This window comes from Phasianus colchicus, unplaced genomic scaffold, assembly GCF_987193195.1.
Source record: "Phasianus colchicus unplaced genomic scaffold, bPhaCol1.hap1.1 HAP1_SCAFFOLD_51, whole genome shotgun sequence".
Taxonomy (NCBI): Eukaryota; Metazoa; Chordata; class Aves; order Galliformes; family Phasianidae; genus Phasianus; species Phasianus colchicus.
This window is the reverse complement of record NW_028325229.1, coordinates 261511-402705: the sequence shown is the minus strand read 5'-3', so window position 1 is coordinate 402705 and position 141195 is coordinate 261511. Positions and strand designations below refer to the sequence as shown.

The 141195-nt window shown below is 49.7% G+C and overlaps 4 protein-coding genes, 1 long non-coding RNA gene and 1 pseudogene across 13 annotated transcripts; 4 read left to right on the top strand and 2 right to left on the bottom strand.

The window, feature by feature from the left end:
* The first annotated feature begins 79768 nt into the window (after positions 1-79768).
* LOC149911926 (uncharacterized) lies at positions 79769-101216 on the top strand. 9 transcript variants are annotated; one of them, XR_016462713.1, is made up of 9 exons: positions 79769-80021; positions 80122-80704; positions 81496-81641; positions 82146-83358; positions 86375-87722; positions 87795-87886; positions 95729-95823; positions 96395-98452; positions 98538-101216. It is a non-coding gene; the product is annotated as an uncharacterized LOC149911926 (long non-coding RNA). The 9 variants fall into 9 exon arrangements; XR_016462712.1 differs by having other exon boundaries at positions 96395-98670; positions 98967-101216; XR_016462710.1 differs by having other exon boundaries at positions 96395-99089; positions 100609-101216.
* Positions 101217-101974: 758 nt separating this feature from the next.
* LOC149911925 (uncharacterized) lies at positions 101975-104182 on the top strand. Its single transcript, XM_090133017.1, has 2 exons — positions 101975-102367; positions 103040-104182. The coding sequence occupies exon 2, from the start codon at positions 103045-103047 to the stop codon at positions 103849-103851; it is 807 nt and encodes a 268-aa protein (XP_089989143.1). The 5' UTR covers positions 101975-102367; positions 103040-103044; the 3' UTR covers positions 103852-104182.
* A 64-nt stretch (positions 104183-104246) lies between these two features.
* On the top strand, positions 104247-106815 carry LOC149911924 (olfactory receptor 14J1-like; annotated as a pseudogene).
* Positions 106816-114233: 7418 nt separating this feature from the next.
* Positions 114234-115193, bottom strand: LOC149911923 (olfactory receptor 14J1-like). Its single transcript, XM_090133033.1, has one exon. The coding sequence runs from the start codon at positions 115191-115193 to the stop codon at positions 114234-114236; it is 960 nt and encodes a 319-aa protein (XP_089989159.1).
* An 8158-nt stretch (positions 115194-123351) lies between these two features.
* On the top strand, positions 123352-123966 carry LOC149911922 (olfactory receptor 14J1-like). The gene has a single exon (XM_090133032.1). It carries the CDS (start codon positions 123352-123354, stop codon positions 123964-123966), a length of 615 nt encoding a protein of 204 aa, XP_089989158.1.
* Positions 123967-133921: 9955 nt separating this feature from the next.
* LOC149911921 (olfactory receptor 14J1-like) lies at positions 133922-136110 on the bottom strand. Its single transcript, XM_090133031.1, has one exon. It carries the CDS (start codon positions 134987-134989, stop codon positions 133922-133924), a length of 1068 nt encoding a protein of 355 aa, XP_089989157.1. The 5' UTR covers positions 134990-136110.
* Positions 136111-141195: the final 5085 nt, after the last annotated feature.

Genomic DNA, 141195 nt, shown 5'->3' with positions numbered 1-141195 from the left:
GCGGTCCGAGAATCGGCTGCTTGCCCGTCCCCGTAGTGGTTTGTCGAAACAATTGCTATCTTTCAGTTGACGGGCGCGTGTTCGCTATTACCTGGAGGACTGATCACCACAGAGAGTGGCGGATTAGCTGCGCAGAGCGGTTAAAACGCCACTTCCGCGTTTCTACGCGCATGCGTTATACCGCTTGCCGGCCTAAGCAGCGGGCAGCGGCAGTTCCGCGCATTGGCCACGAGGTGGCAGCAGAGACCGCGGAAAGAACTTTTCTGACGGATTGCCGGGGACCCGCGGCGCAGTCCCTGGCGATTCGTTCTCTCTGTGTCTCGTAATGACGGGGGCAGAACACGAAGTTAGAAGTGGAGGGTGTGTGGGGGGAAAGACGAAGAAAAAAGAGGGAAACTTCTCCAAACCCAGGAGAGCTGTGCTAAGTGCTTATAAATAGCTGTAAAAAAAGAGGTTTTTTTTTTTCCTTTTGCCAGCATCCGTTGCATCTTTTCTAAATGTTCGCATTACCAAAGTGTAACTGCCCAGCAAATTTAATGATAACGAAATTAAAGCCCGTTGGCAGAAAGCACAGGGCCGTATTAATGTTCACGCAGCTTCTGTCTTCTTTATACTTTAATGTATTTTTTTCCAAGGGCCTTTCTTCAACTCCAAGTTTCATTTTTGGCTTTTTATGACCCCACACATCAACCCCGTGTCCCCACATGTCCCCTCATGTCTCCTCACCTCCCCCCACACTACCTGTCCCCCTTCGCTCCGTGCCCATGTCACCGTGGGGTTGAGGGCAGGGTCAGGGATGCCTGTGGGGTGCGTGGAGTCCTGGGAGAAGTTGATGGCTGTGCGCAGTGGGGTGATGGTGTCCTCCGCACACGGCTGTGACAGTGGGGTGGGGGTAGCGCCCCACAGGTGGGGGTCATTGCCCCCAGAATGGGGCTTGTGCCCCACACACGTGGGCCGCTTGTATGGGGAGTGCATTCTGGAGATGATCTGTCTTTTCTCCAAATCTGCAGTGACTTCAGCAATCCCCTGTCGTGCCGCAACAGAAATGGGGTCCTGCAGTACGTCAGTGATCTCTGACTCGAGGAGTGCAGGGGCTGCACGAAGTACGCACTCTACAGCCTCCCGACTTCTTTGGGGTTTGGGATCGATGTTTGAGCCAAAGGGCTTCACGCTGCCATGCGGGCAGGTGCCAGGTTCACCCACTGAGGAACCAAATCCTAAAATAATTTCACAATGGTCTTTAATTGCTGTGCAAGTAGATGACACAGATTTCTCACTGGGGAGCCAAAGCTGACCCTGGCAGTTTGGCAGACAGCACTCGCTCCATTCACACCGGTAGTCTCAGCCCTTTTGTTGCACATGCAGCTTCTCAGCATCTTGCTGTATCAGTATAGAAATCTGTGCTCCCCTATTTATTAGAAATGCCACCAATTGCCATTGAGGACAGACTGGAATCAAAACATGTGGACCATCCTAGCTTGTCCATCGATAACCCCCTCCCTCCCCCCTTGCCCAATTGGCTGCCAGTCATTACTTCATTACTTTTTTTTTTTTTTTTTTTTTCATGCTTTTATGGGAACTTTGAGATCACAGCCTGAAGCAGTGACGGAGCACCTGGTGAGGGGTGTAGCCCTGCAAGCACAGGTGGAAGCAATGCACCTAGAGAACCAGATGAGGCTGAGCCTGGCTCCAGCCCCTCCCTCTCCTCATTTAAGGGCTGGCAGCCCCAAAGGCAGGGTTTCTTCCTGGAGACTGCCTCCTGTGGATTGTTGGGTGAGCTCTGGTTCTTGGAAAGAGGTAAGTGATCCTTTCTTTTTTGCAGGGTTTTGGCTTCTGCCTTTCTGTGGGGATCCTAAGTTGGTTTAGAGTAGCTATGTCCGCTATGCCTCTCCTTATGATGCCTTCCAATTGTTCTCTGAGGGGAGTGAAGGGGTTATCTGCTTTTCTCTGAATTGGTAATGAAGAGACTGACGTTCATTCCTCTCTTTTACTCTTATCTCATGTCTGGAATGCTTCAATCAGCCCCAAGGTAATGCTGGTTGGCTGACTGAGCATTGCAACTCTGGAAACGCCTGGAGCTAATGTGCTTTTCTGTAAAGAGATTCTGCATTCTCCAGGTTTCCTTTGCAACTCTTTTCAAGCCCAGTACCTTCTTGTGAAGTCTCCGTTCCTCTTTCATGACTCTCATTGCACAATCATCGACCTGGGACTCCAAACTACCACACTGTCCCAACCTATTTTATGACACGTTCCCTCTGTGTCCTACTTGTGTCTTTGTGTTCTCCCTGTGTCCTCTGCCCCTGTCCCCTCTGTGTCTCCTCTGCCACGGATTAATTCCGCCCATGCTGAGTATTGTTTAAGGGCGCGTATTTAAATTATGCTCCGTGTCTCTTTGGATCCCGTTCTGTTTTGCAGCTCGATGGGGTTTAAGGGTTTCTGGGGCTCCTCTAGTTAGTGGTTTAAGCACTGTGAAATCTGTGGAGCAGATAATGGAACGCCATGAATCCCTTGTTCATGCATCGCTTGTATGCAGGTGGGTTTGGTGATGGCTGTGGGACGCTCACTTAGAGATGGAATGGGGGTCACAAGGGGCTCGCCTTGCTCCCTGGGGTTTATTCTTCCAGCCCAATAAGCTACGTGGCTGGTGATAGAGTGAGGTGCGTGTATCAGGCTGGGACCTGAGCTTAAGAAAAGCCCCAGCCCCAGTGGCCGTTTTCTTCATCCTCGCTTAGTGTAATGCAGTCTCCACTACTTGAGCATACTGAACACGAGTATTCTGTTCCTGTTTTGTCTGGTTCTCTCCTAGACCTCCCTTACAGATTTGTCAGTAGTAACAGATGTCAGGGCACAGTTCTCAGAGCACGTTGTGGCCGACCACCCCAGGGTCCTAGGGTTCTTTCTGTTTTTATGGCAGATCCGGCTTCGTCTTTCTAGGAAACAAAGGATTGTCTTCTACTGGACCACTTTGTCTGGATCACCCCAGATATCTCCATCCCAATTGTCAGGGGATGCTGTTAGTTTCCTAGTCTGTATGATACCCAACCTCCCCACCCCTCTTCCTTCCATCCCCTGGCCCCCATTCAATAGCTAGCTCTGCCGCTGTGGGACCCACCAGTGTGATGAAGCAGTACCTCTGGTGTGCTGAATACTGGGACTGGCACAGAGAGGCTCTATGGCTGATGTGAATCTTCCCGACTGGACTACTTGGTGAGTTTCCCCGGAGCTGTTGAGCACACAGGCTTCCCCACCTACCCTGGTTGCTCACCATGCCATCGATGTCCTTTGTGGACATGGCTTCAGGTATCATACCAGAGACTCCTTAGAGTCGGAAGCGACCATTTATGATGATCTAGTCCGACTCACCCACAATGAACAGGGACAGTCACAGCTAGATCAGGTTGCCCTGCGTGTCACCTTGGAAGGGACAGGGCATCCACCGCATCTCTGGGCAACCTGGTCCACTGCGCAGAGTCACAGAAGGTCCCGGGTTGGAAGGGACCTCGAGGATCGTGGATCTCCAACCCCCCCCCCCCGCCACATGCAGGACCACCAACCTCCCCATTTCATACTAGACCGGGCTGCCCAGGGCCCCATCCAACCTGGCCTTGAACACCTCCAGGGATGGACGGGGCATCCACAGCCTCTCTGGGCAGCTGTTCCAGCACCTCACCGCTCTCTCTGTGGAGAACTTCCCCCTGCCATCCAACCTAAATCTTCCCTTCCCCAGCTTAAAACGTTTCCCCTTGTCCCTTGCTATGAAGGATATTTTCCTTATATCTAACCTAAATTTTCCCTCCTTCTTTCCTTTAGCTCCCCTTTGGGTATCGAAAGGCTGTTACCAGGTCACCTCGGAGCCTTCACTTCTCCGGGCTGAACAGCCCCAGCTCTCTCAGCCTGTCCTCACAGGTGAGGTGTTTGATCCTTTGGTTTTTTTTTTTCTTGTGGCCGTCCTCTGCATGTGCTCCAACGGGTCCATGTCTCTTCTGCACTGAGGGCTCTTCATATGGACGCAGTACTCCAGGTGAGGCCTCTTCAGCACAGAGCAGAGGGGCAGGATCACCTCTTTTCACCTGCTGACCGCACATCTTTTGGTGCAGCCCAGGATGTGGCTGGTTTTCCGGGCTGGGAGGGCACTTTGCTGGCTCGTGTACAGCTTGCCATCCACCAGCTCTTTTGGGACGGGCCTAGGCTCAGCCCTTTCATCCCCCAGCATGTATCGGTAGTGGGGGGTTCCCTTGTCCCAGGTGCAAGACACTGCGCCTGGATTTGTTGAAGCTGATGAGGTTTGTCTGTGCCCGCTGCTCAAGCCTCTCTGGGTCCCTCTGGTTGGCGTCCCATGTCACTGCTGGCGTGTCGCTGCTCCCCACAGCTTGGTGTTGTCAGCAAGGTTTCTGAGTTGTGGCTGATAAGACGACTGCCTGGAGTGAGTCAAGCATCCTTCAGCTTGAACCAGGTCCAAGTGTGCACAGCAAGAAAGACATGGCCTTCATCAAAAGACCACCAGATGACCCTGAGAGATACCTCGCATGTGTAAAAGAACTGAGACCTGAGGCTAGAAAAAATGTCAATCCTACTGGGGACTCGCTGTAATAACCCAGCCTTTTCTTGGACTTCCCCCAGACGGCGAGCTCGGGCTTTACAGGCTAGAGGTGGAGCTAACACAGAGACCTCTGGATTTTCAAAAAGGAACAAGAAGGCTGAGAATCGGGTGCTTTGTTTGACGTTTTTACTGGCTGTCCTACTTAAGGATTCTGCCTGTCCATAGGCACGTTTGGTTGGTTTGGCTGGAACTTAGGAGCCTGGTGCTTATGCCTTCGGTTCTTTGTGATACAGAGCTGCGCCCTTTGCTGCCCAGGCCAAATGCACGTGTTGTTGGAAGAGATTACTCTATGCATTTTACTTTTTTTTCTTTAATGCTTTTAAAGAGTGAGAGTGGTATACGCCTTCAAGCAGGTAACATATGAAACTTGTTTGTTTGTTTGTTTTCCTTATGCATACCTCGCATTTCATATCAATTCTCCCTTTGGGTCAAAAGTAGACCAAATCCTTGAAACCGTGCCTGGGAATCCCACTGATATTGAAACAGTTCAGCAGTGGTGCCCATGGTCAGAACGCCCTGCGGCGGCAGATCCTGGCATTGACTGTGAATGGAAGAACTGACAACAAATCGCTCGATATCAAAATTGACCCGGTGGATATTTACAAGCGCCGGGAGACCCAGACGGGATCTCAGAGTTGCATGGCCAGGTACAGAAGTTGTTTTACTGGTGTTTTTTTTGTTTGTTTTCTTTTGCAACGTTAAGGATTGTTAATCATTCCTCGCCATCCTTGGCTTCACTGCGCCCTCCTGTCCAATTGACACCAGCTTTTTCATCACCTCAGTTGCCTTCAAAAAAAAAAAAAAAAGCATGACAAAATCAATTTGATGATGACGTTATTTATTTATTTACCGATATTCTTAAGCACTTAGCAGAGTTTTGCTGGGCATAGAGAAGTTTTCCTTGTTTTTCTTCGTCTTGTTCCAACTGACGTAATTCTCTCCTCCCTCAACCCCGACCTAACTGCGTTTTTCCTCTGCCCTCACGAGAGAGAAGGAACGGAGCGCCAGAAGCTGCGGCGCGGCTCCGCGTCAGTCCAGTCGGAGCTGTTGTTTCCGCGGTCTCTGGTGCCCCCTCGTGGCCAATCGGTGGAATTGCGGCCGCGTATGTTCGGTGCCGCAGGCAGCAGTACGCATGCGCGCAGGCACGCGGAAGTGGCGTACGTACGTTCTCATCGCTCTGCGCAGCGAATCTGCCGAGCTTTGTTAGGGTTAGTCCTCCAGGCAACAGCACGCATGCGCCAGAGAACTCATAAATAGCTTTCAAATCTACCAAGCCCTGAGATGCAGTCGAGCAGTCAATTCCTGCTGGCTCAGCAACGGTTTTCTCTCTTGCTGTCGGAAGTGCTCCTTGTCTATTTCCTCCGACGGTCTGACGCTCGAGCCTGCCTCGGGAACAGGCACATGCGTAGTGCGGTGCGGAGGGTGGCGCTTGCGCAGTGCAGCGTCTAGGCTTGGGCACGCGTAGTGCTCTGCCGAGAGGGGCGCATGCGTAGCGCCGAGCCGCTACCGGCACATGCGCACTGCAGTGCCCGGGCTCGCGCGTGCGCGTTGCTCTCCCGAGGCTCGCTGCTCGCGGGTTGCTGCCGCGTCGGTGCTGCTGCACGCCAGTACCGCGACCGCGACTCTCCGAGCTGCTCGCGTTCCACTGCCGCTGGGAGGGCTTTTAAACGGCTGGGGGACGGTGCAGGGCTGGGGGTGGAAAGGGACTTTGCTGGTTCACCGGGGCGGAGAGGAAGTTGGATGCCACGAGGCGCTGAGGGGCAGCTGTGAGCCCAACCGGTCCGCTTCCGCGTGGGCTTGGGCATAAAAGGGCGGAAATAGACGAGGGGCATCCTGGATTAGAAGGGGGAGAATATCGCTGGGCCGGCGGCCCGGGAATCGACTGCTTGCCCGTCCCCGTCGTGGTCTGTCGAAACAATTGCTGTCTTTAAGTGGACGGGCGCACGGTCGCTATTAGCTGGAGGACTGATCACCATAGAGAGCGGCGCATTAGCTGCGCAGAGCGGTTAAAACGCCACTTCCGCATTTGTACGCGCATGCGTTGTGCTGCTTGCGGGGCGCGGCGACAGACAGCGGCAGTTCCGCGCATGGGCCACGAGGTGGCAGCAAAGACCGCGGAAAGAACTTTTCTGACGGGATCGGCCCGCGTTTTTCTCCCCTGGCGACCCGTTCTCTCTGTCTTGTGATGGCGGGAGAAGAGCGCGAAGTTGGAAGCGGGGGCGTTGTGGGGGGAAAGACGAAGAAAAAAAGAGAGAGACTACCCCAAACCCAGGCAAGCTCTGCTAAGTGCTTATAAGTAGCTGTGAAAAAATAAGTTCTTTTTTTTTTTTTTTTTTCTTTTTGCCAGCATCTGTTGCATTGTTTCTAAATGTTCACAGACCAAAATGCAACTGCCCGGCAAATTTAATGATAACGAAATTAAAGCCCATTGGCAGAAAGCGCGGGGCCATATTAATGTTCACTCAGCCTCTGTCTTGTTCCTACTTTTAATGTATTTTTTCCCAAGGGCCTTTCTTCAACTCCAGGTTTCATTTTTGGCTTTTTATTCTTTTTTATGCCCTAAAATGGGTAGTGTTAGGCCCCAGCAGGTCTACGCAGGCAGTCACAGCACAGAGTTGCTGTTTTGAGATTAGTGTGGACCATTACAGCGTTTCCACAAAGACTAACGAAAACTGCAGTTCTCCACCTAAGTTTGCAGATGGAAAAAATTAATTCACCTGCATAGAACGAATCGATGCGTCACAGCTGCCATCGGCAAGATGGCCCGAGAGCTGTGCGGGTCTATCAGGCTCAGCTGCAGCTTTTCATCTTTTCAGCTGCCCTTCTCTGGTCCTCCTGCAGCTGGACAGATAGCCCACAAGGGCACGGGGTATACGCAGGCCCTCCCCAGCCAGCTGCGGCAGGCGTTCCTTTTTTGAGGATTACTTGTTCACATACCCAGTTTCCAGCTCATTCCCTTTGGAAAGCTTTTCTTGCGCTCCATGTTACTAGCGCACAATAGAAGTTAAGCCAGTTAAGCCTCTCTCAAGCCCAAGGAGTCCAATGTGCAAGTGTTTTTTGTTTGGGTCTGTCTGTTTTTTTTCCGGGTGTAGGGGGCAGGGGGTGGGCATTTGAGATAGCTGAGCTGTGTGAAAAAAGTCAGTGTCAGAAAGGCCTCTCTCTGATGCCAATGAATATGTCGTTTCCTAAAGCCTGGTCAGTCTTCTCTGCTGGTTGCAGAGAGTTGAGCTATTACGTATGGCCAAGACGAAAGTGTAATCAGTGAAATAGGTGGAGTTGCTCCTTCTGGTAATTTAATGCCTCACCGTGGTATAGGGCGGATGAATGCTGGCTTTGTACCAAAGCACTTGGTAACCCTGAGATTCAAACCTTAATGCTTTCCAGCAAATTTATATTTTCAGGTAGTGCCGCAGAGATGCGGTGACTATTGTTCACGTATTTTCACGTGTCACTGATTACATGGGTTTTCGAAACAGGCACAGCAGAAAACTATTCTCATTGACCGGAATGATTTCTAGTAGGATTCTGTTGTTTTTGCCTCTGGGCCTTGTGTTAAAATAGTAATTTCTGGGGGCTGGCAGGTGCTATCAATATCAGAGATGGGCAAATAAGGCATAAATCTGTGTCCTATAGTAAGTTGGATATGAGCGAGCCGGGTACCTTATTATGGGAAATTGTAAAGCTGTTTTTCTAGGAATGGTGCAGCTGTGTCTCAGTTGTGTGCGCAGTTGGTGTCTAGACTAAAGGAGACTTGTTAAGCGCTCTGCTGACACGTAGGGATGGATGGAAAATTACAAGAGGGAGCTTGAGCATGTATGTATAGAATGTAAGGACCTGCAGTTAAGGATTTGGATTGGCACCTGAGTCCGTGCCTTCAGATGATGCAAGCGCTATGCCTTATCACCCAGTGGAAACGGTCAAAGAGCTGCTTTGGGACAGAATGTTTATATTGCTCAGGAAGTGTGGCCTTCCAAGGTACTTCAGGTATCCCGAAGAACAGAAGCAAGCAGTAATGATTCCTTTCTCTCTCGATTCCAATACTTGTAGGTAGTGCGCTTGAGAAAGACTTTGGAGGCTTTCCTCAGCCTCTTGCTTTCCTCATACCTTTACAAAAGCGGACTGCCAGAAAACAAGAAGACTTCACACGTGCGTTTTGAGTTTGGTTATTTTATGGTGTTTTTTAATTTTTTTTAGATTTTTTTCAGTCCAAATGTAGTAAATTCCCAGTCATACAAGTGATAAATTTTCAAGGTCTTTGTGCCGATGGACCATGCTTCAGTTGAACATCAAGTGGAGCAGGAGGTATTCTTCATCTATGTGGATGAAAATATGGAATCTTGATGGGATGCTGCCGTATTATGGAGAGGAATCTCCGCATCCCCCAGGCTCAGCCAATACACGGACACAGATTTCTGGATGGTGACCATCACTTTCTGCCACCGCTCCTGCTGCCTAGTTGCTCGTCATCGTCGGTATCCAGCAGGAGATCACGAAGCTGTGGAGGCACAGTCGTATCCAGGTCATCATCTGAAACTTCTTCCACCAGATTGGAAGGGACCAGTCCTCTTGTGCCATCCGTCAGCTCTCCCAGAAACCAGCCATCTTCATCTACGTCTCCGAAGATGTAAAGGTATTGTCCAGCAGTCAGTGGAAGCTCGTTTTCTGGGTCCTCATTAGGGCCCTCAAAAGGATTGTAGCTGTGACGAGCTATGAATCTTCGAATTAGTGCTGGTGATCGTCTGCGAGAATGCAGGCTGCAGCTTGCCATCAGCCACCCTCCCGACTTCTCCAGCCATTCCTGTTCTGGATTTCCGTGCGGCTCCAGCTTTTTCCCACTCTCCTTTTCCAAATGCTGCCCCTGCAGCTGGTTGGCTTCCTCTGCCTTTTCTGCGGCCCCTCTGGATGTGGAAGAGGCCTCCTTGAGCTGCCGGACTGTTTCCCGCAGCTGCTTGGTAAGGAGGCTGAGCGTATGCGTCTTGTCCTTGAGCCGCTCCACCTCCTCCCTCATCTGCTGAGAGCTTCTGCTCCTCAGCAGGCAGTTCTCCTCTCCAAGGAGGCTGCATTGTCTCTGCAAGTCCTTCAGTGCCCTCAGCAGATGGGCACTCTGCTCCCGCAGCTCCCTGTGCTCAGGTGGGCAGGCCTGTTGTTGCTCTGCAGCCTGAACACCCGCTTCTGCTACAGCCCGACGGCAGGCTGGCCTTTGCCGTGTGCGCGGCCCAGCGGCTGCAGCCCTGGCCCCGTTGCAGGAGGCGGGCGGCTGCCCCTGTCCGTGCTCCAGGATGTAATGCAGGAAGCGTCTCCTCTGCTCCTGCAGTTCGCGCTGGAGGCGCAGGACGTGGGCGGCCTGCTCTGCACAGGGCTTCCTGCAGAGCTGCCGCTGGACTTCCTGCTGCAGTCTGTGGGCCTCTCTGCTGCTCTCGCCACTCAGCAGCTCCTTTGCTAGCTGCCGCAGCAGATCCCGTACCTGGCGGTTGGCGTTGTTGCACCGCTGCTGCAGCCGCTCCTGCGTCTGGCGGAGCTGGGCCTCCATCTGCAGCAGTTGGCGGATGTCCGCCTCCCGCTGCCTCTGGCTCTGCTCCCGCAGGCGCTGCAGCTTTGACGCCCGCTGTCGCTCCCAGTTGGAGCGCAGTCGGTCGGCCAGGAGCTGCCGCTCCCGCTCTGCCGCCTCCTGCAGCTCACGTCTCTCGACAGCCCGGCGGCGCTGCATCTCCTGGGAGCGGAGCCGCTCGCCCTCCAGCTGGGCCCGCAGCGCCTCCAGCTCCCGCCTGTGCTCTTCCCGCTGTGCGGGGCAGGCAGGGGGCTGGGCCGGGCCCCGGCGCAGAGAGGGCTGGCAGCACTTTGCCTGTCTCTGCGGCATGGTCGCAGGGACCTGAAGAGACCCTCAGCCTCCAAAAGCTGTGGCCGAAGGCCGCTGAAAGCTACTCTCCTTCCTGGGGCCTGCAAGGACAGCTGCCCCTGGCCCCGTAGCGCCCACTGCCTCTTGTCCCTGTCGCAAGGGTGTGCAGACAGTGAATGCCGTGGGGGGGTGCGCCCACAGTCTTCTATGCTGTGTGCCTGCCTGGCACGTAATGGAGGGTGGGGCAGCGGCCTGCAGTGCTATTGGGCAGTGCAGCCTTCCGGCCTAACTCACAATGAAGGGAGGGTGGGGCTATAGGGCGGGGCGGCCTTCTGGCCCCAGCTCAAAATGGAGGCTGAGGCACGGTGGCTTCAAGCTGCGTTGGGTGGCAGAGACGTCGCGGTGTTGGACAGAACTGCCTTCCGCAGCACTGGGCTGTGTGCATGACCTTTTGTGGTGCTGGAATATGTGGACTTCTCTGGCACTGGAGAAGAAAAGCAGGATGCCATCCAACTCATTGTGATTTCCATTTCGATTCCCGTAAAGGAACTATCTCACCATACCTACCAGCCAGTTAAAGGAAGCTAGTTGCAGGCGTACTCTGCTTAAGGAGCTGCTGGGGCAGATGGCCAGGCTGTCACGAGAAAGCAGCAGCCTGAGGTGCTCCTGGGAATCTCTGAGGGAGACGGATAGGAGGTGGTGTTGTGGGAATCAAATGTTGTTTCTGCATTAGAATTGGATAATATTTATATTTCGTGAACTCCGTTGTCATAGTTCTTTTGGGGAGTCCTTCTACTTAACTTGGGGAAGATCTCAGGTAGTTTGCATCACTTATCGTCTAGCCAAATCTTCCCAGGAATGCCCGCTCTGTATATAGGTGTATATATGTATATTTTGTCACACACATTGCAAGAATATCCTGCACGAGATCAAACCGGAGAAGGCTGGACCCTGTGTGGGGCTGGTGCTGCAGTCCAAAAACTGGGGTGGAAAGACACTGCTTTGAAGGGGTTGGGTATGCTCAGCCCTTTCATCCCCCAACATGTATTGCCCCAGCCCCAGCTCTCTCAGCCTGTCCTCACAGGTGAGGTGTTTGATCCGGAAGTGGTGCGCGCACGGTCCTGCTCCTCTGCGCAGGCACCCCGCCGATCTGCGTTATGCTCGGTCCTCCGGGAAGTAGTGCGCATGCGCCGTCCAGCTTTCCAATAGCATCCATTTCTTCGAAGCCCTGAGATGCAGGTGAGCAGGCAATACTTGGACCGCCGGCTCCGCGACACTATTCTCTCTTTTCCAATCCAGAATGCTCCTTGTCTATTTCCTCGGGCGGTTTTATGCCCCGGTCTGCTTCCAGAACGTACTGTCTAGGCGGACCGTGCACCCGCCGCTTGCGCAATGAGGCGACGAAAAAAGCGAACGCGTAGGTGCGTGCCCGAAAACGAGCGTACGCCGTAATCCGCGCGCGAGAAGCGCATGCGCAGTGCCGTGCCAAGGCGGCCGCACGCGCAGTTCGGTGACATGCTTGCCGCATGCGCACTGCAAACGATGGCGCATGCGTTTTGCGGCCGTGAGGAGAGCATGCGCATCGCGGTGCCGAGACTGGCGCATGCGCAGAGCGGTGCGAACGGTCGCGCATGCCCAATGCGCTCTTGCAGCTGGCGCGTGCGCAGAGCACTTGGCACATGCGCATTGCGGGGCACAGACAGGCGCATGCGCCGTGGCGGGCAGAATCCGGCGCATGCCCCGTTCGGAGCAGAATCCAGTGCGCGCGTAGTGGTGTGTGGTTTTTTTGTTTTTTTTTTTTAAACCACTGGCGCATGCGTTGTGCTTTCTCATGAACCGCGCGTCCGTACTCCGTGCTGTTGTCTCGAGAACCGCGCCTGCGTAGTGCGGTGCCTAGAGAGACTGCCGCGTGCGCAGTGCCTAGATTCGCACGTGCGCGTTGCTCTCGCGAGACTTGCTTTTCCAGGAACGCTGCGGTGCAGAGCTGGGGCTGGAACGGGACGTCTGCTCCTCCACCGCGGCGGCAAGCACGTTGGGTGCCACGAGGCGCTGAGAGGCAGCCCTGAGCCGACCCGGTCCGTTCCCGGGTGGGCTCGGGCATAAAAGGGCGGAAATAGACGAGGGGCATCCTGGATTAGAAGGGGAGAATATCGCTGAGCCGGCGGTCCGAGAATCGGCTGCTTGCCCGTCCCCGTAGTGGTTTGTCGAAACAATTGCTATCTTTCAGTTGACGGGCGCGTGTTCGCTATTACCTGGAGGACTGATCACCACAGAGAGTGGCGGATTAGCTGCGCAGAGCGGTTAAAACGCCACTTCCGCGTTTCTACGCGCATGCGTTATACCGCTTGCCGGCCTAAGCAGCGGGCAGCGGCAGTTCCGCGCATTGGCCACGAGGTGGCAGCAGAGACCGCGGAAAGAACTTTTCTGACGGATTGCCGGGGACCCGCGGCGCAGTCCCTGGCGATTCGTTCTCTCTGTGTCTCGTAATGACGGGGGCAGAACACGAAGTTAGAAGTGGAGGGTGTGTGGGGGGAAAGACGAAGAAAAAAGAGGGAAACTTCTCCAAACCCAGGAGAGCTGTGCTAAGTGCTTATAAATAGCTGTAAAAAAAGAGGTTTTTTTTTTTTCCTTTTGCCAGCATCCGTTGCATCTTTTCTAAATGTTCGCATTACCAAAGTGTAACTGCCCAGCAAATTTAATGATAACGAAATTAAAGCCCGTTGGCAGAAAGCACAGGGCCGTATTAATGTTCACGCAGCTTCTGTCTTCTTTATACTTTAATGTATTTTTTTCCAAGGGCCTTTCTTCAACTCCAAGTTTCATTTTTGGCTTTTTATGACCCCACACATCAACCCCGTGTCCCCACATGTCCCCTCATGTCTCCTCACCTCCCCCCACACTACCTGTCCCCCTTTGCTCCGTGCCCATGTCACCGTGGGGTTGAGGGCAGGGTCAGGGATGCCTGTGGGGTGCGTGGAGTCCTGGGAGAAGTTGATGGCTGTGCGCAGTGGGGTGATGGTGTCCTCCGCACACGGCTGTGACAGTGGGGTGGGGGTAGCGCCCCACAGGTGGGGGTCATTGCCCCCAGAATGGGGCTTGTGCCCCACACACGTGGGCCGCTTGTATGGGGAGTGCATTCTGGAGATGATCTGTCTTTTCTCCAAATCTGCAGTGACTTCAGCAATCCCCTGTCGTGCCGCAACAGAAATGGGGTCCTGCAGTACGTCAGTGATCTCTGACTCGAGGAGTGCAGGGGCTGCACGAAGTACGCACTCTACAGCCTCCCGACTTCTTTGGGGTTTGGGATCGATGTTTGAGCCAAAGGGCTTCACGCTGCCATGCGGGCAGGTGCCAGGTTCACCCACTGAGGAACCAAATCCTAAAATAATTTCACAATGGTCTTTAATTGCTGTGCAAGTAGATGACACAGATTTCTCACTGGGGAGCCAAAGCTGACCCTGGCAGTTTGGCAGACAGCACTCGCTCCATTCACACCGGTAGTCTCAGCCCTTTTGTTGCACATGCAGCTTCTCAGCATCTTGCTGTATCAGTATGGAAATCTGTGCTCCCCTATTTATTAGAAATGCCACCAATTGCCATTGAGGACAGACTGGAATCAAAACATGTGGACCATCCTAGCTTGTCCATCGATAACCCCCTCCCTCCCCCCTTGCCCAATTGGCTGCCAGTCATTACTTCATTACTTTTTTTTTTTTTTTTTCATGCTTTTATGGGAACTTTGAGATCACAGCCTGAAGCAGTGACGGAGCACCTGGTGAGGGGTGTAGCCCTGCAAGCACAGGTGGAAGCAATGCACCTAGAGAACCAGATGAGGCTGAGCCTGGCTCCAGCCCCTCCCTCTCCTCATTTAAGGGCTGGCAGCCCCAAAGGCAGGGTTTCTTCCTGGAGACTGCCTCCTGTGGATTGTTGGGTGAGCTCTGGTTCTTGGAAAGAGGTAAGTGATCCTTTCTTTTTTGCAGGGTTTTGGCTTCTGCCTTTCTGTGGGGATCCTAAGTTGGTTTAGAGTAGCTATGTCCGCTATGCCTCTCCTTATGATGCCTTCCAATTGTTCTCTGAGGGGAGTGAAGGGGTTATCTGCTTTTCTCTGAATTGGTAATGAAGAGACTGACGTTCATTCCTCTCTTTTACTCTTATCTCATGCCTGGAATGCTTCAATCAGCCCCAAGGTAATGCTGGTTGGCTGACTGAGCATTGCAACTCTGGAAACGCCTGGAGCTAATGTGCTTTTCTGTAAAGAGATTCTGCATTCTCCAGGTTTCCTTTGCAACTCTTTTCAAGCCCAGTACCTTCTTGTGAAGTCTCCGTTCCTCTTTCATGACTCTCATTGCACAATCATCGACCTGGGACTCCAAACTACCACACTGTCCCAACCTATTTTATGACACGTTCCCTCTGTGTCCTACTTGTGTCTTTGTGTTCTCCCTGTGTCCTCTGCCCCTGTCCCCTCTGTGTCTCCTCTGCCACGGATTAATTCCGCCCATGCTGAGTATTGTTTAAGGGCGCGTATTTAAATTATGCTCCGTGTCTCTTTGGATCCCGTTCTGTTTTGCAGCTCGATGGGGTTTAAGGGTTTCTGGGGCTCCTCTAGTTAGTGGTTTAAGCACTGTGAAATCTGTGGAGCAGATAATGGAACGCCATGAATCCCTTGTTCATGCATCGCTTGTATGCAGGTGGGTTTGGTGATGGCTGTGGGACGCTCACTTAGAGATGGAATGGGGGTCACAAGGGGCTCGCCTTGCTCCCTGGGGTTTATTCTTCCAGCCCAATAAGCTACGTGGCTGGTGATAGAGTGAGGTGCGTGTATCAGGCTGGGACCTGAGCTTAAGAAAAGCCCCAGCCCCAGTGGCCGTTTTCTTCATCCTCGCTTAGTGTAATGCAGTCTCCACTACTTGAGCATACTGAACACGAGTATTCTGTTCCTGTTTTGTCTGGTTCTCTCCTAGACCTCCCTTACAGATTTGTCAGTAGTAACAGATGTCAGGGCACAGTTCTCAGAGCACGTTGTGGCCGACCACCCCAGGGTCCTAGGGTTCTTTCTGTTTTTATGGCAGATCCGGCTTCGTCTTTCTAGGAAACAAAGGATTGTCTTCTACTGGACCACTTTGTCTGGATCACCCCAGATATCTCCATCCCAATTGTCAGGGGATGCTGTTAGTTTCCTAGTCTGTATGATACCCAACCTCCCCACCCCTCTTCCTTCCATCCCCTGGCCCCCATTCAATAGCTAGCTCTGCCGCTGTGGGACCCACCAGTGTGATGAAGCAGTACCTCTGGTGTGCTGAATACTGGGACTGGCACAGAGAGGCTCTATGGCTGATGTGAATCTTCCCGACTGGACTACTTGGTGAGTTTCCCCGGAGCTGTTGAGCACACAGGCTTCCCCACCTACCCTGGTTGCTCACCATGCCATCGATGTCCTTTGTGGACATGGCTTCAGGTATCATACCAGAGACTCCTTAGAGTCGGAAGCGACCATTTATGATGATCTAGTCCGACTCACCCACAATGAACAGGGACATTCACAGCTAGATCAGGTTGCCCTGCGTGTCACCTTGGAAGGGACAGGGCATCCACCGCATCTCTGGGCAACCTGGTCCACTGCGCAGAGTCACAGAAGGTCCCGGGTTGGAAGGGACCTCGAGGATCGTGGATCTCCAACCCCCCCCCCCCGCCACATGCAGGACCACCAACCTCCCCATTTCATACTAGACCGGGCTGCCCAGGGCCCCATCCAACCTGGCCTTGAACACCTCCAGGGATGGACGGGGCATCCACAGCCTCTCTGGGCAGCTGTTCCAGCACCTCACCGCTCTCTCTGTGGAGAACTTCCCCCTGCCATCCAACCTAAATCTTCCCTTCCCCAGCTTAAAACGTTTCCCCTTGTCCCTTGCTATGAAGGATATTTTCCTTATATCTAACCTAAATTTTCCCTCCTTCTTTCCTTTAGCTCCCCTTTGGGTATCGAAAGGCTGTTACCAGGTCACCTCGGAGCCTTCACTTCTCCGGGCTGAACAGCCCCAGCTCTCTCAGCCTGTCCTCACAGGTGAGGTGTTTGATCCTTTGGTTTTTTTTTTTCTTGTGGCCGTCCTCTGCATGTGCTCCAACGGGTCCATGTCTCTTCTGCACTGAGGGCTCTTCATATGGACGCAGTACTCCAGGTGAGGCCTCTTCAGCACAGAGCAGAGGGGCAGGATCACCTCTTTTCACCTGCTGACCGCACATCTTTTGGTGCAGCCCAGGATGTGGCTGGTTTTCCGGGCTGGGAGGGCACTTTGCTGGCTCGTGTACAGCTTGCCATCCACCAGCTCTTTTGGGACGGGCCTAGGCTCAGCCCTTTCATCCCCCAGCATGTATTGGTAGTGGGGGGTTCTTTTGTCCCAGGTGCAAGACACTGCGCCTGGATTTGTTGAAGCTGATGAGGTTTGTCTGTGCCCGCTGCTCAAGCCTCTCTGGGTCCCTCTGGTTGGCGTCCCATGTCACTGCTGGCGTGTCGCTGCTCCCCACAGCTTGGTGTTGTCAGCAAGGTTTCTGAGTTGTGGCTGATAAGACGACTGCCTGGAGTGAGTCAAGCATCCTTCAGCTTGAACCAGGTCCAAGTGTGCACAGCAAGAAAGACATGGCCTTCATCAAAAGACCACCAGATGACCCTGAGAGATACCTCGCATGTGTAAAAGAACTGAGACCTGAGGCTAGAAAAAATGTCAATCCTACTGGGGACTCGCTGTAATAACCCAGCCTTTTCTTGGACTTCCCCCAGACGGCGAGCTCGGGCTTTACAGGCTAGAGGTGGAGCTAACACAGAGACCTCTGGATTTTCAAAAAGGAACAAGAAGGCTGAGAATCGGGTGCTTTGTTTGACGTTTTTACTGGCTGTCCTACTTAAGGATTCTGCCTGTCCATAGGCACGTTTGGTTGGTTTGGCTGGAACTTAGGAGCCTGGTGCTTATGCCTTCGGTTCTTTGTGATACAGAGCTGCGCCCTTTGCTGCCCAGGCCAAATGCACGTGTTGTTGGAAGAGATTACTCTATGCATTTTACTTTTTTTTCTTTAATGCTTTTAAAGAGTGAGAGTGGTATACGCCTTCAAGCAGGTAACATATGAAACTTGTTTGTTTGTTTGTTTTCCTTATGCATACCTCGCATTTCATATCAATTCTCCCTTTGGGTCAAAAGTAGACCAAATCCTTGAAACCGTGCCTGGGAATCCCACTGATATTGAAACAGTTCAGCAGTGGTGCCCATGGTCAGAACGCCCTGCGGCGGCAGATCCTGGCATTGACTGTGAGTGGAAGAACTGACAACAAATCGCTCGATATCAAAATTGACCCGGTGGATATTTACAAGCGCCGGGAGACCCAGACGGGATCTCAGAGTTGCATGGCCAGGTACAGAAGTTGTTTTACTGGTGGTTTTTTTGTTTGTTTTCTTTTGCAACGTTAAGGATTGTTAATCATTCCTCACCATCCTTGGCTTCACTGCGCCCTCCTGTCCAATTGACACCAGCTTTTTCATCACCTCAGTTGCCTTCAAAAAAAAAAAAAAAGCATGACAAAATCAATTTGATGATGACGTTATTTATTTATTTACCGATATTCTTAAGCACTTAGCAGAGTTTTGCTGGGCATAGAGAAGTTTTCCTTGTTTTTCTTCGTCTTGTTCCAACTGACGTAATTCTCTCCTCCCTCAACCCCGACCTAACTGCGTTTTTCCTCTGCCCTCACGAGAGAGAAGGAGCGGAGCGCCAGAAGCTGCGGCGCGGCTCCGCGTCAGTCCAGTCGGAGCTGTTGTTTCCGCGGTCTCTGGTGCCCCCTCGTGGCCAATCGGTGGAATTGCGGCCGCGTATGTTCGGTGCCGCAGGCAGCAGTACGCATGCGCGCAGGCACGCGGAAGTGGCGTACGTACGTTCTCATCGCTCTGCGCAGCGAATCTGCCGAGCTTTGTTAGGGTTAGTCCTCCAGGCAACAGCACGCATGCGCCAGAGAACTCATAAATAGCTTTCAAATCTACCAAGCCCTGAGATGCAGTCGAGCAGTCAATTCCTGCTGGCTCAGCAACGGTTTTCTCTCTTGCTGTCGGAAGTGCTCCTTGTCTATTTCCTCCGACGGTCTGACGCTCGAGCCTGCCTCGGGAACAGGCACATGCGTAGTGCGGTGCGGAGGGTGGCGCTTGCGCAGTGCAGCGTCTAGGCTTGGGCACGCGTAGTGCTCTGCCGAGAGGGGCGCATGCGTAGCGCCGAGCCGCTACCGGCACATGCGCACTGCAGTGCCCGGGCTCGCGCGTGCGCGTTGCTCTCCCGAGGCTCGCTGCTCGCGGGTTGCTGCCGCGTCGGTGCTGCTGCACGCCAGTACCGCGACCGCGACTCTCCGAGCTGCTCGCGTTCCACTGCCGCTGGGAGGGCTTTTAAACGGCTGGGGGACGGTGCAGGGCTGGGGGTGGAAAGGGACTTTGCTGGTTCACCGGGGCGGAGAGGAAGTTGGATGCCACGAGGCGCTGAGGGGCAGCTGTGAGCCCAACCGGTCCGCTTCCGCGTGGGCTTGGGCATAAAAGGGCGGAAATAGACGAGGGACATCCTGGATTAGAAGGGGGAGAATATCGCTGGGCCGGCGGCCCGGGAATCGACTGCTTGCCCGTCCCCGTCGTGGTCTGTCGAAACAATTGCTGTCTTTAAGTGGACGGGCGCACGGTCGCTATTAGCTGGAGGACTGATCACCATAGAGAGCGGCGCATTAGCTGCGCAGAGCGGTTAAAACGCCACTTCCGCATTTGTACGCGCATGCGTTGTGCTGCTTGCGGGGCGCGGCGACAGACAGCGGCAGTTCCGCGCATGGGCCACGAGGTGGCAGCAAAGACCGCGGAAAGAACTTTTCTGACGGGATCGGCCCGCGTTTTTCTCCCCTGGCGACCCGTTCTCTCTGTCTTGTGATGGCGGGAGAAGAGCGCGAAGTTGGAAGCGGGGGCGTTGTGGGGGGAAAGACGAAGAAAAAAAGAGAGAGACTACCCCAAACCCAGGCAAGCTCTGCTAAGTGCTTATAAGTAGCTGTGAAAAAATAAGTTCTTTTTTTTTTTTTTTTTTCTTTTTGCCAGCATCTGTTGCATTGTTTCTAAATGTTCACAGACCAAAATGCAACTGCCCGGCAAATTTAATGATAACGAAATTAAAGCCCATTGGCAGAAAGCGCGGGGCCATATTAATGTTCACTCAGCCTCTGTCTTGTTCCTACTTTTAATGTATTTTTTCCCAAGGGCCTTTCTTCAACTCCAGGTTTCATTTTTGGCTTTTTATTCTTTTTTATGCCCTAAAATGGGTAGTGTTAGGCCCCAGCAGGTCTACGCAGGCAGTCACAGCACAGAGTTGCTGTTTTGAGATTAGTGTGGACCATTACAGCGTTTCCACAAAGACTAACGAAAACTGCAGTTCTCCACCTAAGTTTGCAGATGGAAAAAATTAATTCACCTGCATAGAACGAATCGATGCGTCACAGCTGCCATCGGCAAGATGGCCCGAGAGCTGTGCGGGTCTATCAGGCTCAGCTGCAGCTTTTCATCTTTTCAGCTGCCCTTCTCTGGTCCTCCTGCAGCTGGACAGATAGCCCACAAGGGCACGGGGTATACGCAGGCCCTCCCCAGCCAGCTGCGGCAGGCGCTCCTTTTTTGAGGATTACTTGTTCACATACCCAGTTTCCAGCTCATTCCCTTTGGAAAGCTTTTCTTGCGCTCCATGTTACTAGCGCACAATAGAAGTTAAGCCAGTTAAGCCTCTCTCAAGCCCAAGGAGTCCAATGTGCAAGTGTTTTTTGTTTGGGTCTGTCTGTTTTTTTTCCGGGTGTAGGGGGCAGGGGGTGGGCATTTGAGATAGCTGAGCTGTGTGAAAAAAGTCAGTGTCAGAAAGGCCTCTCTCTGATGCCAATGAATATGTCGTTTCCTAAAGCCTGGTCAGTCTTCTCTGCTGGTTGCAGAGAGTTGAGCTATTACGTATGGCCAAGACGAAAGTGTAATCAGTGAAATAGGTGGAGTTGCTCCTTCTGGTAATTTAATGCCTCACCGTGGTATAGGGCGGATGAATGCTGGCTTTGTACCAAAGCACTTGGTAACCCTGAGATTCAAACCTTAATGCTTTCCAGCAAATTTATATTTTCAGGTAGTGCCGCAGAGATGCGGTGACTATTGTTCACGTATTTTCACGTGTCACTGATTACATGGGTTTTCGAAACAGGCACAGCAGAAAACTATTCTCATTGACCGGAATGATTTCTAGTAGGATTCTGTTGTTTTTGCCTCTGGGCCTTGTGTTAAAATAGTAATTTCTGGGGGCTGGCAGGTGCTATCAATATCAGAGATGGGCAAATAAGGCATAAATCTGTGTCCTATAGTAAGTTGGATATGAGCGAGCCGGGTACCTTATTATGGGAAATTGTAAAGCTGTTTTTCTAGGAATGGTGCAGCTGTGTCTCAGTTGTGTGCGCAGTTGGTGTCTAGACTAAAGGAGACTTGTTAAGCGCTCTGCTGACACGTAGGGATGGATGGAAAATTACAAGAGGGAGCTTGAGCATGTATGTATAGAATGTAAGGACCTGCAGTTAAGGATTTGGATTGGCACCTGAGTCCGTGCCTTCAGATGATGCAAGCGCTATGCCTTATCACCCAGTGGAAACGGTCAAAGAGCTGCTTTGGGACAGAATGTTTATATTGCTCAGGAAGTGTGGCCTTCCAAGGTACTTCAGGTATCCCGAAGAACAGAAGCAAGCAGTAATGATTCCTTTCTCTCTCGATTCCAATACTTGTAGGTAGTGCGCTTGAGAAAGACTTTGGAGGCTTTCCTCAGCCTCTTGCTTTCCTCATACCTTTACAAAAGCGGACTGCCAGAAAACAAGAAGACTTCACACGTGCGTTTTGAGTTTGGTTATTTTATGGTGTTTTTAAATTTTTTTTAGATTTTTTTCAGTCCAAATGTAGTAAATTCCCAGTCATACAAGTGATAAATTTTCAAGGTCTTTGTGCCGATGGACCATGCTTCAGTTGAACATCAAGTGGAGCAGGAGGTATTCTTCATCTATGTGGATGAAAATATGGAATCTTGATGGGATGCTGCCGTATTATGGAGAGGAATCTCCGCATCCCCCAGGCTCAGCCAATACACGGACACAGATTTCTGGATGGTGACCATCACTTTCTGCCACCGCTCCTGCTGCCTAGTTGCTCGTCATCGTCGGTATCCAGCAGGAGATCACGAAGCTGTGGAGGCACAGTCGTATCCAGGTCATCATCTGAAACTTCTTCCACCAGATTGGAAGGGACCAGTCCTCTTGTGCCATCCGTCAGCTCTCCCAGAAACCAGCCATCTTCATCTACGTCTCCGAAGATGTAAAGGTATTGTCCAGCAGTCAGTGGAAGCTCGTTTTCTGGGTCCTCATTAGGGCCCTCAAAAGGATTGTAGCTGTGACGAGCTATGAATCTTCGAATTAGTGCTGGTGATCGTCTGCGAGAATGCAGGCTGCAGCTTGCCATCAGCCACCCTCCCGACTTCTCCAGCCATTCCTGTTCTGGATTTCCGTGCGGCTCCAGCTTTTTCCCACTCTCCTTTTCCAAATGCTGCCCCTGCAGCTGGTTGGCTTCCTCTGCCTTTTCTGCGGCCCCTCTGGATGTGGAAGAGGCCTCCTTGAGCTGCCGGACTGTTTCCCGCAGCTGCTTGGTAAGGAGGCTGAGCGTATGCGTCTTGTCCTTGAGCCGCTCCACCTCCTCCCTCATCTGCTGAGAGCTTCTGCTCCTCAGCAGGCAGTTCTCCTCTCCAAGGAGGCTGCATTGTCTCTGCAAGTCCTTCAGTGCCCTCAGCAGATGGGCACTCTGCTCCCGCAGCTCCCTGTGCTCAGGTGGGCAGGCCTGTTGTTGCTCTGCAGCCTGAACACCCGCTTCTGCTACAGCCCGACGGCAGGCTGGCCTTTGCCGTGTGCGCGGCCCAGCGGCTGCAGCCCTGGCCCCGTTGCAGGAGGCGGGCGGCTGCCCCTGTCCGTGCTCCAGGATGTAATGCAGGAAGCGTCTCCTCTGCTCCTGCAGTTCGCGCTGGAGGCGCAGGACGTGGGCGGCCTGCTCTGCACAGGGCTTCCTGCAGAGCTGCCGCTGGACTTCCTGCTGCAGTCTGTGGGCCTCTCTGCTGCTCTCGCCACTCAGCAGCTCCTTTGCTAGCTGCCGCAGCAGATCCCGTACCTGGCGGTTGGCGTTGTTGCACCGCTGCTGCAGCCGCTCCTGCGTCTGGCGGAGCTGGGCCTCCTTCATCTGCAGCAGTTGGCGGATGTCCGCCTCCCGCTGCCTCTGGCTCTGCTCCCGCAGGCGCTGCAGCTTTGACGCCCGCTGTCGCTCCCAGTTGGAGCGCAGTCGGTCGGCCAGGAGCTGCCGCTCCCGCTCTGCCGCCTCCTGCAGCTCACGTCTCTCGACGGCCCGGCGGCGCTGCATCTCCTGGGAGCGGAGCCGCTCGCCCTCCAGCTGGGCCCGCAGCGCCTCCAGCTCCCGCCTGTGCTCCTCCCGCTGTGCGGGGCAGGCAGGGGGCTGGGCCGGGCCCCGGCGCAGAGAGGGCTGGCAGCACTTTGCCTGTCTCTGCGGCATGGTCGCAGGGACCTGAAGAGACCCTCAGCCTCCAAAAGCTGTGGCCGAAGGCCGCTGAAAGCTACTCTCCTTCCTGGGGCCTGCAAGGACAGCTGCCCCTGGCCCCGTAGCGCCCACTGCCTCTCGTCCCTGTCGCAAGGGTGTGCAGACAGTGAATGCCGTGGGGGGGTGCGCCCACAGTCTTCTATGCTGTGTGCCTGCCTGGCACGTAATGGAGGGTGGGGCAGCGGCCTGCAGTGCTATTGGGCAGTGCAGCCTTCCGGCCTAACTCACAATGAAGGGAGGGTGGGGCTATAGGGCGGGGCGGCCTTCTGGCCCCAGCTCAAAATGGAGGCTGAGGCACGGTGGCTTCAAGCTGCGTTGGGTGGCAGAGACGTCGCGGTGTTGGACAGAACTGCCTTCCGCAGCACTGGGCTGTGTGCATGACCTTTTGTGGTGCTGGAATATGTGGACTTCTCTGGCACTGGAGAAGAAAAGCAGGATGCCATCCAACTCATTGTGATTTCCATTTCGATTCCCGTAAAGGAACTATCTCACCATACCTACCAGCCAGTTAAAGGAAGCTAGTTGCAGGCGTACTCTGCTTAAGGAGCTGCTGGGGCAGATGGCCAGGCTGTCACGAGAAAGCAGCAGCCTGAGGTGCTCCTGGGAATCTCTGAGGGAGACGGATAGGAGGTGGTGTTGTGGGAATCAAATGTTGTTTCTGCATTAGAATTGGATAATATTTATATTTCGTGAACTCCGTTGTCATAGTTCTTTTGGGGAGTCCTTCTACTTAACTTGGGGAAGATCTCGGGTAGTTTGCATCACTTATCGTCTAGCCAAATCTTCCCAGGAATGCCCGCTCTGTATATAGGTGTATATATGTATATTTTGTCACACACATTGCAAGAATATCCTGCACGAGATCAAACCGGAGAAGGCTGGACCCTGTGTGGGGCTGGTGCTGCAGTCCAAAAACTGGGGTGGAAAGACACTGCTTTGAAGGGGTTGGGTATGCTCAGCCCTTTCATCCCCCAACATGTATTGCCCCAGCCCCAGCTCTCTCAGCCTGTCCTCACAGGTGAGGTGTTTGATCCGGAAGTGGTGCGCGCACGGTCCTGCTCCTCTGCGCAGGCACCCCGCCGATCTGCGTTATGCTCGGTCCTCCGGGAAGTAGTGCGCATGCGCCGTCCAGCTTTCCAATAGCATCCATTTCTTCGAAGCCCTGAGATGCAGGTGAGCAGGCAATACTTGGACCGCCGGCTCCGCGACACTATTCTCTCTTTTCCAATCCAGAATGCTCCTTGTCTATTTCCTCGGGCGGTTTTATGCCCCGGTCTGCTTCCAGAACGTACTGTCTAGGCGGACCGTGCACCCGCCGCTTGCGCAATGAGGCGACGAAAAAAGCGAACGCGTAGGTGCGTGCCCGAAAACGAGCGTACGCCGTAATCCGCGCGCGAGAAGCGCATGCGCAGTGCCGTGCCAAGGCGGCCGCACGCGCAGTTCGGTGACATGCTTGCCGCATGCGCACTGCAAACGATGGCGCATGCGTTTTGCGGCCGTGAGGAGAGCATGCGCATCGCGGTGCCGAGACTCGCGCATGCGCAGAGCGGTGCGAACGGTCGCGCATGCCCAATGCGCTCTTGCAGCTGGCGCGTGCGCAGAGCACTTGGCACATGCGCATTGCGGGGCACAGACAGGCGCATGCGCCGTGGCGGGCAGAATCCGGCGCATGCCCCGTTCGGAGCAGAATCCAGTGCGCGCGTAGTGGTGTGTGGTTTTTTTTTTTTTTTTTTTTTAAACCACTGGCGCATGCGTTGTGCTTTCTCATGAACCGCGCGTCCGTACTCCGTGCTGTTGTCTCGAGAACCGCGCCTGCGTAGTGCGGTGCCTAGAGAGACTGCCGCGTGCGCAGTGCCTAGATTCGCACGTGCGCGTTGCTCTCGCGAGACTTGCTTTTCCAGGAACGCTGCGGTGCAGAGCTGGGGCTGGAACGGGACGTCTGCTCCTCCACCGCGGCGGCAAGCACGTTGGGTGCCACGAGGCGCTGAGAGGCAGCCCTGAGCCGACCCGGTCCGTTCCCGGGTGGGCTCGGGCATAAAAGGGCGGAAATAGACGAGGGGCATCCTGGATTAGAAGGGGAGAATATCGCTGAGCCGGCGGTCCGAGAATCGGCTGCTTGCCCGTCCCCGTAGTGGTTTGTCGAAACAATTGCTATCTTTCAGTTGACGGGCGCGTGTTCGCTATTACCTGGAGGACTGATCACCACAGAGAGTGGCGGATTAGCTGCGCAGAGCGGTTAAAACGCCACTTCCGCGTTTCTACGCGCATGCGTTATACCGCTTGCCGGCCTAAGCAGCGGGCAGCGGCAGTTCCGCGCATTGGCCACGAGGTGGCAGCAGAGACCGCGGAAAGAACTTTTCTGACGGATTGCCGGGGACCCGCGGCGCAGTCCCTGGCGATTCGTTCTCTCTGTGTCTCGTAATGACGGGGGCAGAACACGAAGTTAGAAGTGGAGGGTGTGTGGGGGGAAAGACGAAGAAAAAAGAGGGAAACTTCTCCAAACCCAGGAGAGCTGTGCTAAGTGCTTATAAATAGCTGTAAAAAAAGAGGTTTTTTTTTTTCCTTTTGCCAGCATCCGTTGCATCTTTTCTAAATGTTCGCATTACCAAAGTGTAACTGCCCAGCAAATTTAATGATAACGAAATTAAAGCCCGTTGGCAGAAAGCACAGGGCCGTATTAATGTTCACGCAGCTTCTGTCTTCTTTATACTTTAATGTATTTTTTTCCAAGGGCCTTTCTTCAACTCCAAGTTTCATTTTTGGCTTTTTATGACCCCACACATCAACCCCGTGTCCCCACATGTCCCCTCATGTCTCCTCACCTCCCCCCACACTACCTGTCCCCCTTCGCTCCGTGCCCATGTCACCGTGGGGTTGAGGGCAGGGTCAGGGATGCCTGTGGGGTGCGTGGAGTCCTGGGAGAAGTTGATGGCTGTGCGCAGTGGGGTGATGGTGTCCTCCGCACACGGCTGTGACAGTGGGGTGGGGGTAGCGCCCCACAGGTGGGGGTCATTGCCCCCAGAATGGGGCTTGTGCCCCACACACGTGGGCCGCTTGTATGGGGAGTGCATTCTGGAGATGATCTGTCTTTTCTCCAAATCTGCAGTGACTTCAGCAATCCCCTGTCGTGCCGCAACAGAAATGGGGTCCTGCAGTACGTCAGTGATCTCTGACTCGAGGAGTGCAGGGGCTGCACGAAGTACGCACTCTACAGCCTCCCGACTTCTTTGGGGTTTGGGATCGATGTTTGAGCCAAAGGGCTTCACGCTGCCATGCGGGCAGGTGCCAGGTTCACCCACTGAGGAACCAAATCCTAAAATAATTTCACAATGGTCTTTAATTGCTGTGCAAGTAGATGACACAGATTTCTCACTGGGGAGCCAAAGCTGACCCTGGCAGTTTGGCAGACAGCACTCGCTCCATTCACACCGGTAGTCTCAGCCCTTTTGTTGCACATGCAGCTTCTCAGCATCTTGCTGTATCAGTATAGAAATCTGTGCTCCCCTATTTATTAGAAATGCCACCAATTGCCATTGAGGACAGACTGGAATCAAAACATGTGGACCATCCTAGCTTGTCCATCGATAACCCCCTCCCTCCCCCCTTGCCCAATTGGCTGCCAGTCATTACTTCATCACTTTTTTTTTTTTTTTTTTCATGCTTTTATGGGAACTTTGAGATCACAGCCTGAAGCAGTGACGGAGCACCTGGTGAGGGGTGTAGCCCTGCAAGCACAGGTGGAAGCAATGCACCTAGAGAACCAGATGAGGCTGAGCCTGGCTCCAGCCCCTCCCTCTCCTCATTTAAGGGCTGGCAGCCCCAAAGGCAGGGTTTCTTCCTGGAGACTGCCTCCTGTGGATTGTTGGGTGAGCTCTGGTTCTTGGAAAGAGGTAAGTGATCCTTTCTTTTTTGCAGGGTTTTGGCTTCTGCCTTTCTGTGGGGATCCTAAGTTGGTTTAGAGTAGCTATGTCCGCTATGCCTCTCCTTATGATGCCTTCCAATTGTTCTCTGAGGGGAGTGAAGGGGTTATCTGCTTTTCTCTGAATTGGTAATGAAGAGACTGACGTTCATTCCTCTCTTTTACTCTTATCTCATGCCTGGAATGCTTCAATCAGCCCCAAGGTAATGCTGGTTGGCTGACTGAGCATTGCAACTCTGGAAACGCCTGGAGCTAATGTGCTTTTCTGTAAAGAGATTCTGCATTCTCCAGGTTTCCTTTGCAACTCTTTTCAAGCCCAGTACCTTCTTGTGAAGTCTCCGTTCCTCTTTCATGACTCTCATTGCACAATCATCGACCTGGGACTCCAAACTACCACACTGTCCCAACCTATTTTATGACACGTTCCCTCTGTGTCCTACTTGTGTCTTTGTGTTCTCCCTGTGTCCTCTGCCCCTGTCCCCTCTGTGTCTCCTCTGCCACGGATTAATTCCGCCCATGCTGAGTATTGTTTAAGGGCGCGTATTTAAATTATGCTCCGTGTCTCTTTGGATCCCGTTCTGTTTTGCAGCTCGATGGGGTTTAAGGGTTTCTGGGGCTCCTCTAGTTAGTGGTTTAAGCACTGTGAAATCTGTGGAGCAGATAATGGAACGCCATGAATCCCTTGTTCATGCATCGCTTGTATGCAGGTGGGTTTGGTGATGGCTGTGGGACGCTCACTTAGAGATGGAATGGGGGTCACAAGGGGCTCGCCTTGCTCCCTGGGGTTTATTCTTCCAGCCCAATAAGCTACGTGGCTGGTGATAGAGTGAGGTGCGTGTATCAGGCTGGGACCTGAGCTTAAGAAAAGCCCCAGCCCCAGTGGCCGTTTTCTTCATCCTCGCTTAGTGTAATGCAGTCTCCACTACTTGAGCATACTGAACACGAGTATTCTGTTCCTGTTTTGTCTGGTTCTCTCCTAGACCTCCCTTACAGATTTGTCAGTAGTAACAGATGTCAGGGCACAGTTCTCAGAGCACGTTGTGGCCGACCACCCCAGGGTCCTAGGGTTCTTTCTGTTTTTATGGCAGATCCGGCTTCGTCTTTCTAGGAAACAAAGGATTGTCTTCTACTGGACCACTTTGTCTGGATCACCCCAGATATCTCCATCCCAATTGTCAGGGGATGCTGTTAGTTTCCTAGTCTGTATGATACCCAACCTCCCCACCCCTCTTCCTTCCATCCCCTGGCCCCCATTCAATAGCTAGCTCTGCCGCTGTGGGACCCACCAGTGTGATGAAGCAGTACCTCTGGTGTGCTGAATACTGGGACTGGCACAGAGAGGCTCTATGGCTGATGTGAATCTTCCCGACTGGACTACTTGGTGAGTTTCCCCGGAGCTGTTGAGCACACAGGCTTCCCCACCTACCCTGGTTGCTCACCATGCCATCGATGTCCTTTGTGGACATGGCTTCAGGTATCATACCAGAGACTCCTTAGAGTCGGAAGCGACCATTTATGATGATCTAGTCCGACTCACCCACAATGAACAGGGACATTCACAGCTAGATCAGGTTGCCCTGCGTGTCACCTTGGAAGGGACAGGGCATCCACCGCATCTCTGGGCAACCTGGTCCACTGCGCAGAGTCACAGAAGGTCCCGGGTCGGAAGGGACCTCGAGGATCGTGGATCTCCAACCCCCCCCCCCCCCGCCACATGCAGGACCACCAACCTCCCCATTTCATACTAGACCGGGCTGCCCAGGGCCCCATCCAACCTGGCCTTGAACACCTCCAGGGATGGACGGGGCATCCACAGCCTCTCTGGGCAGCTGTTCCAGCACCTCACCGCTCTCTCTGTGGAGAACTTCCCCCTGCCATCCAACCTAAATCTTCCCTTCCCCAGCTTAAAACGTTTCCCCTTGTCCCTTGCTATGAAGGATATTTTCCTTATATCTAACCTAAATTTTCCCTCCTTCTTTCCTTTAGCTCCCCTTTGGGTATCGAAAGGCTGTTACCAGGTCACCTCGGAGCCTTCACTTCTCCGGGCTGAACAGCCCCAGCTCTCTCAGCCTGTCCTCACAGGTGAGGTGTTTGATCCTTTGGTTTTTTTTTTTCTTGTGGCCGTCCTCTGCATGTGCTCCAACGGGTCCATGTCTCTTCTGCACTGAGGGCTCTTCATATGGACGCAGTACTCCAGGTGAGGCCTCTTCAGCACAGAGCAGAGGGGCAGGATCACCTCTTTTCACCTGCTGACCACACATCTTTTGGTGCAGCCCAGGATGTGGCTGGTTTTCCGGGCTGGGAGGGCACTTTGCTGGCTCGTGTACAGCTTGCCATCCACCAGCTCTTTTGGGACGGGCCTAGGCTCAGCCCTTTCATCCCCCAGCATGTATTGGTAGTGGGGGGTTCTTTTGTCCCAGGTGCAAGACACTGCGCCTGGATTTGTTGAAGCTGATGAGGTTTGTCTGTGCCCGCTGCTCAAGCCTCTCTGGGTCCCTCTGGTTGGCGTCCCATGTCACTGCTGGCGTGTCGCTGCTCCCCACAGCTTGGTGTTGTCAGCAAGGTTTCTGAGTTGTGGCTGATAAGACGACTGCCTGGAGTGAGTCAAGCATCCTTCAGCTTGAACCAGGTCCAAGTGTGCACAGCAAGAAAGACATGGCCTTCATCAAAAGACCACCAGATGACCCTGAGAGATACCTCGCATGTGTAAAAGAACTGAGACCTGAGGCTAGAAAAAATGTCAATCCTACTGGGGACTCGCTGTAATAACCCAGCCTTTTCTTGGACTTCCCCCAGACGGCGAGCTCGGGCTTTACAGGCTAGAGGTGGAGCTAACACAGAGACCTCTGGATTTTCAAAAAGGAACAAGAAGGCTGAGAATCGGGTGCTTTGTTTGACGTTTTTACTGGCTGTCCTACTTAAGGATTCTGCCTGTCCATAGGCACGTTTGGTTGGTTTGGCTGGAACTTAGGAGCCTGGTGCTTATGCCTTCGGTTCTTTGTGATACAGAGCTGCGCCCTTTGCTGCCCAGGCCAAATGCACGTGTTGTTGGAAGAGATTACTCTATGCATTTTACTTTTTTTTCTTTAATGCTTTTAAAGAGTGAGAGTGGTATACGCCTTCAAGCAGGTAACATATGAAACTTGTTTGTTTGTTTGTTTTCCTTATGCATACCTCGCATTTCATATCAATTCTCCCTTTGGGTCAAAAGTAGACCAAATCCTTGAAACCGTGCCTGGGAATCCCACTGATATTGAAACAGTTCAGCAGTGGTGCCCATGGTCAGAACGCCCTGCGGCGGCAGATCCTGGCATTGACTGTGAATGGAAGAACTGACAACAAATCGCTCGATATCAAAATTGACCCGGTGGATATTTACAAGCGCCGGGAGACCCAGACGGGATCTCAGAGTTGCATGGCCAGGTACAGAAGTTGTTTTACTGGTGTTTTTTTTGTTTGTTTTCTTTTGCAACGTTAAGGATTGTTAATCATTCCTCGCCATCCTTGGCTTCACTGCGCCCTCCTGTCCAATTGACACCAGCTTTTTCATCACCTCAGTTGCCTTCAAAAAAAAAAAAAAAGCATGACAAAATCAATTTGATGATGACGTTATTTATTTATTTACCGATATTCTTAAGCACTTAGCAGAGTTTTGCTGGGCATAGAGAAGTTTTCCTTGTTTTTCTTCGTCTTGTTCCAACTGACGTAATTCTCTCCTCCCTCAACCCCGACCTAACTGCGTTTTTCCTCTGCCCTCACGAGAGAGAAGGAGCGGAGCGCCAGAAGCTGCGGCGCGGCTCCGCGTCAGTCCAGTCGGAGCTGTTGTTTCCGCGGTCTCTGGTGCCCCCTCGTGGCCAATCGGTGGAATTGCGGCCGCGTATGTTCGGTGCCGCAGGCAGCAGTACGCATGCGCGCAGGCACGCGGAAGTGGCGTACGTACGTTCTCATCGCTCTGCGCAGCGAATCTGCCGAGCTTTGTTAGGGTTAGTCCTCCAGGCAACAGCACGCATGCGCCAGAGAACTCATAAATAGCTTTCAAATCTACCAAGCCCTGAGATGCAGTCGAGCAGTCAATTCCTGCTGGCTCAGCAACGGTTTTCTCTCTTGCTGTCGGAAGTGCTCCTTGTCTATTTCCTCCGACGGTCTGACGCTCGAGCCTGCCTCGGGAACAGGCACATGCGTAGTGCGGTGCGGAGGGTGGCGCTTGCGCAGTGCAGCGTCTAGGCTTGGGCACGCGTAGTGCTCTGCCGAGAGGGGCGCATGCGTAGCGCCGAGCCGCTACCGGCACATGCGCACTGCAGTGCCCGGGCTCGCGCGTGCGCGTTGCTCTCCCGAGGCTCGCTGCTCGCGGGTTGCTGCCGCGTCGGTGCTGCTGCACGCCAGTACCGCGACCGCGACTCTCCGAGCTGCTCGCGTTCCACTGCCGCTGGGAGGGCTTTTAAACGGCTGGGGGACGGTGCAGGGCTGGGGGTGGAAAGGGACTTTGCTGGTTCACCGGGGCGGAGAGGAAGTTGGATGCCACGAGGCGCTGAGGGGCAGCTGTGAGCCCAACCGGTCCGCTTCCGCGTGGGCTTGGGCATAAAAGGGCGGAAATAGACGAGGGGCATCCTGGATTAGAAGGGGGAGAATATCGCTGGGCCGGCGGCCCGGGAATCGACTGCTTGCCCGTCCCCGTCGTGGTCTGTCGAAACAATTGCTGTCTTTAAGTGGACGGGCGCACGGTCGCTATTAGCTGGAGGACTGATCACCATAGAGAGCGGCGCATTAGCTGCGCAGAGCGGTTAAAACGCCACTTCCGCATTTGTACGCGCATGCGTTGTGCTGCTTGCGGGACGCGGCGACAGACAGCGGCAGTTCCGCGCATGGGCCACGAGGTGGCAGCAAAGACCGCGGAAAGAACTTTTCTGACGGGATCGGCCCGCGTTTTTCTCCCCTGGCGACCCGTTCTCTCTGTCTTGTGATGGCGGGAGAAGAGCGCGAAGTTGGAAGCGGGGGCGTTGTGGGGGGAAAGACGAAGAAAAAAAGAGAGAGACTACCCCAAACCCAGGCAAGCTCTGCTAAGTGCTTATAAGTAGCTGTGAAAAAATAAGTTCTTTTTTTTTTTTTTTTTCTTTTTGCCAGCATCTGTTGCATTGTTTCTAAATGTTCACAGACCAAAATGCAACTGCCCGGCAAATTTAATGATAACGAAATTAAAGCCCATTGGCAGAAAGCGCGGGGCCATATTAATGTTCACTCAGCCTCTGTCTTGTTCCTACTTTTAATGTATTTTTTCCCAAGGGCCTTTCTTCAACTCCAGGTTTCATTTTTGGCTTTTTATTCTTTTTTATGCCCTAAAATGGGTAGTGTTAGGCCCCAGCAGGTCTACGCAGGCAGTCACAGCACAGAGTTGCTGTTTTGAGATTAGTGTGGACCATTACAGCGTTTCCACAAAGACTAACGAAAACTGCAGTTCTCCACCTAAGTTTGCAGATGGAAAAAATTAATTCACCTGCATAGAACGAATCGATGCGTCACAGCTGCCATCGGCAAGATGGCCCGAGAGCTGTGCGGGTCTATCAGGCTCAGCTGCAGCTTTTCATCTTTTCAGCTGCCCTTCTCTGGTCCTCCTGCAGCTGGACAGATAGCCCACAAGGGCACGGGGTATACGCAGGCCCTCCCCAGCCAGCTGCGGCAGGCGCTCCTTTTTTGAGGATTACTTGTTCACATACCCAGTTTCCAGCTCATTCCCTTTGGAAAGCTTTTCTTGCGCTCCATGTTACTAGCGCACAATAGAAGTTAAGCCAGTTAAGCCTCTCTCAAGCCCAAGGAGTCCAATGTGCAAGTGTTTTTTGTTTGGGTCTGTCTGTTTTTTTTCCGGGTGTAGGGGGCAGGGGGTGGGCATTTGAGATAGCTGAGCTGTGTGAAAAAAGTCAGTGTCAGAAAGGCCTCTCTCTGATGCCAATGAATATGTCGTTTCCTAAAGCCTGGTCAGTCTTCTCTGCTGGTTGCAGAGAGTTGAGCTATTACGTATGGCCAAGACGAAAGTGTAATCAGTGAAATAGGTGGAGTTGCTCCTTCTGGTAATTTAATGCCTCACCGTGGTATAGGGCGGATGAATGCTGGCTTTGTACCAAAGCACTTGGTAACCCTGAGATTCAAACCTTAATGCTTTCCAGCAAATTTATATTTTCAGGTAGTGCCGCAGAGATGCGGTGACTATTGTTCACGTATTTTCACGTGTCACTGATTACATGGGTTTTCGAAACAGGCACAGCAGAAAACTATTCTCATTGACCGGAATGATTTCTAGTAGGATTCTGTTGTTTTTGCCTCTGGGCCTTGTGTTAAAATAGTAATTTCTGGGGGCTGGCAGGTGCTATCAATATCAGAGATGGGCAAATAAGGCATAAATCTGTGTCCTATAGTAAGTTGGATATGAGCGAGCCGGGTACCTTATTATGGGAAATTGTAAAGCTGTTTTTCTAGGAATGGTGCAGCTGTGTCTCAGTTGTGTGCGCAGTTGGTGTCTAGACTAAAGGAGACTTGTTAAGCGCTCTGCTGACACGTAGGGATGGATGGAAAATTACAAGAGGGAGCTTGAGCATGTATGTATAGAATGTAAGGACCTGCAGTTAAGGATTTGGATTGGCACCTGAGTCCGTGCCTTCAGATGATGCAAGCGCTATGCCTTATCACCCAGTGGAAACGGTCAAAGAGCTGCTTTGGGACAGAATGTTTATATTGCTCAGGAAGTGTGGCCTTCCAAGGTACTTCAGGTATCCCGAAGAACAGAAGCAAGCAGTAATGATTCCTTTCTCTCTCGATTCCAATACTTGTAGGTAGTGCGCTTGAGAAAGACTTTGGAGGCTTTCCTCAGCCTCTTGCTTTCCTCATACCTTTACAAAAGCGGACTGCCAGAAAACAAGAAGACTTCACACGTGCGTTTTGAGTTTGGTTATTTTATGGTGTTTTTTAATTTTTTTAAGATTTTTTTCAGTCCAAATGTAGTAAATTCCCAGTCATACAAGTGATAAATTTTCAAGGTCTTTGTGCCGATGGACCATGCTTCAGTTGAACATCAAGTGGAGCAGGAGGTATTCTTCATCTATGTGGATGAAAATATGGAATCTTGATGGGATGCTGCCGTATTATGGAGAGGAATCTCCGCATCCCCCAGGCTCAGCCAATACACGGACACAGATTTCTGGATGGTGACCATCACTTTCTGCCACCGCTCCTGCTGCCTAGTTGCTCGTCATCGTCGGTATCCAGCAGGAGATCACGAAGCTGTGGAGGCACAGTCGTATCCAGGTCATCATCTGAAACTTCTTCCACCAGATTGGAAGGGACCAGTCCTCTTGTGCCATCCGTCAGCTCTCCCAGAAACCAGCCATCTTCATCTACGTCTCCGAAGATGTAAAGGTATTGTCCAGCAGTCAGTGGAAGCTCGTTTTCTGGGTCCTCATTAGGGCCCTCAAAAGGATTGTAGCTGTGACGTGCTATGAATCTTCGAATTAGTGCTGGTGATCGTCTGCGAGAATGCAGGCTGCAGCTTGCCATCAGCCACCCTCCCGACTTCTCCAGCCATTCCTGTTCTGGATTTCCATGCGGCTCCAGCTTTTTCCCAGTCTCCTTTTCCAAATGCTGCCCCTGCAGCTGGTTGGCTTCCTCTGCCTTTTCTGCGGCCCCTCTGGATGTGGAAGAGGCCTCCTTGAGCTGCCGGACTGTTTCCTGCAGCTGCTTGGTAAGGAGGCTGAGCGTATGCGTCTTGTCCTTGAGCCGCTCCACCTCCTCCCTCATCTGCTGAGAGCTTCTGCTCCTCAGCAGGCAGTTCTCCTCTCCAAGGAGGCTGCATTGTCTCTGCAAGTCCTTCAGTGCCCTCAGCAGATGGGCACTCTGCTCCCGCAGCTCCCTGTGCTCAGGTGGGCAGGCCTGTTGTTGCTCTGCAGCCTGAACACCCGCTTCTGCTACAGCCCGACGGCAGGCTGGCCTTTGCCGTGTGCGCGGCCCAGCGGCTGCAGCCCTGGCCCCGTTGCAGGAGGCGGGCGGCTGCCCCTGTCCGTGCTCCAGGATGTAATGCAGGAAGCGTCTCCTCTGCTCCTGCAGTTCGCGCTGGAGGCGCAGGACGTGGGCGGCCTGCTCTGCACAGGGCTTCCTGCAGAGCTGCCGCTGGACTTCCTGCTGCAGTCTGTGGGCCTCTCTGCTGCTCTCGCCACTCAGCAGCTCCTTTGCTAGCTGCCGCAGCAGATCCCGTACCTGGCGGTTGGCGTTGTTGCACCGCTGCTGCAGCCGCTCCTGCGTCTGGCGGAGCTGGGCCTCCTTCATCTGCAGCAGTTGGCGGATGTCCGCCTCCCGCTGCCTCTGGCTCTGCTCCCGCAGGCGCTGCAGCTTTGACGCCCGCTGTCGCTCCCAGTTGGAGCGCAGTCGGTCGGCCAGGAGCTGCCGCTCCCGCTCTGCCGCCTCCTGCAGCTCACGTCTCTCGACGGCCCGGCGGCGCTGCATCTCCTGGGAGCGGAGCCGCTCGCCCTCCAGCTGGGCCCGCAGCGCCTCCAGCTCCCGCCTGTGCTCCTCCCGCTGCGCGGGGCAGGCAGGGGGCTGGGCCGGGCCCCGGCGCAGAGAGGGCTGGCAGCACTTTGCCTGTCTCTGCGGCATGGTCGCAGGGACCTGAAGAGACCCTCAGCCTCCAAAAGCTGTGGCCGAAGGCCGCTGAAAGCTACTCTCCTTCCTGGGGCCTGCAAGGACAGCTGCCCCTGGCCCCGTAGCGCCCACTGCCTCTCGTCCCTGTCGCAAGGGTGTGCAGACAGTGAATGCCGTGGGGGGGTGCGCCCACAGTCTTCTATGCTGTGTGCCTGCCTGGCACGTAATGGAGGGTGGGGCAGCGGCCTGCAGTGCTATTGGGCAGTGCAGCCTTCCGGCCTAACTCACAATGAAGGGAGGGTGGGGCTATAGGGCGGGGCGGCCTTCTGGCCCCAGCTCAAAATGGAGGCTGAGGCACGGTGGCTTCAAGCTGCGTTGGGTGGCAGAGACGTCGCGGTGTTGGACAGAACTGCCTTCCGCAGCACTGGGCTGTGTGCATGACCTTTTGTGGTGCTGGAATATGTGGACTTCTCTGGCACTGGAGAAGAAAAGCAGGATGCCATCCAACTCATTGTGATTTCCATTTCGATTCCCGTAAAGGAACTATCTCACCATACCTACCAGCCAGTTAAAGGAAGCTAGTTGCAGGCGTACTCTGCTTAAGGAGCTGCTGGGGCAGATGGCCAGGCTGTCACGAGAAAGCAGCAGCCTGAGGTGCTCCTGGGAATCTCTGAGGGAGACGGATAGGAGGTGGTGTTGTGGGAATCAAATGTTGTTTCTGCATTAGAATTGGATAATATTTATATTTCGTGAACTCCGTTGTCATAGTTCTTTTGGGGAGTCCTTCTACTTAACTTGGGGAAGATCTCGGGTAGTTTGCATCACTTATCGTCTAGCCAAATCTTCCCAGGAATGCCCGCTCTGTATATAGGTGTATATATGTATATTTTGTCACACACATTGCAAGAATATCCTGCACGAGATCAAACCGGAGAAGGCTGGACCCTGTGTGGGGCTGGTGCTGCAGTCCAAAAACTGGGGTGGAAAGACACTGCTTTGAAGGGGTTGGGTATGCTCAGCCCTTTCATCCCCCAACATGTATTGCCCCAGCCCCAGCTCTCTCAGCCTGTCCTCACAGGTGAGGTGTTTGATCCGGAAGTGGTGCGCGCACGGTCCTGCTCCTCTGCGCAGGCACCCCGCCGATCTGCGTTATGCTCGGTCCTCCGGGAAGTAGTGCGCATGCGCCGTCCAGCTTTCCAATAGCATCCATTTCTTCGAAGCCCTGAGATGCAGGTGAGCAGGCAATACTTGGACCGCCGGCTCCGCGACACTATTCTCTCTTTTCCAATCCAGAATGCTCCTTGTCTATTTCCTCGGGCGGTTTTATGCCCCGGTCTGCTTCCAGAACGTACTGTCTAGGCGGACCGTGCACCCGCCGCTTGCGCAATGAGGCGACGAAAAAAGCGAACGCGTAGGTGCGTGCCCGAAAACGAGCGTACGCCGTAATCCGCGCGCGAGAAGCGCATGCGCAGTGCCGTGCCAAGGCGGCCGCACGCGCAGTTCGGTGACATGCTTGCCGCATGCGCACTGCAAACGATGGCGCATGCGTTTTGCAGCCGTGAGGAGAGCATGCGCATCGCGGTGCCGAGACTGGCGCATGCGCAGAGCGGTGCGAACGGTCGCGCATGCCCAATGCGCTCTTGCAGCTGGCGCGTGCGCAGAGCACTTGGCACATGCGCATTGCGGGGCACAGACAGGCGCATGCGCCGTGGCGGGCAGAATCCGGCGCATGCCCCGTTCGGAGCAGAATCCAGTGCGCGCGTAGTGGTGTGTGTTTTTTTTTTTTTTTTTTTTTAAACCACTGGCGCATGCGTTGTGCTTTCTCATGAACCGCGCGTCCGTACTCCGTGCTGTTGTCTCGAGAACCGCGCCTGCGTAGTGCGGTGCCTAGAGAGACTGCCGCGTGCGCAGTGCCTAGATTCGCACGTGCGCGTTGCTCTCGCGAGACTTGCTTTTCCAGGAACGCTGCGGTGCAGAGCTGGGGCTGGAACGGGACGTCTGCTCCTCCACCGCGGCGGCAAGCACGTTGGGTGCCACGAGGCGCTGAGAGGCAGCCCTGAGCCGACCCGGTCCGTTCCCGGGTGGGCTCGGGCATAAAAGGGCGGAAATAGACGAGGGGCATCCTGGATTAGAAGGGGAGAATATCGCTGAGCCGGCGGTCCGAGAATCGGCTGCTTGCCCGTCCCCGTAGTGGTTTGTCGAAACAATTGCTATCTTTCAGTTGACGGGCGCGTGTTCGCTATTACCTGGAGGACTGATCACCACAGAGAGTGGCGGATTAGCTGCGCAGAGCGGTTAAAACGCCACTTCCGCGTTTCTACGCGCATGCGTTATACCGCTTGCCGGCCTAAGCAGCGGGCAGCGGCAGTTCCGCGCATTGGCCACGAGGTGGCAGCAGAGACCGCGGAAAGAACTTTTCTGACGGATTGCCGGGGACCCGCGGCGCAGTCCCTGGCGATTCGTTCTCTCTGTGTCTCGTAATGACGGGGGCAGAACACGAAGTTAGAAGTGGAGGGTGTGTGGGGGGAAAGACGAAGAAAAAAGAGGGAAACTTCTCCAAACCCAGGAGAGCTGTGCTAAGTGCTTATAAATAGCTGTAAAAAAAGAGGTTTTTTTTTTTTCCTTTTGCCAGCATCCGTTGCATCTTTTCTAAATGTTCGCATTACCAAAGTGTAACTGCCCAGCAAATTTAATGATAACGAAATTAAAGCCCGTTGGCAGAAAGCACAGGGCCGTATTAATGTTCACGCAGCTTCTGTCTTCTTTATACTTTAATGTATTTTTTTCCAAGGGCCTTTCTTCAACTCCAAGTTTCATTTTTGGCTTTTTATGACCCCACACATCAACCCCGTGTCCCCACATGTCCCCTCATGTCTCCTCACCTCCCCCCACACTACCTGTCCCCCTTCGCTCCGTGCCCATGTCACCGTGGGGTTGAGGGCAGGGTCAGGGATGCCTGTGGGGTGCGTGGAGTCCTGGGAGAAGTTGATGGCTGTGCGCAGTGGGGTGATGGTGTCCTCCGCACACGGCTGTGACAGTGGGGTGGGGGTAGCGCCCCACAGGTGGGGGTCATTGCCCCCAGAATGGGGCTTGTGCCCCACACACGTGGGCCGCTTGTATGGGGAGTGCATTCTGGAGATGATCTGTCTTTTCTCCAAATCTGCAGTGACTTCAGCAATCCCCTGTCGTGCCGCAACAGAAATGGGGTCCTGCAGTACGTCAGTGATCTCTGACTCGAGGAGTGCAGGGGCTGCACGAAGTACGCACTCTACAGCCTCCCGACTTCTTTGGGGTTTGGGATCGATGTTTGAGCCAAAGGGCTTCACGCTGCCATGCGGGCAGGTGCCAGGTTCACCCACTGAGGAACCAAATCCTAAAATAATTTCACAATGGTCTTTAATTGCTGTGCAAGTAGATGACACAGATTTCTCACTGGGGAGCCAAAGCTGACCCTGGCAGTTTGGCAGACAGCACTCGCTCCATTCACACCGGTAGTCTCAGCCCTTTTGTTGCACATGCAGCTTCTCAGCATCTTGCTGTATCAGTATAGAAATCTGTGCTCCCCTATTTATTAGAAATGCCACCAATTGCCATTGAGGACAGACTGGAATCAAAACATGTGGACCATCCTAGCTTGTCCATCGATAACCCCCTCCCTCCCCCCTTGCCCAATTGGCTGCCAGTCATTACTTCATCACTTTTTTTTTTTTTTTTTTCATGCTTTTATGGGAACTTTGAGATCACAGCCTGAAGCAGTGACGGAGCACCTGGTGAGGGGTGTAGCCCTGCAAGCACAGGTGGAAGCAATGCACCTAGAGAACCAGATGAGGCTGAGCCTGGCTCCAGCCCCTCCCTCTCCTCATTTAAGGGCTGGCAGCCCCAAAGGCAGGGTTTCTTCCTGGAGACTGCCTCCTGTGGATTGTTGGGTGAGCTCTGGTTCTTGGAAAGAGGTAAGTGATCCTTTCTTTTTTGCAGGGTTTTGGCTTCTGCCTTTCTGTGGGGATCCTAAGTTGGTTTAGAGTAGCTATGTCCGCTATGCCTCTCCTTATGATGCCTTCCAATTGTTCTCTGAGGGGAGTGAAGGGGTTATCTGCTTTTCTCTGAATTGGTAATGAAGAGACTGACGTTCATTCCTCTCTTTTACTCTTATCTCATGCCTGGAATGCTTCAATCAGCCCCAAGGTAATGCTGGTTGGCTGACTGAGCATTGCAACTCTGGAAACGCCTGGAGCTAATGTGCTTTTCTGTAAAGAGATTCTGCATTCTCCAGGTTTCCTTTGCAACTCTTTTCAAGCCCAGTACCTTCTTGTGAAGTCTCCGTTCCTCTTTCATGACTCTCATTGCACAATCATCGACCTGGGACTCCAAACTACCACACTGTCCCAACCTATTTTATGACACGTTCCCTCTGTGTCCTACTTGTGTCTTTGTGTTCTCCCTGTGTCCTCTGCCCCTGTCCCCTCTGTGTCTCCTCTGCCACGGATTAATTCCGCCCATGCTGAGTATTGTTTAAGGGCGCGTATTTAAATTATGCTCCGTGTCTCTTTGGATCCCGTTCTGTTTTGCAGCTCGATGGGGTTTAAGGGTTTCTGGGGCTCCTCTAGTTAGTGGTTTAAGCACTGTGAAATCTGTGGAGCAGATAATGGAACGCCATGAATCCCTTGTTCATGCATCGCTTGTATGCAGGTGGGTTTGGTGATGGCTGTGGGACGCTCACTTAGAGATGGAATGGGGGTCACAAGGGGCTCGCCTTGCTCCCTGGGGTTTATTCTTCCAGCCCAATAAGCTACGTGGCTGGTGATAGAGTGAGGTGCGTGTATCAGGCTGGGACCTGAGCTTAAGAAAAGCCCCAGCCCCAGTGGCCGTTTTCTTCATCCTCGCTTAGTGTAATGCAGTCTCCACTACTTGAGCATACTGAACACGAGTATTCTGTTCCTGTTTTGTCTGGTTCTCTCCTAGACCTCCCTTACAGATTTGTCAGTAGTAACAGATGTCAGGGCACAGTTCTCAGAGCACGTTGTGGCCGACCACCCCAGGGTCCTAGGGTTCTTTCTGTTTTTATGGCAGATCCGGCTTCGTCTTTCTAGGAAACAAAGGATTGTCTTCTACTGGACCACTTTGTCTGGATCACCCCAGATATCTCCATCCCAATTGTCAGGGGATGCTGTTAGTTTCCTAGTCTGTATGATACCCAACCTCCCCACCCCTCTTCCTTCCATCCCCTGGCCCCCATTCAATAGCTAGCTCTGCCGCTGTGGGACCCACCAGTGTGATGAAGCAGTACCTCTGGTGTGCTGAATACTGGGACTGGCACAGAGAGGCTCTATGGCTGATGTGAATCTTCCCGACTGGACTACTTGGTGAGTTTCCCCGGAGCTGTTGAGCACACAGGCTTCCCCACCTACCCTGGTTGCTCACCATGCCATCGATGTCCTTTGTGGACATGGCTTCAGGTATCATACCAGAGACTCCTTAGAGTCGGAAGCGACCATTTATGATGATCTAGTCCGACTCACCCACAATGAACAGGGACATTCACAGCTAGATCAGGTTGCCCTGCGTGTCACCTTGGAAGGGACAGGGCATCCACCGCATCTCTGGGCAACCTGGTCCACTGCGCAGAGTCACAGAAGGTCCCGGGTCGGAAGGGACCTCGAGGATCGTGGATCTCCAACCCCCCCCCCCCCCGCCACATGCAGGACCACCAACCTCCCCATTTCATACTAGACCGGGCTGCCCAGGGCCCCATCCAACCTGGCCTTGAACACCTCCAGGGATGGACGGGGCATCCACAGCCTCTCTGGGCAGCTGTTCCAGCACCTCACCGCTCTCTCTGTGGAGAACTTCCCCCTGCCATCCAACCTAAATCTTCCCTTCCCCAGCTTAAAACGTTTCCCCTTGTCCCTTGCTATGAAGGATATTTTCCTTATATCTAACCTAAATTTTCCCTCCTTCTTTCCTTTAGCTCCCCTTTGGGTATCGAAAGGCTGTTACCAGGTCACCTCGGAGCCTTCACTTCTCCGGGCTGAACAGCCCCAGCTCTCTCAGCCTGTCCTCACAGGTGAGGTGTTTGATCCTTTGGTTTTTTTTTTTCTTGTGGCCGTCCTCTGCATGTGCTCCAACGGGTCCATGTCTCTTCTGCACTGAGGGCTCTTCATATGGACGCAGTACTCCAGGTGAGGCCTCTTCAGCACAGAGCAGAGGGGCAGGATCACCTCTTTTCACCTGCTGACCACACATCTTTTGGTGCAGCCCAGGATGTGGCTGGTTTTCCGGGCTGGGAGGGCACTTTGCTGGCTCGTGTACAGCTTGCCATCCACCAGCTCTTTTGGGACGGGCCTAGGCTCAGCCCTTTCATCCCCCAGCATGTATTGGTAGTGGGGGGTTCTTTTGTCCCAGGTGCAAGACACTGCGCCTGGATTTGTTGAAGCTGATGAGGTTTGTCTGTGCCCGCTGCTCAAGCCTCTCTGGGTCCCTCTGGTTGGCGTCCCATGTCACTGCTGGCGTGTCGCTGCTCCCCACAGCTTGGTGTTGTCAGCAAGGTTTCTGAGTTGTGGCTGATAAGACGACTGCCTGGAGTGAGTCAAGCATCCTTCAGCTTGAACCAGGTCCAAGTGTGCACAGCAAGAAAGACATGGCCTTCATCAAAAGACCACCAGATGACCCTGAGAGATACCTCGCATGTGTAAAAGAACTGAGACCTGAGGCTAGAAAAAATGTCAATCCTACTGGGGACTCGCTGTAATAACCCAGCCTTTTCTTGGACTTCCCCCAGACGGCGAGCTCGGGCTTTACAGGCTAGAGGTGGAGCTAACACAGAGACCTCTGGATTTTCAAAAAGGAACAAGAAGGCTGAGAATCGGGTGCTTTGTTTGACGTTTTTACTGGCTGTCCTACTTAAGGATTCTGCCTGTCCATAGGCACGTTTGGTTGGTTTGGCTGGAACTTAGGAGCCTGGTGCTTATGCCTTCGGTTCTTTGTGATACAGAGCTGCGCCCTTTGCTGCCCAGGCCAAATGCACGTGTTGTTGGAAGAGATTACTCTATGCATTTTACTTTTTTTTCTTTAATGCTTTTAAAGAGTGAGAGTGGTATACGCCTTCAAGCAGGTAACATATGAAACTTGTTTGTTTGTTTGTTTTCCTTATGCATACCTCGCATTTCATATCAATTCTCCCTTTGGGTCAAAAGTAGACCAAATCCTTGAAACCGTGCCTGGGAATCCCACTGATATTGAAACAGTTCAGCAGTGGTGCCCATGGTCAGAACGCCCTGCGGCGGCAGATCCTGGCATTGACTGTGAATGGAAGAACTGACAACAAATCGCTCGATATCAAAATTGACCCGGTGGATATTTACAAGCGCCGGGAGACCCAGACGGGATCTCAGAGTTGCATGGCCAGGTACAGAAGTTGTTTTACTGGTGTTTTTTTTGTTTGTTTTCTTTTGCAACGTTAAGGATTGTTAATCATTCCTCGCCATCCTTGGCTTCACTGCGCCCTCCTGTCCAATTGACACCAGCTTTTTCATCACCTCAGTTGCCTTCAAAAAAAAAAAAAAAGCATGACAAAATCAATTTGATGATGACGTTATTTATTTATTTACCGATATTCTTAAGCACTTAGCAGAGTTTTGCTGGGCATAGAGAAGTTTTCCTTGTTTTTCTTCGTCTTGTTCCAACTGACGTAATTCTCTCCTCCCTCAACCCCGACCTAACTGCGTTTTTCCTCTGCCCTCACGAGAGAGAAGGAGCGGAGCGCCAGAAGCTGCGGCGCGGCTCCGCGTCAGTCCAGTCGGAGCTGTTGTTTCCGCGGTCTCTGGTGCCCCCTCGTGGCCAATCGGTGGAATTGCGGCCGCGTATGTTCGGTGCCGCAGGCAGCAGTACGCATGCGCGCAGGCACGCGGAAGTGGCGTACGTACGTTCTCATCGCTCTGCGCAGCGAATCTGCCGAGCTTTGTTAGGGTTAGTCCTCCAGGCAACAGCACGCATGCGCCAGAGAACTCATAAATAGCTTTCAAATCTACCAAGCCCTGAGATGCAGTCGAGCAGTCAATTCCTGCTGGCTCAGCAACGGTTTTCTCTCTTGCTGTCGGAAGTGCTCCTTGTCTATTTCCTCCGACGGTCTGACGCTCGAGCCTGCCTCGGGAACAGGCACATGCGTAGTGCGGTGCGGAGGGTGGCGCTTGCGCAGTGCAGCGTCTAGGCTTGGGCACGCGTAGTGCTCTGCCGAGAGGGGCGCATGCGTAGCGCCGAGCCGCTACCGGCACATGCGCACTGCAGTGCCCGGGCTCGCGCGTGCGCGTTGCTCTCCCGAGGCTCGCTGCTCGCGGGTTGCTGCCGCGTCGGTGCTGCTGCACGCCAGTACCGCGACCGCGACTCTCCGAGCTGCTCGCGTTCCACTGCCGCTGGGAGGGCTTTTAAACGGCTGGGGGACGGTGCAGGGCTGGGGGTGGAAAGGGACTTTGCTGGTTCACCGGGGCGGAGAGGAAGTTGGATGCCACGAGGCGCTGAGGGGCAGCTGTGAGCCCAACCGGTCCGCTTCCGCGTGGGCTTGGGCATAAAAGGGCGGAAATAGACGAGGGGCATCCTGGATTAGAAGGGGGAGAATATCGCTGGGCCGGCGGCCCGGGAATCGACTGCTTGCCCGTCCCCGTCGTGGTCTGTCGAAACAATTGCTGTCTTTAAGTGGACGGGCGCACGGTCGCTATTAGCTGGAGGACTGATCACCATAGAGAGCGGCGCATTAGCTGCGCAGAGCGGTTAAAACGCCACTTCCGCATTTGTACGCGCATGCGTTGTGCTGCTTGCGGGACGCGGCGACAGACAGCGGCAGTTCCGCGCATGGGCCACGAGGTGGCAGCAAAGACCGCGGAAAGAACTTTTCTGACGGGATCGGCCCGCGTTTTTCTCCCCTGGCGACCCGTTCTCTCTGTCTTGTGATGGCGGGAGAAGAGCGCGAAGTTGGAAGCGGGGGCGTTGTGGGGGGAAAGACGAAGAAAAAAAGAGAGAGACTACCCCAAACCCAGGCAAGCTCTGCTAAGTGCTTATAAGTAGCTGTGAAAAAATAAGTTCTTTTTTTTTTTTTTTTTCTTTTTGCCAGCATCTGTTGCATTGTTTCTAAATGTTCACAGACCAAAATGCAACTGCCCGGCAAATTTAATGATAACGAAATTAAAGCCCATTGGCAGAAAGCGCGGGGCCATATTAATGTTCACTCAGCCTCTGTCTTGTTCCTACTTTTAATGTATTTTTTCCCAAGGGCCTTTCTTCAACTCCAGGTTTCATTTTTGGCTTTTTATTCTTTTTTATGCCCTAAAATGGGTAGTGTTAGGCCCCAGCAGGTCTACGCAGGCAGTCACAGCACAGAGTTGCTGTTTTGAGATTAGTGTGGACCATTACAGCGTTTCCACAAAGACTAACGAAAACTGCAGTTCTCCACCTAAGTTTGCAGATGGAAAAAATTAATTCACCTGCATAGAACGAATCGATGCGTCACAGCTGCCATCGGCAAGATGGCCCGAGAGCTGTGCGGGTCTATCAGGCTCAGCTGCAGCTTTTCATCTTTTCAGCTGCCCTTCTCTGGTCCTCCTGCAGCTGGACAGATAGCCCACAAGGGCACGGGGTATACGCAGGCCCTCCCCAGCCAGCTGCGGCAGGCGCTCCTTTTTTGAGGATTACTTGTTCACATACCCAGTTTCCAGCTCATTCCCTTTGGAAAGCTTTTCTTGCGCTCCATGTTACTAGCGCACAATAGAAGTTAAGCCAGTTAAGCCTCTCTCAAGCCCAAGGAGTCCAATGTGCAAGTGTTTTTTGTTTGGGTCTGTCTGTTTTTTTTCCGGGTGTAGGGGGCAGGGGGTGGGCATTTGAGATAGCTGAGCTGTGTGAAAAAAGTCAGTGTCAGAAAGGCCTCTCTCTGATGCCAATGAATATGTCGTTTCCTAAAGCCTGGTCAGTCTTCTCTGCTGGTTGCAGAGAGTTGAGCTATTACGTATGGCCAAGACGAAAGTGTAATCAGTGAAATAGGTGGAGTTGCTCCTTCTGGTAATTTAATGCCTCACCGTGGTATAGGGCGGATGAATGCTGGCTTTGTACCAAAGCACTTGGTAACCCTGAGATTCAAACCTTAATGCTTTCCAGCAAATTTATATTTTCAGGTAGTGCCGCAGAGATGCGGTGACTATTGTTCACGTATTTTCACGTGTCACTGATTACATGGGTTTTCGAAACAGGCACAGCAGAAAACTATTCTCATTGACCGGAATGATTTCTAGTAGGATTCTGTTGTTTTTGCCTCTGGGCCTTGTGTTAAAATAGTAATTTCTGGGGGCTGGCAGGTGCTATCAATATCAGAGATGGGCAAATAAGGCATAAATCTGTGTCCTATAGTAAGTTGGATATGAGCGAGCCGGGTACCTTATTATGGGAAATTGTAAAGCTGTTTTTCTAGGAATGGTGCAGCTGTGTCTCAGTTGTGTGCGCAGTTGGTGTCTAGACTAAAGGAGACTTGTTAAGCGCTCTGCTGACACGTAGGGATGGATGGAAAATTACAAGAGGGAGCTTGAGCATGTATGTATAGAATGTAAGGACCTGCAGTTAAGGATTTGGATTGGCACCTGAGTCCGTGCCTTCAGATGATGCAAGCGCTATGCCTTATCACCCAGTGGAAACGGTCAAAGAGCTGCTTTGGGACAGAATGTTTATATTGCTCAGGAAGTGTGGCCTTCCAAGGTACTTCAGGTATCCCGAAGAACAGAAGCAAGCAGTAATGATTCCTTTCTCTCTCGATTCCAATACTTGTAGGTAGTGCGCTTGAGAAAGACTTTGGAGGCTTTCCTCAGCCTCTTGCTTTCCTCATACCTTTACAAAAGCGGACTGCCAGAAAACAAGAAGACTTCACACGTGCGTTTTGAGTTTGGTTATTTTATGGTGTTTTTTAATTTTTTTAAGATTTTTTTCAGTCCAAATGTAGTAAATTCCCAGTCATACAAGTGATAAATTTTCAAGGTCTTTGTGCCGATGGACCATGCTTCAGTTGAACATCAAGTGGAGCAGGAGGTATTCTTCATCTATGTGGATGAAAATATGGAATCTTGATGGGATGCTGCCGTATTATGGAGAGGAATCTCCGCATCCCCCAGGCTCAGCCAATACACGGACACAGATTTCTGGATGGTGACCATCACTTTCTGCCACCGCTCCTGCTGCCTAGTTGCTCGTCATCGTCGGTATCCAGCAGGAGATCACGAAGCTGTGGAGGCACAGTCGTATCCAGGTCATCATCTGAAACTTCTTCCACCAGATTGGAAGGGACCAGTCCTCTTGTGCCATCCGTCAGCTCTCCCAGAAACCAGCCATCTTCATCTACGTCTCCGAAGATGTAAAGGTATTGTCCAGCAGTCAGTGGAAGCTCGTTTTCTGGGTCCTCATTAGGGCCCTCAAAAGGATTGTAGCTGTGACGTGCTATGAATCTTCGAATTAGTGCTGGTGATCGTCTGCGAGAATGCAGGCTGCAGCTTGCCATCAGCCACCCTCCCGACTTCTCCAGCCATTCCTGTTCTGGATTTCCATGCGGCTCCAGCTTTTTCCCAGTCTCCTTTTCCAAATGCTGCCCCTGCAGCTGGTTGGCTTCCTCTGCCTTTTCTGCGGCCCCTCTGGATGTGGAAGAGGCCTCCTTGAGCTGCCGGACTGTTTCCTGCAGCTGCTTGGTAAGGAGGCTGAGCGTATGCGTCTTGTCCTTGAGCCGCTCCACCTCCTCCCTCATCTGCTGAGAGCTTCTGCTCCTCAGCAGGCAGTTCTCCTCTCCAAGGAGGCTGCATTGTCTCTGCAAGTCCTTCAGTGCCCTCAGCAGATGGGCACTCTGCTCCCGCAGCTCCCTGTGCTCAGGTGGGCAGGCCTGTTGTTGCTCTGCAGCCTGAACACCCGCTTCTGCTACAGCCCGACGGCAGGCTGGCCTTTGCCGTGTGCGCGGCCCAGCGGCTGCAGCCCTGGCCCCGTTGCAGGAGGCGGGCGGCTGCCCCTGTCCGTGCTCCAGGATGTAATGCAGGAAGCGTCTCCTCTGCTCCTGCAGTTCGCGCTGGAGGCGCAGGACGTGGGCGGCCTGCTCTGCACAGGGCTTCCTGCAGAGCTGCCGCTGGACTTCCTGCTGCAGTCTGTGGGCCTCTCTGCTGCTCTCGCCACTCAGCAGCTCCTTTGCTAGCTGCCGCAGCAGATCCCGTACCTGGCGGTTGGCGTTGTTGCACCGCTGCTGCAGCCGCTCCTGCGTCTGGCGGAGCTGGGCCTCCTTCATCTGCAGCAGTTGGCGGATGTCCGCCTCCCGCTGCCTCTGGCTCTGCTCCCGCAGGCGCTGCAGCTTTGACGCCCGCTGTCGCTCCCAGTTGGAGCGCAGTCGGTCGGCCAGGAGCTGCCGCTCCCGCTCTGCCGCCTCCTGCAGCTCACGTCTCTCGACGGCCCGGCGGCGCTGCATCTCCTGGGAGCGGAGCCGCTCGCCCTCCAGCTGGGCCCGCAGCGCCTCCAGCTCCCGCCTGTGCTCCTCCCGCTGCGCGGGGCAGGCAGGGGGCTGGGCCGGGCCCCGGCGCAGAGAGGGCTGGCAGCACTTTGCCTGTCTCTGCGGCATGGTCGCAGGGACCTGAAGAGACCCTCAGCCTCCAAAAGCTGTGGCCGAAGGCCGCTGAAAGCTACTCTCCTTCCTGGGGCCTGCAAGGACAGCTGCCCCTGGCCCCGTAGCGCCCACTGCCTCTCGTCCCTGTCGCAAGGGTGTGCAGACAGTGAATGCCGTGGGGGGGTGCGCCCACAGTCTTCTATGCTGTGTGCCTGCCTGGCACGTAATGGAGGGTGGGGCAGCGGCCTGCAGTGCTATTGGGCAGTGCAGCCTTCCGGCCTAACTCACAATGAAGGGAGGGTGGGGCTATAGGGCGGGGCGGCCTTCTGGCCCCAGCTCAAAATGGAGGCTGAGGCACGGTGGCTTCAAGCTGCGTTGGGTGGCAGAGACGTCGCGGTGTTGGACAGAACTGCCTTCCGCAGCACTGGGCTGTGTGCATGACCTTTTGTGGTGCTGGAATATGTGGACTTCTCTGGCACTGGAGAAGAAAAGCAGGATGCCATCCAACTCATTGTGATTTCCATTTCGATTCCCGTAAAGGAACTATCTCACCATACCTACCAGCCAGTTAAAGGAAGCTAGTTGCAGGCGTACTCTGCTTAAGGAGCTGCTGGGGCAGATGGCCAGGCTGTCACGAGAAAGCAGCAGCCTGAGGTGCTCCTGGGAATCTCTGAGGGAGACGGATAGGAGGTGGTGTTGTGGGAATCAAATGTTGTTTCTGCATTAGAATTGGATAATATTTATATTTCGTGAACTCCGTTGTCATAGTTCTTTTGGGGAGTCCTTCTACTTAACTTGGGGAAGATCTCGGGTAGTTTGCATCACTTATCGTCTAGCCAAATCTTCCCAGGAATGCCCGCTCTGTATATAGGTGTATATATGTATATTTTGTCACACACATTGCAAGAATATCCTGCACGAGATCAAACCGGAGAAGGCTGGACCCTGTGTGGGGCTGGTGCTGCAGTCCAAAAACTGGGGTGGAAAGACACTGCTTTGAAGGGGTTGGGTATGCTCAGCCCTTTCATCCCCCAACATGTATTGCCCCAGCCCCAGCTCTCTCAGCCTGTCCTCACAGGTGAGGTGTTTGATCCGGAAGTGGTGCGCGCACGGTCCTGCTCCTCTGCGCAGGCACCCCGCCGATCTGCGTTATGCTCGGTCCTCCGGGAAGTAGTGCGCATGCGCCGTCCAGCTTTCCAATAGCATCCATTTCTTCGAAGCCCTGAGATGCAGGTGAGCAGGCAATACTTGGACCGCCGGCTCCGCGACACTATTCTCTCTTTTCCAATCCAGAATGCTCCTTGTCTATTTCCTCGGGCGGTTTTATGCCCCGGTCTGCTTCCAGAACGTACTGTCTAGGCGGACCGTGCACCCGCCGCTTGCGCAATGAGGCGACGAAAAAAGCGAACGCGTAGGTGCGTGCCCGAAAACGAGCGTACGCCGTAATCCGCGCGCGAGAAGCGCATGCGCAGTGCCGTGCCAAGGCGGCCGCACGCGCAGTTCGGTGACATGCTTGCCGCATGCGCACTGCAAACGATGGCGCATGCGTTTTGCAGCCGTGAGGAGAGCATGCGCATCGCGGTGCCGAGACTGGCGCATGCGCAGAGCGGTGCGAACGGTCGCGCATGCCCAATGCGCTCTTGCAGCTGGCGCGTGCGCAGAGCACTTGGCACATGCGCATTGCGGGGCACAGACAGGCGCATGCGCCGTGGCGGGCAGAATCCGGCGCATGCCCCGTTCGGAGCAGAATCCAGTGCGCGCGTAGTGGTGTGTGTTTTTTTTTTTTTTTTTTTTTAAACCACTGGCGCATGCGTTGTGCTTTCTCATGAACCGCGCGTCCGTACTCCGTGCTGTTGTCTCGAGAACCGCGCCTGCGTAGTGCGGTGCCTAGAGAGACTGCCGCGTGCGCAGTGCCTAGATTCGCACGTGCGCGTTGCTCTCGCGAGACTTGCTTTTCCAGGAACGCTGCGGTGCAGAGCTGGGGCTGGAACGGGACGTCTGCTCCTCCACCGCGGCGGCAAGCACGTTGGGTGCCACGAGGCGCTGAGAGGCAGCCCTGAGCCGACCCGGTCCGTTCCCGGGTGGGCTCGGGCATAAAAGGGCGGAAATAGACGAGGGGCATCCTGGATTAGAAGGGGAGAATATCGCTGAGCCGGCGGTCCGAGAATCGGCTGCTTGCCCGTCCCCGTAGTGGTTTGTCGAAACAATTGCTATCTTTCAGTTGACGGGCGCGTGTTCGCTATTACCTGGAGGACTGATCACCACAGAGAGTGGCGGATTAGCTGCGCAGAGCGGTTAAAACGCCACTTCCGCGTTTCTACGCGCATGCGTTATACCGCTTGCCGGCCTAAGCAGCGGGCAGCGGCAGTTCCGCGCATTGGCCACGAGGTGGCAGCAGAGACCGCGGAAAGAACTTTTCTGACGGATTGCCGGGGACCCGCGGCGCAGTCCCTGGCGATTCGTTCTCTCTGTGTCTCGTAATGACGGGGGCAGAACACGAAGTTAGAAGTGGAGGGTGTGTGGGGGGAAAGACGAAGAAAAAAGAGGGAAACTTCTCCAAACCCAGGAGAGCTGTGCTAAGTGCTTATAAATAGCTGTAAAAAAAGAGGTTTTTTTTTTTTCCTTTTGCCAGCATCCGTTGCATCTTTTCTAAATGTTCGCATTACCAAAGTGTAACTGCCCAGCAAATTTAATGATAACGAAATTAAAGCCCGTTGGCAGAAAGCACAGGGCCGTATTAATGTTCACGCAGCTTCTGTCTTCTTTATACTTTAATGTATTTTTTTCCAAGGGCCTTTCTTCAACTCCAAGTTTCATTTTTGGCTTTTTATGACCCCACACATCAACCCCGTGTCCCCACATGTCCCCTCATGTCTCCTCACCTCCCCCCACACTACCTGTCCCCCTTCGCTCCGTGCCCATGTCACCGTGGGGTTGAGGGCAGGGTCAGGGATGCCTGTGGGGTGCGTGGAGTCCTGGGAGAAGTTGATGGCTGTGCGCAGTGGGGTGATGGTGTCCTCCGCACACGGCTGTGACAGTGGGGTGGGGGTAGCGCCCCACAGGTGGGGGTCATTGCCCCCAGAATGGGGCTTGTGCCCCACACACGTGGGCCGCTTGTATGGGGAGTGCATTCTGGAGATGATCTGTCTTTTCTCCAAATCTGCAGTGACTTCAGCAATCCCCTGTCGTGCCGCAACAGAAATGGGGTCCTGCAGTACGTCAGTGATCTCTGACTCGAGGAGTGCAGGGGCTGCACGAAGTACGCACTCTACAGCCTCCCGACTTCTTTGGGGTTTGGGATCGATGTTTGAGCCAAAGGGCTTCACGCTGCCATGCGGGCAGGTGCCAGGTTCACCCACTGAGGAACCAAATCCTAAAATAATTTCACAATGGTCTTTAATTGCTGTGCAAGTAGATGACACAGATTTCTCACTGGGGAGCCAAAGCTGACCCTGGCAGTTTGGCAGACAGCACTCGCTCCATTCACACCGGTAGTCTCAGCCCTTTTGTTGCACATGCAGCTTCTCAGCATCTTGCTGTATCAGTATAGAAATCTGTGCTCCCCTATTTATTAGAAATGCCACCAATTGCCATTGAGGACAGACTGGAATCAAAACATGTGGACCATCCTAGCTTGTCCATCGATAACCCCCTCCCTCCCCCCTTGCCCAATTGGCTGCCAGTCATTACTTCATCACTTTTTTTTTTTTTTTTTTCATGCTTTTATGGGAACTTTGAGATCACAGCCTGAAGCAGTGACGGAGCACCTGGTGAGGGGTGTAGCCCTGCAAGCACAGGTGGAAGCAATGCACCTAGAGAACCAGATGAGGCTGAGCCTGGCTCCAGCCCCTCCCTCTCCTCATTTAAGGGCTGGCAGCCCCAAAGGCAGGGTTTCTTCCTGGAGACTGCCTCCTGTGGATTGTTGGGTGAGCTCTGGTTCTTGGAAAGAGGTAAGTGATCCTTTCTTTTTTGCAGGGTTTTGGCTTCTGCCTTTCTGTGGGGATCCTAAGTTGGTTTAGAGTAGCTATGTCCGCTATGCCTCTCCTTATGATGCCTTCCAATTGTTCTCTGAGGGGAGTGAAGGGGTTATCTGCTTTTCTCTGAATTGGTAATGAAGAGACTGACGTTCATTCCTCTCTTTTACTCTTATCTCATGCCTGGAATGCTTCAATCAGCCCCAAGGTAATGCTGGTTGGCTGACTGAGCATTGCAACTCTGGAAACGCCTGGAGCTAATGTGCTTTTCTGTAAAGAGATTCTGCATTCTCCAGGTTTCCTTTGCAACTCTTTTCAAGCCCAGTACCTTCTTGTGAAGTCTCCGTTCCTCTTTCATGACTCTCATTGCACAATCATCGACCTGGGACTCCAAACTACCACACTGTCCCAACCTATTTTATGACACGTTCCCTCTGTGTCCTACTTGTGTCTTTGTGTTCTCCCTGTGTCCTCTGCCCCTGTCCCCTCTGTGTCTCCTCTGCCACGGATTAATTCCGCCCATGCTGAGTATTGTTTAAGGGCGCGTATTTAAATTATGCTCCGTGTCTCTTTGGATCCCGTTCTGTTTTGCAGCTCGATGGGGTTTAAGGGTTTCTGGGGCTCCTCTAGTTAGTGGTTTAAGCACTGTGAAATCTGTGGAGCAGATAATGGAACGCCATGAATCCCTTGTTCATGCATCGCTTGTATGCAGGTGGGTTTGGTGATGGCTGTGGGACGCTCACTTAGAGATGGAATGGGGGTCACAAGGGGCTCGCCTTGCTCCCTGGGGTTTATTCTTCCAGCCCAATAAGCTACGTGGCTGGTGATAGAGTGAGGTGCGTGTATCAGGCTGGGACCTGAGCTTAAGAAAAGCCCCAGCCCCAGTGGCCGTTTTCTTCATCCTCGCTTAGTGTAATGCAGTCTCCACTACTTGAGCATACTGAACACGAGTATTCTGTTCCTGTTTTGTCTGGTTCTCTCCTAGACCTCCCTTACAGATTTGTCAGTAGTAACAGATGTCAGGGCACAGTTCTCAGAGCACGTTGTGGCCGACCACCCCAGGGTCCTAGGGTTCTTTCTGTTTTTATGGCAGATCCGGCTTCGTCTTTCTAGGAAACAAAGGATTGTCTTCTACTGGACCACTTTGTCTGGATCACCCCAGATATCTCCATCCCAATTGTCAGGGGATGCTGTTAGTTTCCTAGTCTGTATGATACCCAACCTCCCCACCCCTCTTCCTTCCATCCCCTGGCCCCCATTCAATAGCTAGCTCTGCCGCTGTGGGACCCACCAGTGTGATGAAGCAGTACCTCTGGTGTGCTGAATACTGGGACTGGCACAGAGAGGCTCTATGGCTGATGTGAATCTTCCCGACTGGACTACTTGGTGAGTTTCCCCGGAGCTGTTGAGCACACAGGCTTCCCCACCTACCCTGGTTGCTCACCATGCCATCGATGTCCTTTGTGGACATGGCTTCAGGTATCATACCAGAGACTCCTTAGAGTCGGAAGCGACCATTTATGATGATCTAGTCCGACTCACCCACAATGAACAGGGACATTCACAGCTAGATCAGGTTGCCCTGCGTGTCACCTTGGAAGGGACAGGGCATCCACCGCATCTCTGGGCAACCTGGTCCACTGCGCAGAGTCACAGAATGTCCCGGGTCGGAAGGGACCTCGAGGATCGTGGATCTCCAACCCCCCCCCCCCCCGCCACATGCAGGACCACCAACCTCCCCATTTCATACTAGACCGGGCTGCCCAGGGCCCCATCCAACCTGGCCTTGAACACCTCCAGGGATGGACGGGGCATCCACAGCCTCTCTGGGCAGCTGTTCCAGCACCTCACCGCTCTCTCTGTGGAGAACTTCCCCCTGCCATCCAACCTAAATCTTCCCTTCCCCAGCTTAAAACGTTTCCCCTTGTCCCTTGCTATGAAGGATATTTTCCTTATATCTAACCTAAATTTTCCCTCCTTCTTTCCTTTAGCTCCCCTTTGGGTATCGAAAGGCTGTTACCAGGTCACCTCGGAGCCTTCACTTCTCCGGGCTGAACAGCCCCAGCTCTCTCAGCCTGTCCTCACAGGTGAGGTGTTTGATCCTTTGGTTTTTTTTTTTCTTGTGGCCGTCCTCTGCATGTGCTCCAACGGGTCCATGTCTCTTCTGCACTGAGGGCTCTTCATATGGACGCAGTACTCCAGGTGAGGCCTCTTCAGCACAGAGCAGAGGGGCAGGATCACCTCTTTTCACCTGCTGACCACACATCTTTTGGTGCAGCCCAGGATGTGGCTGGTTTTCCGGGCTGGGAGGGCACTTTGCTGGCTCGTGTACAGCTTGCCATCCACCAGCTCTTTTGGGACGGGCCTAGGCTCAGCCCTTTCATCCCCCAGCATGTATTGGTAGTGGGGGGTTCTTTTGTCCCAGGTGCAAGACACTGCGCCTGGATTTGTTGAAGCTGATGAGGTTTGTCTGTGCCCGCTGCTCAAGCCTCTCTGGGTCCCTCTGGTTGGCGTCCCATGTCACTGCTGGCGTGTCGCTGCTCCCCACAGCTTGGTGTTGTCAGCAAGGTTTCTGAGTTGTGGCTGATAAGACGACTGCCTGGAGTGAGTCAAGCATCCTTCAGCTTGAACCAGGTCCAAGTGTGCACAGCAAGAAAGACATGGCCTTCATCAAAAGACCACCAGATGACCCTGAGAGATACCTCGCATGTGTAAAAGAACTGAGACCTGAGGCTAGAAAAAATGTCAATCCTACTGGGGACTCGCTGTAATAACCCAGCCTTTTCTTGGACTTCCCCCAGACGGCGAGCTCGGGCTTTACAGGCTAGAGGTGGAGCTAACACAGAGACCTCTGGATTTTCAAAAAGGAACAAGAAGGCTGAGAATCGGGTGCTTTGTTTGACGTTTTTACTGGCTGTCCTACTTAAGGATTCTGCCTGTCCATAGGCACGTTTGGTTGGTTTGGCTGGAACTTAGGAGCCTGGTGCTTATGCCTTCGGTTCTTTGTGATACAGAGCTGCGCCCTTTGCTGCCCAGGCCAAATGCACGTGTTGTTGGAAGAGATTACTCTATGCATTTTACTTTTTTTTCTTTAATGCTTTTAAAGAGTGAGAGTGGTATACGCCTTCAAGCAGGTAACATATGAAACTTGTTTGTTTGTTTGTTTTCCTTATGCATACCTCGCATTTCATATCAATTCTCCCTTTGGGTCAAAAGTAGACCAAATCCTTGAAACCGTGCCTGGGAATCCCACTGATATTGAAACAGTTCAGCAGTGGTGCCCATGGTCAGAACGCCCTGCGGCGGCAGATCCTGGCATTGACTGTGAATGGAAGAACTGACAACAAATCGCTCGATATCAAAATTGACCCGGTGGATATTTACAAGCGCCGGGAGACCCAGACGGGATCTCAGAGTTGCATGGCCAGGTACAGAAGTTGTTTTACTGGTGTTTTTTTTGTTTGTTTTCTTTTGCAACGTTAAGGATTGTTAATCATTCCTCGCCATCCTTGGCTTCACTGCGCCCTCCTGTCCAATTGACACCAGCTTTTTCATCACCTCAGTTGCCTTCAAAAAAAAAAAAAAAGCATGACAAAATCAATTTGATGATGACGTTATTTATTTATTTACCGATATTCTTAAGCACTTAGCAGAGTTTTGCTGGGCATAGAGAAGTTTTCCTTGTTTTTCTTCGTCTTGTTCCAACTGACGTAATTCTCTCCTCCCTCAACCCCGACCTAACTGCGTTTTTCCTCTGCCCTCACGAGAGAGAAGGAGCGGAGCGCCAGAAGCTGCGGCGCGGCTCCGCGTCAGTCCAGTCGGAGCTGTTGTTTCCGCGGTCTCTGGTGCCCCCTCGTGGCCAATCGGTGGAATTGCGGCCGCGTATGTTCGGTGCCGCAGGCAGCAGTACGCATGCGCGCAGGCACGCGGAAGTGGCGTACGTACGTTCTCATCGCTCTGCGCAGCGAATCTGCCGAGCTTTGTTAGGGTTAGTCCTCCAGGCAACAGCACGCATGCGCCAGAGAACTCATAAATAGCTTTCAAATCTACCAAGCCCTGAGATGCAGTCGAGCAGTCAATTCCTGCTGGCTCAGCAACGGTTTTCTCTCTTGCTGTCGGAAGTGCTCCTTGTCTATTTCCTCCGACGGTCTGACGCTCGAGCCTGCCTCGGGAACAGGCACATGCGTAGTGCGGTGCGGAGGGTGGCGCTTGCGCAGTGCAGCGTCTAGGCTTGGGCACGCGTAGTGCTCTGCCGAGAGGGGCGCATGCGTAGCGCCGAGCCGCTACCGGCACATGCGCACTGCAGTGCCCGGGCTCGCGCGTGCGCGTTGCTCTCCCGAGGCTCGCTGCTCGCGGGTTGCTGCCGCGTCGGTGCTGCTGCACGCCAGTACCGCGACCGCGACTCTCCGAGCTGCTCGCGTTCCACTGCCGCTGGGAGGGCTTTTAAACGGCTGGGGGACGGTGCAGGGCTGGGGGTGGAAAGGGACTTTGCTGGTTCACCGGGGCGGAGAGGAAGTTGGATGCCACGAGGCGCTGAGGGGCAGCTGTGAGCCCAACCGGTCCGCTTCCGCGTGGGCTTGGGCATAAAAGGGCGGAAATAGACGAGGGGCATCCTGGATTAGAAGGGGGAGAATATCGCTGGGCCGGCGGCCCGGGAATCGACTGCTTGCCCGTCCCCGTCGTGGTCTGTCGAAACAATTGCTGTCTTTAAGTGGACGGGCGCACGGTCGCTATTAGCTGGAGGACTGATCACCATAGAGAGCGGCGCATTAGCTGCGCAGAGCGGTTAAAACGCCACTTCCGCATTTGTACGCGCATGCGTTGTGCTGCTTGCGGGACGCGGCGACAGACAGCGGCAGTTCCGCGCATGGGCCACGAGGTGGCAGCAAAGACCGCGGAAAGAACTTTTCTGACGGGATCGGCCCGCGTTTTTCTCCCCTGGCGACCCGTTCTCTCTGTCTTGTGATGGCGGGAGAAGAGCGCGAAGTTGGAAGCGGGGGCGTTGTGGGGGGAAAGACGAAGAAAAAAAGAGAGAGACTACCCCAAACCCAGGCAAGCTCTGCTAAGTGCTTATAAGTAGCTGTGAAAAAATAAGTTCTTTTTTTTTTTTTTTTTTCTTTTTGCCAGCATCTGTTGCATTGTTTCTAAATGTTCACAGACCAAAATGCAACTGCCCGGCAAATTTAATGATAACGAAATTAAAGCCCATTGGCAGAAAGCGCGGGGCCATATTAATGTTCACTCAGCCTCTGTCTTGTTCCTACTTTTAATGTATTTTTTCCCAAGGGCCTTTCTTCAACTCCAGGTTTCATTTTTGGCTTTTTATTCTTTTTTATGCCCTAAAATGGGTAGTGTTAGGCCCCAGCAGGTCTACGCAGGCAGTCACAGCACAGAGTTGCTGTTTTGAGATTAGTGTGGACCATTACAGCGTTTCCACAAAGACTAACGAAAACTGCAGTTCTCCACCTAAGTTTGCAGATGGAAAAAATTAATTCACCTGCATAGAACGAATCGATGCGTCACAGCTGCCATCGGCAAGATGGCCCGAGAGCTGTGCGGGTCTATCAGGCTCAGCTGCAGCTTTTCATCTTTTCAGCTGCCCTTCTCTGGTCCTCCTGCAGCTGGACAGATAGCCCACAAGGGCACGGGGTATACGCAGGCCCTCCCCAGCCAGCTGCGGCAGGCGCTCCTTTTTTGAGGATTACTTGTTCACATACCCAGTTTCCAGCTCATTCCCTTTGGAAAGCTTTTCTTGCGCTCCATGTTACTAGCGCACAATAGAAGTTAAGCCAGTTAAGCCTCTCTCAAGCCCAAGGAGTCCAATGTGCAAGTGTTTTTTGTTTGGGTCTGTCTGTTTTTTTTCCGGGTGTAGGGGGCAGGGGGTGGGCATTTGAGATAGCTGAGCTGTGTGAAAAAAGTCAGTGTCAGAAAGGCCTCTCTCTGATGCCAATGAATATGTCGTTTCCTAAAGCCTGGTCAGTCTTCTCTGCTGGTTGCAGAGAGTTGAGCTATTACGTATGGCCAAGACGAAAGTGTAATCAGTGAAATAGGTGGAGTTGCTCCTTCTGGTAATTTAATGCCTCACCGTGGTATAGGGCGGATGAATGCTGGCTTTGTACCAAAGCACTTGGTAACCCTGAGATTCAAACCTTAATGCTTTCCAGCAAATTTATATTTTCAGGTAGTGCCGCAGAGATGCGGTGACTATTGTTCACGTATTTTCACGTGTCACTGATTACATGGGTTTTCGAAACAGGCACAGCAGAAAACTATTCTCATTGACCGGAATGATTTCTAGTAGGATTCTGTTGTTTTTGCCTCTGGGCCTTGTGTTAAAATAGTAATTTCTGGGGGCTGGCAGGTGCTATCAATATCAGAGATGGGCAAATAAGGCATAAATCTGTGTCCTATAGTAAGTTGGATATGAGCGAGCCGGGTACCTTATTATGGGAAATTGTAAAGCTGTTTTTCTAGGAATGGTGCAGCTGTGTCTCAGTTGTGTGCGCAGTTGGTGTCTAGACTAAAGGAGACTTGTTAAGCGCTCTGCTGACACGTAGGGATGGATGGAAAATTACAAGAGGGAGCTTGAGCATGTATGTATAGAATGTAAGGACCTGCAGTTAAGGATTTGGATTGGCACCTGAGTCCGTGCCTTCAGATGATGCAAGCGCTATGCCTTATCACCCAGTGGAAACGGTCAAAGAGCTGCTTTGGGACAGAATGTTTATATTGCTCAGGAAGTGTGGCCTTCCAAGGTACTTCAGGTATCCCGAAGAACAGAAGCAAGCAGTAATGATTCCTTTCTCTCTCGATTCCAATACTTGTAGGTAGTGCGCTTGAGAAAGACTTTGGAGGCTTTCCTCAGCCTCTTGCTTTCCTCATACCTTTACAAAAGCGGACTGCCAGAAAACAAGAAGACTTCACACGTGCGTTTTGAGTTTGGTTATTTTATGGTGTTTTTTAATTTTTTTTAGATTTTTTTCAGTCCAAATGTAGTAAATTCCCAGTCATACAAGTGATAAATTTTCAAGGTCTTTGTGCCGATGGACCATGCTTCAGTTGAACATCAAGTGGAGCAGGAGGTATTCTTCATCTATGTGGATGAAAATATGGAATCTTGATGGGATGCTGCCGTATTATGGAGAGGAATCTCCGCATCCCCCAGGCTCAGCCAATACACGGACACAGATTTCTGGATGGTGACCATCACTTTCTGCCACCGCTCCTGCTGCCTAGTTGCTCGTCATCGTCGGTATCCAGCAGGAGATCACGAAGCTGTGGAGGCACAGTCGTATCCAGGTCATCATCTGAAACTTCTTCCACCAGATTGGAAGGGACCAGTCCTCTTGTGCCATCCGTCAGCTCTCCCAGAAACCAGCCATCTTCATCTACGTCTCCGAAGATGTAAAGGTATTGTCCAGCAGTCAGTGGAAGCTCGTTTTCTGGGTCCTCATTAGGGCCCTCAAAAGGATTGTAGCTGTGACGTGCTATGAATCTTCGAATTAGTGCTGGTGATCGTCTGCGAGAATGCAGGCTGCAGCTTGCCATCAGCCACCCTCCCGACTTCTCCAGCCATTCCTGTTCTGGATTTCCATGCGGCTCCAGCTTTTTCCCAGTCTCCTTTTCCAAATGCTGCCCCTGCAGCTGGTTGGCTTCCTCTGCCTTTTCTGCGGCCCCTCTGGATGTGGAAGAGGCCTCCTTGAGCTGCCGGACTGTTTCCTGCAGCTGCTTGGTAAGGAGGCTGAGCGTATGCGTCTTGTCCTTGAGCCGCTCCACCTCCTCCCTCATCTGCTGAGAGCTTCTGCTCCTCAGCAGGCAGTTCTCCTCTCCAAGGAGGCTGCATTGTCTCTGCAAGTCCTTCAGTGCCCTCAGCAGATGGGCACTCTGCTCCCGCAGCTCCCTGTGCTCAGGTGGGCAGGCCTGTTGTTGCTCTGCAGCCTGAACACCCGCTTCTGCTACAGCCCGACGGCAGGCTGGCCTTTGCCGTGTGCGCGGCCCAGCGGCTGCAGCCCTGGCCCCGTTGCAGGAGGCGGGCGGCTGCCCCTGTCCGTGCTCCAGGATGTAATGCAGGAAGCGTCTCCTCTGCTCCTGCAGTTCGCGCTGGAGGCGCAGGACGTGGGCGGCCTGCTCTGCACAGGGCTTCCTGCAGAGCTGCCGCTGGACTTCCTGCTGCAGTCTGTGGGCCTCTCTGCTGCTCTCGCCACTCAGCAGCTCCTTTGCTAGCTGCCGCAGCAGATCCCGTACCTGGCGGTTGGCGTTGTTGCACCGCTGCTGCAGCCGCTCCTGCGTCTGGCGGAGCTGGGCCTCCTTCATCTGCAGCAGTTGGCGGATGTCCGCCTCCCGCTGCCTCTGGCTCTGCTCCCGCAGGCGCTGCAGCTTTGACGCCCGCTGTCGCTCCCAGTTGGAGCGCAGTCGGTCGGCCAGGAGCTGCCGCTCCCGCTCTGCCGCCTCCTGCAGCTCACGTCTCTCGACGGCCCGGCGGCGCTGCATCTCCTGGGAGCGGAGCCGCTCGCCCTCCAGCTGGGCCCGCAGCGCCTCCAGCTCCCGCCTGTGCTCCTCCCGCTGCGCGGGGCAGGCAGGGGGCTGGGCCGGGCCCCGGCGCAGAGAGGGCTGGCAGCACTTTGCCTGTCTCTGCGGCATGGTCGCAGGGACCTGAAGAGACCCTCAGCCTCCAAAAGCTGTGGCCGAAGGCCGCTGAAAGCTACTCTCCTTCCTGGGGCCTGCAAGGACAGCTGCCCCTGGCCCCGTAGCGCCCACTGCCTCTCGTCCCTGTCGCAAGGGTGTGCAGACAGTGAATGCCGTGGGGGGGTGCGCCCACAGTCTTCTATGCTGTGTGCCTGCCTGGCACGTAATGGAGGGTGGGGCAGCGGCCTGCAGTGCTATTGGGCAGTGCAGCCTTCCGGCCTAACTCACAATGAAGGGAGGGTGGGGCTATAGGGCGGGGCGGCCTTCTGGCCCCAGCTCAAAATGGAGGCTGAGGCACGGTGGCTTCAAGCTGCGTTGGGTGGCAGAGACGTCGCGGTGTTGGACAGAACTGCCTTCCGCAGCACTGGGCTGTGTGCATGACCTTTTGTGGTGCTGGAATATGTGGACTTCTCTGGCACTGGAGAAGAAAAGCAGGATGCCATCCAACTCATTGTGATTTCCATTTCGATTCCCGTAAAGGAACTATCTCACCATACCTACCAGCCAGTTAAAGGAAGCTAGTTGCAGGCGTACTCTGCTTAAGGAGCTGCTGGGGCAGATGGCCAGGCTGTCACGAGAAAGCAGCAGCCTGAGGTGCTCCTGGGAATCTCTGAGGGAGACGGATAGGAGGTGGTGTTGTGGGAATCAAATGTTGTTTCTGCATTAGAATTGGATAATATTTATATTTCGTGAACTCCGTTGTCATAGTTCTTTTGGGGAGTCCTTCTACTTAACTTGGGGAAGATCTCAGGTAGTTTGCATCACTTATCGTCTAGCCAAATCTTCCCAGGAATGCCCGCTCTGTATATAGGTGTATATATGTATATTTTGTCACACACATTGCAAGAATATCCTGCACGAGATCAAACCGGAGAAGGCTGGACCCTGTGTGGGGCTGGTGCTGCAGTCCAAAAACTGGGGTGGAAAGACACTGCTTTGAAGGGGTTGGGTATGCTCAGCCCTTTCATCCCCCAACATGTATTGCCCCAGCCCCAGCTCTCTCAGCCTGTCCTCACAGGTGAGGTGTTTGATCCGGAAGTGGTGCGCGCACGGTCCTGCTCCTCTGCGCAGGCACCCCGCCGATCTGCGTTATGCTCGGTCCTCCGGGAAGTAGTGCGCATGCGCCGTCCAGCTTTCCAATAGCATCCATTTCTTCGAAGCCCTGAGATGCAGGTGAGCAGGCAATACTTGGACCGCCGGCTCCGCGACACTATTCTCTCTTTTCCAATCCAGAATGCTCCTTGTCTATTTCCTCGGGCGGTTTTATGCCCCGGTCTGCTTCCAGAACGTACTGTCTAGGCGGACCGTGCACCCGCCGCTTGCGCAATGAGGCGACGAAAAAAGCGAACGCGTAGGTGCGTGCCCGAAAACGAGCGTACGCCGTAATCCGCGCGCGAGAAGCGCATGCGCAGTGCCGTGCCAAGGCGGCCGCACGCGCAGTTCGGTGACATGCTTGCCGCATGCGCACTGCAAACGATGGCGCATGCGTTTTGCAGCCGTGAGGAGAGCATGCGCATCGCGGTGCCGAGACTGGCGCATGCGCAGAGCGGTGCGAACGGTCGCGCATGCCCAATGCGCTCTTGCAGCTGGCGCGTGCGCAGAGCACTTGGCACATGCGCATTGCGGGGCACAGACAGGCGCATGCGCCGTGGCGGGCAGAATCCGGCGCATGCCCCGTTCGGAGCAGAATCCAGTGCGCGCGTAGTGGTGTGTGTTTTTTTTTTTTTTTTTTTTTAAACCACTGGCGCATGCGTTGTGCTTTCTCATGAACCGCGCGTCCGTACTCCGTGCTGTTGTCTCGAGAACCGCGCCTGCGTAGTGCGGTGCCTAGAGAGACTGCCGCGTGCGCAGTGCCTAGATTCGCACGTGCGCGTTGCTCTCGCGAGACTTGCTTTTCCAGGAACGCTGCGGTGCAGAGCTGGGGCTGGAACGGGACGTCTGCTCCTCCACCGCGGCGGCAAGCACGTTGGGTGCCACGAGGCGCTGAGAGGCAGCCCTGAGCCGACCCGGTCCGTTCCCGGGTGGGCTCGGGCATAAAAGGGCGGAAATAGACGAGGGGCATCCTGGATTAGAAGGGGAGAATATCGCTGAGCCGGCGGTCCGAGAATCGGCTGCTTGCCCGTCCCCGTAGTGGTTTGTCGAAACAATTGCTATCTTTCAGTTGACGGGCGCGTGTTCGCTATTACCTGGAGGACTGATCACCACAGAGAGTGGCGGATTAGCTGCGCAGAGCGGTTAAAACGCCACTTCCGCGTTTCTACGCGCATGCGTTATACCGCTTGCCGGCCTAAGCAGCGGGCAGCGGCAGTTCCGCGCATTGGCCACGAGGTGGCAGCAGAGACCGCGGAAAGAACTTTTCTGACGGATTGCCGGGGACCCGCGGCGCAGTCCCTGGCGATTCGTTCTCTCTGTGTCTCGTAATGACGGGGGCAGAACACGAAGTTAGAAGTGGAGGGTGTGTGGGGGGAAAGACGAAGAAAAAAGAGGGAAACTTCTCCAAACCCAGGAGAGCTGTGCTAAGTGCTTATAAATAGCTGTAAAAAAAGAGGTTTTTTTTTTTCCTTTTGCCAGCATCCGTTGCATCTTTTCTAAATGTTCGCATTACCAAAGTGTAACTGCCCAGCAAATTTAATGATAACGAAATTAAAGCCCGTTGGCAGAAAGCACAGGGCCGTATTAATGTTCACGCAGCTTCTGTCTTCTTTATACTTTAATGTATTTTTTTCCAAGGGCCTTTCTTCAACTCCAAGTTTCATTTTTGGCTTTTTATGACCCCACACATCAACCCCGTGTCCCCACATGTCCCCTCATGTCTCCTCACCTCCCCCCACACTACCTGTCCCCCTTCGCTCCGTGCCCATGTCACCGTGGGGTTGAGGGCAGGGTCAGGGATGCCTGTGGGGTGCGTGGAGTCCTGGGAGAAGTTGATGGCTGTGCGCAGTGGGGTGATGGTGTCCTCCGCACACGGCTGTGACAGTGGGGTGGGGGTAGCGCCCCACAGGTGGGGGTCATTGCCCCCAGAATGGGGCTTGTGCCCCACACACGTGGGCCGCTTGTATGGGGAGTGCATTCTGGAGATGATCTGTCTTTTCTCCAAATCTGCAGTGACTTCAGCAATCCCCTGTCGTGCCGCAACAGAAATGGGGTCCTGCAGTACGTCAGTGATCTCTGACTCGAGGAGTGCAGGGGCTGCACGAAGTACGCACTCTACAGCCTCCCGACTTCTTTGGGGTTTGGGATCGATGTTTGAGCCAAAGGGCTTCACGCTGCCATGCGGGCAGGTGCCAGGTTCACCCACTGAGGAACCAAATCCTAAAATAATTTCACAATGGTCTTTAATTGCTGTGCAAGTAGATGACACAGATTTCTCACTGGGGAGCCAAAGCTGACCCTGGCAGTTTGGCAGACAGCACTCGCTCCATTCACACCGGTAGTCTCAGCCCTTTTGTTGCACATGCAGCTTCTCAGCATCTTGCTGTATCAGTATAGAAATCTGTGCTCCCCTATTTATTAGAAATGCCACCAATTGCCATTGAGGACAGACTGGAATCAAAACATGTGGACCATCCTAGCTTGTCCATCGATAACCCCCTCCCTCCCCCCTTGCCCAATTGGCTGCCAGTCATTACTTCATCACTTTTTTTTTTTTTTTTTTTTCATGCTTTTATGGGAACTTTGAGATCACAGCCTGAAGCAGTGACAGAGCACCTGGTGAGGGGTGTAGCCCTGCAAGCACAGGTGGAAGCAATGCACCTAGAGAACCAGATGAGGCTGAGCCTGGCTCCAGCCCCTCCCTCTCCTCATTTAAGGGCTGGCAGCCCCAAAGGCAGGGTTTCTTCCTGGAGACTGCCTCCTGTGGATTGTTGGGTGAGCTCTGGTTCTTGGAAAGAGGTAAGTGATCCTTTCTTTTTTGCAGGGTTTTGGCTTCTGCCTTTCTGTGGGGATCCTAAGTTGGTTTAGAGTAGCTATGTCCGCTATGCCTCTCCTTATGATGCCTTCCAATTGTTCTCTGAGGGGAGTGAAGGGGTTATCTGCTTTTCTCTGAATTGGTAATGAAGAGACTGACGTTCATTCCTCTCTTTTACTCTTATCTCATGCCTGGAATGCTTCAATCAGCCCCAAGGTAATGCTGGTTGGCTGACTGAGCATTGCAACTCTGGAAACGCCTGGAGCTAATGTGCTTTTCTGTAAAGAGATTCTGCATTCTCCAGGTTTCCTTTGCAACTCTTTTCAAGCCCAGTACCTTCTTGTGAAGTCTCCGTTCCTCTTTCATGACTCTCATTGCACAATCATCGACCTGGGACTCCAAACTACCACACTGTCCCAACCTATTTTATGACACGTTCCCTCTGTGTCCTACTTGTGTCTTTGTGTTCTCCCTGTGTCCTCTGCCCCTGTCCCCTCTGTGTCTCCTCTGCCACGGATTAATTCCGCCCATGCTGAGTATTGTTTAAGGGCGCGTATTTAAATTATGCTCCGTGTCTCTTTGGATCCCGTTCTGTTTTGCAGCTCGATGGGGTTTAAGGGTTTCTGGGGCTCCTCTAGTTAGTGGTTTAAGCACTGTGAAATCTGTGGAGCAGATAATGGAACGCCATGAATCCCTTGTTCATGCATCGCTTGTATGCAGGTGGGTTTGGTGATGGCTGTGGGACGCTCACTTAGAGATGGAATGGGGGTCACAAGGGGCTCGCCTTGCTCCCTGGGGTTTATTCTTCCAGCCCAATAAGCTACGTGGCTGGTGATAGAGTGAGGTGCGTGTATCAGGCTGGGACCTGAGCTTAAGAAAAGCCCCAGCCCCAGTGGCCGTTTTCTTCATCCTCGCTTAGTGTAATGCAGTCTCCACTACTTGAGCATACTGAACACGAGTATTCTGTTCCTGTTTTGTCTGGTTCTCTCCTAGACCTCCCTTACAGATTTGTCAGTAGTAACAGATGTCAGGGCACAGTTCTCAGAGCACGTTGTGGCCGACCACCCCAGGGTCCTAGGGTTCTTTCTGTTTTTATGGCAGATCCGGCTTCGTCTTTCTAGGAAACAAAGGATTGTCTTCTACTGGACCACTTTGTCTGGATCACCCCAGATATCTCCATCCCAATTGTCAGGGGATGCTGTTAGTTTCCTAGTCTGTATGATACCCAACCTCCCCACCCCTCTTCCTTCCATCCCCTGGCCCCCATTCAATAGCTAGCTCTGCCGCTGTGGGACCCACCAGTGTGATGAAGCAGTACCTCTGGTGTGCTGAATACTGGGACTGGCACAGAGAGGCTCTATGGCTGATGTGAATCTTCCCGACTGGACTACTTGGTGAGTTTCCCCGGAGCTGTTGAGCACACAGGCTTCCCCACCTACCCTGGTTGCTCACCATGCCATCGATGTCCTTTGTGGACATGGCTTCAGGTATCATACCAGAGACTCCTTAGAGTCGGAAGCGACCATTTATGATGATCTAGTCCGACTCACCCACAATGAACAGGGACATTCACAGCTAGATCAGGTTGCCCTGCGTGTCACCTTGGAAGGGACAGGGCATCCACCGCATCTCTGGGCAACCTGGTCCACTGCGCAGAGTCACAGAAGGTCCCGGGTTGGAAGGGACCTCGAGGATCGTGGATCTCCAACCCCCCCCCCCCCGCCACATGCAGGACCACCAACCTCCCCATTTCATACTAGACCGGGCTGCCCAGGGCCCCATCCAACCTGGCCTCGAACACCTCCAGGGATGGACGGGGCATCCACAGCCTCTCTGGGCAGCTGTTCCAGCACCTCACCGCTCTCTCTGTGGAGAACTTCCCCCTGCCATCCAACCTAAATCTTCCCTTCCCCAGCTTAAAACGTTTCCCCTTGTCCCTTGCTATGAAGGATATTTTCCTTATATCTAACCTAAATTTTCCCTCCTTCTTTCCTTTAGCTCCCCTTTGGGTATCGAAAGGCTGTTACCAGGTCACCTCGGAGCCTTCACTTCTCCGGGCTGAACAGCCCCAGCTCTCTCAGCCTGTCCTCACAGGTGAGGTGTTTGATCCTTTGGTTTTTTTTTTTCTTGTGGCCGTCCTCTGCATGTGCTCCAACGGGTCCATGTCTCTTCTGCACTGAGGGCTCTTCATATGGACGCAGTACTCCAGGTGAGGCCTCTTCAGCACAGAGCAGAGGGGCAGGATCACCTCTTTTCACCTGCTGACCGCACATCTTTTGGTGCAGCCCAGGATGTGGCTGGTTTTCCGGGCTGGGAGGGCACTTTGCTGGCTCGTGTACAGCTTGCCATCCACCAGCTCTTTTGGGACGGGCCTAGGCTCAGCCCTTTCATCCCCCAGCATGTATTGGTAGTGGGGGGTTCTCTTGTCCCAGGTGCAAGACACTGCGCCTGGATTTGTTGAAGCTGAAACCCAGGAGAGCTGTGCTAAGTGCTTATAAATAGCTGTAAAAAAAGAGGTTTTTTTTTTTCCTTTTGCCAGCATCCGTTGCATCTTTTCTAAATGTTCGCATTACCAAAGTGTAACTGCCCAGCAAATTTAATGATAACGAAATTAAAGCCCGTTGGCAGAAAGCACAGGGCCGTATTAAAAAATTAAATAATAAAATTATTTTAATAATTAATAAAATCTGCTGTTATCAGAGATACCGTCCTGACAAAAAGTATTTGGATGTTTCCAACAATTTGGGGCTTGTCTGGGATTATTATCACCTCTTTGGATGTCTCCCTACTGCCCTGGACAGGATAGGTGCACCCTGCTGATTTCAGCGGTCCTGTCCGTGTAGTGAGGTGACTCCTTGGGACGGCCGATAAGAAACCGAGGCTGTTCCATGAAGGTGGGCTCTGTGAAAGCCACGGGGCAGGTAGGCATGGGTATTGATCCCTGGAGACCCGGTAACTTCGTGCGCGGACCAAGGTAAGGGAGTTTGATTCTTACCTTGGGGGTCGGTGGAGACTCGAGTGAGTGTGTATGACTGAGACGCGCTTTCAGTGTGAAGCGAGTGCTGAGTCCCGATTTGCGGTTCTGTTGTCCCGCGAGGGGCACGGCCAGGGACGGACAAAGCTGTGTTGGTAAAAGGAAGAGTCTCGGCAGGGAGCTGTTGGTGTGCGGTACCCTGGACACTTGACGAAGTGCCAGCAGTACACCCCTATTAATCCGAGAATCGGAGCGAGGTGCTCCAGAGGGATTGGCCCTAGATCCGAGAATCGGAGTGTGGTAACCTGTGAGCTGGGGAGTTCACAGCAGCATTCCGGAGGGATGGGGAATAGGAGCTCCGTAGAACAGGGGAGAAGGGTCCCCAAATTCGTGCCTAGAGATAGCCCCTTGGGAAAGAAGCTTCGGAATTGGAAAATAATCCCCAGACCAGGGATAAGAACAGGGAAAAGATGTTTAAATACTGTATACAGACATAGTCTAGAGAGCCACTACGGGGAAAATCATGATTTTGACCAAAATAGGGGTCTGACGGAGATTGGGCCTGTCAGACTTTGTATTTATATGTAATCAGTAAGACTCCTTTTTCTGAAACAGAATTGGCTTATGTTGCTGAATGGGTGTATGAAGTAAAAAAAAATGTTCCTCACAAGAAGGAGTTGAAGTTCAAAAGAAAAAGGAAAGAGAAGCAGAAAAATCATAAATGGGATCCCTTATATAACTCCCCCCCCCCCCTTCAATTTCTAAAGCAGTGGAAGTGGCAGTGACATCTCCAGAGAAGGAGAGTGGCCGTGCAGCTGATCCTGAGCAGGGTTCTGGAGAGAGGATGCACTCTCGATTACTGAGGGAGTTGGAGTAATGTGAATGGGACCTGGAGAGTTTTCCTTTCCCCAGCACTGACCTTACTAATACTTCACTTTATCCTCTTAGGGCAGTCTCCTTAAGTCATGGGAAATAGGGTATGCTAATGCCTGCTGTTTTTACTAGAAGAAAAGTTAGGAGTTTCAAGAAGAATTCCTTAGTTGAGGATCCTAGAAGTGTAGTAGAACAATTAGATCAATTTCTAGGGCCTAATTTCTACTCGTGGATGGAAATGATGTCTATTATTTGGTATGTTGTTTACTGGAGAGGAAAGAGGTATGATTAGGTGGGCACCTATGCAAGTGTGGAAAATGAATACAGAGGGCAGGTTGGGCCCTGGAAGGAGGCGGAGAGAGGAAGGATCCTGAGGATAAATTGTACTTATTATTGTCATTGTCTTTGTGATTGTTAAATGTTTATGTTGTGAAAGTGTTATGTTACATTACATTATGTTATGTTATATCATGTACGAGGCTGTTGTGGAACAAAGGGTGTCTAAAGTGATACTGGGAAGACCCCCTGGGTTGTATTTTGGCTCACTGGAGAAACACTGCTGGTGAGCCAGGGGGAATACTGAATAAGAAATCAGGAACATAAATGGAGTAATGGGACCGGTTTTATAATTGAGTGCCCTAATCATAAGACCAAGTGCTGGGTGTTTGTTGAAGGTGAAGAACTGTATTGTTTGATTTGTGGATTTGGAAGGCAGTGGGAGAAACTGTCTTGATGATATATGGAAGTGCAGTTGTTAATGGTGCAATTGGTAATGGTATATGGAAATGTAATTGAGGGTGTACAAATAGTGGAATTGTGGAAAAGCAAACAAACAAAAAAAAAAAACAACGGCAAAAAGGTTAAGGAAAACAGTGAGCTTGAGATATTAGAGTTTGGGTCGGCACAAGAACACATCCCCCACACTACCCCCCCCACCGCGGCTTGTAAGAACAACTTGGTGCGAGAGAGAGGGCTGGGGGCCGGAGCCTCCCGCTGTAACTGTGCGGGGTGTATTAATTGTGAATGGGGATGGGATGGGACAGTGAGAGTGAGAATAGCTGTCATCTGCAGAGATCTCGGGAAACCCGACATCCCAGTGTAAGCACTGGAAGCCTGGGGAGGGGAGGATGTGAAACAGAAATTACTAACATTATATTTCAGTAATGATGAAAGTCTGGAAAGTGAAAAGGGTTTGGGAAAAACACGGACTGAGGAAGGCAAAGTTGAGCAAGGTGTTACAGGGATGTCCTTACCTAGAAGAAGAGGTAAGGGGGAGCCTGGAAGGGCTCAGGGAGAGTTCCACCCCCACTGGACCGAAGGCAGCTGGGGAAGCAGGGTAAAGACGCTTATTTTCTGATATGGGTGCCTCTTACTCTGTGTTACATCAAGAATTATTACCCATAGATGATTTTTGTAATAGTTGTAGGAGCTCTGGCAAGAGAAGTTTACTTTTGGGGGACCAATTAAATACAGGTTAGGAGAACAAGTAGGATTATATAAATTCTTGTACATGCCAGGTTCTCCAAAACCATTACTTGGGCATGATGTATTAGAACAGTTGAATGTAGAGATTAAGTTCAGTAGAGAAAATTGGAGCTAAGTGTCAAGCAAGACCAATTGATGGAAAATTTTAAGTCTGGCTTTAACACAAACTGGGAAAAGCAATGTTGTACCCCCAGAAGTCAGGTAAATCCTAAATCAGGCATACACAGGATTGCAGGCATCAGGAATGCCTGGCAGAGCCAAAAATGCAGCCCAATAAAGGTTAAGTTAAAGACTGGAGCCAGCTTAACCAGGGTAAAGCAGTGCTCTTTAAGGATACAAGATTGCAGGAGGATAAAAGAAATAATAAATAACTTTTTGAATTTTGGATTATTAATTGGATAGAAATCCAAATAGAACACCCCAATCTTGCAAATGAAAAATTGGATGGCAAGAGCTATAGTTTGGTTCAAGCTTTGAGGGCAATTAATAGAAATGTTGAATATATACAACCCGTGGTGTATATCTTTATTAACCAAGTTAAGGAATAAGTAGGCGGGGTTTACCGTTCTGGATTTGAAGTACGCCTTTTCCTGCCTGGTTTTGCCAAAGAAAGTCTAAGATTATTTGCCTTTGAATAGGAAAACTCCAATATGGGAAGAAGGAAAAAAAAAAAAATTAAAAATACACATATATATAAATAAATAAATAAGAAAAATTCAGCTAACCTGGACAGTGTTACCCAGGGTTGTGAGAACAGCCCAGTAATTTTTGAGAACTGGTCAACTCGTGAGCCTGAGATTTGGGTTCCTCCATCTCACAGTGGAACTTCACTGCAGTACGTGGATACTACAGTAACAAAGGAGGACTGTGTACAGTGGACTGTGAGTTTGCTGAATTTCTTGATTTAAATGGCTATCAAGTTTCTCAACAGAAAGCACAACTGATCAAAGAGAAGGAAGCAGTTTGTGGAACACCCAGAGCATCAACACAGAGCTACCTCCAAGCCAGCAGTGTGCACTGCAGGGAGGCTGTCTATGCCAGTTGGTCAGACCTACAGGAGGAACCGCTGGACAACGCTGAGGATTCCTGAATTCACTGACGGAAGCAGCTTTGTGAGACAAGAAAACTGTAAGGCAGGATATGCAGTAATGGCTACTGACAAGGTAATTGAAGCAAAACCATTACCTGTGGGGACTTCTGCTCAGAAGGCTGAAATAACTGCCTTGACAAGAACCTTATATATATGGACAGATGTTAAATATGCTTTTGGGGTGGTACCCACTCATGGTACCATCTGGAAAGAGCGAGGTTTTCTTACACACATGGAAAACAAATTCAGCATGATGTAAATCTACCAAGGAGCTGCGTGGCTGTTGTACATTATAAAGGACATCAGAAGAGTGACACTGTACAGGAAACTGGGAATATGATGATGGATCAGGTGGCAGAACAGGCAGCTGAAGGAAAAGAAATTGGTGAACTGGCTTTAATTCCAGACGGCAAACTTAAAATATCTGAACCTTAATCAGAACCTCTAAGGTATTGTAGAGAGGATAGGAATCTAATTAATAATTTAGAAGGGAAGAGAGCAAGCTGACAGGTGGGTGACCCAGATGGACACACTGTTGTGCCCTTTATTATTTTATAGAAATTGGCTCTAAGGGAACATAATAAAACACAAGGGGGTACAGACATCAGAAAGTAACTGTACAATCCTAGTACCAGGACTGGGTACAAGAGGGGCTTGTTGGGAAAGGGAATCTTTTAGGACAACAATTGCAAATTGATTTTTTTCAGAACTGCCAGGAAAAAGGAGGGTTTCGGTATATGCTAGTTCTAACAAATACCCTTTTCAGGGTGGCCAGAAGCATTCCCTTGCAGGACCAATAAAACCAAAGAAATGAAAGGTATTGCTGCAGGAGATTATACCAAGGTTTGGGTGTCCTGCAACAATACCCTTCAACCAGGGAACTCACTTTATTGCAGAGATTGTCCAACAGGTCAGTAAGCATTGGGAATAAATTGGCAATTGCACATATCACACAGACCACAGGCGCGTGGTCAGGTGGAAAAGATGAACTATCTAATTAAATCACAGGTTGTAAAACTGGGCCAGGAAGCTGGATTATCCTGGCCAAAGTTGTTGCCTTTGGCTCTCCTTAGGAGCAGAATGAAACCTAGAGCCAAAGAGGGGTTAAGTCTTTCAAAATACTGTACAAAAGGCCTTATGTTGTACAAACAGGATCTCTACCCAGGTAGGGAGTGAAATACTGAGCATGTGGTAGGTCTACAAGAACAGCTTCAGGAAATAGAGAAACTGGTTCTAGGAACTAGAGCCCAAGGCCTTGACGGCTTGATACATAATATTTTAACAAGAGATTATATGTATATAGAAGATGTCTTTCACATTTGCCCCTGAAATCAAGGTGGGTAAGTCTGTTCCGGTGCTGCTAACATCCCACACAGCAGTGGTTAAGAAGGTCCCTCAAATACAATGGAATAATTGTTAGAAATGTTCATTTGATTAAGTGCAGCATTTGATGTAAATGTTTATGTATCTCTTGTGAAAAACATCATTGCAAAGTATACTTACATCAGTAATTGTTTGGTATGTGGGCAAGCTAAGGATTTAAACTTTTCACTTCTTGTTGTCCCTGATGATTTTAAGGCGAGAAATCAAATTGTTGCAGGGTTTGAGTCACTGTCCTTGTGGGTGATGATCAACAAGAATGTAGATTGGATTAACTACATTTGTTATAATCAGTGGAGATTTACAAATTATACAAAAGAGTGCAATAAAGGGAACTGCAGAACAGTTACATGCCATAAGTAGGATGGCCTGGGAAAATAGAATCTCCTAAGATATGATACAAGCTGGAAAAAAAAAAAAAAAGGGTGTATGTGTAATGCTGGGTACCGGTTGTTGCACCTTCATCCCAATAACACAGCTCCAGGTGATACAATAACTAAGGCATTGCAAGGGCTTACCACCCTTGCCAATGAACTGGCAGAAAAATCGGGGATACTTCTATCACTGGATGGTTGGAGTCCTGGTTTGGTGAATGGAAAGGGGTGATTGTATCCACGTTTACTTCTTTCATAGTAGTAGCAGGAGCCCGATGGCCACTGGTTGCTGTGTTATTCCCTGTGTGAGGGGACTGGTACAGTGATTGATCGAGACAGCACTATTGAAGCAAACACCAATGGAGTCACCACATTTGGATAAAATGATGGTATTAGAGGAGATGGGAAATAAAGAAAGTGGAGAAGAGGGAGATGTCTATAAAAGTGAAACTTTAAAAATTGCAGAAAGCAACAGTGTATGAAAAAAGAAAAGGGGGGGGGGGAATTGTGGGAATCAAATGTTGTTTCTGCATTAGAATTGGATAATATTTTTTATTTCATGAACTCTGTTGTCATAGTTCTTTTTGGGAGTCCTTCTACTTAACTCGGGGAAGATCTCGGATAGTTTGCATCACTTATCCTCTAGCCAAATCTTCCCAGGAATGCCCACTCTGTATATAGGTGTATATATGTATATTTTGTCACACACATTGCAAGAATATCCTGCACGAGATCAAACCGGAGAACAAGTCATGGTATGCCTGAGGAAGCGCCTGAAGAGACATCTGAAGGCCTGCCATCATCCTCCCCGGTGCTCTTTGTTTAACGAAAACTTCGGAGACAATCACCGTATCGATACGACGACAAGAAGAGCACTGAGACTTCTTGGAAACAACAGGATGGCTGCTGACTGACACCAGATAACACACAAATCAACAAATGTAAACTGATAAGATTGTGAACCTGGAGCACCCAGCCAATGGGGAAACTGGGCAGGGGATGGATAAAGGGAAAAACAGGGTATAAAGATTGTCATCTTGTGTCCGTAGGTGCGCTCCTGCTTGCGGGACGCCCGCCATTGCAATCACAAATAAAATCTGCCTCTCTGGATGTGGAAGAGGCCTCCTTGAGCTGCTGGACTGTTTCCCGCAGCTGCACGGTAAGGAGGCTGAATGTCTGCTTGAATGTCACTGGCACCTCCTGGTACCGCCTGCTACCTCCCTGTGTTATCTCCTCTCATTTCTGCGGCTCTGACCCCACACGTCAACCCCATGTCCCCTCAAGTCCCCCCGTGCCCCCTGGCCAACTTCGCTCCGGGTCGATGTCACCATGGGGTTGACAGGGATAGGGATGCCTGTGGGGTGCGTGGAGTCCTGGGAGAAGTTGATGGCCGTGCGCAGTGGGGTGATGGTGTCCTCATCTGTGACAGTGGGGTGGGGGCAGTGCCCCACAAGTGGGGGTCATTGCCCCCAAAATGGGGCTTGTGCCCCACGCGTGTGGGCAACTTGCATGGGGACTGCATTCTGGTGATGCTTTGTCCTTTCTCCAAATGTGCTGTGACTTCAGCAATCCCATGTCGTGCCGCAGCAGAAATGGGGTCCTGCAGTACGTCAGTGATCTCTGACTTGAGGTGCGCAGAGGCTGCACGAAGTACGCACTCTACAGCCTCCCGACTTCTTTGGGGTTTGGGATCGATGTTTGAGCCAAAGGGCTTCACGCTGCCATGCGGGCAGGTGCCAGGTTCACCCGCTGAGGACACCAAATCCTAAAATAAGTTCACAATGGTCTTTAATTGCTGTGCGAGTAGATGACACATGTTTCTCACTGGGAAGCCATAAGCTGACCCCGGCAGTTTGGCAGACAGCGCTCGCTCCATTCACACCATAATCGCAGCCCTTTGCTGTCCAGGCTGCACACACAGCTTCTCAGCACCTTGCTGCATTAGTATAGATATCTGTACTCCCCTACTCATTAGAAATTTCACCAGTAGCCTTTGAGGACAGACTGGAATCAAAATATGTGGGCCTTCATAGCTCGTCTTTTTTTTTTTCTTTTTTTTCCTTCATGCTTTTATGGGAACTTTGAGATCACAGCCTGAAGCAGTGACGGAGCACCTGGTGAGGGGTGTAGCCCTGCAAGCACTGGTAATGGAAGGACTGATGTTTATTCCGTTTGTTTGCTCTTGTCTCATTTCTGGAATGCTTCAATCGCCCCAAGGTAATGCTGGTTGGCTGACTGAGTATTGCAACTCTGGAAATGCCTGGAGCTTTTCCGTAAAGGGATTCTGTGTTCTCCAGATCTTCTTTACAGCTCTTTTTAAGTTGAATATCTTCTCGTGAAGTCTCTGTTCCCTCTTTCGTGATTCTCCTTGCATGATCTCCAACCTGGGACTCCAAACTTGGTTTGTCTGCTACCTTGTTGCCCCAACTCTTTTTATGGCACATTCCCTCTGTGTCCTTGTGTCCTGTTTGTGTCTTGGAGTCCTCCCTGTGTCTCCTGCGCCACGTATTAATTTCACCCATGCTGAGTATTGTTTAAGGGCACGTATTTAAATTATGCTCCGTGTCTCTTTGGATCCCGTTCTGTTTTGCAGCTCGATGGGGTTTAAGGGTTCCTGGGGCTCTTCTAGTTAGTGGTTTAAGCACTGTGAAATCTGTGGAGCAGATAATAGAACACCACGAATCCCTTGTATGCAGGTGGGTTTTGTGATGGCTGTGGGACGCTCACTTAGAGATGGAATGGGGGTCACAAGGGGCTCGCCTTGCTCCCTGGGGTTTATTCTTCCAGCCCAATAAGCTACGTGGCTGGTGATAGAGTGAGGTGCGTGTATCAGGCTGGGACCTGAGCTTAAGAAAAGCCCCAGCCCCAGTGGCCGTTTTCTTCATCCTCGCTTAGTGTAATACAGTCTCTACTACTTGAGCATACTGAACACGAATATTCTGTTCCTGTTTTGTCTGGTTCTCTCCTAGACCTCCCTTACAGATTTGTCAGTAGTAACAGATGTCAGGGCACAGTTCTCAGAGCACGTTGTGGCCGACCACCCCAGGGTCCTAGGGTTCTTTCTGTTTTTATGGCAGATCCGGCTTCGTCTTTCTAGGAAACAAAGGATTGTCTTCTACTGGACCACTTTGTCTGGATCACCCCAGATATCTCCATCCCAATTGTCAGGGGATGCTGTTAGTTTCCTAGTCTGTATGATACCCAACCTCCCCACCCCTCTTCCTTCCATCCCCTGGCCCCCATTCAATAGCTAGCTCTGCAGCTGTGGGACCCACCAGTGTGATGAAGCAGTACCTCTGGTGTGCTGAATACTGGGACTGGCACAGAGAGGCTCTATGGCTGATGTGAATCTTCCCGACTGGACTACTTGGTGAGTTTCCCCGGAGCTGTTGAGCACACAGGCTTCCCCACCTACCCTGGTTGCTCACCATGCCATCGATGTCCTTTGTGGACATGGCTTCAGGTATCATACCAGAGACTCCTTAGAGTCGGAAGCGACCATTTATGATGATCTAGTCCGACTCACCCACAATGAACAGGGACATTCACAGCTAGATCAGGTTGCCCTGCGTGTCACCTTGGAAGGGACAGGGCATCCACCGCATCTCTGGGCAACCTGGTCCACTGCGCAGAGTCACAGAATGTCCCGGGTCGGAAGGGACCTCGAGGATCGTGGATCTCCAACCCCCCCCCCTGCCACATGCAGGACCACCAACCTCCCCATTTCATACTAGACCGGGCTGCCCAGGGCCCCATCCAACCTGGCCTTGAACACCTCCAGGGATGGACGGGGCATCCACAGCCTCTCTGGGCAGCTGTTCCAGCCCCTCACCGCTCTCTCTGTGGAGAACTTCCCCCTGCCATCCAACCTAAATCTTCCCTCCCCCAGCTTAAAACGTTTCCCCTTGTCCCTTGCTATGAAGGATATTTTCCTTATATCTAACCTAAATTTTCCCTCCTTCTTTCCTTTAGCTCCCCTTTGGGTATCGAAAGGCTGTTACCAGGTCACCTCGGAGCCTTCACTTCTCCGAGCTGAACAGCCCCAGCTCTCTCAACCTGTCCTCACAGGTGAGGTGTTTGATCCTTTGGTTCTTCTTTTTTTTTTTTCCTTGTGGCCGTCCTCTGCATGTGCTCCAACGGGTCCATGTCTCTTCTGCACTGAGGGCTCTTCATATGGACGCAGTACTCCAGGTGAGGCCTCTTCAGCACAGAGCAGAGGGGCAGGATCACCTCTTTTCACCTGCTGACCGCACATCTTTTGGTGCAGCCCAGGATGTGGCTGGTTTTCTGGGCTGGGAGGGCACTTTGCTGGCTCGTGTACAGCTTGCCATCCACCAGCTCTTTTGGGACAGGCCTATGCTCAGCCCTTTCATCCCCCAGCATGTATTGGTAGTGGGGGGTTCTCTTGTCCCAGGTACAAGACACTGCGCCTGGATTTGTTGAAGCTGATGAGGTTTGTCTGTGCCCGCTTCTCAAGCCTGTCTAGGTCCCCCTGGCTGGCATCCTGTCCCTCTGGCGTGTCGCTGCTCCCCACAGCTTGGTGTTGTCAGCAGGGTTTCTGAGGGTGCGCTCGATCCCGCTGGTGATGTCACTGACGAAGATATCGAAAAATCTCAGCCCCGGCACGGACCCCTTTGAGATGCCATTCATCACCGATCGCCATCCGGACACGGAGCCATCGGCTCCTGCACTCCCTCCTGCAGCCGGGTCTTTGTCCATTGAACAGTCCACCCATCGAATCCGTGTCCTTCCAATTTGGAAAAAAGGATGTTGCAGGGTATTGTGTCAAAGGCCTTACTGAAGTCCTGGTAGATGATATCAGTGGCTCTTCGCTTGTCTATTGATGTCTAGGGACACCATCACAGACAGCCAATGGATTAGTCAAGCAGGATTTACCCTTGGTCCTCTGGATGCTCCAACAGGTCCATGTCTTTTCTGCACTAAGGACTCTACATCTGGACACGATCCCTAGATATGGGATTATGTAGAATATGGTCTCAGATAAGGGAAACCACTTTACTTCAAGTCCTACAAGAGCTAATGAGAACTTTAGAAATCAAGTGGGAGTTCCATACTTGCTGGCACCCTCCTTCTTCAGGGAAAGTAGAATGAATCAATCAGATGCTGACAAAGCACTTGTCAAAATGCATTTTAGAGACCAAATGACCATGGACAAAGCGTTTACCTTTAGCCCTTCTCAGAATACGAACCGCTCCCAGAAAAGACTTAGGAGTATCACCATATAACATGCTGTTTGGGTTGCCATACTTGAGAGGGAGGGGTGAGATGCTCACTCTCAAGACCAAGGATAAGTTTCTTAAGAACTCTTGGAAATCTGGCCCTCGTATCTCCATGGAGAAGTACAAAACATACCGAAAAACAACAGGTTGGTAATGGACCTCATTGGAAATGTATCATAGCAACAGCATCGGGGAGATTGCAAGCCTGAGATGCTCAACCAGTGAGCGAGTGCCAGGAGAGCATTACCTGCGTTCAGTTTAGAGTATAGAACGGAATGAATTTCGCTGACTGGTGCACAGTTTCTCCCTTGCTAATGGGGCATATGAGCCCAGTATTGCAATAACAAATAAACTTTGCTGCTATCATTAAGTTTCTTGCCTAACCCGAAATTTTTGAGTATTTCTCACATGGTCTTGTTCAATATGTTTGTCAGCTCCCTTGCTGAGGGGGATAGTGTCCACCCGTAGTAAGTACACTGATGAGACAAAGCGGGTGAAGTGGTTGGCACGCCAAAAGGCTGTGCTGCTAGACCTGGACAGGCTGGAGAGCTGGGTAGTATCAAACCAGATGAGCTGTAACGAAAGCAAGTGGTGAGTCTTGCACCTGGGAAGGAATATCCACAAGTATCAGTACAGGCTGGGATATGACATGCTGGAGAGGAGCTCTGCAGAGAAGAATCTGGGTGTCCTGGTGGATGACAGGTTGGCCATGAGTCAGCAGTGTGCCTTGGCAGCCAAGAAGGCCAATGGAATCCTGGGGTGCATTAAAAAGAGCAAGGGAGCTGATCCTCCCCTTTTGCTCCTCTCTGGTCAGGCCTCACCTGGAGTACTGCATCCAGTTGTGGGTTCCCTGATACAAAAATGACAGGGTTCTCCTTGAGAGAGTCGAGCAGAAGGCCACGAAGGTGATAAAGGGCCTGGAGCATCTCCCCAATGTGGAAAGGCTGAGTGACCTGGGTCTGTTCAGCCTTGAGGAAAGAAGACTAAAAGGGGATCTGGATTAATGCTTATTATATTAAGTGTGGGAGTCAAAAGGACGTGGCCAACCACTTTTTAGAGGTCTCTGGGGACAGAAGAAGGGGATATGGCCATAAACTGGAACACAAGAAGTTCCGCACCAAAACGAAAGGAACTTCTTCACAGTAAGGATGATGGAGCACTGGAGCAGGGAGGCTGTAGATTTTCCTTCTCTGGAGATATTTCGCCTGGATGCCCACCTGTGCAGCCTGTGGTAGGGAACCCATTTTGCAGGGGGGGTTGGACTCAGTGATCTCTGGAGCTCCCTTGCAACCCCAGTTTTGTGATTCTGTGATTTTATTCATTGCTTCTTGCAGCAATGCAGCGTTTCAGAAGAGAGAAAAGCACGGCGGGCGTAAACTGGGTTTCTGTGGTTGGTAAAGCTGTGCTGAGAACTGGGCTGACTACTGCACCTGGAAATGTGTGCAAAGTCTGCAGACACAGAAGAATTACTTTTCCTTGCAGGTTGAGCTTGTCTAAGGTAGGTGATTGCTAGGTGAGCTTGTGCTTTAAAGCATCAAGTTGTATAAATAAGGAAACTTTAAAAGCAAGTTTGCCAGTTCTTTTTTACCTAGGTGATTTTTTGCAAGGAGAGATTTGAAATGCTGCTTGCTAATGGAAGATGGAGAGAGGAGAATCAAGTCAAAGGCATGCTGTGCATAGCCACCACGTAGCATCTGCGCCGCTCTCCCCCTGCACAAAGGAGGAGCAGCTCAGCAAGCTTGGCCTGGGCCATGGAAGGGAGCATACAAACATCTGGACCAACCCCAACGGAGCGGGTTCTGCAGGTTGGTTGTCTTCTGCTGTTTGTCTCCCATCCTGTTGCTCAGGGGTAGATGTGTTCTTGATCAGTGCTAATAGGAAACTTTCATGACATTTTTGTTTCAGCTGTCCCAATGCTTTGATCCCTTGCTGCTGGGATGGGGCGTTTGCAGAATGACAATGTCCAGTCAGATTCTGGGGATGAGTCTACGCACCGGGGTATGTCTGGCAGGACTGAGGCTTGGGGACCAGGCCAGGTCCTATGAATTTGAGATCTGAGTTCAAGCCTGTGGGCATCGTCCAGGAGTTGGGGAAGAGTACGAGGCAAGGAAAGTTGGGTAAGAGGATGAGGCTTCGGACCAGGAACCTCTTCCATCGGTATTAAATCTTGTTGTTCTCTTTTTGGATTAGGAATCCATGTGGGTCTTTTTATGAAGAATAGCCTCGTTGTGCAGCTTATGAATTAATTCATTCACACCTGTTAGCTGGTTTTCTTTCCTACATGAAGCTGCAATTGAAATGGACACTTTGTGATCTGATCCCCTCTGGCATGCTCAGATCAGCCAAGTTGGCAAGGTCTGGCACAGGCTCATAGGCGAGGCCACAGCAGCTCTTCCGTTGTGACACAGAGCAGGGACATAGAAGTGGAAGAAGGCCCCACAGCTGTACAGGGGAAATTCCACACAATCATCAACTTTCCATCTGAAAGGTAAAGAGGACTTTGTTTTCCAGCAACCATCATCATTGTTTGGGTGGGTTGTGTTGTTGTTTTTTTTTCCCCCATTATTTCTTGCGCCAAAACATGCGGAAACTAAATTAAAGTAATGGTGCCTGAAGTGAATTGTTGCAGTGAATCTCCGCTCCCTTTGGACTCTGAGATTCAACTAACATATTCGGTTTAGCCACACGAGGCTGCCATTCCTTCCTTGCTGGGCACGCAGTCACGAGATGTATAAAGCCATGCTGACGTCTACCCTGGCCTGAGCTGGCTCTACCTTGAAACGTTGGGGTTTTCCAGCTGTCGGGGCCACATGCCTGAAACCAGTTCCGGTTCTCCTCTAAGCAGAGCTGTTGGTCAGACCTGCTGGCACTAGAAACTAAACTTGGCGGTGAGATGGGGCCGACGAGGTGTTGATGTCAGAGTCAGAGGTGCTTTTGAATTTCCTTTATGGCTGCACGGTTCCTCAGAAAGCAGTTACGCCTGCTGGCTCCAGAAGAGCCATCCCTTAGATGCTGTCCTGTACAGCCGCGGAGCCTTTGCTCACGTGCTCTGCATCTTGCTTGACACAGTTTAGGGGAATTTAGCCAGCAAGACTTCAGGGCTGAGCTATAGGAGCGGAACCATCCTCAACTGCTTGAAAGAGAGCGAGTTTCTAAGTTGTGCTTCAGCAGAAACCAGGCGGTGCCAGGAACAAGCAACTGTTGGCAAGAGCTCAGTGCAGCTCTTCCCTCACCCCGCACCACGCACGACTCACACCAGTCACTGTTTTCTCTCTCCAGACAACGTCCACCCAGCAAGACGAAGGAATCACCAGCTGGCAGTTGGCGTTCCTGCTTCAGCCTGCGGAAACCATCCTCTGTGGCCAAACGCCGACTGCAGCGCAGTCCCAGGGAGCCCTCAGAGACAGAAGTCGTGGTGCTGGCAGGTAAGGGTGCGAATCCAGCTTTCAAAGCCTTGCTTTTCAGCAACATAGAATTCATGCAATACAAGTGGACTTGTACCTCCTTCTAGCATTCAAGCCCGTGCCTAACCACAACTTCGGTTAACTCCTGTCTTTCCCAAATGAGTCTCTTGTTAAGTCAAGATCTGGACCTGCACAAGGATTGCTGTCAAGACAGTGGCACTGTTGCTGGAAGCCTATTTGCTTCTTTCCGCCATCACTACCTAACCAAATGTCAACGACCGCTTTCATAATTCAGCCTGTCAGTGTCTCGGTTTTGTTTCCCTAGGGGGGACGAGGAGACCACGGGATTCTTTGCTCAGCTGACAGCGCAGACTTAATTAACAGCTATTGCTAACTCCATTCTTTGTTGTTGTTGTTTAGAGCTGGCCAGGGAGCATCTAGCATGCTGCTTAAAGCTACCTGACAGACAACACCAAGACATTGGACAGTGAAAGTTTGACACTAACCCTTGTGTATCCTTCCTAGGTGAATCGAGCCCTTGTCTACCCAGAAGAGCCAGGGCAAGCAGCGATGATGCGCTGTGTGCTTCCATCAATGGAGAGCTCTTAGGAAGCACAAACTGCTGCTGTTCAGATGACAGCCTTCCACATAACAACAGCGATGGAGAGAAGGAGCTCATCTGAGTTCATGCCCTCATTTTTCCCGGCTCTGCTGAAGATGCTGACCTGAGCCTGCCAGACACCAGCCTGGTCACCAGCCTGGACTGTGACCCAGTGCCTTTGCAGAGCAGCCCAGCCCAAGCACAGTCCGAGTGCCCCAGCAGCAGCACCTCCATGCAGGAGCAGGTCAGCATCGCTGAGGAGAAGCCGAGCCTCTTGGAGGGGGACTTAGAATCACGCCTCCAGCTCCAGGCACCAGGCAGCAGCACTGAGAGCTCTGAGCCACTCTCTCTGTGACAAGAGAGGATGAGTCCCATCTTTACCCTGGACCTCTCATGCCCTCCTGTCTTTTACATAATAATAAAAGCACGCTCGTGCTCAATCAACGCCTTGACTGCCTTCCGAGTCTTCATTCACAGAGACTGGGACGAATGCAACGAAGAGCAAGGCACTCCAGCTTGCAACGCGATGGCTGTGGGGTGCGCGCAGCAGAGCTTTGGGTTTGTTCCCGTTCTGTCTGGCTTTGGGACGTCTGCAGCGAGAGCTCAGCTACCATCTGGTATGGTAGCAAATGATGTTTAGCATCCTGGATGCTGCTCGTGATAATCCCGAGCTTCCTGGCTGTGGCTTTGTGATGCTTTTCAGGGCTTTTTGATGCATTTCGAAGCCTCGGCTGCTCCCTAACGCCTCTCTCCTCCTGCCGTGTCCATTCCTGGCTCCCGACCTAGGAGCTGGCCGTGCAGACCTGTCGTCATCACGCTGCGGCAGGAGGAGCTCACCTTGAGCAGCATCTCCCTTGCCCCGCCCCCTGCCTCTGATTGGGCAGCGGCGGCGCCGCCCCGCCCCCGGGGTCTCCTTGGTCCGCGGTAGCTCCGCCGGCTGCCGTTGGCCGAGCCGCCGTGCGCGGGAGCGAGCGTTGGGAGCCGGCTGTCGGAGGCGCGGCTCTCCTCGCAGAGCGCCGCTCCTGCCGCCTGGGCCGCCCCGCAGGAGAGCGCGGAGGCAGCCGGAGATGTCCGGGCAGCACCGAGAGGGAAGCCGCGGCGCGACGGGAGCGAGTGCTGAGGACAGCTGTGCCGGAGGTGTGCGGGAGAACGGTCCCGGGACGGGGAGGGGGGCCGTGCGGGGCTCCAGGAAGCTGCAGGGAGGCGACGGGGGGGGCTCTAGCGAGATCCGAGGCTGTAGGCGGCTGCGAGGGGGTGTGGGGGTTCTGGGGAGCTGGATGATCGTTGTGGTCCTTTTCTGCCCCCCTGCCGTTCTGTGGTTCTGGTAAATGCTGTGGAAAGTGAAAGTGGTGTTTCTGCATTGGATATTGAAAGGGGCAGTTGATCTAAAGAATGAAGCTGTAGCATGTCCTTAGAAATAGCTGATGTGAAAAGTAAGATTACCATATACGTATTAGTGACATATTTTAGAGACATAGTTACCGAATTACGTGACAAATTCTTTCTCCCAAAGCTGCAACAGACTTCAAATGTTCTAAACAATGTGGGTATAGTATTCTGACCTGGGAAACGTACTGTAACGTTGTTCATTAGGCCAGCAGAAGTGAAGTCCATTGAACAGACTCTCAAGGAGTCGGGGCCTTTACACAAAGCAGAACTGTCCCACTCTGTGGGAACGTTAGGATGCCGTAGGCAGGCTCCAAGATACTGCCCTCTGTCCTCTTTCCAAGCTTATCTCTAAGCAAGGACAGACGGATGACCTGAACAATGACCCAGTGTAAACGGCACAAATGCTAGGGGGTAATGAAGCAGTTAAGAGGTTATGTTTATGTTGTAAAGTAGACATCCAAAACTTACGACCAGATGTTTGTTAAGAAAGCAGTTGTTAGAAGGCAATTGATCAACTAAGATATTTGTGGTTGGGTGGTAAGGATTTGTGCTTTCTTGGTATTCGTACAATTAGTGAAGTGTCGCGAAAGAGTGTGAACCTGCAGTACTCAGCCAGTGAGGAGCCGGGGAGAAAGAGATAAGGGTCGGGCAGTAGGGGATAAAAGACGTAACACTGTTTTCTCTGCGCTCTCCTGCTTGCAGGAGGCCCGCCGTTGCAGTTGGGAATAAAGATAGATATAACGATCAGAGATACTGTCCTGGAAAATTATTTGGCTATTTCCAACAATGCTTATAAATATCTTAGAGAAAGCCTATTGCATACTTGTCCAAGGTACTAGACCCTGTATCTCGAGGTTGGCCTGAATGTGTCCAGGTGGTAGCAGCAAGTGCCCTATTGGTAGAAGAGAGTATGTGTGTACACTTTGGGGGTGTAAGGAGTAAATTGTTGGGACTTTGATAGTATGTGTTTGTCCCCCCCAAAGAGATTGCTCCTCATTTTGAGGCATGATCATTAACAAAAAAAAAAAAAAAAAAAAAAAAAGCAAATTAAAAAAAAAAAAAAGGAATGAGGGCAGGAATCCACTCCTTGACCTCTTAGAAAAGCACGGTGCCAAATTCTCCCCCACGGAGATGAATTGGGCACAGAATAATTGGCCCAACTTAGAGGGAGTTGTGGATCATATAGATTCCCTCCACAAGCAAACTCGTATGGTGGAGGAAAAGGGAAAATCAATCACTTGTGCAGTTTCAGGAGCTGCTCTTACTGCTGCCGTAGAGATCCACAATGAACAGCACACGGCAGAAACCCAAATTATTCAGTCCTTGCAGGAATTGGTTACAAAGACAAATCAGAAAACCTGGTGATCCTTCTCTGCCTTCCGATAGAAACTGGGCATGCATATGAAGAGACTGAAAGTGGGTATTCTGATGTTCATATCGAGGAGGTCTCCCTATTCTGCTACAGAACTAGCCAAATAAAGGAATGTTTTTGGTTACACACCTAGGAAATCAGTATGTGTGGAAAGTGCCACTAACAGCGGGAGATGAGATCCTGTTGATTGAAAAGGAATCAGAGGGTTACTGGGGACCACCACTGGCAACCACTGTGCCCCGTGGTCCCTTACTCAAAGAGCTGATTATTGGGATGATTACTCCCCAGGACAACTAGTGTTGATTGATTTGCCCCACCCTGGTCCTGTCCCTTTAACCCTCAGGGAGACTCTTAACAAATACATCTGAAAGGCTCAAGATGATCAGGAGGAAATGTACAAAATTAGCTATCTGGATTTCACCTACCTTCTAACTTTGGTTCACTTGGGACCAGGAAGTTTTATGTTTGTTTTGTTTTCTTTTCCAGTTATGCTTCCTCTAACCTTGGTTCCTTTGGAACCGGGAAGTTCTCTCTTGTTTTCCAAATGCTAATGAATGCTGATCCTATTTCTGTGCCTCACATGTTCCCTTCTCGCTCTGTTCCTTTCTCTGGGATCCCCATGGTATCATTAGTCACTGTTTTGGACAGGAATCTTCTTCAGATTAATTTTTGTAATTGCTTATGATGACCTTACCACAGTCACTGGCTGCTCATGGAGCCATGCCCATATTGGCCGTACTGGGCATATGGGACTGAATTCTAATTCTAACAGAGGCTTAACCCTTTCAACCATGGTTAAACACAGTGATTAAATGCATTCAGGAAATGAATAGGGCCAGGATAGCACTGGCCGATTGCCCCCAACTCCGGAGAGATGCAGGATAAAGAATAAAACTAGGGTGTCAGATTAACAAGTGATCTTGTGCATTGCTACACCCCTGCAGTTTTCCCTATCAGCACTGGGAACAAATCAGCAGTTATTATGTAGTGTATTATCTCAGTGGGAAAGAACTAATATAAAAAGTCCACCAGTTAATTGTAGATGCACTTGCCATAATTCAAATAATGTCTCCCTAGCTCTAAGTTGTGGAAGGTAAAAGAAATGCTTTACCCACTGAATTTTGAAAGGTGATTTGGGACAATGCATACAAATTTCAAAGAGAATTTTAATCTTGGTGACATCTAGTTAATTTTACTTGTGATCCTCTCACTAACTATGCCACAGCTTTTGTCCTAACAATATGCAATGCTTTGGTACATATCATATACCTAATAATTGTGCTGGGACTGAATCACAATGGGGTTGGGTTTTTTTTCCTGCAAAGAAGAAAGAATCCCAAATGCTTGTGGAGAAAGAAGATTCAGGGATTTCCTTTTCTTTCTCGCTAGCAGATCTTGACGCTCTCCTGTTCCTGCCTGTGGGCTGCTTGTCATGCCAGAGTCCTGCAGTCTCCAGAAGCTACCCCACATGGTACCAAAAGAGATCATGGACCTGGATTCAGGCATTCCTCATTCTCCCACTGCATGAGCTCTCATGGAGCAGCATGCTCCTCAAAAGTGGTCATGGTCATTTTGTGCAATTACACAGTGTTTGTGTACTTATGTAGGAATGGAATGTTGTTTCTGCATTAGAACTAATAACGTGAGTATTTTATGTCGTTGTTTCTGCTCCCATCTTGTGTTGTTTGTCAGTACTAATAGCTCTTCTGTCTCTCCCAAATAGCATGGGTTTGTTCTTTTCTTTTTGGGTTCAGTATCATTTCTTGCCATTATGGAGTGTTTCTCTTCCTTTCCTTTGTTTTCCATGCTGTTAATTGACGCCTCATTGGAGCTACAATGACCCAAACACAGACTACTATGCACTGACCAAGTGAGATGCAAAAAGAAGAGGTAGGCTCCAAAACAGGCTTCGGGTGAGTGCTGTGTATGACTTGTGGTTTCTAGAATGACACCTAAGTCTTACTAACCCGTGTTGTTTAGTATCTCGTGTGGAGGTTTCTTTTCTCCTTCCAGGACTGGAGACTCCAGATGCTATTGCCCTTCCTGATCTCTTTGGGTTGCAGTGTTAGACATGCCCACATGCTTGGAAAGGGGTGATTCCTTCATCCTTATTAGAAAATCTTGTCTTGTGTTCAACAGGTGGCATTGGAGAACTGTGGCCCTCTGAGCCGTGCGAGGACGGTACTGAGGCTCTTGGTGGTTACAGCAGGAAACCAGAGCCATAGATGGGTGCCAAGATGCACTCCTTATTTTGTCCGACAAGCTATGTTGACCCCTGAGGCCACTCCCATGCTTGTAGAGGTCCTATATTCATGGCATTGGTTGTCCCTCGTGCTCACTTTGTGTTCACCAGATGTTCTTATTTTACACCATCTTCCCCACCATATACTTACAAGCAAGTGTTCCTCTTGGTCTCCATATCTCGCTCTGGCCAGGCAGATGCGGTGTGCCAACAAAACAAAGCATGCAGACCCTGAGAAGAAAAAAAAACAGGAGAGAAGCTGTCCTGGGTGAGACAGGAGAAGTGTCCCTTGAAGGGATGCTCCACTGGCACTGCCTCTCACATCCGCCGCCTGCACGTTCCTTCTCTCTCTTGTCTTCTAGGGCTCACAAAGTTCAAATGTACCCTGATGGAGTTCAACTCTAGCTTGACCAACACTCACCACGTCCACAGTAGCTGGCTTAGGCTCCCAATTACCAATGGGATGTCTGCGGCTTCTGTCACTCCTACCAAACACAGGTTTGTTCTTTTCTTTTTGGGTTCAATATCATTTCTTGCCATTATGCAATGTTTCTTGTTTCTCTTTCCTAGTGTTTCATGTTGTCAATCTGTGCCTCATTGGAGCTACAGCGACCCAAATGCTGACTGCTCTGCTTTGACCAAGTGAGATGCAAAAAGAAGAGGTAGGCTCCAAAACAGGCTTCCAGTGAGGGCCATGTATGACTTGGGGTTTCTAGAGTTAACTTCTTCTTTTTCAGTTCCCTTTCCAGTTCTCTTTTGTTTCTTTTTTTTTATTTCCCCCCCTTTTTCTAATTTATTTTCATTTTCTAATTCACTTTCTAATTGTAATGCTTTCCTTTTCTCCGATTCCTTTTCCAGTTCCTTTTATTTTTTTCATTGCTGTTTCTGAATAATTTTCTAATCTGTTTTTTCCCTTTCTTTTCCTTTTTACCTTTTTCTTTTTTCTCCTTTTCATTTTCTAATTCTTTTACATCCTTTTCTACTTCCTTTTATTTTTCTTTCTAATTTATTTTAAAAGTCTTTTTCCAATTCTTTTTTGTTTTGAATTCTTTTTCTACTCCTCTAATTCTTTCTTTTGCTAATTCTGTTTCCAATTCTGTTTCCGTTTCCAATTGTTTCTTTCTCTTTTTCTTCATTATGTTCCTTTTCTTTGTCATATTCCTTTCCATATTTTTTTCTTCATCATATTACAATTCCCATTCCAATTCTCATTCAATTTCTTTTTCCTTTACCAATTATTTTTCCATTCCTTTTTCTAAATCTCTCTTTTTCTCTTTCTAAATCTGTTTTTTCTTTCCTGTTTCTAATCTATTTTGTTTTTCTATTTTTTTTCTAATTCTTTTCCTATTTCTTTTTCCTGTTGCAAGTCTTTTTCCTTTTTCTATTTCCTTTTTTTTCTTTTTTGAATCCCAGTTCTTTTTCTAATTGTAGTTCTTGTGTTCTCTTTTTCTGGATAATTTTCCATTTTTTTTTTTTCCTATTTCTTTGTCTAATTCTAATTATTTGTCTAATTTTTTTTTTAATTTTCATTTTTTTTCATTGTTTTTCCAATTCCTTTTCGTTTCCTTTTTCCACTTCTCATTCTAACTTTAATTCTTCGTTTTCTTTTTATAATACTTTCTGTTTTTTCTAATACTTGTTTCATTTTCTTTTTTCCTTTTCTAATGATTTCTCTAATTCTTTTTCTAATTCTTATTCTACTCTTGTTTTTTTCTTTTTCTAATTCTTTTTCCAAGTCTTTTTTTCTTTTTTTCTATTTCGTTTTTTTTTCTAACTCCAACTCTTTTTCTAATTGTAGTTCTTTTTCTTTTCCCCATTCCAAATCTTTTCCCCAATCCACATCCTTTTCATTTTTTCTATTTCAGTTTTTTTCTTTTACATTTTCTAATTCTTTTCTGATTCTTCTTTTTAATTCGTTTTCGATTTTTTTCTGTCCTTTTTCTGAATCAGTTTCTTTTCTTTTTCTGATTCTAAATCTTTTTCTACTTCTCATTGTAATTCTTGATACTTTTCTATTTTTTTTCTTTATATTTTTCCTTTTTCTAATTCATTTTATTTTTTCTCAATCTTTTTCTAATTATTTTTGTTTCCAGGTTTTTCTTTTTGCATTTTTAGTTTTTGCAGTTTTTTCCTTTTCCAATTATCATTCTAATTCTTTTTCTTTATCCATTGGTTTTTCTTTTTCTAATTCCTTTTCTTTTCATATTCTTTCTCTTGCTCTAGTGCTTTTGTTTCCTTTCTCTTCTTTTTCATTTTCCAATTCTTTTTTCAGTTTTGATTCCATTTCCAGTTCTGTTTCCAATTCTTCATCTATTTTGTTTTCCACTTATTTTCTCAGTTCATTTTGTCCAATTCCTTTTCTTTTCATTTTCTTTTCCATATTCTTGTTTTTCTAATTCTATTTTTTCTAATTCTTTTCTTTTTTCTTACTCTTTTATTTTTCATGTTCTATTTTTATCTTTTTCTAGACTTTTTCTCACTCATTTTCTAATGGTTTTTTATTTTTTCACTCTTTTTTCATTTTCTAATTCTAGTTCTTTTTCCAATTCTTTTTCTAATATTTTTTTCTAATTTTTTCTCATTTCCCAATTCTTTTTCCAGTTTTTTCTTTTTCCAATTCTAATCCTAATTCTTCTTCATTTTTCTTTTTCTAATTATTTTTCTCTTTCGTTTTCTAATTCTAATTATTTTCTTTTTCTGTTTCTAATTCTAATAATTTTTATAATTAGAATTCATTCTTTCCCCTTTTCTTGTTTTTTTTTTCTATTTCTTACTCTAATTCTTTTTCATTCTTTTACTTTTTATCTTTTTCTAATTCTTAATTGTTATCCTTTTCTAATGCTTTTTTCCCTAATTAGTTTTCTTTTCCTTTTTCTTTTTGTAATTCTAATTCCAGTTCTTTTTTTCCTAATTCCAGTTCTTTTTCCACAGCCTTTCCCAATTCTTCTTCTAGTTTATTTCCAATTCGTTTTCTATTTATTTTCCTAATTCCAATTATTTTGTCTTTTTCCTATTCCCGTTCTAATTTAATTCTTCTTTTTTCTTTTTCTAATAATTTTTCTTTTTATAATTCTAATTATTTCATTTTCTATTTCCTCTTATTATTCTTTTTCTATTTCTTTTTCTACATCTTTCTTTTACTCTTTCCTTTTCCCTTTTTTCTTTTTTTTTCCCCCTATTTTCTTTTTTTTGTTGTTTCATTTTCGTCTTTTGTGAACCTGAAGTACTCAGGCAATGAGAAACCAGGGGAGGAGAAGGTAAGAGTCAGGTAATAGGGCATGAACAATGTCCTACTGATTCAGATTTCATTATTTGTGAAGAAAATACTACCAGTCTACAAGGGACTTATCCAGTTGGGTTGCATTGCCAGAATTCCAAACCCAAATAAACCAAAGGATGCCCAATTTTGTGGGTTTTCACTTGGTGTACTTGTATTGTCTGTGCGGATTCATGGTATTTTTGTACAGGTTTGTGGGTCTTCACTGGGCTTTGCAGAAGTCCGCCCTGGTTCACTGAAGACTTTTCAGGATCACTGGTCTTCACTGAGGTTCCATGAAGTTCACGTGGTTTTGTAAAATTTTGCATGGCTTCACTTCTGTTCACACTAGTTCACATATCTTCACTTTGGTTCAGTCAAGTCTGCACAATTTTGCTGGTCTTTGCTGCCTTAAAATTTTACTTCTTTTCTTAGTCCCTGACAGTTTGCAGGTGGAATCTCAATTTCTGAGTCATCTAGTGCTGCTGCCACTTCCCCCACCTTTCCAGGGTATGTGCCTGCAATTAAAATATCTACACACGGATACAATTTCACATTCTAAGGCAGTGAAACTTTCTGTCAAAGTTCAGTGAGGTGGCTTGAACAACAGTGGGAGTCTGCTGAAGGTATATCGTATCCCCTCCTGTGTAAAAGCAGAGTTTCTTTATCCTCTTCCTGCAAGGAAACTGTAAAGAACATGTTTTTTACATTGAAAACTGCCATCCAAATAGGCTCCAAAGCCTATTTCACCTCATACTCCAGCCCCAAACCATCAGTATTTCAGACCAAACTCCAGGTTCAAGTCCTTGCTAATTCACCCCAAATTGAGCTCCCAAAACCTCATTATTTCATCCCAAGTATCAGCCCCAAATCCTTACTATTTTCCCCCAAACTCTACTCCCAAGCCCTACCTATTTCACCCCAAACATCAGCCCCCAACACCCCCTGATGTCACCCCCCAAGGATGCTCCAGAATAACTCCCCCAGCGTTATTCCTTAATATCATCCCCCTATCATCCCAACGTCACCCACCAGCATCAACCCAACAGTGTCACCCCCCAACATCACCACAGTATCAACCCTCAGTGTCACTCCAACATTGTCATACCCCAACGCTCTCACCCCAGCATCAGTCATTCATGTTAAATCCCAGTGGTACTCCAACATCACCCCAATGGTGTCACCCCAGTGCTACTTGCTGATGTCAACCCTATTGATATCCCAACATCACTTCACCACAACCACAGTGTCACTTCCTCCAGTGTCGCTCTCTGAAATGTTAGATAATTCCATTAAGTGGGAAGCAGAATCTCCCTAAGCAAGTGTGCTATTACTATCTGACCCTTGAGAGATGGCAAGCCACCGAAGAGGAGAGAGAAGGAACATGCCAGAGGTAGATTCGATTGGCAGCACCAACACAGCATCCCCCACTTCAAAGTGCACTTCCGTGCTTTCTCCCGCTTTCATTCTCCCCAGGGTCTGTAGGGTTTGTTCTACTTGCATGCTGTACTCATGCGGTCAGCGTGTGATACAGAGCCCAAGTGGAACATCAACTTGCAAAACAAGTCTTTGCAAGAACAAGACCAAATACCAAGGACAGCTCTCTCCACAAAACATTTGCAGCCACAGCCACAAATATCAACTCTGTTAAAACTGCCAAAATACCTTATTCAATTCCAGGATCATTCTTCAGTCAGGGGCCTTTAGATCCCCAACAGTATCACCACCCAGCATTCACTCCCTGATGTCACTCCCTCCAGAAAAGCCCCAACATCACCCTTGTCACTAGAATGACACACCAGAATCATTCTCCAGTATCCCCAATGTCAGCCCCCAGTAATACTACAACATCACCCCAGTGTCACCCCCCTGTTGAACCCCCCCAGCAATAACCCAACCTCATCCCCCCAACATTACTCCCTAATATCACCCCACTGTCACAGCAGTGCCACCCCAGTGTCATTCCTTGTATCACCCCAACAATGTTCCCCCAGCATCACCCCCTGATGTCACCCCCAGTCATACTCATTACCTCTCAGTGTCACTCCCCAAAATAAACCCAGTGTCACCCCAACAATTTCACCCCAGTAATGTCTCCCCCAATGTCACACTTAACATCACCCCAGTGTCACCCCCACGTTCCCCCCAAAACATCACTCCTTGATGTTAAACCCTAGTAATACCCCAACATCAACCCACAACTTCATTCCCCGACATCAACCCAACATCACTTCCTCCAGTGATAACCCAACATCGCCCCCAGTGTCACCCCCTAATATCACCCCTGTATCACCCCAATTTCACTCCAGTGTCACCCCCCAGCTTCACTTCCTGATGTCAATCCCAGCCACACCCCACCAGGACTCCCCAGAGTCATTTCCAAACATCACCGCAGCGTCACTCCCTGTTGAAACCCCCTTAAGATAGGGATAGCCCAATATCCTTCCTAGTAACATCACCCCAACAATATCATTCCTTGATGTTACCCCAAGCGATAGCCCAACGTCACCACCCAATGTCTCTTCCTTGTCACCCCAACGTCATTTCCTGATTCCTCCCTCAGTGATACCCCAACATCACTTCCCTTCCAGCATCACCTCAATAATATCACCCCCCCAACAACATCACTCCTTCATCTCATCCCCCAGAGAAACTCCAACATCACCCTACAGCATCACTGCACAACCTCGACCCAGTTTCACCCCAGTATCACACCAGTGTGCCCCCATCAGTGTCACCCCAACAATGTAACCCCAATATCACTCCCTGATGTTACCCCCTAGTGAAACTCCAGCAGCATCCTAGTCTTATCTCAGTGTAACCTCCCAGCTTCACTCCAACAATGCTACTCAAAAAAAAACCCCAACATCACCCCCACCAGTAATTACCGCCTGTAATACTGCAATGTGGTGGAAAATGCAACAACAATAGCATTAATAGGTTGCAATAAGTGAGGACTTGCTCAAACACAGCAGCTGTGAACACAAAAACAAGGAACAAAATCTGCTTAACTTTAGAAGATCTCAAGCAAGCAGGGACCTCTAGCAAAAGCCTCTCATTCCCACTGCCAACACTTAAATAAGGCCTGGGAGGAGGGTGGAGCCAGGATCCACCCCTTCCATCACTCAGGTGCGTTTCATGAACCTGAGCTCCTCTGGTTTGTCCCTTCTCAATCATTGTTTCAAGCCACAACTTAGGGTTTCCACTACATTCCCCCCAACAATATCACTCCAACATCACTCCCTGATGTCCCCCCCTGTGATAGTCCAACATCACCCCCCAGCATCACCCCCCCACATCATCCCAGCCCAATGTCAGCCCTATGTCACCCCAGTGTCACCCGCAGAGTCACCAATTTTAGAAAGTCAGGCAATTTTACCAATTGCCTTTGAGGACAGACTTGAATCAAAATATGTGTGCCATTGTTGCTCATCCACTGATAACACTCCCCTTGCCGGACAGGCAGATCCAATCGCCTGCTTGTTATTTGTCTTTTTTTTTTTGCTTCAGGCCTTATAGGAACTGTTAGGTTACAGTCAGAAGCAGTGATTGAGCACGTGGTGAGGGGTGTAGCCAGCCCTGTGAGCACAGGTGGAAGCAATTCACCTATGGGAGCGGATAGGGCTGACCTTGGCTCCACCCCCTCCCTGACCACATTTAAGGGCTGGGAACAGTAAGGGCAGCATCCCTACCTGGGGGTTGCCTCCTTGGGAGTGAGTGCAGACCTTTGGAAAATGGTGATTGTTGGCTCTTGCTGCTTGTTGTTGTTACGTTGGCTCTTGCTGCTTGTTGTTGTTACGTTGGCTCTTGCTGCTTGTTGTTGTTACGTTGGCTCTTGCTGCTTGTTGTTGTTACGTTGGCTCTTGCTGCTTGTTGTTGTTACGTTGGCTCTTGCTGCTTGTTGTTGTTACGTTGGCTCTTGCTGCTTGTTGTTGTTACGTTGGCTCTTGCTGCTTGTTGTTGTTACGTTGGCTCTTGCTGCTTGTTGTTGTTACGTTGGCTCTTGCTGCTTGTTGTTGTTACGTTGGCTCTTGCTGCTTGTTGTTGTTACGTTGGCTCTTGCTGCTTGTTGTTGTTACGTTGGCTCTTGCTGCTTGTTGTTGTTACGTTGGCTCTTGCTGCTTGTTGTTGTTACGTTGGCTCTTGCTGCTTGTTGTTGTTACGTTGGCTCTTGCTGCTTGTTGTTGTTACGTTGGCTCTTGCTGCTTGTTGTTGTTACGTTGGCTCTTGCTGCTTGTTGTTGTTACGTTGGCTCTTGCTGCTTGTTGTTGTTACGTTGGCTCTTGCTGCTTGTTGTTGTTACGTTGGCTCTTGCTGCTTGTTGTTGTTACGTTGGCTCTTGCTGCTTGTTGTTGTTACGTTGGCTCTTGCTGCTTGTTGTTGTTACGTTGGCTCTTGCTGCTTGTTGTTGTTACGTTGGCTCTTGCTGCTTGTTGTTGTTACGTTGGCTCTTGCTGCTTGTTGTTGTTACGTTGGCTCTTGCTTCAATCTTTCCCTTTTTTGGGGTTCCTGACCACTTTCAAGGGCTGGAGACCATAAGGGCAGTACTTCTCTATGGAGACTTCTTCCTTTGGGGTGTGGGGTGAGTGTGTTTGGAATGGGGTAATTGGTTCCTTCTTTATTGCTAGATTGTAATCTCCCTTTCTGGGGGGCTCCTGATCACATTTAAAGTCTGGCATCAGAATGAGCAGCTACTGTACCTGGAGAATGTTTCCTTTAGAGCATAGAGTGAACCCTTAGAACAGAATGATTCATTCTTTATTTCAGGGTTGCAATCTCTCCTTTTTTGGTAGATCTTGACCCCACTTAAGGGCTGTAGCAGCCTTAAAGGTGGTATCTGTCTTCAGAGACTGCCTCCTTGGGAGTATGGGGCGAGGTCTGGTCCTTGAGAAAGGGTGAGTGATTCCTTCTTATTTTAGGGCTGTGATTTTTCCTGTTTTTGGGGCATCCTGACCACATTTAAGTGCTGGCACCTGTAAGGGCAGCGTTTATCTCTGTAGGCTGTCTCCTGTGGAGCATGGGCAAGTGTTGGTCCTTGGGAAGGGGGTAAGTGGTTTCTTTATTTCAGGGCTGTAATCTCTCTCTCTCTCTCTTTTTTTTTTTTTTTTTTTTTTTTAAGTATCCTGACCACATTTAAGGGGTGGAAGCCACAAGGGCAGCATCTCTACCTGGAGACTGCTTCCTTGGCAGTGTGGGCTGAGTGTTCATCCTTGGAATGGGATAACTTTTATTCTTTTTTTTATTTCAGGGCTGTGATATCCCCTTCTGGGGTATCCTGACTACATTTAAGGGCTGGTGGCCATAGATGCAGCATCCTGGTGGCAGCTTCCCTTGGAGAGTGGGGTGAGTATTTGGAACGGGGCATGTAATTCTTTATTTCAGGGCTGTGAGCTCCACCTTTTTGGGGGGATTCCAAACTGGATTAGAGCAGCTGTATTTGCATGTTTGTCATCATGATGCCCTTTTTTCTTCTCTAAGGGAGATGAAGGTGTTATCTCCCTTTCTCTGATATGGTGATTGAAGGACTAACATGTTTCTTTTTTTCATTGCTCCCTCATTTCTGGAATGCTTCTATCAGCCTCAGGATAATGCTGGTTAGCTGACTGAGCATTGCTGTTGTGGGAATGCCCAGAGCTAACATCCTTTTCCATAAAGAGGTTCTTCATTCTCCAGGTCTTCTAAGCAAATCTTTGAGCTCGTTATCTTCTGGTTCCACCTCTGTTCACCATTTCATGGTTCTTACAGCATGATCTCCAACCTGGGGCTCCAAACATGGTTTGTGTGCACCTCCATCATCCCATTTCATGACTGTAGTTAAGAGTGTCATGCACTGTTCGAAACCTACAGAGTTGTTTAAGGGCATTCTGTGCGCCCTTACATGTAATAAATCAGCTGATCTCTTTTTTTTTTTTAGCTTGATGGGGTTTAGGGATTGCTGGAGTTTGTCTCATCAGGGGTGTAAGCACTCTGAGATCTACTGGGCAGGTAACAGAGCATTCCAAGCCCCGTGTTTGTGCACTAGCTTGTATGCAGGCAGGTTTCTGATAGCTGTGGGAAGCTCACTTAGGGATCAAATGGGTTGCAGGTGGCTCACTTTTCTCCATGGGGTCTATTCTCCCAGCCTGCTGCGCTACACGGCTGATGATAGAGTGAGGTGCTTCGACCAGGACATGAAGAACACTCCCAGAACATAGTGGCCATCTGCTTCATCCTCACTGAGCGTAATATGGTCTGCACCACTTGAGCATAGTGGTAACAAGTATTCTGTTCCTATTTTGTCTAGTTCTCTCCCATATCTCCCTTACAAATTTGTCAATGGTAATGGATCCCAAGGCATTGTTCTCAGAGCACATCGTGACTGATCACCTTGGGATCCTACAGTCCTTTCTGTTTGAACAGCAGATCTGACTTCATCTTTATAGAAGGCCAAGGATTATCCTCTTCTGGACCAATGTACTCAGCATCACCCCAGATATCTTCATCCTAATTGTCTGGAGATCCTATTAGTTTCCTAATCTCTATGACACCCAAACCCCCATCCCTCTTCCTTCCATCCCCTGTCCCCCATTCAATAGCTCTACAGCTCTGGTTCCCAACAGTGTGATGAAGTGAGGTCCCTGGTCTGCTGAATACTGGGACTGGTCCAGAGAGGCTCTGTGACGCATGCAGATTATCCCAGCTGGAGTACTTGGTACCATCTGTAATGATCTAGTCCAACTGCCACACAATAAACAGGAACATTCACAGCTAGATCAGGTTGCCCAGAGCCTGTCCCAGCCTCACCTTGGAAGGGACAGGGCATCCATCATGTGTCTGGGTAACCTGTTCCACTGTGTCACCACCCTCACAAGATTTTCTTGATATCTAACTTAAATTTTTTCTCATTCTTCCCTTTAGGTATTGAAAGGCTGTTACCAGGTCACCTCAGAGCCTTCAATTCTCCAGGCTGAACAGCCCCAATTTTCTCTCTTTATAGGAAAGGCATTCCACCCCTCAGTTCATATTTGTGGCCATTCTCTGGATGTACTCCAACAGCTCTATGCCTGTGTCCTACACTGCAGCCATCCAAATCCAGACACAGCACTCCAGGTGAGGCCTCACCAGCGTAGAGCAGAGGGGCAGGATCATCTCCCTTCACCTACTGACAACGCATCTTTGGATGGAACCCAGCATACAGTTGGCTTTCTGGGCTGGGAAGGTACATTGCTGAATGCCCACTACTCAGCCTGTTGAGGTCCCTCTGGATGGTGTCCTGTCCCTCTGGTGTGTCACTGCACCCCACAGCTTGGTGTCATTAGGGTGCACTTGACCCTCACTGTCAATGTCACTGATGAAGAGGCAATCCTGGATGTTTATACAAACTTGGCAAAGAACCCCTTGAGAGCAGCCCTGCAGAGAAGGACTTGTGGATCCCAGTGGATAAGAAGCTGGATGTGAGCTAGCAGTGTGCACTTGCATCCTGGAAAGACAACTATATCCTGGGCTGCATTAAAAGAAGAACGGCCAGCAGAGAGAGGGAGGTTGTTTGTATTTTTTTTTTCCTCCTCTACTCGGCTCTCGTGAGGCACCATCTGCTTAACTGCGTCCGGGCCTGGAGCCCCCAGCACAGGAAGGACTTGGAACTCTCAGAGCGGGTCCAGAGGAGGGCACTAAGATGATCAGAGGCCTGGAGCACCTCTCCTATTAGGAAAGGTTGAGGGAACTGGGCTTGTTTAGACTGGAGAAGAGAAGGCTCTGGAGAGACCTCATTGTGGCCTTCCAGTACTTGAGGGAGTGGATAAACAGGAGGGGAAACAGCTGTTTATGAGGGTGGATCATGATAGGACAAGGGGGAGTGGTTTTAAACTAAGACAGGAGAAGGTTAGGTTGGATATTAGGAGGAAGTTTTTCACTCAGGGTGGTGATGCACTGGAACATGTGCTTTAGAGTCACTTCCAGGAGGATCTGTTCTGCGATCATTCACAGCACAGAGGTGAGACTGACATGTTGGTAGTTCCTAGGGTCATCCTTTTTATCCGTAATAACAGGTGTGCTGTTGCCTTTTTTCTACTCACCAGGGATTTCACCTGACTGCCACAACTTCTCAAATACCATTGAGAATGGCTTGTTGACTGCATCAGCGAATACCCTCGTGACTCTGGGATGCATCTCATTGGGACCCATAGACTCCTGGATGTTCAGGTTCCTCAGGTGATCCCAAACCCTATCTTGACTCACAGTGTGGGGCAGGGAGGTTGTTGGTGGGGGTGGCATTGCTTTCTCAATCTCCACCTGCACAGCCAAAGGTGAGGGCTGGGTATAATGAGCAGTTATCAGAGAAGATGGAAGCAAAAGTGTTGTTGGGTATTTGAGCCTTTTCCTTGTGCGTTGTTCTCAGCTACAGTGCTGCTGGTGAGCAGCATCATGCACAGAATGCAGCCCCCCAATGTATGCAGGGTAGTGCTTTCATTACTGTGCAGCATTACTGGGAGCTGTGGTTCTCCCAGGTGCTGTAACGACTGCATGGAGTGATGTGTGGATCTTCATGAGAAGAGCTAGGAATGGAAAGCTGGATTTCCGGGAATGCCCCAGAATCCCACTTTGCTGACTGGTAATTGTCTGCCCAGCAGGTAAGGGCAGTGTACGCACACCAATGTTTACCCATTATGTAGCGTGGCACAACGTAGCACTCCCAGAGCTCTTTATTGCATTTTAGGGTACCCCAAAGGCTGCCTGTCCTTCCCACATTCTATTTGTCTCTGGCCTTTCACTGCAGTGTTCTCCTTCTCTTTACCCTAGACATTCTCTACTGCATTTTCTTGCTCTCTTGTTTTGGTGTTCTGTGCCCCATTGTCTTGGCCATTGTACTTGGCTTTCTTTGCTGCATTCTCTTCAGTGTTTGGTTTTGGTGTTTCTTGCCATGTTCTCTTGGCCTCGTGTTTTGGCATTTCTTGCCATGTTATCTTGGCTGTTGTCCTCAGCATTTCCTGCCATCTCACAGCCATTGCCTGGGCGTTCCCTGTGACATCCTCCTCAGTGTCCTGTTTTGGCATTCCCTGTGGCATTCTCCTTGGCCTCCTGTTTTGGCCTACCCAGCCACCTTTTCTTGGCCTTGTGCATGGGCTTTTTTTGCCATGTTCTCTCTGGCCACTTGTTCTGGCGTTCCCTGCTACATCCTCTTGGCTTCCTGTTTTGGCACTTCCTGCCATGTTCTCTTAGCCCTTGCCTAGGCATTTACTGCTGTGTTCTCTTAGCCTTCTGTTTTGGTATTTCTTGCCATGTTCTCTTGCCCGTTGTCCTCGGCATTTCCTGCCATCTCATAGCCCTTGCCCGGGCGTTCCCTGTGATGTCCTCCTGGGCGCCCTGTTTTGGCATTCCCTTCCCTGTGGCATTCTCCTTGGCCTCCTGTTTTGGCCTACCCAGCCACCTTCTCTTGACCTTCTGTATTGGCTTTCTTTGCCATGTTCTCTTTGGCCGCTTGTTCTGGCGTTCCCTGCCACGTCCTCTCGGCCTCCTGTTTTGGCATTTCTTGCCATGTTCTCTTAGCTCTTGCATAGGCATTTCTTGCCATGTTCTCTTGGCCTTCTGTTTTGGTGTTTCTTGCTGTGTTCTCTTGCCCTTTGCTGTTGGCCTTCCCTGCTGCACTCTCATTGCCCTCACCATAGCTTTTTGTTGTCTATTTTCCTTGTTTTTGCCCTTCCCTTAGCCTTAGCTGTTTGCTTTGCCTTTACCTTGGATTTCCCTTTGCTTGTCCTGGGAGTTTGGCTCGCCTTTGCCTTTGGCTCTCTGGGATTGGCTGGGAGGCAGTGTTAATTGTAATCTTGACCTGAACCCCTAGCTTACTGAGAGCTCTAACGATAATTACATTTACCTGCAATGTGTCTGTCACCCTAACCCTTAGCCTGATGTAAAAAATGTCTCTAACCCGAAATGCAGCAATAAAAATAACACCCCTTCTTTTCTGTCAAAGTAACCTTCATCCTAATTGTAGTGCAGAAAAGAAGTCATAGTTAGTTTAACAATTCAAGCCAACAAATAGCATTAATTATATCCCTAATGCTCCTTTGTGACATCATTAGAGCAGTGTGCACAGGGTGCAGCCCCCACATATGTGGAGCAGTGCCTTAATTACTGTATTGTGTCCAACAGGTGGCAGCGGAGAGCTGTGGCACTCCTGAGCGCCATAACAACTGCACAGAGCGATCTGTGGCTCTTCATGAGAACAGCCAGGAACAGAAATCTACATTTCCTGTGATGCCCCGGAAGCCAACTTTGCTGACGGTAATAATCTGCCCAAGAGGTAAGGGCAATGTTTACCCATTACTTAGTAAGACACAAGGTAGAGTACCTGGAGTTCATTTCTGCATTTCAGCGTGCCTTACAGGCTGTCTGTTGTCTTCTTTCTGCGTTCCCCTTGCCTCTCCTCTTTGCCTGATTATTTCTTGCAGCATTCTCTTTGGTCTCTGTTTTGGTGTCTGTGGTGGCGTTCTTTTGGGCCCTGCCCTCCGTTTTGGCGTTCCCTGCATTTTTCTCTTGGGCCTTGCCCTCCGTTTTGGCGTTCCTGGCGGTGTTTTCTTGGGCCTTGCCCTTCGTTTTGGCGTTCCTGGCGGTGTTTTCTTGGGCCTTGCCCTTCGTTTTGGCGTTCCTGGCGGTGTTTTCTTGGGCCTTGCCCTCCGTTTTGGTGTTCTATGTAATGGTCTCATCAGTCTTGTGCTGTTTTGGCATTCCCTGACGCGGCCTTCTCTTTGGGCCCGGCCCCTGACGCGGCCTTCTCTTTGGGCCCGGCCCCTGACGCGGCCTTCTCTTTGGGCCCGGCCCCTGACGCGGCCTTCTCTTTGGGCCCGGCCCCTGACGCGGCCTTCTCTTTGGGCCCGGCCCCTGACGCGGCCTTCTCTTTGGGCCCGGCCCCTGACGCGGCCTTCTCTTTGGGCCCGGCCCCTGACGCGGCCTTCTCTTTGGGCCCGGCCCCTGACGCGGCCTTCTCTTTGGGCCCGGCCCCTGACGCGGCCTTCTCTTTGGGCCCGGCCCCTGACGCGGCCTTCTCTTTGGGCCCGGCCCCTGACGCGGCCTTCTCTTTGGGCCCGGCCCCTGACGCGGCCTTCTCTTTGGGCCCGGCCCCTGACGCGGCCTTCTCTTTGGGCCCGGCCCCTGACGCGGCCTTCTCTTTGGGCCCGGCCCCTGACGCGGCCTTCTCTTTGGGCCCGGCCCCTGACGCGGCCTTCTCTTTGGGCCCGGCCCCTGACGCGGCCTTCTCTTTGGGCCCGGCCCCTGACGCGGCCTTCTCTTTGGGCCCGGCCCCTGACGCGGCCTTCTCTTTGGGCCCGGCCCCTGACGCGGCCTTCTCTTTGGGCCCGGCCCCTGACGCGGCCTTCTCTTTGGGCCCGGCCCCTGACGCGGCCTTCTCTTTGGGCCCGGCCCCTGACGCGGCCTTCTCTTTGGGCCCGGCCCCTGACGCGGCCTTCTCTTTGGGCCCGGCCCCTGACGCGGCCTTCTCTTTGGGCCCGGCCCCTGACGCGGCCTTCTCTTTGTTGTTTTCCATGACTTAGCCTTGCCTTTGATGTGTTCAGCCGTAGGCTGAAGAGCCTATCAGGAGCTCGGGCTTTGCAATGTGTATGAGCTTCATTAGCGCCAACATAAATGCACGCAACCTTCTGATTAAAGTTGAGACTTTCTGATCAATTCTGTGGTCGTGTGTTTGTCTCCCGCCGAGCTCCGCCAAATGGTGACCCTGACGTGATAACCCGTTGGATAGAACCAGACGAGCGGCGTAGGAAGTTCGGGTCCCTAAGCAGCGGGGATGGCAAAAGCACTCCAAGAAAGAAGAGGTGCCATGCCTCAGGACACTCTGTGAGACCTGACCGATACGGGCTGCCGGACCTTGCAAGGCTGCAACAGCGCTGAAACTTAGGTATGGAAAGACAAGCAGCTTATCAATTATTTACTCGCTTTTTAGAAAAGCACGGGATAAAAGGAATAGATCTTAATAAAGAGCTCCCTGGATTATTGGCCTATGGTCAGAGCTGGGGTTTGCTTGCTAACCCTTATTCAGTTCATGAGCTGAGTGAGTGGCGGAAGTTTGGAGATGTGTTGTGGGAGGCTATGATAGAGGACGATAAAGTGACAAGGAAACTGGGGAAATTATGGAAGGCAGTTCATAATGAATTGCTTCAGAGTCAGGGAGAGAAAAGGGCAGCTCAACAAGCTGTGGGGGCACACCAGCGAAATGAGGGTTACTGGAATTGGCCGCCAGCAGTTCCTCCTGCCGTAAGCACAATCGTTATCCCAGCTGAACGGGCTACGGGCTCAGAGCCTGTAAATGCTCCAGCCGCGGGCTCGGAGCCAATGACTATTCCAACTGCGCCACTTGTGGAACCATTAACCCCTTCAGCAACTGCCCTAGAAAAGCAAGGCGATGAGCCGGTCCCTGGGGCAGAAAGTGCCCTGGCGGAGGCAATCGCAAGAGAGCGCAGAGAGGCGTGGGCGAGCATAGCGAAAGCATGCATGGAGCAGGGGGATGGTGAAGGCGCGGCGGCGGTGCAGGAATTGGCGTGCCCTGTGACCTATACTCCTTTGGCTGCAGGAGGAATGCAGGCAACCATATCAGCATTAGATTGGAAATTATTGTCACAGCTGAGGGCTACAGTTAGCCAGTGTGGAGTCATGGGTGAGCCGGTGAAGCAAATGTTGGATTTTATCTGGGGTTCACAAATATTGCTACAAGCAGACATAAGGGGAGTAGCAAAGTTGATATTTACTCAGCATCAGTTATTGCTGTTTAATGCTCACTGGCATGATCTGTGCCAGCAGAGTGTGATGATTCAGAGGCAGCCAGGAGATCCGCTGCATGGGGTAACACTTGATGAACTATTAGGGCTGGGACCATACGTGAGGATGGAGACTCAAGCCCTCTTAGGTCCAGACAAATTGAGGGAATCTATGCGATTGGCTAGGCATGCCATGTCCAGAATTAAGGCACCAGGTGGACTCCCCTCATACATGGGAATCCAGCAAGGAAGGAGTGAGGATTTCGGGAGCTTTATTGTTAGGGTAGCGACAGCTATAGAGGCTGCAGGGGTACCTGAATACATGAAGGGAGCTATGTTAAAACAATGTGCATTACAAAATTGCAATTCTACAACTCGTGGAGTTTTAAACACATTGAGTAGTGGATGGACAATAGAAGAAGCACTACAGCGAATATCAAATATACCTAGTGGTCCACAAGCATTATTAGTGAAGGCAATCGCAGATCTGGGTGAGGGATTAAAAGCCCAGGCACAAGCTAGTCAGCCACAGGAATGGCAGCTCTTGCACCTTTGCGAGCGTCAGAAGTCCACACACACTGAGCAACAGATGACACTCCTGCATGAAACACTGGCAGCAAAGGACTAGTGATAGCACCGGAAAAGATCCAGCATACACCCCCCTGGAAATATCTCGGACTGATATTAAACAACACAATCGTCACGCCATGCTTACTTAACAAACTGACCACTACTGTCTTGCTTGCACAAAAGGAAAAAGGGGAAATGGTTGTGCGTACTCCCATTGCAGCTCACGGAACCCACAAAAAGAACGGTGTCAGGATGTGAAATGATGAGAAAGACTGAAACCAGGCTTGAAACGACCATGAACTCATAGTGATTGGGATTATGTGCTTCTTATTATTTGGTTTTGCTTTGTAACTTGTTGTATTGCAAATAGCAGAGTAGTAACCTTTGTTGTGTGGTTTTTATTTTTATTTTTTAATTTTTTTTTTTTTTTTTAGTAATAGATTGAATGTGAATTAACAGGATTTAATGTTACTAATGCTGAAATCTATGGAGATAGCTATTTTAATGTATTAGTAGCGCTAAGACAAAACCTGGAAAGGAATCCCAAGCAAAGGATGACCTTATATTATAGAATGATTAACTCTCTTTCATCCCACTATTTGGGAATTTAAAATATGATCATGAAGCACCTGAGACAAAGGCACACGCTAAGAGAGTTAACCTTGATAGTTCATTCTGCAAGCAGATGTTCCATTTGGCCTCTGTATCACGCATTGGCCATGCGGATGCAGTGTACAAATGGAAAATACTCTTTGGACCCTGAGAAGAACAAAAGAAAGAGAGAATCTGTGGTGGGTGAGAGAGGAAAAGTGCGCCTTGAAGCAGGGGACGCCCTGCTGGCACTGCCTATCGCATTCACCACCCTTTTTCTGCAGGTTGTTGTTTCTCAAGGGTCAGTACGTAATAATGCCCCTAGTTCTATCTGGCATGTAAAGTTCCTCAACTATTAATTTTCTATTAGCCCAAAGGCACAATCATGAGCACTCTAAAAGCATCTGTTGTACAAATCTTAGTGATTTTTCAAAATCAATATATCAGAATATATAAAAGTTGAAGACTTCTTTCAAAGCAGTTAGAGATTAGCACAGAATGGGGCCCTTGGGGATTTATTTCCAGGTTGCAGAAAGTTGGGCTGCAGACCAAACACGTGTTTGTTCTTTTTAGTAGGTTAACAGTATTTCTTGTCATGATGTTATGTTTGCCTTGTTTCCTTTCTCACACTTATAGCATTGTCAATCGAGGCCTTGATTGAGTTATAATGATTGTATTATTAATATAATTAGTGTTATTACTTTATAGCATGGTAGAAGTTTGCTAATAAACAAAAAAAGGGGAAATATGGGAACGTAAGAAAAACTGCACGGAGCAGCAGCTGTGCAGCAAGATAAGTGGCATGAGAACCAAGGACACCTTCAGAAGAAGAAAGAACATCTCACGGCTCTGATTGGCTAAGCAGACAAATGCCACTTCAAGGGTATTAGAGGAATTGTTGGTAGATACAGATTCAGTCAGGCATGCCACGCTGCAAAATCGTGCCGCTATAGACTTTTTACTGCTGGCTCATGGGCACGGATGTGAGGACTTTGATGGAATGTGCTGCATGAACCTCATGGAACACTCGTCATCAATACACCAACAAATAGCTAAGCTACAGACCCTCACCAGCCATTTGCAGGAAGAGGGTTTGGGGTTAGAGGACTGGCTCCGTGGGCTAGGAATTGGTCCCTGGTTTCGAGACATCATCTGATTCATGCTTATGATACTGGGGGTGTTAATTGTGTTACTGTTGGTGGTGCCATGTGTGTTCTCTTGTCTACATCACTTAATACACTGAGCAATTGATAAGGTAGTAGGAGTTAGCCTAGTTGTCCAAAAAGAAAACAAGGGAAGTGTGGAGAGTGTGATTGAGACCTGGCTGGTTGAGAAAGGCCACACAGACAGTATTCGGCTAATGAGACGAGAGTCCTTGAGCAATGTAACAGGATGTGTAGGAAGGCAGGAGAATGTAGAAATAAGAAAGATGTATGGCATGGTCTAATCACAAAAAGTACAAAGAAGGGCTGGGGCAACAAGTAGCTGAAGAGCCTAGCAGGAGCTCGGGCTTTGCAATGTGTATGAGCTTCATTAGCGCCAACATAAATGCACGCAACCTTCTGATTAAAGTTGAGACTTTCTGATCAATTCTGTGGTCGTGTGTTTGTCTCCCGCTGAGCTCCGACAATGGCCAATGCCCTCTGGGGCACCAGGCACATCTCCTACGCAGGATGTGCTGCACAAGTCTTTTTCTTTTTCTTTTTGTTATTAGCAGAATATTTCCTTCTCACCATCATGTCCTATGACTGCTACGTTGCCATCTGCAAGCCCCTGCACTACGGGACCTTGATGGACTGCAGAGCTTGTGCTACCATGGCAGCAGCTGCCTGGGGCACTGGGGCTCTCTTTGCTCTGCTGCACACTGCCAATACATTTTCTCTGCCTCTCTGCCAAGGCAATGCTGTGGATCAGTTCTTCTGTGAAATCCCCCAGATACTCAAGCTCGCCTGCTCAGAATCCTACCTCCGGGAAGTTGGACTTATCATGGCTGCTGTCCTTGTCTTATTTGGGTGTTTTTTATTCATAGTGCTGTCCTACATGCAGATCTTCAGGGCCGTGCTGAGGATGCCTTCTGAGCAGGGATAGCACAAAGCCTTCTCCACATGCCTCCCTCACATGGCCGTGGTCTCCCTGTTTCTCAGCACTGCTTTTTTTGCCCATCTGAGGCCTGCCTCCCTCTCCTCCCCATCCCTGGACCTGGTGTTTTCATTTCTGTACTCGGTGGTGCCTCCAGCAGTGAACCCCCTCATTTACAGCATGAGGAACCAGGAGCTCAAGGGTGCCATCAGGAAAGTTATCCATTATACATTGTTTCTCCATCAAAACGATGTTCATCATACCCTCAAGACTGCAAAGAAGTTAAGCAAAGTGTGATCGATTTTATGTGATGTTTCCATTTTTTCTTCATATTTCTTTGTCATACTTAAAATAAATTTAATTCCAATTAAATAATATTCATCATCAGTCTTTTTGTTTACTTATTTTTACTTCCATGTGTTGAACCTATTGTACTTAAGGAACCAGGTTCTATGAATAGATAAAGAAATCAACACAGGATCATTTTTTTTGCCTCCCATCCAGTATGGATCATCAGCAGAAGGTCATGAACTAAGACACAAATGCCACAAGGAGCAGCAGTGTCCCTGAGGGATGTTCATCACAGCCTGGAGGGGACTTTCTGCTGCCTTTGAATTGTGCTGCTGCTTCCCTGGAGCCACGGCCATGGGCAGCAGCAGGATGTGGCCTTTTCAGTGCTGCTCTCTTTATGTTCCCAACTGCTATCTTGTGTCCATGCATTTGTGTCAGCTCTCAGTTCTGGTGCAATTGGTGGCAGTGCTGTTGTCTCTATGGTGGCATCCCTTTGGCTGCAGGCAGGCAGGCAGTGTGCAGGAGTGTGCCACAGCTGGCCACCCTGCTGAGACCATCATAACAGAAGGGGCTGCTCAGGGCAGGGTCAGAGGGCTGAACACCCCTTCCAAATCTGTGCCAGGAATACAGCCAAGGAGTTGCCCTCGGGAAAGTCCTCTTGCTTTCCAGGGGTTCTGCATGGTTCAAAGTCCCAGGGTGATCAATGAGGACCAAAGGATGGATGAGAGCTCCCTTCTTGGTTGTACATGGCCCAGCAAATGGTAACGGGTCTTGAACATGTCTCTGTGGGACTGTCCCTACTGCGGTGGGACTAATGGCAGATGCTGTCCTGGACAGGAATCTGAAGCATCCTGGAGATGCCAGGGGATCTCCAGGGACAGTGTAAGAGACTGTGTCAGTGTAAGGCAAAGAATAGTTCCTTATGCAATAACAGACCACTGATTCAAAGGAACAGGGGAGTCTGAGGAGCCCACAGGCAAATGAAGGCTCTGCAGTGGTGCTGCTGAGCCAACTGGGCAGATGGAGAGAGACTCAACAATAGAGATCCCATCCAGTTGGGACTGCCTCCACCCTGAGCAGCACAGGGTCAGCCCGGTGTCCCAGGGCACCACAGCTCCCTCACTCTGCAGAGCAGCTCCACCAGCTCAGGGCCCTGCACAGAGCATGGGGAGGGAAGCAGGAGGGAACAGGGAGCTTCTGCCAGGCCAGCAAGGACACACTGCCCTGGACAAGGATCTGTGGGAGTAGGGCTGGTCCTGGAGAAGCGCTATGGAGAATTGCTGTGAGTTAGAGGATGGATGAGAAGGAACATGCTCTGCTTGCCCTCCTGCTGCAGGTGGCTGCACCAGAGAGGACTCGCAGCCAGCACCTGGATGGAGCTCTGCCACCCGCCTTGCCCTCCCCCCTCTCCAGTGCTGTCACTGCTGATGCACTCCATGACCTCCCAGTGCTGCCGGCCGGCACATCTTCCAGGGGCCATTCAGGTGCTGCAGTGACAGTGAGCTCACATCACCACTCCAGCCACCTGTCCTCAGCCTGCCTCTCCCTTGCTCCTCTGCCCTGTCCTGTCCCTGCTGGGATGAGTGCTGTAGGGATGTGCTTCCTGTCCCCACGTTGACTCTTCCCAGCTGCCAGCCTGGTGGGCTCCTGGGGGTACTGATAGTAGGCTTGATGGTGTGGAGCAGAGTCCAGAGAGAAAAGGTGATGTGAAGCAGCATTTTTTCAGTGGAGGCCTCCATGTTCATTTGGCAAGTGAGGACTTGTGCTCAGTGTGCTTGTGGCCCGGAGCTTCTACTCCAGCGCTATCTGCATTGGTCATGGCACAGGAACAACGTTTCATAGACCAGCCACCTCCTTTCTTCCTCACGTTATGTCATAAACCAGTGTCCTTCACTCTGACAGTGTTTGTATCAGCTCATGGATTAAATGAATTAGACCTCTTTTAGTTCTTTGAGTCACAATCCAATGCCTTTTGCTCTCCGCCTCTGTAGCAGATAAATTTTACATACCCTTCATCTGAGGACTGACCTGATAGTTCTTTTCACACTGTTCTTTTTCAACTTCCATAGTTTGGTGGGACTTTTCCCAATGTGATGGGTTTCACCGCAGTGACTGTGACCTATACTTGAGTCTTTTAGGCTGAGTTTGACACCAATGACCCACAATGGTTCATGAATGTTTCTGTTTATTGAGAATAAATCAGAGTTTCTTGGCATCCTAGTGGCCATTTCAGTGCTGGGTCACCCCCAGGGCTCCACTAAGTTGTCTGGGGGGCATTGAGTGTGCTGGGTTGGGCTGCAGCTACAGGGACAAAGACAACAGTTGGCAGTTACTGCCCTGAGACCCTCTTCCCAAGTTCCATCTGCAGCTTCTAGAGGGCTCTGGTCTCCTGCAGGTCCTCTCGGAAAGCTGCCTGTCCCAGACAGGACCTCTGGGGCCTCTGGAGATGGCATGGAATGCTTGTGATCACACAGTGGAGCTTTGCTCCTTGTCATTTATCCTTCAATTAATATGCATTTCCTATTAATATTTATTGTTTCCTGTCTACCTATGTAAAGTACTTATTCTTTTGGGAAGTGAACCATGCTGGTGGGATACGGCTGAGGAGTGTGTCTTGTTTTAGTGAAATTGTATCATGCTTTACTGTTGTTTGTTTTAAAGTAGGAAGCAACGCCCTGTGTTTGTGTGCAGACAGTTCTCTAAGGAAAGCAGGTGAAGGAACGGTGTAAAGGAACTGTAATGTCCAGCTGTAGATTTCAGTGGAGGATTCTGCTGTCGGGAAAAGTGATGCAAGTGCCAGGTGGCATACAGCAGACACGTCAGGCCTGGGGAGGTGAGCAGTCAGGTTGTCTGTACAGTGTCAGGCCTCAAGCAATTGCTTTTCCTGTCTATGCAGATCTCCTTCAGAGACAGTCTGAATCAATATCAAATGGTGAATGATTCCCCAAAAGCAACAAGTTGCACTAATTTAAATCAGAAAACATTTATATTGGGTGCCCTTTAAAGTCTTTCTTTCCTATAGTAAAGAGTACTAAAAGTGTGGAGTAAAGTGTGAGTAAATCCCAGAGGAAGGATTGAGTTCACGCGGAGTAGAGTAAGTTCAAACACACAGTAAAGGGTGGGCAAGCCTGGTGCAAAGTGTAAGTAAAACCTGGAGAAAACTGAGTAAACTCGGAGTCAAGTGTGAGAAACACCCAGAGTAAAGTGTGGGTAGGCCTAGAAGAGAGGGTGTACACACCCAAAATAGGGTATCAGTAAAACCCGGAGAATAGCCTGAGTAAAGCCAGAGGAAAGTGTGAGTAAAGTTGAAGAAAAGTTTGAAGAAACCTTGAGTAAAGTATGAGTCAACAACACTCAAAAAAGAAGTGTGAGTAAACCCAGAGTAAAGTGCGAGTAAGCTTGGACTAAAGTGAGAGGTAAGCCCAAGTGAAGTGTGAGAAAACCCGGAGTAAAGTGTAAGTTAAGACAGAGTAAGGTGTGAGTTAAACACAGAGAAAGGAAACCCGGAATAGAGCAAGAGTAATCCCTGAGGAAAGAGTCTGCAAGCCTGGTGCAAAGTGTGAGTAAAACCTAGAGAAAACGGTGAGAAGACCAGGCATAAAGTGTGTGTAAACTCCGAGTAAAGTGTGAGAAACACTTGGAGTAAAGTGTGGGTAGGCCCAGAAAAGAGAGCGTACACACCCGGAGTAGGGTGTCAGTAAAACCCTGAGAAAAGTGTGAGTGAAAGGTGAGAAGGGTCCCATAAGTGGAAGTAAAAAGGCAAGAAGGCTTCAAAGTGAATGAGAATAAGGGGAGTGAAGGGAAATAATTAAAGATAGCTTCTAGAAGCAAGAATGTAGAGCTTGTTAGAAAATAAGGGATGTCAGACACTGGGTCTGGGATAGTGAGGGGGTGTAGAAGGCCATACCAATAAGGTCTGAGAACAGCCCGAGGACATTTCACAGAGAGATGATTAGACGTCCACAGAGCAAGAAGAAACCAGTTTGGGGCGATGCCCTCACTTTGGGTCAGAAGTTTACAGCAAGAAAGGGCAGAAGCCTTTGTGAGGAAGTCAAGAAATCTTCATCCCTTGACCCACTACCCACGCACAAGATGAGAGGGTCTGCATGCTAATGAAGTCACGGGATTGTAATGAATATGTATCCGAGTTCCAGGAAAGCTGTTGATGATGTATTAGTTTGGCCTATATCTGTTCCACAAGTATTCCTGATGTGGTGCAAGCTTGGAGGAATGATACCCCCTGCACCAGGGCTTTTGTGCAATTGCCAATAAAAAATAACTTCTCTATATCCTTACAGGCTATAGGGATTGATTTCCACACGTCAAAACCTTCAGTAAAGTTTGAGTAAAACACACACACAAAAAAAGAAGTGTGAGTAAACCCAGAAAGAAGAGTGAGCAAACTTGGCATAAAGTGTGAGGTAAGCCCAAGTCAAGTGTGAGAAAACCCGGAGTAAAGTGTTAGTAAATGAGGAGTAAAGTGTGAGTACAACTCAGAGTAAGGTGTGAGTCCACCCAGAGTAGAGCAAGTGCAAACCCAGAGTAAAAAGTGTGCAAGCCTTGTGCAAAGTGTGTGTAAAACCGGTAGAAAGCTGTGAGCAAACCAGGAGTAAAGTGTGACCAAACCCGGAGTCCAGTGTGAGAAACACCTAGAGTAAAGTGTGTGTAGGCCCAGAAGAGAGAGTGTACACACCCAGAGTATGGTGTCAGTAAAACCCAGAGAAAAGTGTGAATAAAACCAGAGTTAAGTGCAGACATGCGGAATCAAGCTCTGTAACCCAAGTAAGGTTGCAAAACAGGTACGGTTTATTCAGTGCTGCGCAGACACTGGGTGCAAAGGGGTAGATCCACCTAACTTGCACACCATCCAGAAAAATGGTGCTACAGATATAGGCCAAACAAATGCATAATCAATAGTTTTCCTGGAATTCAGATACATATTCATTACACCCCCGAGAGTTCATTAGCATGCAGACCCTCCCCTCTTGCACGTGCGTTGTGGGTCATGGGATGAAGATTTGTTGTCTTCCTCACAAAAGCTTTTGACTTTTCTTGCTGTAAACTTCTGATCTTTCAGGAGGACATCCCCCCAAACCTGTTTCTTCTTGCCCTGTGGACATCTCATCACCTTCCTGCCAAATGTTCTTGGGTTGTTCTCAAGCCTTATCAGTATGGCCTTCATCCCCTTCACTATCCCAGACCCAGTGTCTGCCATCCCTTATTTCTTTAACAATCTCTACATTCTTGCTTCTATAAGCTATCTCTAACTACCCCTATCCTCAGTCCCTGTGAAGCCCTTTTCTCACCTTCTACTCTTTTACTGTGGGGCCCTTTTCTCACCCTTCAAACAAGGTGAGAGAACAAAACTGAAATACAAACACAGCAAATCACTTTAATTACAGTAAATAGGTAAGGAATATGAAGGATGTGAAATCCTAACTGACTGTGAGCAGATTTCTGTCTTGGAAATGATTTAAATTATGTAAACTATTAGTCAAATGTGTTGTGGGTTAGGCGTTGTTTCAATTAATATATTAAGGTGAAAGGGACGCTGAATTCATCAGCTGTTCCAAAGTTTGCAGGAAAAAGCCTGCATTTGATATGTAGCCATAAACACTCACAGTTTATTGTCACTGGGTTTTAAGCAAGGAAAGAAGAAAGCACCTTTTCCCTCAACCCAGGAATTGTTGAGTTGTGTTTTCTCCCCTGTCCTGTTGAGGAGGGGCACCTGGGAGCCAGGCAAGGTGAGCACAGCGCAGCTGGGTGCTGAGTTCCAGGGTGATTTTGGGGTCCCAGCCCCGCAGCATGAGGCTCCATATGCCTTCCCCTCTGCAGAATAGCCCTCCCCCACCGCCCCACAGGGAGCTCAGTGCAGGCACTGTGTGGGGCAGCATGCGTGCAGTGGTACAGAGATGTGCCCCCAGCATAGCCCCTGTCAGCATGCACTGACCTTCTGCTCCAGCAGCCTCCCCCACAGGCTGTTCCCTGCCCAGCTCCAACATATCCTATACAGCTCACAGCCATCCCTGTTCTGAGCTCCGTTGAGCTCTGGGCTGGGAGAGGGTGCGGCCAGGCTGCCCACTCCCCAGTGAAGGCACTGAACCCAGGGAGAATGTGGAATGGTCCCATTTCAGCCCTCAGCCCTCAGCAGATTACAGTGAAAAGTGCTGCTGGAAATCACTGGCATGAGGTCTGGATCTGCTGCTAGCTTCCTTGGGCAGTGTCTCCTTTCTGTTCACACAACAGGAAGCTTTGCTGGATCTGTGCCCTGAGGCACCCTGCTTCATGGCCCCACAGGCATGGGGTGGTCTCCAGGGCTCCAGGATCACCTCTGCCAGCTCCCTCCTCTTGTGGGCTCTCAGAGGCTGACGTCCTTGCATGGACTGAGCAGAGGGATTACCCTTTGAATGGTCACAACCAGACTCTGATGTTCCATCTGTCCCCCAGCACACTCATCTTGTACCACGGTTGACTTTGGGGTAATGGCCAGCTTGAGGGTTGGGAGACTGTCACAAGGACTTCTGCCTGGGACAGAGACTGAGCAACAGCAGCAAGGTCATGGGGTCCTGGTCGTACTTGATTCTTCAGGGAGATTTTATGAGCACATCAACTCCCATCAGACTCCATCCCTCCTCTGATCTGATCTGATGATGACACTGTGCTGGCCATGCTGATCAGAGTGGGCAGCAGACCCAGGTCGACAGGGATGAGTGCTGATAAATCCTCTCCCTGAGAGTCTGCGGGTGTGCAAAATGCTTGGAATGACAATGGAACATTTCCAAAGGCACTGTGTGTGCACAGGTATGCCTGAGGAATCTTCCTTCAGCCTCCTGTCCTGGGTCTGCTGCATCCCCACTGCCTCCACAGTGCCTGCTGGCATCTTATTTGCCTACAGATACAGAAAGATAACACAGAGGCTGTGGTAGAGTCAGCACTGACCCAGAGTTCATATGGGCTCCAGGAGAAAGAGAGCACGGTGATGCCTCAGTACAAGTGGAAGGAAGCCAAACACTTGTATAGGACCATGATAACCACTACTGATACTCACACACACACACACGAACAGCAGAGAAAAACGTATCTATTAATATAAATAAATATTATAAACATTAAAAATCATAATGTAGGCCTGTTACTGGACAGACTTAGAATTATTTGTAGAGACAGATGAGAAGTTTATCCCTGGTGGATGTGGGAATACAAGATAGACTATTTAGAGCAGAAGTGGTGGAGCAAGACAAGCAGCATGAGAAAGCAAGGCTGAGAACACAGGATATATCTAGAAGAAAAGTAAAAGGAATGGTGCACAGCTCTGATTGGGTTACTGCCTGTCTGCACGGAAAAGGAATGTTTGTGGAATACATTGTCAACATGAAAAGGCAAATGGGAAAGTTGTAAAGGCTGATAGGAAAGGTAAAAAAGGAAACTTGTGAGTGTATATAAGTGATGTGAGAACCTGTAAAAAACAATTTGTATCATTCACATTAGAGTCTGAGCCTGTTTGCCATAGATGGAATTTGTCCATGACATCATTTTCCTCACTGCATCCTTGAGCTCCTGGTTCCTCATGCTGTAGATGTGGGGGTTCAGTGTTGGAGGCACCACTGAGTATAGAAATGACACCACCAGGTTCAGTGAAAGGGACAACAGAGAGGGTGACTTCAGGTAGGCAAAAAAATCAGTGCTGAGAAAGAGGGAGACCACGGCCAGGTGAGGGAGGCACGTGGAGAAGGCTTTGTGCCGTCCCTGCTCAGAGGGCATCCTCAGCAAAGCCCTGAAGATCTGCACATAGGACACAACAATGCATATAAAACAACCAAAAAAGGCAAGAACACTAAGGACAGTAAGTCCAATTTCCCTGAGGTAGTCTGATTCTGAGCAGGAGAGCTTGAGGATCTGGGGGATTTCACAGAAGAACTGATCCACTACACTGCCTTGGCAGAGAGGCAGTGAAAATGAATTGGCAGTGTGCAGCAGAGCAAAAAGAACCCCAGTGCCCCAGGCAGCTGCTGCCATGGTGGCACAAGCTCTGCTGTCCATCAAGGTCCCGTAGTGCAGGGGCTTGCAGATGGCAACGTAGCGGTCATAGGACATGATGGTGAGAATGCAATACCCTGCTGAAAACAAAAACAAAAAGAAAAAGACCTGAGCAGCACATCCAGCATAGGAGATGTGCCTGGTGCCCCAGAGGGCATTGGCCATGGCTTTGGGGAGAGTGGTGGAGATGCAGCCCAGGTCGAGGAGGGCGAGGTTGAGGAGGAAGAAGTCCATGGGGGTGTGCAGGCGGTGGTGGCAGGCTACGGCTGTGCTGATGAGGCCGTTGCCCAGGAGGGCAGCCAGGTAGATGCCCAGCAAGAGCCAGAAGTGCAGGAGCTGCAGCTGCCGCGTGTCTGCCAACGTCAGCAGGAGGAACTCGCTGATGGAGCTGCTGTTGGGCATCTGCTGCCTCTTGCCACAAGAACCTGTCCAAGGAGTACAAAAGTTAAAGACAGAGATTTCAGTGTGGAAAATTTTCAGTTAACCCCAGTTATGTGAGCCACATTTCTTGACGTTGAGTTTGTCTTGAGGGCTTCTGCACTTTTTCTCTCCAGGAAGCAGTCTTGTCCCCATAGGGACAGGGAAATGTGGTCGTGTAGGGAAAGGTTTTCTTTCCAAAATGTATCACATGAAGTAAATTCTAATAGAGAAGTGCTTGTCAGCATCTGTGGACTCAAAGCCAGAAATATGTGGGTTACAAATGGAAGTTGCAGTGATAGTTTTTTCTGCACTCCATCCTCTCACTCAGTGTGTCCATGGAGGGTTTGCTGAATTGAGAAATTCGGAGCACTTCTGCTGTACTCAGTATGAATGCCTATGAGACCTGAGAGGCAAAAGGATTCATGTCTGCTTAGTGTGGAGAAAGGGCAGCTGGTTGGGCTTGTTTCTAATTGTTCTGAGCTTGTCAGTTTTGAAGAGGGAGATGGATTACACTCCCAGAACACTGTGAAAAGAAGGCAGACCCAGCTGAGAGCAGAGGAATCCACTGCCCATCACGGAATATTCATCATTTCTCAACATACTTCAGCAGTGCCTCATCAGCACATGTATTGCAAAGGAAACCTAACATTCATTCCCTGCTGCAGCAGGGAAGACCTCATCTGGAACAGCTCTTATTCTATGATAAAGAAACATAGAGTGTATGCAGCCTGATCTGCACTGGGATGTGCCAGATTTGGTGATCCCTCTTGGAAAAGTGTTTGCATTACCTATGGTGAGAGACTTACTGTGTCAATGGCTGAAAGCAATGCTCCTGCAGTGAGGTCGCAGCCTGCTCACACCCCACACATCCTGTAATCCCTCTCTCCTTTCTCTTCTATCTTCATGTCACCTCAGAACATGCTGCTAGTACTGATGCAGAGTACACGGGAGCTGCTCTTAGTCAGAGCTGTGTCTCTGCAGCACTGCCCACTTGTAGGAGCTCCCTGTGTCCCAGGAGCCCAGACCAGCTCAGCAGCAGAGGATGTGATTTCTATCCTCCCGATGATCTCTCCTGAGATGTCCCTGGGTCTCTGTGGCCAACAGCTCCTAAAAGACAGCAGTGTCATGATTGTACTCTGAAATCTGCTGCATTAACCACCAAATGCCCACTGGACAAGGACCAATTCCAGACATACGGTTAGCCCTTCAGTGAGTGTTGCTGTATCAAAAAGTGCACACAGGCAAGGACAGGGAGGGGTGGACTTGCCCTGGGCAGGGCAGTGATCCAGCTGAGGTAGTGCTGGCATCTCATCCCTAGATGGAAACTCTATGGTGGAAATGGGTTTGGGATTTCTCTGGTTCAGTTCAGATGTGCACAAGGAGTTGCCTGCATGTGAGCTCCTGCTCTGAGTCCTTGGTCCTCCAGTGGAGAGTCAGTTGCTCACACACAGACCCTGGGTGATGACCAAGGTGCCTGCGATGCTCCTGGATGTGTGCTAGTGCTTGTGAAGTGTGTGGGAAATCCCTGAGATAGACACCTCCTTCCTGAGCATCAGCTGAGGGCCAGAGAGGGGTTAGAGCTATTCTTGGCCATCCTAAATGACAACAGACCACTGCGTTTAGGGCACTGGAGTATGTCTTTTTTACTCATCTCCGTGGAGCAGGCAGAGTTATTCAGCTGACTAAATGGATGAGCTCACAAAAGAAGAGGCAGATCTTCCTCTGTTCTCCATCTGTTGCCTATTCTGGAGCTCAAGGCACTACAGAGCTGACGCACATCTTTGTTCTTCGTCTGAAGAAGCCTCAGTTTTCTATGTGCTCTCATGTGAATGACATCAGAAGCAGCCTAGTGTCATGCCAGTTCCCTGGGCTGTCCAGCACACTCACATGCAGCTGCAAATGCAGCACAGGGCCTTCAGGAAAGACATGTCCAGGAGTATCCATGCTGCTTGGATAACTTAGCTACCCTTAATGGGTCCAATGATTATGTGCCACCTTCATAGATACCATGGATGCACTGAATCCAATAATGCCTCCTGAATAGGATGTTTTCTTATGTGATTTTACACTGATGAGAACACCAGTATGTGCTGGGCTACATAGCTTTGTACACTTGCAGGCCTGAGCTCTTGTTTGGATCACAGGAACACAACTGGACTGTAGCATGAGTCTTCATGATAGATGGGAGAGGAGACAAAAAAGAGCAACTGCCCTCTGTGGGTGTGCCCTGAGCTCTTCCTTGGGATGGCAGAGCAGCCAGGTGAGAGTGAATGGCAATGGCAAATAGAGGAGACCAACAGTGTCTGTTCCTGGCTTCCTGATCATGAGGAGGAAGTGGAAGGTGCCCAATGCAGACAGATAGGAGCCTGATGTTTCAGGCCCTTGTCCCCTTTGGGGGCCTTTTCCACTGCAGTATCTGCTGCAGGGACAGCACAGCAGGGCATACAAGATCCAGGATATCCCTGGAGAGCACAGCTGACAGTTTGTTCACCAAGCCTTAGAGAAACCAAAGAGGAGAGGTGCTCTGCTGCATCTCATACTCACTGGCAAGGAAGGGCTGGTGGAGAATTTGAAGGTCCAAGTGAACCTGGTCTGCAGTGGCCATGGGATGGTGGAGCTGTGGAGTCTGAAGGGAGGGCAAAAGTCAAGTTCACACCTTGGGTTTCAGGAGAGCACACCTTGGCTTCTTCAAGTGTCTGTGGTGCCCAGTACAGAAAGAATGCAGATATAGGAATTGGAAACAAGAAGTGGTCAGCTGGGAGCAATGCAGAGTGTTTGTCCTAGTGTACCTGCTGAGATTAGTTTAGAAAGTCTAAAGCTCACACAGAGTTGAACCTGCCCAGGCATATCAAAGACAGAAGGGCTTTTAGAAATATATACACAACAAAAGGAAATCTAGGGTGAATGTGAGCTCACAGTGAAATGGGGCATGCTACCTGGCATGAAGGGCGTGAAGCCTCCTGTGCTGCATGTGACCTTCTAAAACAAGGTCTGAGAACGTGAGAAGATCTCAGTACCACAGTGTGACTCAATTAGTGGAAACACTGAGAGCTGCCATGGACAATTCTCAGCAGGGAAATTCTGGGGAGTGCCAGGCTCTGTTCAAAGCAGAGATGGATTTTCTCTTATTTTTGAAGCTGTAAGTCTGAAAGATGTTCCTGTCAATAAAACTGAAGCAATTGAACTAAATTGAATTGAATTGAATTGAATTGGATGGATTGAAGACCAAGATGGAAATCAGTGAAAATGAGTTAACACACCTCTCAAGTTCTGAAATACTCATGAGATCTGTTTTTTTTTTTAAGTTGAAAATTCAAGAGTTCTAGGGGATTTTGTGTCCTTTCTATTTTATTCAAAAAAGAACAACATTTTGCAGAACTGTGTTAGCAGGAAACACATGCCTTCAGATACGGGGACACAGACTGTGTTTCATTGTTCATCATGAAGGAATTCTGTTTGTTGGAAAAAAGAGAAATCTTTCATTGCCCATGTGCAGCTGGTTCTCTGAGGAATTGGTGCCAGTGCCAATGCCCTGTGACCAATGCCCAGCGTCCACCGCTGCTCTACCCTGCTGTGTATTTGATGTCCCTCATCCTCCAGCTGTCTCCAGCTCTCCTAAATCAATGACCATGATTCAGGACAAGTTTTCAGCAGGCCATCTGGACACATGCTCTTCCCACTGCTCTACAATCTTTTCCTTCCCTTGCTCTTTGTTCACTCAGATACCTCCCAACTATCTGGCTGATCTGTGAACTTCAGGGAGATTATTGGAACTTGCAACATTTCTGCAAAGTCTGATGGACTCCTTGATCAACTCCTTAACTGTGATTCTATCTATGCCTTCCTATCTCTGCCTAACATATTTCTTGCACAAATATTCCCAAGACAAACCTCATTAGGTGTGGCTTGGACAAGGCATGCAGTTGATTACATTGCTCTACAGTTCGTTCAATTGCATCATGTTTACAATTATTGGGAAAAAAAAAAAAAAAAAGAGAGAGAGAAATCTTTCATTACCCATGTGCAGCTGGTTCTCTGAGGAAAGCCAGTGGGAGATGGTGCAAACAAGGTTTAGCACTGAGCAGGTGACTGCAGAGGAGAAAAGTGATGTGAGGAAAACTGATGCAAGTCCCATGGGGCCAATGGGAGTAGAAATGGGGTGGGGTAGCTGCAGAGGACATTTGTCCACACAGTGACGAGGCAAAGGTCGTTAGGGGACATCCTGGATCAATATCATTTACAAAGTGCTGCTTCATCTTCTTGTTTAAACCCAACTATAAATAAATAAATAAATAGTCTTCATAAATACCCATCATTCTCTTCAAATTTTAACTCTCTCCCGATACCTGTCCAGTTTGCTGCACAAGTTCTGAACACCTGAAGAAGATGACAGGAAGGCACAAGGCACAGGAAGGCTCTTCAGGTTGTAATGGGTCCCAGGGAGCATTTGCTGCTGAGTCCATCAACCTCCAGTGCACAGAGAAGATTGCATGAAGTGCTCAAGAAGACAAAGTCTGAAGGAACAGTGAAGTTTCCTGGAGTATTAATGGGCCCCACTGAGGACCATTCACAAGCCAGCTTCCCCAGGGACTTGTTAGAGCAGATAATTGGAAGCCATGATTGCAGGCAGACCAAGGCACTGGGATGGCGGCTGTGATGCTGAGCAAAGCCTCCTTTGTCTTCTGAAGCAGAAAGGCCAAGGCCTGATCCCCAGAGCCTTGGCAGGGAGATCGTGTCCCTCCTGCTGGCTCAGGGCCCTTCCTGGGGCAGTGGGATGGAGGTTTGTCTGATGTCACATGGAAGACTGTGGGACAGCAGCTGCCACTCTGCATGGGGTGCAGGGATACCGTGAGGCCCAAATCCCATATGAGCAGTGTGTCTCATGCCAGGATGTGGGATGTGGGAATGGCCCAGTCTGAACAAGCAGTCAATCCCAATGAAACTTTGAACTTCAGATCACTCAGTTCTAGTGCCCTCCTTTAGATAGTATCCCATAGTTGTATGTCCTTTATGTTCTTTATGTTCTGACCCATTCTCCAGCGGCTTATCCATCAAATTATGTTTCTGTGTAGCCCTGTGCAGAACATTTTGCCCAGAAGGATACTGTGAGAAATAGTCAAACTATTCTCTCTATACTCTATTGAAATCTTAAAGGATAACCTCAACTGGTTTCTCTTGGTCAACTCAGTGGGTGATGCTGTCATAAAGGGACATTAAGTTAAACAGGACCTTCCCCTCATGAGCTTGTGTTGGGTGTGACCAACGAGAGAATTATCCTTCAGGTGTTTTTAAGTAACTCTTAGCACCATTTTCTCCATAAATTTACCAGGCACTGAAGTGAGAATGACAGTTCTGTAATTACTGATGTCCTCTTACTTCCTCATGTTTAAAATAAGGACAATGTTTGCCATCTTTCTCTGTATGGGATCTGACATTACCCTAAACTACTTCTGATGCCATCCACATGAGAGCTCAGAGCAAACTAATAAGGAGTCATGAGTGAAATAATGTAGATGTTTCATAGCTTTGTAATGCCTTCAACTCCAGACTATGCCACAGATGGAGCAGAGAGGAAGGTCTGTCTGTTCTTTTGTGAGCATCCATTTGGTCAGCAAAATAACACAACATGCTCCATGGGGACAGGTGCAAAAGGCACAGTGGGTGCCCCAAGCACAGGGCTGTGGTGGCATTTAGGATGGCCAAGAATACCTCCCTTCTGGCCCTCAGCTGATGCTCAGGAAGGAGCTGTCTGTCTCACAGATTTTCCACCACAGTTTACAAGCACGAGCACACAGCTAGGATCACTCCAGGCACCTTGGTCATCCCTGAGTGTCTATGTGTGAGCAGTGCAGTCCCTGTTAAATAAAGAGCAAGGATTCAGATGAGGGGCTCACACACAGACACCTCACTGTGTACATCTGAACTCAGCTAAGAGGACTCCCTGCTCTCACGGTTCTGTGAGGAACTGATCCCATTTCAGCCTCAGGTTTTCCATCAGCGGATGAGATGAATAACTCTAGGGTTAGGATGAGAGGGTCTGATATTAACAGGACATATGGAAATGGCTTTAAAATAAAAAGGGGTGACTAAGGTTTGATATTGGAAAGGCATTTTTTACACACAGGCACTGGAAAATGTTGCCAAGAGTAGTTGTGGAGGCCCATACCTGCAGGCATTCAAGGTCAGGTTGGTTGGGATCCTGGGCAGCCTGTTCTGGTAGATGGCAACCCTTTCCATGGCTGGGGGGCTAGAACTAGGTGATTTTTCAAGTCTCCTCCACACTATGCCGTTCTATGATTCTGTAATGTTATGACTTAGAGCTTTTTAGCGGCTGTTTCCAGATTTGGCATTTGCTTCTCTCATGGTCAAACATCTTTTTCTAGGAACAACCATGCTTGTGGAATCCAGTGGACATGTGGTAATTAACTGAGCTGACTGTGTAGGACGTTCTGCAGTGATGACCCTGCTGTCCCTGAGGAGATGTCATCTCTGGAGACCAATGGAGGTCTCCATGGAGAGAAGGAAATCCCATCCTGTGCTGCTGAGCTGGGCCAGGCTCCTGGGACACAGGGATCTCATACAAGTGGGCAGCACTGCAGAGGAACAACTCCTCTGCACAGCACAGCCAAGCAAGGTTAGGGGCATGATCTGCAGGTAACAGAGAGAGGAGAGAAGAAAGAGAGCTTACACGCTGTGTGGCACATTAGCAGACTGTGTGCTCACGGAAGAAGCATTTCTCACAGCCCTTGACAAGGTAAGTCTCTGGCTGCAGCAAATGAAGAGGCTTTTCCTGCAGGGATCACTAAATTTGGGACATCCCAGTGCAGCTCAGGCTGCATAAACTGTTTCTTTATTATGGATAAAGAACTGCTCCAGCTGAGGGTTTCCATGCTGCAGGATCAGAGCACAGCCCAGGGGCTGCAGCCGGGTGCCCAGGGCTGTCCTGCAGAGCAGGTCCCTGCTGTGCCTCAGGGGCTGTGTGCCAGGGCAGGGACTCTGCTGCCTGCCAGGCTCAGCACTGAGCACTGAGCACTCAGCATTCAACCTGCCAAGGGAGCTGCCCAGGGCGCTGCGGGGTGATGTGTGGGGGAAGGAGCCCCCCAGAAGGGCAGGGCTGGGCAGGGGCCTTCTGCTGCCACAGCTGCTGCCTGGGGCAACGGGATCACGGCTTCTTTGCATCCCAGAGAGTTTCCAAGGGCACTTTGCAAGAGGAGAGACAAGACAGGGATTTTCCCATACCTGTCCTTAGGGAAAGATAATGAGTTGGACACAGAATTCTGAAAGGAGTTGTGAAATATGAACACATCTCTGAGAATCTTAAACTATCTGTTTCTCAGTCTGCAGTTATATGAACAACCTCCCCATGTGCTTTCAGCCTCTTTTCTCCCAAAGGACAGCACCAGCTGAAATTATCGTAATTCTCTGCAGACATGTATAAAGCACTTATCCTGAAAACAGGCAGCTTTCTCTAACAGAAAGTGAAGTGCATAGAGTTTGGGATGGGCACTCTGAGTGCAGAAGGGGTAAAGACATGAGACATGGAAATCGCTTGTAAGAGTAAAATATCCTGGATATGATTAGGGAATGAGAGGAAAGTAAGAGCTCTTTCAGCTTCTACTTCTTAAGGTGCAGTAAAGCTCATTAAAATAAACTCATGCTATGGAGATAAATGAACATTTTCCATACACATAGAAAAACTTCTATATAATGGTGGGAAGAGTTTCTGTGTGAATGGTCTTGACTTGTCATTATTTTCTGCACTGTGAACAGGACTCCAGGCCCAGGAACTGCAGATGCCCAACAGCAGCTCCATCAGCGAGTTCCTCCTGCTGGCGTTGGCAGACACGCGGCAGCTGCAGCTCCTGCACTTCTGGCTCTTGCTGGGCATCTACCTGGCTGCCCTCCTGGGCAATGGCCTCATCAGCACAGGCGTAGCCTGCCACCACTGCCTGCACACCCCCATGGACTTCTTCCTCCTCAACCTCGCCCTCCTCGACCTGGGCTGCATCTCCACCACTCTCCCCAAAGCCATGGCCAATGCCCTCTGGGACATCAGGCACATTTCCTATGCTGGATGCGCTGCTCAGGTCTTTTTTTCTTTCTCTTCTTCATCTCAGCAGAATATTGCATTCTCACCATCATGTCGTATGACCGCTACGTTGCCATCTGCAAGCCCCTGCACTATGGGACCTTGATGGACAGCAGAGCTTGTGCCACCATGGCAGCAGCTGCCTGGGGCACTGGGGTCCTTAATTCCCTGCTGCACACTGCCAATACATTTTCACTGCCTCTTTGCCAAGGCAGTGCAGTGGATCAGTTCTTCTGTGAAATCCCCCAGTTTCTCAAGCTCTCCTGCTCACAGTCCTACCTCAAAGAAATTTGTCTTCTTGTGATCAGTGCCTCTTTAGCATCTGGGTGCTTTGTATTCATTGTTTTGTCCTATGTGCAGATCTTCAGGGCCGTGCTGAGGATGCCCTCTGAGCAGGGACGGCACAAAGCCTTCTCCAAGTGCCTCCCTCACCTGGCCGTGGTCTCCCTGTTTCTCAGCACTGCTTTTTTTGCCCATCTGAGGCCTGCCTCCCTCTCCTCCCCATCCCTGGACCTGGTAGTGTCATTTCTGTACTCGGTGGTGCCTCCAGCAGTGAACCCCCTCGTCTACAGCATGAAGAACCAGGAGCTCAGGGATGCAGTGAGGAAAATGATGTCACGGTCACATTTCAGTGGGGATAAATTTATCCTCTGTCATAACAAATGATTCCCAGTCTGTCCCCTAACACACCTATGTTATTTTTTTTTAATGTTTAAAATATTTAATTATATTAATAGATACATTTTTCTTTGCTGTTCATATATATGCGTAATTATCATTAGTGGTTATTGTGTTCCTAAACATGTGTTTGGATTCCAATCACTTCTCTGAGGCATCATCCTGCTTTCTTTCTCCTGGAGCCCACAGGAACTCGGGGTCAGTGCTGACTCTCTCACAGCCTCTGTGTTCCATCTCTGTATCTGCAGGCAAATGAGAGGCCAGCAGGTTCAGTGGTCATGATATGGGCTGGATTAGCAAAAGGATCAATGTATTAGTATAAGGATCAATATATTACATTAGCAGAACGAATCAGTGTGTACTCATCTTAAATGTTACCAGTTTAGCTTTGCTTCGTGTGTGAACAGCCCTGTTTTTATCACTTCTGTTTCACAGAAGCACTGCAATCACATTTGTTTGCCTCCGCCAGGTGCAAGGACTTGTTCTTGAGTTTGGTATGAACTGTTGGCAGTTATAGTGCACCAAGACAGAAAGCTGCTGATTGTGCAAAACAAGCAATGGAAATTTGCCAAACTGGGGGAAAGGAGCTAAAAGGTGAGCCAGGGTGCACCATGATGAAGAGGAAGATGAACTAAAGGGGAGGAAGTAGGTGCTGTGAGAAGGAGGACGTGCGGTATCAGGGGCTGTGCTGGGGGCACATCTATGTACCACTGCACGCATGCTGCCACACAGTGCCTGCACTGAGCTGCCACGGGCTGCCTGTGGGGTGATGGGGCCGGGCTGTCCTGCAGAGGGGAAGGCACACGGAGCCTCCTGCTGCAGGGCTGGGACCCCAAAATCAGCCTGGAACTCAGCGCCCAGCTGTGCTGTGCTCACCTTGCCTGGCTCCCAGGTGCCTCCTATGCTGCTCTGTCACTGCCCCTCCCCTACAGGATGGGAGAGAAAACAGAATTCAACAATTCCTGGTTTGAGGGAAAAGGTGCTTTATTCTTTCCTTGCTTAAAACCCATGAGAACAAATTGTGTGTATTAATGGCTACATATCAAATGCAATGTTTTCTGCACACTTTGGAACAGCTATTGCATTTAGCGTCCTTTCCACCTTAATATATTATTTGAAACCATACGTAACCCACAACACATGACTAATTGTTTATATAATTTAAATGATTTCCAACACAGAAATCTGCTCACAGTCAGTTAGGATTTCACATCCCTCTTGTTCCTTTACCTACTTACTCTAATTAAAATGATATGCCACTTTTGTATTTCTCTGTCCTCTCACATCCTGAGCTTTCTTTTTCTTTTCTTTTCTTTTCTTTTCTTTTCTTTTCTTTTCTTTTCTTTTCTTTTCTTTTCTTTTCTTTTCTTTTCTTTTCTTTTCTTTTCTTTTCTTTTCTTTTCTTTTCTTTTCTTTTCTTTTCTTTTCTTTTCTTTTCTTTTCTTTTCTTTTCTTTTCTTTTCTTTTCTTTTCTTTTCTTTTTTTCTTTTCTCTTCTCTTTCTTTCTTTCTTTCTTTCTTTCTTTCTTTCTTTCTTTCTTTCTTTCTTTCTTTCTTTCTTTCTTTCTTTCTTTCTTTCTTTCTTTCTTTCTTTCTTTCTTTCTTTCTTTCTTTCTTTCTTTCTTTCTTTCTTTCTTTCTTTTCCCCTAATATTTACCAATAATTCCCTAAAGTAACCCCGTGTACCCCTTAGTTATTTCTGTTCTTGCTGTCAGACCCAGTCTGTTGTGTCAGTGCAGTTCAGGTAATGATTCACTTCTGAATGCTTTGGTCATTTGCAGAACTCTGGACCATTCCAATAACAGCTCTCTGGATCCCAAAGTAAAGGTTGCTACGTTACAGAAACACACGCATCTATCAGGTGCCACTTGTAAGCAAAGAATCAATCTTACGAACAATTTCTTTGTGTGTGCTGTAAAAAGATGTGTTTTACTATAACACAACCACTGTCCTGAGATTCACAATGCTTTGTTTAGCTCAATATTTTAAGGATATAAATGAGAAATGAGTGCTTTCCCAAAGCTTCATTAAATGCTGTGGTTCTTTACGGTCAGAATGATAATGTGGATGCTTTGACAGTACATCAGTTACACAGACCGGTACAAAAATCTAGCTGGACTGTTGAAAGTCCTTTGGCATGATCCCACATCACATCCTTATCTCTGTGGAGAGATATGTGAGATGGATTTGAAGGGTTGCTTCCCTCTCTGCCCCGAGGAGCCGCGCTGGGCCGAGATTGGAGAGCAGTGGGGAAGTGACCTGAGTCCAGGGCCTGGGACTCAGGGCCGCAGCCTCCCCCCGCCGTGCAGAAGGGTTCTTCTCCCGGGGTCCCATTTTGGGACTGGCAGAGCGGTGATCTCTTCAGTTTGACGGGAAGGCGGTGGGACCAGATGCACTTGAGGAAGGCTGACAAGGGCTGAACTGGGGAATGGAACTGATGTGAGGAAATCAAACTCTATAACCACTGAGTAGTTCTAAAGCAGGTGTGTTTAATCAGGGCTGCATGCACGCCAGATGCAGAGGGGATATTGCCACCTAGCCTGCATACTGGAGGGCAAGAAATGCACATACTTAAAGAGCAGGCTGCTTACATATGCATTAGATGTCCACAAATAGGCTGGTTTATTACACTGACTCCCAAAAATGATTGATACCCCCCCTCAACCCTGAGTCTCAGTTATTTTACACATACCGTCTTTGCGATGAAAGTCATTGTGTTACTTTCTTAAGCTTGGGTTAGGATGGAGGACGCTTGGCTGCTTCTGGTTGGTCATCTCATCGACCACAACTCCATTCACCAATCTGCTACTTCTTCATTAATTTGTGGTTTTACTGTCTGAGCCTGCAACCTTGCATTCCAGAGATAGGATAGTTAGCATCGTTATTGCGAAAAATGAGAGAATGACTGTCAGTGCTAATTGCCTGTAGAAAATGATGCTGTAGAAAAGCATGTTACTGGCAGCGAAAACTTGGCTAAGCAAAGTCAAATCTGCAGCTGCCAATTCAACACTATGAAGGCAAAAAACTTTTGACTTAAATTATTTTCTACAATTAATTAAACCTGGGGTAAAGGGTGAGTAACGGCAGGAGAAAAGTGTGAGTAAACTCAGAGTAAAGTGATAGTAAAACCCATAGTACAGATTAAACCTGGAGGGAAGTGTGGGTAAACCCTGGAGTAAGGCATGAGTACACCCAGTGTAGAGTAGGAGTAAATGTGTAGTGAAGTGTGTGTAAACAAGGAGTGAAGTGTGGGTGGAACCGGAGTAAAATGTGGGAAGACATGGAGTTAACTGAGACAAAAACCAGACTAAAGTATGTGTAAACCCAGAGAAAAGTGTGAGTAAATGTTGTCTAAAATGTGAGTAAACCCTGAGTAAAACGAGTGTGAGTAAAACTTTGGTACAGGGTGAGAAAAAGCAGGAGTAAAGTGTGAGTAAACCTAGAGTAAATTTTGAGTAAGCTTGAAGAATGAGTAAACCTGGAGTAAAATGTGAGTAAAAGCCAGATAAAAAGCCAGTGTGAGTAATACCAGTGCAAGTGTCAGTAAAAACAAAGTGTGAATAAACCTGGAATAAAATGTGAGCAAACCTGGAGAAAAGTGTGAGTAAACCCAGAGAAAGAGTAAACCCAGAGTAAAGTGTGAGTAGAACCCATAATAAGTTGGAACTACAATCCTGAGTAAAGTGTGGGAAGACACAAAGTAAAATGTAAGTCCAGCAAGAGTAAAGTGTGAGTAAACCTGAAGTTTGAATGCACCAGGAGTAGAGTGAGTGAACCTTGAGTAAGGTTTGAGTAGGACTGATTTCAATTGTGAGTGAACCTGGAGTCAAGTACCCTGATCCCAGGGTAAAGTGTGAGTAAAAGCCACAGAAAAGACAGGGTAAAGCAAGAGAATGTGGTAACCTGGGGAAAATTGTGAGTAAACCTGGAGTAAAGTGTAAGTAAACTTGGAGTAAACTGTATGTAAACCCAAAGTAAAATGTGAGTAGACCTGGAGTAGAGAGAGAGTAAACCCTGAGTAAGGTCTGAATAAACCCAAAGTAAAGTGTGATTAAACCCAGAGTTACTTGTGAGTGAACCTGGAGTCAAGTGTAAGTGAAACCTGAAGAAAAGACATAGTAAACCACGAGTTAAGCGAGAGAAAAACTTGAGTAAAGTGTGAGTAAAATCCAGAGTAAAGTGTAAGTAAAACCAGAAGTAAGGGGTGAGCAAAACCAACAGAAAGGTGTCAGTACAACCTGAGTAGAGTAAGAGTAAACCCGGAGTAAAGGGAAGGTAAACCTAAGATAAAGTGTCCATTAACCTGGTTCAAAGTGTGAGTAAAACCAGGAGAAAAAGTAAGGGTAAAGATGGAGAAATGTGTGAGACAACCCAAAGTAAAGTATAAGTAAACCCAGAGTAAGGTGATAGTAAATGTGGGGTAAACTGTGTGAAGATACAGAGTAAATTGTGAGTTCACCTGATGTAGAGAATGAATAAGCTCTGAGTAAGGTTTGCGTAAACCTGATGAAAAGTGTGAGTAAACCATTGTAAAGTGTTAGTGAAACAGGAGTGGTGTGAGTAAAAACCAGAGAAAAGAGTGAACCACGAGTAAAGTGAGAGTAAACCTTGAGCACAGTTGCAGTAAACCAGTAGTAAGAGGGGAGTCCACATGGAGTAGAGTAAGAGTAAACCCGGAGTAAAGTGAGAGTTAAACCAGGTGTTAAGTGTTTGTAAAGCCGGTGTAAAACGTGAGTAAAACCAGGAGAAAACTAAGGTTAAACCCGGAGTAATGTTTGAGATTACCTGTAGTAAAGTATGAGTAAAACCCAGAGTAGACACAAAGTAGAGAGTGAGTAAACCCTGAGTAAGGTCTGAAATTAGCAGAAGAAAAGTGTGAGTAATCCTGGATTAGATTGTGAGCACAACTGGAATAGAGAGTGAGTAAAACCTGAGTAAGATCTGAATAAACCCGAAATAAAGTGTGAGTAAATTTGGAGTGAACAGTGAGTGATCCCAGGTTAAAGTGTGAGTGATCCCAGTGTAAGCTGGGAGAAAAGTAAGAGTAAAGCCAGAGTAATGTGTGAGTAAGACTTGAATAAAAAGTGAGTAAAAACCAGAGGAAGTTGCAAGTAAAACCCTGAATAAAGTCTGGGCACATCTAGTAAGTGAGTAAGAGTAAACCTGGAGTGAATTGTAAGTAAAACACGAAGGTGAGAGTACACCTGGAGTATGGTGTGAGTAAAACCTGGAGAAAAGTAAGAATAAACAAGGAGTGAGAAAAAAAGGACTAAAAAAGGAGTAAAAAAGGAGTGAAAGTGTGAGAAAACTTGAATTAAAGTTTGAGTATACCTGGAGTGCCAGGAGAGGCTATACCTGTGTCAGATCCTTGGTACATAACAGAAAGAATTACACTGGTAGTTGTGCAATTTCTCCCTTGTCAATAGGGGGTGTGCACCCATCACTGCATTAATGAATAAAATGCCCTTCCCAAACATCTTTGCCTGATGAGAACTTTTTATCCTGAGCGTGTTTCTCACATTCTCAATTCACATCGAGTTTTCTCTTAATTTGCTGTGTTTGCCTCACTCATTACTCCCAGTTTTATACAGTTACATCTAGGCTTTTTTTAGACTTTACTCCAAGATTTACTCACGTTTTACTCTAGGTTTTCCCTCAATTTAATCCAGGTTCTACACACACGCTACACCGAATTTTATTCACATTCTACTCTGGGTGTACTCACAGCCTACTCAGGTTTACTCATATCTACTCTGGTTTTTACTCACAGTTTACACCATGTTTACTCACACCTTACTTTGTGTTACCGCACACTTTACACCGAGTTTACTCACACTTTACTCCGGTTTTATTCACACATTTTTATCTTTTATTCACATTTTACTCAAGGCTTACTTGAACTTTTCTTCAATTTTACTCATACTTTACTCTGGATTTACTCAAAATTTCTCCAGATTTTACCAACAGGTCTTTATCACACTTTACACCAGGTCTTTCTCACACTTTATTCTGAGTTTACTTACACTTTACTGCAGGTTACTGACACTTCTACATGGGTCTTACCTTCCACTCTGGCTTTTGTGCACACTACCTCAGGTTTACTCTCAATTTGTAAAGGGTTTTCTCTTACCTTTCTGCAGATTTTACTCACTCTCTACTCTGGATTTTACTCACTCTTTACTCTATGTTTTCTCTGACTTTGGGTTTTACTCACACTTTAAACTGGGTTTGCTCACACTCTATGTTTTCTCACACTTTATTTCAGGTTTACGCAGACTTGACTCTAGGTTTTACGCTTTACTCTGTTTTTTTTTCTGACACTTTACTTAAGGTTTATTCACACTTTACTCAGTGTTTACCCCAAATTTACAACTTTTACTGACTCTTTACTCCGGGCTTTACTTGCACTTCACTCCTGGTCTACTCACACTTTCATGCAGGTTTACTCACACTTTATTGCATTTTTCTCACACTCTACTCCAGGCTTACTCAAACTTTTCTTCAAGTGTTGCAAAGTTCAAACTTTACTCTGGGTTTACTCAAACCATTCACAGTATATATTTACATTTTAGTTCGGGTTTTACTCACCGTTTTTCTGGTTTGACTCACACTATTTTTTCTGGGTTTACTCACAATTTACTCCAGTTTTCATCCAAAACTTTCATCCAAGTTTTCTCATGCTTTTCTTTGGATTTACTCACATTCTTCTTTGTGATTACTCACACTTTAGTTCTGGTTTTCTCACACTCTGCACTGGGTGCATTCACAATATGGTTTTTCTCACACTTGATTTCATGTTTACTCAGTTACTTCAGGATCACACACACTCCACTCCCAGTGTACACACACTTCAGGTTTACTCCAACTTTTCTTCAGGCTTACTCACACTTTTATCTGTGTTTACTCAAACATTATTCCAGGTTTATTCTGAATTTACTCTGTGTAAACTCACACTTTACTCTGGGTTTACTCTTACTTTTCTCTGGTTTTTATTTTAGGGTTTTTTTTTTTTTTTTTTTTTTTTTTCCTACAGGTTTATTCACACTTTTCTTTGGATTTCCTCATACGATACTCCAGGTGTATTCACACACTACTCAGAGTGTTCTCACACCTTACACTGGATCTTATTCTAACTTTACTCCACGTTTACTCACACTGAACTTCGGCTATACTCACACTTCATACTGTGTTCCCACACCTTACACTGGATTTTACTCACACTTTATTCCAGGTTTACTCACTCTTTACTCTGGGTTTACTCTCAATTTACTTTGGGTTTGCTCACACGCTTCTCCTGGTTTACTCAGTCTTTTCTCTTGCTTTTACTCACACTCTACTCCAGGTGTTCTCTCTGTACTCCATGTTTACACATGCTTTACTCAGGGTTTACTCACACATGACTCCAGGTTTACTCACACACTATTCCGACATCGCTCACTCTTGTATCCAGGTTTACAAACAGTTTAGTCAGGTTTCTTCACACTTGACTTCAGCTTTACACAAAATTTTCTCTGGGCTTACTTGCACTTTACTTCAGATTTACTCAGACCTTACTTGAGGTTTGCTGACTCACTACTCTGAGTGTACTCACACTTTACTCCGGGTTTACACACAGTTTATCACTGAATCATAGATTCATAGATTGGCCTGGCTTGAAAAGGACCACAGTGATCATCCAGTTTCAACCCCACTGCCACGGGCAGGGTCACCAACCACCAGACCAGGCTGTCCAGAGTCACATCCATCCCAGCCTTGAATGCCTCCAGGGATGGGGCATCCACAGCCTCCTTGGACAACCAATCCCTGTGCTTCACCCTCTGACTGAAAAAGGCCACAATGAGGTCTGCCTGCAGCCTTCTCTTCTCCAAGCTAAACAAGCCCAGCTCCCTCAACCTTTCCGCGTAGGAGAGATGCCCCAGCACTCTGATTACCTTAGTGGCCCTCCTCTGGACCCACTCCTCTGGAGCTCCACGTCCTTTCTGTACTGGGGGCCCCAGGCTGGACGCAGTACTGCAGATGGGGCCTCACAAGAGCCGAGTAGAGGGGGACAATCACCTCCTTCTCCCTGCTGGCCACCCCTTTTTTCATGCAGCCCAGCACACAGTTGGCCTTCCGGGCTGCAAGTGCACACTGCTGGCTCATGTCCAGCTTCTCATCCACCAGGACTCCCAAGTCCTTCTCCACAGGGCTGCTCTCAAGGAGATCCTCCCCCAGTTTGTATAAACACCTGGGATTGTCCTGGGCCGAGTTCATCACCTTGTGCTTGGCCTTGATGAACCTCATTAGTTTCACATGGGGCCACTTCTCCAGCCTGTCCAGGTCCCTCTGGATGGCTTTCCTTCCCTCCAATGGATCAACTGCACTGCTCAGCTTGGTGTCATCGGCAAACCTGAAGGGGGTGCACTTGATGCCATCATCTACGTTGCTGATGAAGATGATGAAGAGCAGCAGTGCCAAGACGGATCCTTGAGGGACACTGCTTGTGACCACCTCCACCGTGACCCAGAACCGTTGATCACAACCTGTTAGCTGCATCCATTTCACGGTTTTATGCTTCTGTTATTGGTATTATACATCATAATGTCGTGTAAAGCACGGGTAATTAAAGAGCTAATATTCCAGTTCACTGGACCGGCAACTTTGAAGATACCTGGTTCTCAGAAGAGAAGAAGAGCTGCATATCCCGGGGTATTTCACGGTCAGAGAGGAAGATAAGCCATAAAATAAAATAGAATATCAGTCAAATGTGTTGTGGGTTAGGTGTCGTTGCCAATAATATATTAAGGTGAAAGGGACGCTGAATGCAATACCTGTTCCAAAGTATGCAGGAAAAAAAAGAAAGGGGAAAAAAAAAAAAAAAAAAAAAAAGCCTGCATTTGATATGTAGCTACTAACACTCACAACTTATTGTCATTGGGTTTTAAGCAAGGGAAAAATAAAGCACTTTTATGCCTCAAACCAGGAATTGTTGAGATGTGTTTTCTCCCCCATCCTTTTGAGGAGGGACAGTGACAGAGGAGCACAGGGGGCACCTGGGAGCCTGGCAAGGTGAGCACAGCACAGCTGGGTGCTGAGTTCTAGGGTGATTTTGGGATCCCAGCCCTGCAGCATGAGGCTCCGTGTGCCTACCCCTCTGCAGGACAGCCTGGCCCCACCGCCCCACACGTAGCCCCCGGCAGCTCAGTGCAGGCACTTTGTGGGGCAGCATTCGTGCAGTGGTACAGAGATGTGCCCCCAACACAGCCCCTCATATCATGTCTTCCTTCTCACAACACATACTTCCTCCTCTTTAGCTCATCTTCCTCTTCATCACAGTATACCTTGGCTCACCTTTTAGCTCTTTTCCCCCAGTTTGGCAAATTTCCACTGCTAGATTTGCCACAATCAGCAACTTTCTGTCTTGGTGCAGTATAACTGCGAACAGTTCATACCAAACTCAAGAACAAGTCCTTGCACCAGGTGGAGGCAAAAAAAGTGATTTCAGTGCTTCTGTGAAACAGGATTGTTGATAAAAACAGGGCTGTTCACACACCAATCAAAACTAAACTGTGAAGATTTAATATGAGCACACACTGATTCTATTTGCTAATGTAATATATTGATCCTTTTACTAATACTTTGATCCCGTTTGCTAATCAAACCTATATCAGCCCCATGGTCCTTGCATCTCATTTGCCTGCAGATATGGAGATGGAACACAGAGGCTGTGAGAATGTCAGCACTGACCCAGAGTTCCTATGGGCTCCAGGAGAAAGAGAGCAGGGTGATGCCTCAGTACAAGTATAAGGAAGCCAAACATATGTATAGGAACATGATAACCATTAATGATAATTACACACACACATATATTTATGAACAGCAAAGAAAAATGAAGCTATTAACATAAATATGTATTATAATCTGTAAGAAACTTAATATAGGTGTGTTATGGGACACACTGGTAGTCATTTGTTGAGACAGATGTGAAGTTTATGCCTGCTGAAATGTGACCATGACATCATTTTCCTCACTGCATTCTTGAGCACCTGGTTCCTCATGCTGTAAATGAGAGGATTCACTGCTGGAGGCACCACTGAGTACAGAAATGACACCACCAGGTCCAGGGATGGGGATGATAGAGTCGAGGGCTTCAGATAGGCAAATGTGGCAGTGCTGACAAAGAGGGAGACCACAGCCAGGTGAGGGAGGCATGTGGAGAAGGCTTTGTGCCGTCCCTGCTCAGAGGGCATCCTCAGCACGGCCCGGAAGATCTGCACATAGGACACAACAATGAAAAGAAAGCACCAAAATAGCACAAAAATACCAAACACAAGAAGCCCTAGTTTCCTCAGGAAGAAGCGTGAGCAGGAAAGCTTGAGGATCTGAGGGATTTCACAGAAGAACTGGTCCAAAACATTCTTATGACAGAGAGGCAGTGAAAATGTATTTGTAGTTTGCATCCCAGCGTATAGAACCCCAGTGCCCCAGGCAGCTGCTGCCATGCTGGCACAAGCTCTGCTGTCCATCAAGGTCCCGTAGTGCAGGGGCTTGCAGATGGCAACATAGCGGTCATAAGACATGATGGTGAGAATGCAATACTCTGCCGATATCAGGAAGACAAACAGAAAGGTCTGTGTAGCACATCCAGCATAGGAGATGTGCCTAGTGCCCCAGAGGGCATTGGCCATGGCTTTGGGGAGAGTGGTGGAGATGCAGCCCAGGTCGAGGAGGGCGAGGTTGAGGAGGAAGAAGTACATGGGGGTGTGCAGATGGGAGTCGAAGGCTACAGCTGTGCTGATGAGGCCGTTGCCCAGGAGGGCAGCCAAGTAGATGCCCAGCAAGAGCCCGAAGTGCAGGAGCTGCAGCTGCCGCGTGTCTGCCAACACCAGCAGGAGGAACTCACTGATGGAGCTGCTGTTGGGCATGTGGAACTTCTGGGCATGGAGATCTGTCCAAGAAGTACAAAATTCAGTGACAATGAATTTCTGTGTGGAAAGTGTGCATTCAGCTCTGTGATTTGAGATACATTTCATGAGGTTGAGTTTGCCAGGAGTTATTCTGCCCTTTGTCTCTGAAGGAAGCAGTTTTGTCCCTGTGGGTACATGGGAATGTAGTGGTGTTGTGGGGACAGATTTTCTTTCCAGAATGCGTCAGATGAAATCACTTCTAATGCAGAAGTACTTTTTAGCATCTGCACAATTTATGCCAGAAATGTGTGGGAAGCAAATAGAAGTTTTAATGTTAGGTTTTTTGTTTTTTTTTTTCATACAAATACTCATCGTACTCATGATGCCCAAGGAGTTTTTGCCTAAATAAGAAATCCTGAGCACTTCTGCTGCACTCAGCATAGAAGGCTGTGAGTGAAAGTTGAGAGGCAAAGGGATTCACCTCTGCTTACTGCAGGGTAAGGGGAGGTGGTTGGACTTGCTTCCAACTGCTTTGAGTTTGTAAATTTTGAAGATGGAAGATGATTGCACTTCTGTGTTACATATAAAGAAGCCAGATCCTGCTGAGAGAACAAGAATGCACTGCCCATAACAAATATTCACCGTTTCTCCAGGGATCTGAGCAAGGTTTCATCATCACACTCTTGCAAAGGATTCCTACCAGTCATTTCATCAACAACACAGCATTTCCTTGCACATAGCCCTTCTCTGCTTCACCCCTGGTCTTGGCTCTCCAGGCTATAGGAAAGATTTGCATCCTTAAGGCCAGTTCACAGTTATGAAGGACACATCAGGGAGATGGCATCTCAAATAAGGCAAAGCTAACTCCTTCCCAGCCTCACAGACTGCGTTGCCCACAGTCCGAGGCAGTCACTTTCAGGCCCTGTGGACTGCAGAGGGTGATGGACATGTGCCTAGGGAGATGCTCTGCTCTGCTCTCTGGAGCTCTGTCTGCACAGGAGGTGATTCATGCATCGGACATGATGATCATGAGGACAGAGATGTTTCTGGGTGGGAGTTTCCTATGAGGAAAGTGTTGGCACTTCAGGATTATCAGTTGATGTGCTCAAAATTGACAAATGATTTACCCTTCCATAGAAGCAGGAGAGAGAAAAGTTGGCCTAAAATTCCCGCTTTTGTTATCCTTATACAAAGGTCCCTGGCAGTGCCCTGTGGTGCACTCTATCTGTGATCCCCCTGCCCCAGGCAGTAGCTGTGGCAGCAGAAGGCCCCTGCCCTGCCCTGCCCTGCCCTGCCGGGGGGCTCCATCCCCCCCACGTCTCCCCACAGTGCCCTGGGCAGCTCCCCAGGCAGGCTGAGTGCTGAGTGCGGAGTGCTGAGCCTGGCAGGCGGCAGAGTCCCTGCTCTGGCACACAGCCCCTGGGGCACAGCAGGGACCTGCTCTGCAGGACAGCCCTGGGCACCCGGCTGCAGCCCCGGCTGCACAGCCTGCAGCCGTCCTGGGACACGCAGCCCTCAGGGCTGTGCTCTGATGCTGCAGCACAGAAGCTTTCAGCTGGAGCAGGTCTTTTTCCATGATCAAGAAACAGTTTATGCAGCCTGACCTGTACTGGGATGTCCCAGATTTAGTGATCCCTCCAGGAAAAGCAGCTGCATTACCTTCAGTGAGAGTCTTACCTTGTCAAGGGCTGTGAGCAATGCTCCTTTAGTGAGTTTGCAGCCTAACGTGTCACACAGCCTGTAAGGTCTCCTTCTTCTGTCCCTGTCACCTGCAGATCATGCCCCCAGCCCTGCTGCGTGCTGCACTGGAGCTGCTCCTGGGCACAGTTGTCTCTCTGCGGTGCTGCCCATTTGTAGGACCTCCCTTTGTTCCAGGAGCCCAGCACAGCTCAGCAGCAGATGATGTGATTTCCTTCTCTCCATGGAGATATCCATGGCCCTCCTGAACTGAGAGCTCCTCCAACTCAACAGGGTCATCACTATAGAACGTACTTCAAAGTCAGCTCAACTAACCAACACATCCACTGGATTACAGAAACACAGTTGTTCCTGCAAGAAGAAATTTGATCATGAGAGAAACAAATGGCAAATCTGGAAATCCTCCATTCATGACTTGTAAATGCAGTCATAAGATTACAGAATCATAGAAAGGCTTTGGCTGGAGGGGACTTTGAAGATCACCTACTTCCAAGCCCCCAGCCATGGACCGGGTTGCCAACAACCAGATCAGACTGTCCAGCACCCAATCCATCCTGATCTTGAATGCATGCAGGGATGGATCATCCACAGTCTCTTTGGGCAACATTTTCCAGTGCCTGCGTGTAAGAAGTTTCTTTCTAACACAATTTAAAAGCCATTTCAATTTGTCCAATTACTATCAGGCCATCACATCCTTAGCCTAAAATTAGGCAACTCATCAGCTGATGGAAACCCTGGAGGTGAAGTGGGATTCTGTCCTTCACAGAACCATGGGAGCTGGGAGTCTCCTTAGCTGAGTTCAGATGTGCACACTGAGGTGTCTGTGTGTGAGCCCCTCGTCTGAATCCTTGCTCTTTATTCAACAGGGACTGCACTGCTCACACACAGACACAGTGATGACCAAGGTGCCTGGGGTGATCCTAGCTATGTGCTCGTGCTTGTAAACTGTGGTGGAAAATCTGTGAGACAGTTTTAAACAAGAGCAAGAAAAAGGACATAGGCAATTACAAAGCTGGCAGACTCTCTTAAGTACCTGGCATAATTATGGAAAAAAATGATGCTGGGAGTTACCGAGAAACACCTGAAGGACAATTCTGTCACTGGTCACAGCCAACACACATCCATGAGGGGTAGGTCTTATTAAACTTAATGTCCTTTTATGACAAGGTCACACTTCTAGTTGACCAAGGGAAGCCAGTTGAGGTTATCATTGAGGATTTCACTGGAGCTACTGATACTGTTACTTAGATAATTCTTCTGGACCAATTTTTCCTGCACTGGGCTAGACAGAAATATAATCTAATGTGTGAGCAGTTGGCCGATGGGTCTGGCTCTAAAGGGTTACATTAAATGGGGTTCTATCAGGCTGGTGGATGTTCACTAGCAGGGTTCTCAGGGCTCCATTTGAGGGCCACTTCTCTATAATGTTTGCATCAAGGACTTGCATGTAGGACTAGAAGATGTTTTGAGTACATTTGTTGATGATATCAAGCTGGGTACAGCTGTTTCCTCTACTGAGGGTAGAGAACACTTTGAAAGCATTGTGGACAAGTAAGAGAACTGGGTAAACAAAAAATGCACATGAAGTATAACCAGCACAAGTCCCCAATTCTGCACCTGGGTGTGGGCAACCCTGGATGTACACATTAACTGGATATGGGACACTGGAGAGCAGTGCCACTGAAAGGGATTGGGGGTCCTGGCCAACATCAAATGGAACGTGAGTCAGCAGTGTGCCCAGGCAGCCAGGAAGGCCAACTGTCCCCTGGGGTTCATTGAGCATGGCATTGCCAGCTAGGTGAGGGAAGGGATTGTCCTCATCTGCTCTACTCTGCTGCAACCTCACCTGGAGCACTGGGTGCACTTCAGGGCACCATAGAACATAAAAGACTTAAAACTATAGGAGACTGTCCAAAGGAGGGCACTAGAACTGAGAGAGCTGATGTTCAGAATTTCATTGAGATTGACTGCTTGTTCAGACTGGGCCATTCTCACATCCCACATCCTGGGATGAGACACACTGCCCACATGGCACTTGGGCCTCACGGCATCCTTGCACCCCATGCAGAGTCTGGCAGCTGCTGTCCCACAGTCTTTCATTTGACATCAGACAAACCTCCATCCCACTGCCCCAGGAAGGGCCCTGAGCCAGCAGGAGGGACACGATCTCCCTGCCAAGGCTCTGGGGATCAGGCCTTGGCCTTTCTGCTTCACAAGACAAAGGAGGCTTTGCTCAGCATCACAGCCACCATCCCAGTGCCTTGGTCTGCCTGTAATCATGGCTTCCAATTATCTGCTCTAACAAGTCCCTGGGGAAGCTGGCTTGTGAATGGCCCTCAGTGGGGCCCATTAATACTCCAAGAAACTTCACTGTTCCTTCTGACTTTGTCTTCTTGAGCACTTCATGCAATCTTCTCTGTGCACTGGAGGTTGATGGACTCAGCAGCAAATGCCCCGTGGGACCCATTACAACCTGAAGAGCCTTCCTGTGCCTTGTGCCTTCCTGTCATCTTCTTCAGGTGTTCAGAACTTGTACAGCAAATTGGAGAGGTATCTGAAAAGACCTTAAAGAGGAAGAGAATGATGGGCATTTATGAAAACTATTTATTTATTTATTTATAGTTGGGTTTAAACAAGAAGATGAAGCAGCACTTTGTAAATGGTATTGATCCAGGATGTCCCCTAACGAGCTTTGCCCCGCCACTGTGTGGACAAATGTCCTCTGCAGGTACCCAGCCCCATTTCTATTCCCATTGTCCCCATGGAACTTGCATCAGTTTTCCTCACATCACTTTTCTCCTCTGCATTCACCCACTCAGTGCTAAACCTCGTTTGCACCATCTCCTACTGGCTTTCCTCAGACAGTGAAAGATTTCTCTTTTTTTTTTTTTCTTTTTTTTGCCAATAGTTTTAAACATGATGCAATTGAATAAACTGTAGAGCAATGTAATCCACTGCATGCCTTGTCCAAGCCGCACCTAATGAGGTTTGTCTTGGGAATATTTGTGCAAGAAATATGTTAGGCAGAGATAGGAAGGCATAGATAGAATCACAGTTAAGGAGTTGATCAAAGAGTCCATCAGACATTGGAGAGATGTTGCAAGTTCCAATAATCACAGAATCACAGAATCACAGAATCACAGAATCACTAAGGTTGGAAAAGACATATAAGATCATCCAGTCCAACCATCCACCTATCACCAATGGTTCTCGCTAAACCATATCCCTCAACACAACATCCAAACGCTCCTTGAACACCTCCAGGGTCGGTGACTCCACCACCTCCTTGGGCAGCCCATTCCAGTGCCTGACCACCCTTTCAGAGAAGTAGTATTTCCTAAAGTCCAGCCTGAATCTTCCCTGGCGCAGCTTGAAGCCATTCCCTCTAGTCCTATCACTGTTACACGAGAGAAGAGGCCGACCCCCAGCTCGCTACAACCTCCCTTCAGGTAGTTATAGAGAGCAATAAGGTCTGCCCTGAGCCTCCTCTTCTCCAGCCTGAACAATCCCAGCTCCCTCAGCCACTCCTCATCAGGCCTGTGCTCCAGACCCCTGTCACAGAGTTAACTAGATCAGTTTATGCCCGTGACAGGGGGACAGTAGGCCCCTGCCCTCCCCACCCCCCGCCTGGCCCCACAAAATGGGAAGGAAGGAAGGGGGGAAAAAAAACATCGGCAACAATCTATGGAGGTAAACTTATTTTACTAACTATGATATCGGAATACAAAATAATACAATATAATACAATCTAATTGAAATTGAGACTAATAAATCAAATAAGATAGGAGAGAGAGTTCCTGAGACCGAGTCAAACCTGAAAAGCTTGGAACGGCTAGGAAAGCACCTCCAGCACCCACTGCCAGGCAGTAAGAGACCGCCCCACCCGGAAGGGTCAGATCCCATGACTTCCGTAATGTATAGGGATAGGTACATAGAATTAGAGCATTAACACTTTAATTGCAGTACGTGATGTTTTGATGTGGAATATTGAAAATAAAAAAAAACATAAAACCATGACATTCCACCCCTTATTCTACGTCATTACATCATGCTTAATATATATATATATATATATACACATACATACACAAACAAAATGATTAAAAATGCATCACATGCACACGTCTATATACATATACATAGAATTACTGTCTGCACTCCCCCAGCATCAAGTTTCCTTGTGGTACACATTGAACATCCCAATTTTTCTGCATTACCCACCAAGTGGACTCAGGTCCCTGGGCAAAAACAGTACCGCAGAGAGGTTTGCCCTTTCCAGAAGCTGGAAGAACCCAAACTGCTTTTCCCAACATGCTCTTTACATGTACAACAGGGACCTTATCTCCCTCTACGGAATGTAGGGAGCTGGATTGGGTAGGACCATCACGACTGATAGATCCTCTGGTATTTGACCAATCAGGTGGCTTCTGCCAAATGCTTCTCCCAGTGCTTAAATGTTCCGCCACCCATTGCTTTCAGCACAGTTTTTAACAACCCATTGTATCGTTCAATTTTACCAGAGGCTGGTGCATGGTAGGGAATATGGTAAATCCATTCAATGCCATGATCTTTGGCCCAAGTATTTCCAAAAGAATTTTTGAAATGAGTCCCATTATCTGACTCAATTCTTTCTG

Coding starts and splice junctions, on each gene's coding strand:
- LOC149911925 (XM_090133017.1), top strand. CDS start 103,045: ATGCAGGCAACCATATCAGCATTAGATTGGAAATTATTGTCACAGCTG.
- LOC149911923 (XM_090133033.1), bottom strand. CDS start 115,193: ATGCCCAACAGCAGCTCCATCAGCGAGTTCCTCCTGCTGACGTTGGCA.
- LOC149911922 (XM_090133032.1), top strand. CDS start 123,352: ATGTCGTATGACCGCTACGTTGCCATCTGCAAGCCCCTGCACTATGGG.
- LOC149911921 (XM_090133031.1), bottom strand. CDS start 134,989: ATGAAATGTATCTCAAATCACAGAGCTGAATGCACACTTTCCACACAG.